Source organism: Acinonyx jubatus, chromosome D2 (assembly GCF_027475565.1).
Source record: "Acinonyx jubatus isolate Ajub_Pintada_27869175 chromosome D2, VMU_Ajub_asm_v1.0, whole genome shotgun sequence".
NCBI classification, from domain to species: domain Eukaryota; kingdom Metazoa; phylum Chordata; class Mammalia; order Carnivora; family Felidae; genus Acinonyx; species Acinonyx jubatus.
This window is the reverse complement of record NC_069393.1, coordinates 684,314-814,960: the sequence shown is the minus strand read 5'-3', so window position 1 is coordinate 814,960 and position 130,647 is coordinate 684,314. Positions and strand designations below refer to the sequence as shown.

At 43.6% G+C, this 130,647-nt stretch overlaps 3 protein-coding genes across 4 annotated transcripts; all 3 read left to right on the top strand.

The window, feature by feature from the left end:
- The first annotated feature begins 24,727 nt into the window (after window positions 1-24,727).
- ABCB10 (ATP binding cassette subfamily B member 10) lies at window positions 24,728-58,694 on the top strand. 2 transcript variants are annotated; one of them, XM_027047028.2, is made up of 13 exons: window positions 24,728-25,466; window positions 34,989-35,189; window positions 36,047-36,249; window positions 40,514-40,648; window positions 41,720-41,866; window positions 42,865-43,000; window positions 47,948-48,043; window positions 49,421-49,627; window positions 51,670-51,749; window positions 53,233-53,413; window positions 54,844-54,887; window positions 56,334-56,368; window positions 56,818-58,694. In XM_027047028.2, exons 1-13 carry the CDS (start codon window positions 24,950-24,952, stop codon window positions 57,035-57,037), a joined length of 2,202 nt encoding a protein of 733 aa, XP_026902829.1. In that variant the 5' UTR covers window positions 24,728-24,949; the 3' UTR covers window positions 57,038-58,694. The 2 variants fall into 2 exon arrangements, with proteins under 2 accessions (XP_026902829.1, XP_014937923.2); XM_015082437.3 differs by having other exon boundaries at window positions 24,733-25,466; window positions 49,418-49,627.
- Window positions 58,695-63,215: 4,521 nt separating this feature from the next.
- On the top strand, window positions 63,216-120,607 carry NUP133 (nucleoporin 133). Its single transcript, XM_015082529.3, has 26 exons — window positions 63,216-63,510; window positions 66,063-66,181; window positions 68,190-68,293; window positions 69,639-69,746; window positions 71,377-71,511; window positions 72,383-72,553; window positions 74,190-74,345; window positions 74,658-74,728; window positions 80,558-80,705; window positions 82,478-82,625; window positions 83,783-83,940; window positions 87,487-87,578; window positions 89,190-89,353; window positions 90,591-90,685; window positions 95,694-95,918; window positions 98,680-98,802; window positions 99,372-99,468; window positions 100,154-100,405; window positions 101,056-101,189; window positions 103,742-103,900; window positions 104,758-104,893; window positions 109,130-109,248; window positions 110,237-110,317; window positions 111,574-111,638; window positions 112,903-112,991; window positions 117,914-120,607. Exons 1-26 carry the CDS (start codon window positions 63,329-63,331, stop codon window positions 118,048-118,050), a joined length of 3,468 nt encoding a protein of 1,155 aa, XP_014938015.2. The 5' UTR covers window positions 63,216-63,328; the 3' UTR covers window positions 118,051-120,607.
- A 3,807-nt stretch (window positions 120,608-124,414) lies between these two features.
- Window positions 124,415-127,356, top strand: ACTA1 (actin alpha 1, skeletal muscle). Its single transcript, XM_027046933.2, has 7 exons — window positions 124,415-124,574; window positions 125,436-125,576; window positions 125,696-126,020; window positions 126,145-126,306; window positions 126,403-126,594; window positions 126,690-126,871; window positions 126,955-127,356. Exons 2-7 carry the CDS (start codon window positions 125,448-125,450, stop codon window positions 127,096-127,098), a joined length of 1,134 nt encoding a protein of 377 aa, XP_026902734.1. The 5' UTR covers window positions 124,415-124,574; window positions 125,436-125,447; the 3' UTR covers window positions 127,099-127,356.
- The last annotated feature ends 3,291 nt before the right edge of the window (window positions 127,357-130,647 follow it).

Sequence of the window (130,647 nt, the reverse complement as noted above, 5' to 3'; positions counted from 1 at the left end):
AAATCCTAGAGGAAGAGGAAGTTTGGGGCAAAAGGTCGAGAGGTCGGTTTTGTACCTCTAAAGTTTGAGGTGTGTACGAGAAAACCAAGTGACGATACCAGATAGGCATTGAGATAGAGACACGTGGGGCTTAGAGCAGAGGTCTGGCCCTGACATGCTAGTTTGGGACTTCTGTTCATTAGAGGACATTCTGCCACGGGCAGAAATCTGACTCCAAGTGGTTTACAAATAAGGCATTTTATTGGTTCCCGTAACAAAGTGTACAGGTCAGGTGGGTTTCGCGTGCAACTCACTAAGGGCCCCGCCTGTGTGCTGCGACTACTCTGTGTTCTCTTCCGCGGTTGGCTTGTTCACAGCCTGGCTTTTCCCATGGTTGTGAGAGGGCCGCCAACAACAATGAAGGCCAGGCTCATCCTTAGTCATGTCAAGTGGGGATGTGAGCTCACTTTCCATTCCTCGCTTTTAAGAGCAAGGAAAATGTATCTGGAAGCTCCAGCAAACCTCTCCGATTTGCAGTAGGCCTGCTAATTATGGAACCTGTCCCTGATGAGGGCAAGAGTCATTAGCATGTAGTTGGAATTTAAAAGCTACTGAACAGATGTGATTACCAAGGTTAAGAGCATAGAGTAAGAAGAGATGAGGGCCTACAACTACGTCTTGACATTCCCCAACATGTACAGTTTCAGAAAGGAGCAGCAGCCAACAAAGGAAGGAAAATAGGAGAGGGCCCTGTCTCAGGAACCAAGAGAAGAGAGTACTTCACAATGGAAGCAGGGGTGGCCTGGCTGGCTCCGTTGGTGGAGCGTACGACTCACTCTTGATCTTGGGGTTGTAAGTTGGGTGTAGAGATCACTTCAAAATGAAATCTTTAGGGGCACCTGGGTGGCTCAGTTGGCTAAGCATCCGACTTCAGCTCAGGTCATGATTTCACGGTTCATGGGTTCAGGCCCCACGTCGGGCTCTGTGCTGACAGCTCAGAGCCTGGAGCCTGCTTCAGACTCTGTGTCTCCCCCTCTCTCTCTGCCCCTCCCCTGCTCATGATCTGTTTCTCTCTCTGTCTCTCTGTCTCTGTCTCTCTCCAAAATAAATAAACATTAAAATTTTTTAATGAAATCTTTAAAAAGAGATAGGGTTGTCAGCTGTCCTGATGCTACTGAGAACTTGAATAAGGATTAGAGAATATCCGTTAGCTTCAGCAGATGGCAGGTGGCTCACAATCTGGGCCCTAGCAGTTTTAGTTGAATAACGGAAAAGGAAAGGACGTTGAAATGGATTGAAAAGTGGAAAGGTAAGAGACACACACAAATATGGATACTTCATTTGTGACAGGTGACATATACAGCAATGGAGGAAGAACTTGGCTGTTACTAAAGGGCAAAGACAACTGGCAGTCCATTAGGGGGGAAATTAAATTGGACACCTCCTCTCTACACACAAAACCAGTTCCAGATGTGTTACGGAACGCCCTCATGACCTTGGGGTAGGAAGACATTTCTAAAGAAACCAAGAGCCCTCACCGAAAAAGGAAAAGTTTGATGAAATCCAAACTTCCGTTCATCAAAAGAACCACGGAAGAACTAATGGGCAGGCCGTGAATGTGGGAAGATACTTGTAACACACAAGGGACAGAGAGGAGAGTCTAGAGCAACATCGTACAGTGGAATGGGCTGTGCAACGAAATGCTCTCTAGTTCCATCCTGTCCTACAGAATACTGTGTGAGGAGGGAAAGTTTCCGTAGTCTCTCCCGTCCTGCAGAAAGTGCTTTGAGGAAAGAGGCTCTACAGTTCTCAGCTGTCCGATAAAGTAGCTTCTAGCCACAGGTAGCCTGGAACATTTGAAATACGGATAGTGTAACCGAGGAACTGATTTTTTTTTTTAAACGTTTTTATTTCTTTTTGGGACAGAGAGAGACAGAACATGAACGGGGGAGGGGCAGAGAGAGAGGGAGACACAGAATCGGAAACAGGCTCCAGGCCCCATGCCATCAGCTCAGAGCCTGACGCGGGGCTCGAACTCACGGACTGCGAGATCGTGACCTGGCTGAAGTCGGACGCTTAACCGACTGCGCCACCCAGGCGCCCCTGATTTTTTTTTTAAATCAGTGTGTATTTAAATGACCATAGGAGACTAGTAGCTGATTTATCAGGTTACAGAATTCTAAAATATATGAAGAACTACAAATCAGAGAAAAAGCCTATATTCAATGGCAGGGAGAGGCAAAATTCTTCAAGGGAAGGAGGCACTTCATCAGGAATCCAAATGGCCAATAAACAAATTCAAAATCACTCAAGGGGCTTCTGGGTGGCACAGTCAGTGAAGTGTCCAACTCGTTTCGGCTCAGGTCATGTCACTGGTCGTGAGTTCGAGCCCCACGTTGGGCTCTGCACTGACAGCTTGGAGCCTGCTTGGGATTCTCTGCCTCTCCCTCTCTCTGCCCTTCTCTCTCTCTCTCTCTCTCTCTCTCAAAATAAGTAAATAAACTTAAAATGCGTGTTTAAAAATTACTCAACCTTGTGTTACTCAGGGAAATGCAAATGTAAAACAATGAGATGCTGTTAAACACCCGTCAGACTAAGACTAGCAACAATGTAAAAGTCTAACAGTGCCACGTGTTGGTGCATCTGACCCGCCTACACTGGTGAGAATGTAAATTTGTAACCTACTTGAGAAGCCATATGGTATTGTGCAACTAAGCTGAAGAGAGGTGAACTCTGTTATTCCCGGCATTCCTTTCACCCGCGAGGATACATATATGAAAATGTCCATGGCAACATTGTCTATCATTTCCCAAAGCTGGAAACAAACTAAATGCCCATGAATAGAAGGGATAAATACATTATTGCATAGTCATGCAACGACAACCTTGACTCTAAGAAAACACTAGAGCTAGGGGGCGCCTGCGTGGCTCAGTCGGTTAAGCATCCCACTGCGGCTCAGGTCATGATCTCACACTCTGTGAGTTCGAGCCCGAAGGGCTCTGTGCTGACAGCTCGGAGCCCGGAGCTGCTTCGGATTCTGTGTCTCCCTTTCTCTAACCCTCCCCCGTTCATGCTCTGTCTCTCTCTGTCTCAAAAATAAATAAACGTTTAAAAACAATTTAAAGGAAACACTAGAGCTATAAGCAACAACGAGGATGTAGCTTACAGTGCTGACTGAAGGGAAAGACACATCATTCCTATAGAATGATTGCATTTACATAGGCCTGAAATCAGTCCAAGCTAATCTGTATAGATGTTAGTTATGTGTTCCAAGATGACAGAGCTGTAAAGGGAGAAGGGTCCTGATCAGCAGGAGGCGCTGGAGGGCCAGGAATGTTCTACTTCTTGACTTAGGTGGTGGTTACCCCGGCGTGCGCTTGAGAACTCTTCGTTATGTGGTACAATTTTATTTCATTATAATTAAATTGAAAGAGTAAAAAGTAGATGAGAAAGTGGAGTGCGGGGTACAGATAGCACGAGACACTTGAGAAAGGGCAGAGAGTGAGATCTGTTAGTTTGCCCGTTTGCTTTGGTTCGGTCTCTAATGGAAGTTCCTCAAGCAGGGGCTTTCAAATGTTGAGGCCTCAACAGACAGTAAAAATGTATTTTGGGGCGCCCGAGTGGTCAAGTCGGTTGAGCATGCAACTCTGGATTTCGGCTCAGGTCATGATCCCAGGGTTGTGGGATCAAGCCCCTCGTCAGTCTCCTTGCTGAGCATGGGGGCTGCTTAAGACTCTCTCTCTCTCTGTCTCCGTCTGCCCCTCTCCCCACTTGCGCTCTTTCTAAAATAAAAATAAACCTGCTCAGGTGAACACGGACCCCGTTTTGGGTGAGCTAGTGCCCCTCGTTGGATAAAAATGAGCCCTGGGTAAAATCCACTTCTCTCTCTCTCTCTCTCTCTCTCTCTCTCTCTGTCTCTGTCTCTCTCTCTCCTCCCTCCCCTCCCTCCTTCCCCTCTTCCCCCCTTCTCTCCCTCTCTCTCTCTCTCTGCCCCTCATGAGATTCTTTCTCTGCCCCTCACTCACTTGTACCCCCTCTCTCTAAATAAATAAATAAATAAAATATCATATATACAATATATATACAATATATATTATATACATATATAATAATGTATATATGTACATATATGTATATATAGAGACATATATACATATATACATATACATATAGAGACATATATACATATATATGTACATATATACATACATATATACATATATAATAAATAATGACATAATAATATATCATATACATATATGATATATATTTATTTATTAAATAAATATATATTTTATTTTACACTGCGACCTAGTATGCACATATACTGGGTTTTATTAAATTAAGACTCCATTGACTATAGGAGGCAGCATTCTTTTATACACCATTTATTTTCACTGCCATCGAATGTTGAACAATGCTTTCTTGTCACTTAGAAGTTTTATGTCTATTTAAAACGTTGTGTTCATTTAAAAACTTTGAGACTTGCATAGTTCCTCTCCCTTGAGTGAAATGCGTTGCGATTGTGTTCTGGAAACTTGAGCTTCGGTTCAACTTTTTGAGTCAGCCATCAGGATTGAAGTTTTCCCTTCTGTGCCCCTAAATAAATGTTGGATAAGGCATCCTAGAAGAGGGCGGGCACCCTTGCTGTCCCCAGGATTTCCTTCCAAGCTATTCTGCAATGTTTGATGTTGGCCCCTTCTTTATCTTAGGTGTCAACAGAAGGCTTCCAGAAAACACCCAGGCTTCGCATCCCTTCCTCAGACTGTCCTTAAATAGTCTGCCGATGGAAATAATGGGCGGTCACGGTGAGACGAGACCATCTGACACCGGGACTGACTTCATGCGTCCCAAGTGCCACCTGGCCAAGAGCAGCTATAGTGTCATCCAGCTGTAAGTCCCGTCCTCTCTTGATTCCAGAAATGTTCAAAAAAAATTGTCTTAATTAATTAAATCTTAGACTCAACAGAGTGTAGTGCGTAACAACTTCCTATGTGTGTTGTACTGTGATATATAATTGTTAGTATTGGTCACAACCTACTGGTTAATTTCATGGCCCACTAACGAGGCCGGTACGTAGAAACCGGACAGCACTACCCAGGGCCCCTCTGAATGCTGGGGAGGGGAGCCCAGATTGGGGGTGGTGGAGGCAAGGGGTGTTGCCCGTGGAGATGAGTAGGTAGGAGGGCTGGGATCGGAAGTCCTGGCTCCAGGCCCTTCCCCAGTGCTTACAAACAGGAGGAAAGAAAGGAAAAGGAGGAAGAGGAGGGAGGTTATAAATAAAAGAATGAGCTTATGAACCAATATGATTTTTTTGGTTCACTCGGGTTTGTATTTTTGCATTAGCTTTTGTCCACAACACTCAGCTTTGACAGAGATATGATAACCAGAGCAAGCTGCTTAGCCTCTTTGAACTTGAGATTGATTTTGAAAACATGAAGAAGGAAAAACAAACAAACAAAAAACCCGGAGAGTTCAGTGAATGCTGGCTATTTTGTCTGGGTACAATCCCGGCAGCTAGACCTGATCTTCCCCTAGCCCAGCGGTGCTGCTCAGTCTAGCTTCCTGGAGAGGCAGTAGGATGTACAGCTTACTCCCTCCAGCAGTGTAGACACCGAATTCAGATGCTACGAAATGCACATACCTGTCAGAAAGCAATCTGGGCTTTTATGGGGGGGGGGGGAGGGGAGAGGGTATTTTAATTGGCTTGCTTAGTTTGAGCTGGTGCAGAGGAGGGAGCCCAGGGTTTATTTGCAGGATGTGGAACACTGTGGCCTGAAGAGGTGAGGGTGCTGTTGATTCCCAGCTGCAGTGAGGCATGCCATGGGCATGAGTAAGTTACTTGGCTTCTCGGAGCTTGTTTCCATCCTTGAATGTGGAAAAAAAGAATTGGTATTTAAGATAGTTAAAATTTCATAATCAAATGGTGTCATGATATAAACTTAGTAATACTAACCAAAAAATCTAATTTGGTAAAATATCTGTTACCAAAAATATGGAAAAGCCAACCAGTTTGCCTAGGGAAATCAAAGATAAAATCAAAAGGTAACAAGCGTTGATGAAACTCGATCATGATGATTGCACAACTCTGAATACACTAAAAACCATTGATCTGTGCACTCTAAATGGGTACATTGTATGGTGGGTGAATTAAATCTCAATTGTTACCAAAATTTTTTTTCAAAAGATACGATGTATATCCAAATGATGTAACTGGACTATAATTGGCACTCAAACGTTTACTAAATGAATCAGTAAGTGAATACATAGCAAATGATAGCCACACAATCATGGGAGAAAACATGGCTCCTTTGGCCCTTGACAAGACTTCAACACAACTGCCTACAGGATTTTTTAGGCTCACGTCTTCACTGGAGCAGAGTCACAAATATCAACTCAAGGCTTCAAGTTTTATATTTTGAATTGTTCTAGTTTCTTTTGCTATTTCTAAAACACAAGATTTATGCTTCCTAAAAGTGTCTCTAGAATTGATTTGAAATGTATTTCTTGGCTCAGCTAATATCCCTAGGTTTATCAATGAGAATAAAACCACAGGTAAGTATACCAAAAGCAACTTTTACTTCAGAAGAATAAAATAAAGTGATTTGCAGTGATATCAAGCTAGAATTCAGTGTCCAGAAATGCACCATACTCTGCTGTGCACTTAATCTACCTCCTAATCATAGTCTTTGTTAAGGGCTAGTCCTAGAAAACAGAGAAATTGACAAACCCACCTCTTAAAGGACAGAAAACTAGTATTTCCATAATTAGAGACATTTCTCTTTAATTGTAAACTCTTTTTTAATCCTCCCCCACAAAAGAATCCGATCCCTAGATTTCAGTGCTACTAAGAATCTGTCACCCCCAACATTTTGCTCACTCTTTGGAGAGCCTTCTCCCATCTTAGCTTACCTCATCTTTCTCTGTTAGCCAGTTTTCCCACATTGGTTATTATTATTATTTTTTTTAATGTTTGTTGATTTTTGAGAAAGAGAGAGACGGAGTGGGGGGGGGGGGGGGGGGGCGTGTGCAGAGAGTGAGGGAGACATAGAATCCAAAGCAGGCTCCAGGCTCCCAGCGGTCAGCACAGAGCCTGACACGGGGCTCGAACTCACAAACCATGAGATCATGACCTGAGCTGAAGTCGGACGCTTAACCGACTGAGCCACCCAGGCACCCCTTCTCCCACGTGGGTTCCAAGCCTTGTCTCTTTTCTAGACTTACTAAGAGTTCCCAAACTATGACCGTCACTTTGACTCTGACTCGAGACTATATGACCAGTCAGATCCCACCACCTGAGCACACAGCAGGGCCAGGATCAGGCATGTGGCTCACAGCCGGGGCTCTGAAGACATCTCGTCCTCAGCACTCTGCCTCACAGCACAGTGCCCTGTGTGTCCTGAACAGTGAGGACAGAGCTGCTCGGGCTTCCTCCCAGCCACAGTCAGAGCACACAGAGGGCCTGCCGACTGCCGCTGGGGAGTCCTGAAATGGCCTTCTATCTGTGCGCGGTGCCCATCTGAGCTGTGGTCCGAAAGCGTGCCACAATGAGGCCACCTGGGAGTCTCCCATCAACTGCAGCAGACAGCTTACTGTCCACATCCCTCGTCTCCCTCTGCTGGGCGCTGAGCGATATTTACATGAATTAGAGGCAGGCCATGAGTTAATTTCCCCTCTCCTTCGCTCTATTTTTGGACTTGTCTCTCAGGGCTTCTTGTTCTGATGACATCGTTCTTACAGCCAGTGGTTCGTACATTCGTTCTGAAGGTCCCATCGATCTTCCCTCACTCCCCCATTCTCTGACCTTCTTTGTGAATAATGAAGAACGTGAAAAGTGAATCCCTTGAGGAGCAGGAAGTAGCTTCTCCCTCTCTCGGCCAGCTGTTTCTTTTCTGTGGGACACCCCCCCCCCCCCCAGTTAGCAGCAGGATTCAGAGACTCTTTGGGGGCAGTGTTCTTCTTTTGGTCTCTGGGACATTTGGAGGTGGGGAGGGGAAGGGGGGCGCAGCTAGAAGCATAATAGAATAATAATAGAGGATAATAAGCACAGGTGTCACTTACAGAATATATACCATGTGCCAGGCATGGTGCTAGATTCCAGAAACTCCATGAGAAACTAGATAGAGATGCTGCTTCATTTTTCAGTTAACAGGGAGGCCTTGCTCACGGTGGGTGCTCAGACATCATTGATCCGAAATGTTTGCCTGTAGGTTGAACGTCAGCATTGCCGCTTAAGATCTGCCCAGCTTCTCGTAAGTGTGCACAGCCCCTCAAGAAGTTCCTGAGAACAGTAATGCCATGGATCTAGCCTATGAGCAAATGACAATAACCTAAATTACTTCTCCCCGGTCAGGTGGGGTGACGCAGCATGGCGCCCCGTCCACTGATGCGATATTCTGCAAGTTCAAAGAAGGTGATGTTAAGTGTGGCCCAGGAATTTTAAGATCATATACAATATTTCATGACACTGAGCCCTACTTCAACCGTGCCCTCTAAGCAGTCGTAGGTAGGACCCACTTCTAGAAGCTGTCAGGACTGTTGGATGTAGGGTGAAGATTTTACACTTCCGGGTTTGTTCAACTGGTTACCTCCAGTTTTCAGGTAACAGAGAGGCCAGGCTTCGTATAAGTGCTCAGACACAGGAAATGTTTGCCTCTAAGTTGAATACTAACAATGTGTGCTGAGCCTGCCTGGTAATGTTTTGTTTTGTTCTTGGTGAGTGTGCCCAATATGTCAGGAAATTCCTATGCACATTAATGCCCTAGATCTAGCCTCTTAAGGAAAAATCCTTCCTTTTTAAAGTTCAATTTATTAAAACAGTGCTCAAGAGGTGCCTGGGTGGCTCAGTCGGGTAAGCGTCCAACATCAGCTCAAGTCATGATCTCACAGTTCATGGGTTTGAGCCCCGTGTAGGGCTCTGTGCTGACAGCTCAGAGCCTGGAGCCTGTTTCTGATTCTGTGTCGCCCTCTCTCTCTGCTCCTCTCTCGCTCACACTCTGTCTCTGTCTCTGTCTCTGTCTCTCAAAAATAAATATTAAGAAAAAAAGTTTTTTAAAGAAAACAATGCTCAAAATCCAGGGTGGTTTGGTTAAGCATCCAACTCCTGATCTCAGCTCAGGTCTCAAGCCCCACATTGAGCTGGGCATGAAGCCTACTCAAAAAAAAAATATTTTTTAATAAAAAAAAACCCTCAAAATCCAGTTTTATGGCAAATTTCAACACTTTGTCTAAAACTTAAGGCTATTTTTACTGTGTTATACATTACCTGATCTGATGATTTGGTCTCAAACAAAGCCAGAAAATTGGCAGGGCAAAATGTCTTCCTTAATCATTCTTTTATTGCTTTAAGACCACGTATTTTTATATTGGAGGTCTAGATCATGGTTTTCTACCACTTTATGTGTCTGGCCCAACACATGGGAAGGTAGCTGACCTTTCTAGGTATATAACCGTATGCAATGCTGACATCGTGCCGGATAAGCTTAAGCAGGTGCACTGCTCGATGTTCTGCCCATAGGGAAGATTTCCCCTGTCTACTTTCCAGGTTGTCCCTGAGTGTTGCTACAATGTGCACTGGATAAGCAAGAGATTGCTAGTGTGCTGGAGGCTGTTTAAGCCACGTGATCCCAACAGGCCTGAAGCTACTGCAGGCATCAGTGGTAGAGAAGATACAGTAAGAAAGTGATGGCAAGCTCCAGAGGGAGAGTCACAAAGCAGGCTCAGGGTCTGGAACGAGGCTGTCCAATCTGCTACTTAAAAAAAAAAAATCGTTCTTGGGGCACCTGGGTGGCTCAAGTCAGTTGGGTGTCTGACACCTTCAGGTCATGGTATCATGGTTCATGAATTCGAACCGGGCTCTGCACTGACAGTGTGGAGCGTGGTTTGGATTCTCTCTCTCCTCCCTCTGCCCCTCCCCTGTGCGCATGTGCACACACACACACACACACACACACGCTCTCTCTTTAAAAATAAATAAATAAAACATTAAAAAAAAAAATAGCTCCTGATGTGCTACAGGGCTCTGGAAGAGATCAGATGTTTGACCATGGACACCAAGTGGCCATGCGTTCAGAACTGCCTATCATAACCTGGCTTCTGTCAGACTCATTAACTCACGGGATCAGGTGAGCCCAGAGACAATCCATCATAAGATGGAAATGGTACATCCAAATCGAGCCCAAACAGGACAAGGGAGTATAAGTAAACCACGTGAGCAAGTAGCCAGACCCCTGCCACTCACCACGGTTGCACCTGTACCCCTCCCTCAATTTACATGAATAGCCATTGAGGTAGAGGGTCCCCTATGATCAGGTGAAACGGGAGAAAATACCCAAAACGTGATTTATGACGGTTGCCTCAGTGAGTAAGTTCAAGCCAAAAATGGCAGCTACCTTGTAGCCACACTCAGGGGTGACCTTGAAAGTAGACAGGGGAAATCTTCCCTATGGGCAGAACATGGAGCAGTGCACCTGCTTGTGTGTGGTGTGTGGAAGGAAGAAAAGCACAAGATGAAAATACACATGGGCTTATAGGTGGTGTTGAATGACCTGGCTGATCGTGTCAGGAACCTGGAAGCCCACGACGAGGAGGTCTTGGATGGAGGAATGTGGACGGCCATGAGGGAGTGGACACAAGGTGGGAAGATCTCTGAAGTACATGCTATGCTCAGCAAAAGTATCCACCTCAGAAGAAGGGCCATTCAACTACACAGACAAAATGACTCGGCCTGCTGACGTTAACCAGGCTAATCAGCCACCCCAGAGCAGAGTGGCATAGTGCCAGAGATGGATGCCCAACGTGGGCCCAACTGCATGGATTGTCACTTACCAAGGCTGTTCTAGCTACCATTGCTTCTAAACGCCCAACCTGTGATTGAACCCATCTCTGATCCCCCAATATGGCACTATTTTTGATGCAATCAACCACCCACTTGGGAAGTTTCCAGCATTGGGCCTATTCTTTTTATTTTTTTAAGTTTTTTTTTTTTAATGTTTATTTATTTTTGACGGAGAGAGAGAGACAGAGCATGAGTGGGGGAGGGGCAGAGAGAGAGGGAGACACAGGATCCAAAGCAGGCTCCAGGCTCTGAGCTGTCAGCACAGAGCCCGAGGCGGGGCTTGAACCCACGAGCTATGAGATCATGACCTGAGCCGCAGTCAGACGCTCAACCGACTGAGCCACCCAGGTGCCCCAGCATTGGGCCTTTTCTATCCCGGAAGGGTCCACAGTTTGTCCTCACAGGAGTAAACACTTAATTCCAGCCATGATGGCCTTTTCTGCCCACAGAGGCTCAGCCAGCACCACAACCAGGGAATGAGGAAGTACCTGATCCATGGAGCATCCAACCAGGAGGCCCACTTCACCAAACCCATCCCAGAGCAGGCACAACAGGGCACCAGAAGGCCTGCTCTGGCATTGCTGCTAAGTCAGTATGGAAACAAGGATGCTGTCTTCCAGGTCATATGCGCTGAATCTGAGGTCTCTGTACTGCGTTATATCCGATAGAAAGAATGCAAGGGTCAAAGAACCAAAGGACAGAAGTGAGAGTGGCCCCCTTATCATCTCTTTGACCCAGGGGGGATCTTTGTGCTTCCCATCTCTCCTCCTCTGTGCTCTTTGGGGGTTGAGGGACACATTTCAACCCATGCACCTCCCAATAACCTGCTGTACTCAGCGTCTGCTTCTCAGAGGCCCCAAGTAACACAGAAGGTAAAAAGGTGGGTGAATTGGCCACCCAATTCAGTTTACACAGAGGATTAAGTTAGTCGTCTAGAGGAATCCATTGTCTGATTTCATTGTTTATTATTTCCTTACAGCCCAGAGCCTTTGAAGCATTTTACTACATAGATATCTCTGTCAGATAGAAAAGATAATCCTAGAGGTTAGAAGGAAGGAGATTTGGTGCCAAACTAGAGCTGTCTGTTACCTGAGAAAAGTGCTGACTTTTCTTCCAGGAACAAGGAAATTTACTTTTTCTCAGCAGACTTTATAAGTGTTGTGGGAGACTATTGCAAAATCGAAACAGATCCATAGCTACAGAGAACAAATGGATGGTTGCCAGAGGGAATGGGGTGGGCACAAATGAGTGAAGGGGAGTGGGATGTACAGGCTTCCAGTGAAGGAATGTAGAAGTCACAGGGATAAAAGGTACAGCATAGGGAATATAGTCAGTAGTACTGTGACAGCATTGTATGGTAACAGATGGTCGCTGCACTTGTGGTGAGCACAGCAGAATGTATAGACTTGTCGCATCACTACATTATACACCTGAGACTAAGGTGGTGTGTGTGTCAACTATATTTCAGTTGCATGGATGGATGGATGGATGGACGGACAGATAGATGATATATAGATAGAATTTTTGGCATGTTAAAATACTGCTTGTTTGACATACCAGTTATATGCACATTAACATATTAACTGAAGACATCCAGTGGGAAAGAAACCTGTTTAGCTTTGGTTTAACTTGCTCCTAAGAAAAATGATCCAAAATTTGGAAACAGGCAAAAGGGATCACTGGGTATCCTTTCAGTGTCCCACTCAAAGTTGGTAGCAAGCTTGCTGGAAGAGGCTTTGTTTGACTTGCTACTCACCTTTGATTAGGATATTTGCAACTCGGAAGGAGATTAACTTGAAGACAATTGATGGTACAGCAAACAATATTTGTCTTATTAGAGTAAAGATAACCTCCAAAAATACCATGTATTGCCTTGTGGGAAATTAACCATGTTAACATAGTAATCTTATTCTACATTTTTTTTTATTTTTTTGACGTTTATTTATTTTTTAGACAGAGACAGAGCATGAACAGGGGAGGGGCAGAGAGAGGGAGACACAGAATCTGAAACAGGCTCCGGGCTCCGAGCTGTCAGCACAGAGCCCGACATGGGGTTCGAACTCACGGACCGCGAGATCATGACCTGAGCCGAAGTTGGCCGCTCAACCGACTGAGCCACCCAGGCGCCCCTTATTCTACATTTCTTAAAAAAAACTCTTTTCCTTGTTCTTCAATACTTCTGGAACTAGTTTTACCATCCTGCTATTCCCTCATCAACAATGTAGTTAATAGATCTTTGACACATTTTGATTCTATATTTGTAAGAGGTAGTCATGCTTCATAAGTTATTGGAAATTGTACTTTAACAACTGTTTCCAAAAGTTACTTAGTTGCAGGAACACCACTGGTTTTTGTTGTTGTTGTTTTCTAATCTCTTACTTCCCATCCCTAGTGTTTTCTTCAGACTAACTTCCTAAAAGAGAAACACTAAAAGGAAGTGTATTTTTCTTTTCTTTTTTTGGGGGGGAGGGGGGACATTATTGCCAAATAGTCCTCCAAAAGATTGTACAATTAAGAATACCACTGGGGCGCCTGGGTGGCTCAGTCGGTTAAGAGTCCGACTTTGGCTCATGTCGTGATCTCACGGTCCATGAGTTCAAGCCCCGCGTCGGGCTCTGTGCTGACAGCTCAGAGCCTGGAGCCTGCTTTGGATTCTGTGTCTCCCTCTCTCTCTGCCCCTCCCCTGCTCATGTTCTGTCTCTCTCTCAAAAATAAACAAAACATTAAAAAAAAAAAAAAAAGAATACCACTAACAGGTGTATGAGTGTGCTGTCCCTTACATTCTCCACGATAGTGGGCACCACATTTTTAAATATATTGATCCATTTAATACATTGGTTAATATAATTGGTTAATTTAATAGAGAGATTAGAATTTCATGGTTTTGATTAGCACTTAATTATTAGTAAGGTCAATACTTGTTCATATTTTTTGGCCCTGTTTTTCTAGGTGTGTGTTTATTTTTCCTAGGAATTTTAGTTCTATGGAAAAGATTTTTGGTATTTTTATCGAGATTGTGTTAAATTTAGAAACTGACCAGAGAATTTATGATACTGAGATGTTTTACCTAAGAATACTGGATATATTTCCATTTGTTTTAATCTTTCAGAAGTGTTTTAAAGTATCCTCCTATAAACTTTGAACATATATGTTTATGTTTATTCCTAAATGTATTTTCTATATTATATAATTGTTGCGTATCTGAAGGCTTTTAATTTTTGTATGTGGATATTATATTTTGCTATCATAATGAAACTGTGTTGTTTCAGTTAGCTTTATCATTGATTCTCTGAGACTTTCTAGGGATACTATCATATTTTCTGCAATAGAGATCGTTTTACTTCTGTTACCAATTCTCCTAACAGATTTCTTTTCAGAGTTTGCATTGACTAAAACCTCTAGTAGGAAGTGAAATCATGTAGATAGCGGGCATGCTTTCTGGTACCTGATCTTAACAGAAATGCGCCTCGTGATTCCTCTTTAAGAAAGATGTTGGGGGGTACCTGGGTGGCTCCGTCGGTGAGGTGTCTGACTCTTGACTTCAGGTCAGGTCACGAGATCAGGTCACAATCTCATGGTTCGTGAGTTTGATCCCTACACCCAGACTCTGCGCTGGCAGCACGCAGCCTGCTTGGGATTCTTTCTCTCTCTCCCTCTTTGTCTGCCCCTCCCCTGCTTGTGCAACGTGAGGTTCTCTCTATATAATTAAACAAACTTGAAAGAAAGAAAGAAAGAGAGAGAGAGAGAGAGAGAGAGAAAGAGAAAGAAAGAGAGAAAGAAAGAAAGAAAGAAAGAAAGAAAGAAAGAAAGAAAGAAAGAAAGAAAGAAAGAAAGAAAAGAAAATGTATCCTTCTTCACAGTCAGTGCTTTTTTTGGCTTGAATTCTACTTTGTCTGCCATCAAGATCACAGAACTTGCTTTTTTGTTTCCATTTTTCTGTCCCTTTTTCTCACCTTTCTTTTATATACAGACTGCAGTTGATCTTGCTTTCTTAGACACATTGGAAACCTTTCTGTTTCATAGATCAACCTGATCCATTCACATTTTTTTATCCATCTTGCATTAAAATTGCTTTGTATACGTATAATTAGTTGAAATGCTTCTCTACATGTGTTTTCTTTGCTGTTTTAGTTTTATTTTTATTATCTTTTTAATGTTTACTCATCTTTGAGAGAGAGAGAAAGACAGACAGAGTGTGAGCGGCTAAGGGGCAGAGAGAGAGAGGGAGACACAGAATCTGAAGCAGGCTCCAGACTCCGAGCTGTCAGCACAGAGCCCGATGCGGGGCTCAAACCCACAAACCGTGAGACATGATCTGAGCTGACGACTGAGCCACCCAGGCACCCCCGCTGTTTTATTTTTTAATTTTCTTTTTTTACTTAAAATGTTTTCATGCTTGTTTATCTATTTTGAAAGAGAGAGAGCAGGGGAGGGGCAGAGAGAGAGAGAGAGAGAGAGAGAGAGAGAGAGACTCAATCAGGCTCCAAGCTGTCAGTGCAGAGTCAGACACAAGGCTTGATCTCATGAAACATGAGATCATGACCTGAGCTGAAATCAAGAGTCAGATGCTTAACTGACTGAGCCACCCAGGTGCCCTTAAATTTTCTTTTGATATTTAGGAAATTTTTTAATTTTATACTAATGCTTAGTTTTGGAATTCTCTCCTTTATGTTCTTGTTTTTATTTTATTATTATTTTTTAATTTACATGTGAGTGAGTTGGCATATAATGCAATCATGATTTCAGGAGTAGAATCTAGTGTTTCATCCCCTGCATATAACACCCAGTGCTCATCCCGACCAGTGCCCTCCTCCATGCCCCTTATCCAATCAGCCCATTCCCCCATCCCAGAGCCCCCCAGCAACCCTCCGTCTGTTCTCTGTATTTAAGAGTTTCTTATGTTTTGTACCCTCCCTGTTCTTATATGATTTTTGCTTCCCTCCATTTACGTTCATCTATTTTGTATCTTAAATTACACATATGAGTGAAGTCATATGATATTTGCCTTTCTCCGACTAATTTCACTTAGCATCATACCCTCCAGTTCCATCCATGGAATTCTCTCTTTTCGGATGCCAGTCCCCTTTTACTTTCTGATTTGTCCATTTGTATTCATATCCACCGTTCCCATCTGTTGTCTAGACAATGAGTTTGTTTTGCTTTTTCTTTCTCTCTTCCTTCCCCTCCTATTTTAGTTGCTTAAGTTTTTACTTAGAACATATCACATTTATATATTACTATTTTATTCTCATTCCCAACTTTGTTTTGGCCTTAAAAAAATTTTTTTTAACGTTTATTTATTTTTGAGACAGAGAGAGACAGAGCATGAACAGGGGAGGGGCAGAGAGAGAGGGAGACACAGAATCCGAAACAGGCTCCAAGCTGTCAGCACAGAGCCCGATGCGGGGCTCGAACTCACGAACTGTGAGATCATGACCTGAGCTGAAGTGGGACACTTAACCGACCGAGCCACCCAGGCGCCCCTGTTTTGGCCTTAAATTTAAGTTAATTTTTATTACATGCTCATCATCAGCTCATTTGCTAACAATCTCTCAATCATCTCTCAGTTGAAGGTCACCCTCTCACAGACTCCTCAAGAAAGATTCATAAGTTCCATATTTCCCAAGCTTTTCCATGTTCAAAACAATTTTCCTATACTCTTGATACTCAAGTATATTTACAGATACAGTCAAGGATCTAGGGATGAGACTCTCCCGGATTTGGCATAGGCCCGAGGTCCAATGACCTTCCCTTATAGAGGAAAGAAGGTGAAATTTAAAACACAGAGGAACCTAGGGGAATGCCATGTGAAGACAAAGGTAAAGACTGGAGTTACACAGCCCCCACGGCAAGGGATGCCAGTTTTGTCAGAAGCCACCAACAGTTCAAGGCCAGCCATGGGACAGATGATCCCTCAGAGCCACCACCCAAGGCCCAATGCTGCCATCACCTTGAGTTCAGATTTCTGGCCTCCAGAACTCTGAAAGAATAGACGTCCATTTGTTTTAAGCCACCGAATTCCTGGTAATTCATTATGATAGCCCTGCGAAGCGAACATAGACAGCTTGGCTGGTTATAAAATCTCTAGTTCATGATTTCTTCCGTCGAGTTTCCTTTCTTTCTTTTAAAAACGCTGCTCCATAGCTGCCTACTTGGTGTATTACTTTTGAAGAGTCTGGAGGCTGAAAAGCTGTCTCATTCTCTTGCCCTTACAAGTCATTGGATCCTTTTGCCTGGAAGCTTTGAAAACATGTTTTAATCTTTTTATTTTTAAATACTTTTTTTTTTATTAAAATTTTAACGTTTATTTATGTTTGAGACAGAGAGAGACAGAGCATGAACAGGGGAGGGGCAGAGAGAGAGGGAGACACAGAATCAGAAGCAGGCTCCAGGCTCTGAGCGATCAGCACAGAGCCCGACGCGGGGCTCGAACTCACGGACCGTGAGATCGTGACCTGAGCCGAAGTCGGACGCTTAACCGACCGAGCCACCCAGGCGCCCCTGTTTTTATTTTTAACGTTTAACCGTTTTGCTATCCTATGTCTGAGAATTGATTGTTCAGTGTCCATTTTCTCCAGTGGCTGTGGGCTTTTTAAACAGTAGACTCAGATTATTTTTATTTTTGGAATGTGTTCTTAGATTATAGGTTTTAATGTTAGTTCTGGTCTATTGTTTTGATTTGCTTCTCCATTATAAGGATCTTGGACCTTCTTCACCTATCATCTCAGCTATTTGTTCCCTTTTCTTTTGATTGTTTTGCTGCTTCTTTCCAATGCTGCTCTTTAGATTTTTTATTTAAAACATTTTTCCTTGGGTACTTAACCATTTAGTCAATTCTTTTTTTTTTTTTAATTAAAAAGAATTTTTTTAAGTTTTATTTATTTTAAGAGACAGGATGAAAAGGGGAGGCGCAGACAGAGGAAGAGAGAGAATCCCAAGCAGGATCTGTGCTGTCAGTGGGGAGCCTGATGTGGGGCTCAAACTCATGAACCATGAGTTCGTGACCTGAGCCAAAACCAAGAATTGGACGCTTAACCGACTGAGCCACCCAGGCGCCCCCTTCATAAAATTTATTTTTTAATATTTATTTTTGAGAGCCGCCTGGGTGGCTCAGTCAATGAAGCATCTGAGTGCAGCTCAGGTCATGATCTTGTGGTTCATGAGTTCGAGCCCCGCGTCAGGCTCTGTGCTGACAGCTCAGAGCCTAGAGCCTGCTTCAGATTCTGTGTCTCCCTCTCTCTCTCTGTCCTTCCCCCACTGGCACGCTCTCTCAAAAATAAATAAACATTAAAAATACTTAAAAATAAATAAATAATAAATATTTAAGAGAGCTCCAGGGGACGGGGAAGAGGATCCAAAGTGGTCTCTGTGCTGACAGTAGAGAGCCCAACACAGGGCTTGAACTCACGAAATGTGAGATAACGATCTGAACTGAAGTCAGACGCTTAACCAACTGAACCACCCAGGTGCCCCAGAATCTGGCTCATTTTTTAGTTCTTTTCTTTTGGTCACTGGTTTGGCCCACAAGAACTTTCTCCCCACCCCGCTGCCCCGCTCCATATTTTCATCTTTAAATTCTCCTTCGCTCTCATGACCTTAGGCCAATTTGAGACCCTTACATCACCCTCTTCTCTTGTTTTCACAGTTTTTTAGGAGTCCTCCTGCCCCAGGTATGTTCAAAGCCTTGTGACAGACCTGGACAGATAGCTCTGGTAGAAACTGGTGTTGATTTTTCTATGTAATGGCAATATGAGGTCTGTAATTACATTATAGGTGTGAGATTTGTGTGTCTTTATTTGTTCTTTTTGTTACTCCATAGAGTTTTGGGGAGCAGGTATGAGAAGCTTCATATTTAATCGGCTTCAATTACCAGACGTTTCCCCTGGCTGCTTTATTTTTTTTTTTATATCCTAAATTCACTTCAGCAAGTTTAGAAATTGCTTTTCATGGGTTTAGTTGGAATTATGTTAGATCTATAAATTAACGTGAGAAAACCAACTTGGCTGCTAGGCATGTGCTTTGGAAACTGATTGCCAGAATTCAAATCCTACTCTGCCATCTACTATTTGTGTGATTTGAGGCAAAATGCCTCGCCTCTGGGGGCCACAGCTTCTTCATTTGTTTAAAAACAAAAACAAAAAACAAAACAAGGGATGCCTGGGTGGCTCAGTCGGTTAAGCATCCAACTCCTGATTTCGGCTCAGGTCAGGATCTCATGGATCATGAGCTCGAGCCCCGTGTTGGCCTCTGCATTGCAGGGAGCCTGCTTGGGATTCTCTCTTCCTCTCTCTCATCCCCTTTCCCTTAAACTAAATAAGCAAACATTAAAAAAAAAAAAAAAAAAAGACCCACCCCCTAAAAATGTAGTGCGATTATGTGTACAAATTGCTTAACATAGAACCTGGTACATATCGAGTAGTATTCAGTCTATATATCCAGGAAAATATTGCATTTCTTCATTTTATTTAAGTCTTATTTCTACCTAAGCACAGCTTTATTATTGCCTTCACATTTGTCTTGTACATTCTTTTTAATTTCTTAGGTGTTTTACCTTTTTATTGCAATTATGAATGCCATTTTTTGGCAGTGAATTCTCTACCTTCATATCCAGGAAAACCAATTTTTTGCCAATGTTGGGTTCAACTGTCTTGTAGAATTCTCTTGTCGCTTCATTATATTTTCAGTTGACTCTCTTTGGTTTTTTTAAGTAAAGAAGGATATAATTTGCCTGTAATGACAATTTCATCTTTCTCTTGTCCATAACTACACCTCGCTTATTTTTGTCTCTTGCATTGGGTAGGACCTCCAGCACCACATTTCACAGTAGCGGTGATAAGTGGCATCTATGCTTTATTTCTGGTTTAGATAAGATGGTCTCTGTTGGTTCACTAGTAAGTATGATGTTACCTAATGGCCTGATCGAGATGCTTTTTCTCAGGGCACTGATTGTGCAATGTGGCAGTTCTATTCTTATCATGTTAGTTTAGTAATAATGTGTTTTTTCTAAGTCTTTTAATATTCTGTCAGATATGATTTGCTGTGGTTTTATTAAGGATTTATATGTTGATATTTTCCTGTGTTTTGCTTTTGGTGGTGATCTTTGTTAGATGTAAATATTAAGGCTAATGAATTTCATAAAATGGATTAAGAAGTCTATCTTTTTCTTATGCTTCGGAATAGTTTATATACCAGGGGAAACATTTATTCTTGAAAAATTTGAAAGAAGCCCTCGACACAAGTATTTGTAAAACTAAGCAAAAATAAAAAATAAAAATAAATAGCCCTCAACACAAGAGTTTGTAAAGATAAGAAAAATAAATTTTAAATGTTTCCTCTTTTTTCTACATAGGAGGCTATCTCTTATTGTTTTCTTAATTTCTTAATAAATACTTTTAGCATATTTTTTAAAAAGCTTTGATTTTTTTTTTTTTTTTTTTTTTTTTTTTTTTTTTTTTGAGAGAGAGAGAGAGAGCGTGAGCAGGTGAGGGGCAGAGAGAGAGGAGACACAGAATGCAAAGCAGGCTCCAGGCTCTGACCTGTCAGCACAGAGCCTGATTCAGGACTCAAACCCACAGACCGTGAGATCATGACCCGAGCCAAAGCTGGATGCTTATGCAACTGAGCCACCCAGGTGCCCCCGCATATTTTTTAATAGACGTTGGAAAATCCAAAAAGACACATACCCTAATACCCTGGCCATTCACTTCTCCATAGAGAAAACCACTGTTCCTTGTGTATCCTTGCAAAGATACTCTGTTAATGCATGAGTGTGTGTGTGAGTATATATATTTTTATTTTTTACTTAAATAGAGCATACTATACATGCAGCTCTGCACCTTGTTTTTTTCATTGTATGTCTTACGGTATGGTTCCAAATTGGCATATGTAGAGTTGCCTCATCCTTTCTAAAGATTGCATGGCCTTCCACTGCCTGGATATACCCCAATTTATTTAACTGATGCCTAATGCTAGACTATAGTTTCCAGGCTTTTAAAAAAAATTTTTTTTAATGTTTATTTTTTTGAGAGAGAGAGAGGGAGAAGATAGGGGAGAGGGAGAGAGAGAGAGGGAGACAGAATCTGAAGCAGGCTCCAGGCTCTGAGCTGTCAACACAGAGCCCGATGTGGGGCTTGAACCCATGAGCTATAAGATCACGACCTGAGTTGAAGTCAGAAGCTTAACCCATTGAGCCACCCAGGCGCCCCCCCCCTTCTTTAAATTACTTTTCCAGTCTTTTGATATTATAAACAATATGCAATGAATCTTTGTATAAATCTATCATTCCATACATGTGAGAGTGTATATAGAATTTAAATTCCTAGAAGTGACACACCCATTGGAATGGCTAAAATTCCAAACAGTGATAACACCAAATTCTGGCAAGGATGTGGAGGAACAGAAGCTCTCATTCATTGCTGGTGGGGATGTGAAACAATGCAGCCACTTTGGAAGACAGTTTGGCAGTTTCTTACAACACTGAACGTACAATCCAGCGATCTCTCTCTCCTTTGTGTTTACCAAGAAGAGGTAAAAACTTTTGTTTGTATAAAAACCTGCACGTGGATGTTTATAGCATCTTTCTTCCTAATTGCCAAAACTTGGAAGGAACCAAGACTTCCTTCTGTAGGTAACTGGATAAACTTCAGTACAGACGAGGGATTAGTATTCAGGGCTGGAAAGAAATAAGCTATCAAGCCATGGAATGACATGGAAGAAACTCAAAGGCCATTACTAACTGAAAGGAGCCAATCCGAAAGGCTACATACTGTACATTGGACATTCTGGAAAAAGGCAAAACTATGAAGACAGTAAAAAAGATCAGTGCTTCCTGGGGCGAGGGGGAAGGAGGGATGGATAGGCAAAGCAGAGGATTTTTAGGCAGTGAAACAATTCTGTATGATGTTGTAATGGTGGATACGTGTCCTTATACATTCATCCAAATGTACAACACCAAGAGTGAATCCTAATGTTAACTATGGACATCCATCAGTGGACTCTGGTGAGGGTGTTGTTGGGGGCGGGGGGGAGGCTGTGCTCGTGTCAAGGCACGGGGCAGGTGGGAAATTCTGTATCTTCCTTTCAATTTTGTCGTGAGCCTAAAACTGCTCTGAAAAATAGCCTATTTTTAAAAATCCTGGAAGTGACATTGTGCGATCAAAGGATATATGTATTTACATTGTTAATAGATATAGCAAGTGCTTTCGTGGAGCAACTGACATTTTTCACCAACATGTGGACACCTCACCCTTATCAAGGCAATGCAGTAAAACTTTTTGATCTTTATTCAAATGATTGAGGAGAATCATGGTATCTGCTTGTCATTTTAGTTTTCATGTCTCCTATTATAAATCAGATAGGGACACCTGGGTGGCTGAGTTGGTTAAGCGTCCAACTCTTGGGTTTCAGCTCAGGTCACGATCTCACGGTTGATGAGTTCGAGCCCCGTGTCGGCTCTGGGCTGACAGCTCAGAGTCTGGAGCCTGCTTCGGATTCTGCGTCTCCCTCTCTCTCTGCCCCTCCCCTGCTCGTGCGCTCTCTCTCTCTCAAAAATAAATATTTTTTAAAAATTGATACCCTACTCCTACTCCAATATGGCTTCATCTTACTTTAATTTACTATATCTGCGACCACTCTGTTTCCAAATAAGGTCACATTCTGAGATACCAGAGTTAGGATTTCAACATATCTTTTTTGGAGGAACACAATTCAACCCATAACAACCTTCCTCTAGAGTCTTTGGGGAGGGGGTGAGAGAGAACGTAAAAGCGAAAGACGCCGAAACCTTCTGCTTACACTGCATTCAGCCTGCCTGAGTCATATTGCTGAGATAGTTACAGCCTCAGCCTTCACTCTAAGCACACAATGCAGATGAGTTACCAAAAACTTCAATCTGGACTTCAGAGGAATTTACAAAACACTTCTGCCCCATGTAGATTGCACCCCTTCCTGGTTCATGCTTGAGGGAACTGTATGTAGGCTCATCTTTCAGCCATTGCCTCGCCACTCCAGTCCTTGACTGCATAACCTGCAAGCTTGAATTAAGAGAAAAAGAAACGTACAAAGAAAGGTCAAATGACAGCCCCACCTCCATCCTTATCAGATCAGAGACCTCACACCAGGAAGATTTTTGTTTGCTTCTTGTACTGCCCATGGGGGCGGGGCAGGGCAGGGGTCCTGCTGTCCACATGAGCTCCCTGTTCGCCCTTTGAGAGGTATAGGAACCCACAGGTGGAACTGTTCTCGAAGTAATTCCACTGCTCTCAAGTTTCCGTCAAAAGACATCCTTTTTGAATTCAACACCTGTTGCCCACTAAACCTATTAAGAGTCTATTCATGGAAGGCCAGATTTTACTGCTTGGTTCAACCACACCTCTACCAAGAGCCCTTTCTGTCTGTCATTGGTCAGGATTTGGACTTTTGTTTGTTGTCTCAGGATTAAGGCACAGGCTTTTCTTGCTTTTCTATGGTGTTTTATACTATACCCTGCATCCTAGAATTTAGACACCGATGAGAGGCTAACCTAAGTCATGGTTAACTTGGGTGGGGATTCCATGCTCCCCTGGGTCTAAGAGGTTGGAATTTAGAGGAAGGCATGCTTCCTGCTCACTTCCTGCTCATCAGGGCATTTGAAGCACTATTTAATTCCACACCACCTTTCTATGATCAGTACTTCCTCTCAAAAGTCCTACACTCCTTACCTACCAGGGCCCCAAGGAGGGTGAGGTAAGTGAGGCACTCTCCTGGGGGTGAAACTTAAAGGGGCCTAAAAAGTGTCCGTAATCAAGATAAATAACTTTCATGCAAAAATAGAAAGAATAATTGGCAAAGTAGGCCAGCTGCTAACTGCCTAATTTTGTAAATAAGGTTTTTAGGAATGGGATTAAGGTGGGAGGAGAGAGGCAGGATTGTGCAAATGCAGAAATGCATTTGAAATTTTGATACATTGCTCATGATGGATTTTTTTGCATTAATTTTGATTTTAAAAAATATTGCATTAAAATATTTATCTTGATTATGGGGGTTTAGGGTTTTTTTTCTCGAATCCATACATTTTGCGATTGAAGCACGTGTCTCTCACTAGCCTTACCCTCGTATCGGCTTTGTAAAATTACCAGTCAACAAAAACTCAATCCACCTTCTTCAGCCACGCCTCATACATGTTAGAGAATCAGGCTGGTCCCATCCCTAATCCCCCAGCGTACAGATGCCTGCACCTTGAAGTCTCCTTGCGTCCCGGTGGGTTTTAAGATCCTCTCCTCTGGCTTTCCTTGCACGTGCATTAAAACACTACATTGCATTTAGATTGGTCTTCTGCACTCTCAGCAGCCGGGGTGTCTCGACCATGTGTTTTTGCACTTCGGCTCAGGTTAGGAAATGATCTCTTCCTTTCCTCAAAGTTATCCAATTTCACGGCTCGCCAACCACCTCCTCCAACCACGACGCCTTCCATAACCGCGCTGACCTGCAGCGGTGTCCTCTCCAGCAACGTTCTGCGTCTCGGTCCGTGCTCGGCCCTGAGACGTAGGGTGACAGGACCGGCCCCAGCCAGGGTCGCCGGGGCCGCGGACCCTCCCCGAGCCCAGACCAGCTCGCTGTCGGGCCGCCGCATCCCTTCACCGGTCATCGTGTGATCCGGTCTGCGCGCTCCGCCGAGTCGTCCGGCGTGAGAAAGGGCTCGCAGGTTTTTACGGGAAGGGACTGAGAAGCGCGAAAAAGCTCCCCGCACGATAGTGCGCAGGCGCAGCAGCGCCCGACGCTTTCTTCAGCCCCGTCTTTGGCGCCGCCGGCTCCGCGCCCCGCGCTCGGCAGCCCGGTGGGGGGCGCTGCGGGGAAGGACCCCCGAGGCGGGAGGGGGCTCCTCGGAGGGGGTGTGGTGCGGCGCCCGGGTCGCCGCCCTCGGGGGCGGGGACCCGTGCGGGCGGAGGGCCGCGGCTAGGACGGGCATGGGGCGGGCGCGACCCGGGGCGTGCGCGGGGGCCGGGGGCCCGAGGAGAAGGGTGACGGCGGGTGACAACGGGCGGGGCTGCGGGCGGCGCCGCGTTCACGCCCTCTGCTCGGCCGGGCCGGGAGGGTCCTCGGCCTCTGTGCGCGCCGGGCCGGGCAGGCTGAGGCGCACGGGGCGGACGCGGCGCCATGCACGGCCCCCCTGCTTGGCCGCTGCGGCTGCTCGTGTGGCGAAGCCCGGCCGCCAGAACGTGGGCCCCGGGCGCCCGTGTCCCGGGGCCCCGGCCGCAGTTGACGGGCCTTTGGCCGGCGCGGCCTTGGGGCGCGGGGCCGCGGCTCCTCGGGGATGCCGGAGCCGCGCGAGGCCCGCGCCGCTGGACTAGCGGCTACCCGGGCGGGGGTCCCCGCGGCCCCGGGGGCGGAGCAGGCCTCGCGCGGCTCCTGGGGCTGTGGGCGCGGCCCCCCGGCGCCTGCAGGTGCTGGGGGCTCGCCGGGCCCGGCGCTGCGCGGCTCCCGCGCGCCGGGCTCCCGGGCGGCCCAGCAGTGGCCGCCCGGGTCGGGGACGAGGCCAGGCAGCGCGGGCCGGCTTTGCCTGCGGCCGCGGCGACTCCGGGAGACGACTCGCGAATGCGCTCCGCGGCGGCCAGGCGCTCGGATGCCCGGAAACTTCTGGGGCTGGCGTATCCGGAGCGCGGGAGGCTGGCAGGTAGGGCTTTTTCTCCGTCCGTTCTCTTCCCAACGCTGGTCAGCACCCCTTACAAAGCGCGTGGTCCCGCGACCGCCGAGAGGGGCCGCATGAGAGACCCTGGGCCACTTGTAACACTGGGTGTAGGGACGGGCTGGCTTCTTACCTGGGGATCTCCACCAAGAAGGGCTGGGTGGAGCGCTCACCTCCCGGTAGCACTGTCGAGCGTTCAGGTTGGCCGAGTTGTGTTTTATGTTTCTCAGCTTGACACATGATACGAGTGGAGCAGTATTTCATTATTGGAACCTTTGGGTCTGTTCTGCTTTGGCATTGCCAGTATTCTCAGAACGGGCCGCGTCCCTCCCCCCCCCATTGTAAAATTTATTCTAGCCAAAAATATACCTATTTTGTATTATACACTGATACTACTTAAAAACATTTTTTGCCTTAGACAAGTTTATTAAACAGCATTTTTTTTTTTTTTTTGCTGTGTGAAGTAAAACAGTCTAAACCTTTCAGATTTGTCTCGTGCTTTTTGCCTCCCTCAATGGTAAGCAGGAAGTTACTAGCTCTTCAAAAAAAATCAAACACTGCCTACCATCAGTGATCTGTAAACCCCAGAAACTTTGAGCAAACTATAGACCAAACCCCAACTAAATCATAATTGAGTAATTTTTTAAAGAAATAAAAGTGAATGTTTTTAAATGTGTATTTTTTTGAGAGAGAGAGCGTGAGCCGGGGGAGGGACAGAGAGGGGGACAGAAGATCTGAAGCAGGCTTCTTGCTGTCTGCACAGAGCCTGACTTGGGGCTGAACCCACTAACCGAGGGATCACGACCTGAGCCAAAGTCAGACACTCTGCCGACTGAGCCACCCAGGCGCCGCAAAATGAATGTTTCAGAACGATTTTCTATAGCTCCTCGTTTTTAACCATAATTCGGGAAATGTTGGCCTTTTAAGATTTAAAAGTTTCTGAGGTTTCCCTAAATCTTCATTTCTTTAATAAATATTTATTGAGCCCCCTCAGTGTCTGGTGGGCCATGGGGTTGCGTGGGTGAGCAGAAAGAAACACAGTTCCTGTTCCTCCTAGGGCTTTCAGCTTAGTGGGGAAGAAACATAAATGAAACAATCATATGACTGGAGAGAAAGCTGCAACCGTGATGAGGGCTTGGGATCGAGGCCCGTGAGCTTGTCAGATGCAGCCCTTGAAACAGTGAGAATCCCACACGCTTTGCCGCAAATCCCCTGCTTTAGAAAAGATTTTCCAAGAGAGTCATTTGCAATGTAGGGCAGGTTGGTGCTACGGAGGAGGGCAGATAGGGAGAGAATGTTTCTCTTCTTACTGTTGAAGCTTAGGGGAATTCTTGGTATCACTGAGGCAGAAAGAATTTATGTCATGGCTCACTTGATTGTATGTAGATTTTGATGGAAATAAAGATCTTTTACTCTATTAAAAGAACATTTTGAGACTGGAAGATCCCACTGGACTGTGAGCTGCTTGAGAATGGCGCTGGGTCTAATTCTGTCTAGTTCTTAGCATGTGTGCTGCCTAGAGCAGGGGCTCCGAGTGCCTGAGGTGGAAGAATAAATAATGGTACAACCAGGCCCAGATTGAGGCCCAAACGTAGAGACCCTGAACCCTACAGGGTGTGTCTGCCATTCCCATATGCAACTCAGAGTGAGTGCCAGGAAAACCAGGGGTTTTTAAAGTTTATTTATTTATTAAGAGAGGGAGAGAGAGTGTGCAAGTGAGTGGGGGAAGGGCAGAGAGCGAGGGAGAGAGAGAAGCCCCAGCAGGCTCCACGCTGATAGCACAGAGCCCCACGTGGGGCTCGATCTCACAAACCGTGAGACGACCTGCGCCGGAACCAAGAGTTGGACACGTAACCGGCTGAGCCCCCCGGGTGCCCAGTTTTGTTTTATTTCTGAGATATTAGGCGCTGAGAAGGTTTTTTAGGTGTCAGGCTTTGCTGGTGCCCACATGGGCTCGGCACCATGGGTAGCCTAGCCCCGCACCTCGCGTGCCCATCATCCCTGTACCTTCTTACTCTGTTCCCACATGTCCCACCATGCTGGTATGTGGAGAAGTAAAGCAAGAGCTGTACCGCCTTTTATTATAAGAAGAGCTGTTTTGGGGCGCCTGGGTGGCTCAGTCGGTTGAGCGTCCGACTTCAGCTCAGGTCATGATCTCACAGTTCGTGAGTTCAAGCCCCACGTCGGGCTCTGTGCTGACAGCTCAGAGCCTGGACCCTGCTTCAGATTCTGTGTCTCCCTCTCTCTCTGACCCTCTCCTGCTCATGCTCTGTCTCTCTCTGTCTCAAAAATAAATAAAACATTTAAAAAATTTAAAAAAAAAAAGAGCTGTTTTGATCTGCCTCGCTGAATAATTGTGAACATTTAATCTGAGAAAGGCTGAGGTTGGTTCACTAATTCTTCTAAACAATCAGCACGTGTTGTACCTTATAAGGAAATCTGATGAAAAACCCTTACTAGGACATACGGTTTCCTTAAAAGTCATTGTGTATGATATATTGAAGCCAATCTGGATGTTGGCATTTGTGGGATTAAAAGGAAGTGGGGTGTCATGTCGTCATTAATTTGTAACTTATCATCATAAGGGCAGCCTCAGATGTTGGCACAGCTCTTCGAAATGCTACAGATAAAGAGCTGTGTGCGTGTGTGCGTGCGCATGTGTGTGTTATAATCAAGAGACCAAAAAAAAAAAAAAAAAACCCGAGTTGCAGAGAAGGAATTCCAATGTTAACGTGCTGGTTTTTAGGAAAACAAACGCAAACGTCCTTTTTTAACAATTCAGCCATACATCTGATTAACGACATTTTCCTCTGTCTTCAGCAGTTTGCTGAGTATGCCACCTGAAGTGCGTGACCAGGAAAGTTGGATCTTAAGTAATTTGTGTCAGAAACTGTAAAATCAGGGTCTGCCATTTGAACTGTTTCCAGATGTGTGTGTGCAGAGAGCGGTCATAGCGTCACCCACACAACCCCCCCCCCCCGGTCTTCTAGAGGCACTGCAGCCCCTCATCCGCCCCTGTGCCCCCTCCCCTGCTACCCACTTGCTAGAGGAATCCGCAGCCCATCTTCCTACAGCTGTGGCCCACAGCGGTGCTCTCCGGTCTCACTGATAACTCTTCCTCTTATCCCCTTGGCCAGAAGGAGTCTTCAAAGATACAGGAGCTCACTGAGGAGCCCCTAGTGGACTGCTGGGATAAGAAGCCATTTGTCAGAGCCCCTTGCTGCGCCTGGCAGATAGAGGGGGGAGGTGGAGGGCTCTGACCATCCCATTGAGTTAGGGGCAGGGAGCACTGCGTGAGCTGATCTCAGCAGTGAGGTGTGTGGGCCGTTGGGGTCCTGTGGGGTCGTGACCACAGTGCCAACCTGGAGGTGCACACAGAGACACCTTGCCAGGCAGGTTCCCGGTTACACTGTGCAAGATACACCACACCCCTCCACCCACACTGTTCAGTTGAGGCCTCTGTGGAGGACCTGGGAGGGTGCCTCTCACTTAAAATACTGATAAGGGCTGTGTGCTTTGAGATTAGGGCCATTCTGAGAACCCCATGCCCACCGGGAGCTTTTGCTGAATGTATAAGTTATATTTTATGAAGTGACCAAAAACAATGAAGTGATAAAGCCAGTGAATACGGTAAACAAGGAGAGGATGAGCTGTGCTGAGAGCGACTATTCCCTGACATCCCCAGTCAGGACAGAGGCTCTGACAAGGACAGTACTAACTGGCACATGAGGCTGCACCTTTGAAATGGGGACTGCTCCAGAAAGCGGGGGATGTTTGTTTGCTCCGGAGACACCATATATCAGAGAACGCCTTAACGTTCTGTAGCTGTGCTATGAAACGTGTTAGCATTGATTTAAGTGGAAAGTGCATACCAGTTTTAAAAGAACTTGGTATGAAGAAAAAAAAAAGTGAAGTATCATTGTAGGGTTCGCTATTATTTTTATGTAGATTACATGTTGCTTAATAACTTGGATATATTGGATCGAGTGTGTTGTTAAAATTAATCTTACCCACTCCCTTTTACTCTTTTAATGTGGCGATTAGAAGATTTAAAATTACATAGGTGGCTCAGTCGGTTAAGCGTCCGACTTCAGCTCAGGTCATGATCTCGCGGTCCATGAGTTCGAGCCCCACGTCGGGCTTTGTGCTGACAGCTCGGAGCCTGGAGCACCTGCTTCGGATTCTGGGTCTCCCTCTCTCTCTGCCCCTCCCCCACTCGTGCTCTGTCTGTGTCTCTCTCTCTCTCTCAAAAATAAATAAACATTAAAAAAATAATAAAATTACATGGGTGGCCGTCGTGTCCCCTGAGCAGAGAGTACTGGAGGCAAAGGCAGTCCCCCCCCCCCCAATTGCAAATATGACCCAGATGCCTCAGTCTTCAGCACATGCTGACAGTCTGGAAGGTCTTTGTTCTGCGTGAACCTAAGAAGTTTCCTAAATGCTCTGCTTCCTGCTAGTCCGCCAGCCCCTCGCGCCTTCACTTCCTTCCCTATCCAGTTTAGATGCCAGGCTTCTTCACCTCACCCTCGAACCTGGAGTATCTTCTACTCCTTTGTTCCCCATGGTACCCACCTTGCATCCACGGAAATGTCTCCCAGATGCCTGAAAACTCAACATGTCCAAAATCCAAAGTTGCCTTCCTCCCCCAAACTGCCTTTTCTGCTGCCGCTTTTCTCAGAGAGTGGGCTGCTGTGGGAACCCCTTTGCCAAAGCCAGAGACATTCTTGACTCCTTGTGATGGGGACAACGGAAGTGCTATCTACTATGTATTGTTTGCTAGATATCGGGCACCATACCAGATGCTTTACATGTATGTACTGAATTTTCTCCTTGTGGTATCTCTATGAAAGAGGTATTATTTTTATTGCCGTTTTACAGATGAAGAAACTGAGGCACAGAGAGGTTGAGTGACTCAGTGAAGGTCCAACAGCTAGATGGCAGAGCTAGGTCTCAGTTTAGAACCTACCCTCCTAACACGCTTCCCAAATCCGGTCAATTCTCGGGTCCTCTGGAGCCTCGTTCCTAAAAACATCTGCAGTCCTGGTCACCTTCCTTGTCCCCTCTGTCCCCACCCTAGTTCCCCCAGGCCCCCTTGCCTGAAACCCTGGAACACCACACCGTAAGCGGTCTCCGTCTGCGGTCATGCTGGCCTCCACTTCTCTCCTTTCACTCTGCAGCCAGAGCGGGACATTTAAAATGCAACGCTGCCTGTAGCACTCGCCCGCCTAAAGCCCTCTGACAGCCTGCCATACTGCAAATTCCCTGTTCCGCTTCACAATCTGGAGCCCCCCACCTCTCCACTTTATTTCTCAGGGCTGCTTTTGTGTCACGAGGTCCCTATTCCAGCTCTGTCCTGCAGCCATTCTGCTGCTTCCTGGCCTGCCCCAACCCCGGGCTCATGCCCATTCCTCTGCTTGGAACGTAGGAAGAAGAGGAAGGCTTTGTGTCAGAACAGGGTTCTGTACTATATGAACTGGGTGACCTTGGGCAAGCGCCCTCACCTCTTTGCTGGAGTTGCCTCTAAAATAATGAGGATAAGAGGGGTGCTGGGAAGATTCAAGGAGATAATGCCTATCAGAGGCTTCAGATCATGGTGGGGGCTCATTTTTGTGCTTCGTCTTTAGTCCTGGAACGACACTGGGGATAGCTGTACCGGCCTGATGGTCAGATGCGTCGCTAAAAGATTGGTTCTATGTCCAGCAGCTGGGGGTCATGCTGTAGAGCTTCTTCCACCCACCCCAAAACCTCTGTGCTTTCATGAGTAAACTCTACATTTTAGGATTTCTTCCCTCCTCCCTTTGAAGGATATTTCACTTTTTGGATGCCGTGGTTCAGTAGAACGAGGATAACCTTCAGGAAGATACCTGAAGAAATCTGTCAAGAGATACATAACAGTTGCTGGGGTCCCATCAGGCAAGAGGCTTAACCATGGAAAACAGTTGAAGAATTTCAGAAGGGTTGCAGTGTCCTTGGCATGTTGGGTTTAGGGAGGAATCTGGAACGATAGTTCTGGTTCAAATCTAAATTATTCACTAATGTCAAAGACAGTGGTATGTAGGGAAGACGTCCATTAAAAAGAATCCATCTAATTGAAAGCTAAAAAAAATCTTTTATTTTACTTTTGTCTACGTTCATTTACTTTTGTCTATTTTATTTTACTTTTGTGTCCTGCATTGTAGGAGAAGGACACAAATGGCAATAAAACAGGCTGATAATCTTTTTTTTTATTAAAAGGAAAAAGGGGATATCCTGGAATGAGTTTGGATTCAACTAAATTCTTTCCTCTTTGTAATCGTTATTATGACTGTGTCAGAACTAGGGTTCAGGATGTAAATCGTGGGGCATTTCATTCACGAACTCCAGATTCTGATTTGGAATCATCAATTTGAATTAAAAGACGGGAGGAGGGAGGGAGAAATGGACCCTTCTGGCACTTCACATGCCTTGCACCCGTGGAGGCGTTTGCCAGAGCGAAAGAGCAGACTGGAGAGACTAGCTAGCTACTGATGACAGATGAAACAGAAAGGCCTCTCAGGTTAATCCCTCGTTCCTCAGGACGCCTCTCTCCGGAGCACACCAGCTCCCTGAGGTTGTGCTGGGCAAAATCCCGAGTAAACATTCTCTGTGCCTGGTGGGCTTTCAGTCCCTCTGGGCTCTTGTCGTCAGGAGCGTGGCATTTTGAAACAAGACCCCAGGTCTTGCATCAAAATGAAACGGCCCTTGACCAGGTTCACATTATTCGGTGAAACTGTGGTTGTGTGGTATGAAGCCAGACACAGGAACTTTCTGGCTCTGCGCAAAGAATCACTTCCATGTGGACTTCCCGAGGCACCAGATATTCCGTTCCTAGTTAGGCTCACTGAGGCACTTGGATGTGGTAGACTTTTATGCCTTCTTTGCCCCAGTTCAGTTTTTTTATTCATCCAGCAGATGTTTATTGAACTTCTCCTGCGTCTCTGTCCCCGTAGGCAGTGGGAGTATAGCAGTGAACGAAACAGGCAAAAATCTTCTGGGTCCTAGTGGAGAGTAGACAGTAAACAAGTGACACTTTTGGTTTAGAATGCCAGAAGGTGGCAAGTGGAAGGAGAAGGAGGAAGAGGGAGTGATGCAGGCAGTGTTTGGGTATCTGTATTTTGACGACGGTTGTCAGAAGGTCGTCCGCTAAGGGCTTCTCCAGAACAGGATGTCAGGAGGCCTCGAGGAAGGAAGAGAGCCATTGTGGGAAATGTTCGCTCCCTAAACGCCTCCCCTTTCTCCTAGTGCTCTGCCAGCCAGCTAACCGTTGGCACTGAGTCTGCTCTTTGCTCTTTTTTAAATCTAAACAAATATTTTTGATTGAAGTCTAGTTGATGTGCAAAGTTATATTCGTTCCAGGTGTAATATATTGAATCATCAACTCTGCCCTTTACTCCGTGCCCACCATGATAAATGCAGTCGCCATCTGTCACCAGGCAGCCTTTAGTACTGCATTATTGACTGTATTCCCCAGACTGTACTCCGCATCTCTGTGGCTTATTTATTTTATAACTGGAAGCTTGTTCCAGTTCATCTCCTATATCTATCTCTCTCTTTTTTTTAATTTTTTGTTTAACGTTTATTCATTTTTGAGAGACAGACAGAGACAGAGTATGAGCGGGGAAGGGGCAGAGAGAGAGGACACAGCATCTGAAGCCGGCTCCAGGCTCTGAGCTGTCAGCACAGAGCCCGACACGGGGCTCGAACTCACGAACCGCGAGATCATGACCTGGGCCGAAGGCGGACGCTCAACCAACTGAGCCACCCAGGCACCCCTGTATCTGTCTCTTAATACTCTCTCCCACCTTTCCTCTGGTAATCTCCAGTTCTCTGTATTTAAGAGTCTAAAATATTTTGTTTGTCCATTTGTTTTGTTTTTTATGCTCCAAATGTAAGTGAAGTCACGTGCTGTTTGACTTTCTTTGTCTGACTTACCTTACTCAGCCTAATACCCACTCGGATTATCCATATTAGAGGAAATGGCAAGCCCTCATGCTTTTTTATGGCTGAGTAATATTCCACTGTGTGTGTGTGTGTGTGTGTGTGTGTGTGTGTGTGTGTGCGCGCGCGCGCGCGTATACCACACTATCCATTCATCTGTGGATGGACACTTGGTATTGTAAATAATACAATCTATATTCTTTTTATTGAGGTTACGTGAAAGTAATACCTTTAACTGCAGTGGTTAGCATTAGACAAAACACCAAGAGAAGCAATTGCTACTTGCAGGGTGTGAGAGCTCCCATCTCCTGGGGTTCCGTCCGTGTCGTGTTCATCTAGGAGCCTCGCCATGACTTTAAGGTGGTGGTACTAGGTGGGTTCCTAATAGGACCAAGCTCAAAAGTACGCAGTAGCACATACCCTGCCCCCCAGTCACCCTGGTCTTAAGAAGGAACTTTTGTTGCCTGCATCTGATTACTCTCCTGGAGTTGTCCTGTGTGTACGTAAACTTCGAAACCAACAAGAAAACGTTAACATCCGGGTCCTGGGCTGTTTTCACTAACATTGTAGCTTGGTGACATCAATACCTATAGAGTTGCCCCATTCTTTTTAATAACTGTGTAACGCTCAGAAAATAAATGCTCCTTTATTGATCTAACTTGTTCCCCATTTGTGGATGTTCTGCTGGTATAAGTGATGCTGTAACGAACATCCGTGAGGGTACACGTTTTGCATACACTTAGGGGAGTATACATAGAAGTTAGAATCTTAGAGGCAGAATTGCTGGATCAAAGGGAATGTACATTCACATTTTAACCGATATGATCGCATCACTCTCCGTTGCATTTGTACCACTTTGCACACCCACTAACAGCGCAAATGCCCCTTTTCCTACAGCTTCTTCCAGCACGGTGTGTTACCGATCTCTGATTTTTGCCAATCCAGTAGATGAAAACTGGAATACCTTCGTAGTGTAGATTTGCACTCCCTTATTAGGAATGCACTCACCTGTGTTGTTCCTGGTTGGGTTTTCTCAGTATCTTCCTTTCCGTTAAGACTCTATCCCACTGTTTTTTAGACGGATGAACAATTGTGTTATTATCTATTGTCCTATCATGCCAGTACTCTGGTGCTTTATTCCCCAAAGCAGTAAGATTAAGAGGGAACATACCACATGTGTCATGGATGACAGCAACTGCTTTCCAAAGGTTATTTAAAGTTTTGAAATTCTATACATAATTCAGAGATCTACCTGCGTTGCTTGAATTCCTGGCAAAGAAGACACGATCAAACCTGGGTAAAAGCACAAGTCATCTTCTCTGGCTACTTGGGTATGCTCAGTCACCCTCCTCACTCTGTCCCTGGAAGCTCCTCGGTTCTTGCCTTTAGTCAAGGGCCCGGGAGCTGAAAGAAGGAAACCCGCAGCACCTGCTCTGCGCAAGCTCTGAGAAGCGCATGCTCTGAACAGCTGCTGCGGGCAAGACGCTTGGTGAATTCGGTGCCCCGCCCCTCGCCGAAGCACCCCCGGGCCTGAGAACTTCCTGTGTTTTCTAGCCGCAGTTGGGTTTCTGGCCATGTCCAGTGTCATCACCATGTCCGCTCCCTTCTTCCTGGGGAGGATCATCGATGTCATTTACACAAACCCCACCGTGGACTACAGCTATACCCTGACCCGCCTCTGCCTGGCACTCAGCGGCGTGTTCCTGTGCGGTGCTGCTGCAAACACTGTTCGTGTCTACCTCATGCAGACTTCAGGTAAAAGGGCCCTCACCTTGCCGAGCGAGGCGTTCCAGAGGATTCGCACTGGGGCTCACGTGGGGTTTCGTGCACTCTGGGCCCCCTGTTCCTCTTTTCCCACAGCCCCATCCAGCGGGGACAAAGCCCCATGTCTGGCCAGACATGGGAGCTACGAATATTTTTCGATCCGGCGCTCACTTCTCAGCTCCCCTGGTACGTGGGTGGAAGGGAGGGAAGCCGCCTGTCTTACGGGAGGCACGGCCCGTGGGCAGGAGGCTGGAGTTCTGAGCCTTCTCCAGGGAGCTGTGGAAATCTTGCATGCTCCGTGTTTGTGTTTCCCCTCCAGTGGGCACTGGGGCGATGGTGTTTTACAGCCTTTCCATGACGAGGCCTGGCTGTTAACAGGCCGGTGACAACCACAGAAATCACAGAGCCCGGGGTGCCAGACTCTTCGGTCAGCTGCTCGCCACTTAGCTCATAAAACGCTCTGCGGATGATTAACCGGCCCTTGCCGTTGCTGAGCTCGGTACAGAAAAGGATTGCCAAGGGGGAACAGAATCAGCTTTGGGGAAGTTAGCGTAGGAAGCCTCATTTGTAAATAGTACTGTTTAAAATGTCTCTCAGCGATCAGCGATCCTCTGTTTTATCCCCGGATCCCCTCCTGCGCATCCACGGTCTCCGCACGGTTCCTGAGGCAGAAAGAGTGCTCGTTACCAGTGTGTGCGTGTCAGTGTGCCGGGGCTCAGGGGGGCCAGTTGCCGGCAGGTGGACGCAGGGCCCCAGACGTGCTGGGAGGAGGTTGACGACAGCCGCCCGAGCCGCTGCCTGTTAGCTGGCTCGACCCAAGCTGATGCCGTTCTTGTTTGCTTTTGCAGGTCAGCGCATTGTGAATAGGTTGAGGGCTTCGTTATTCTCCTCTCTTCTGAGGCAGGAGGTTGCTTTCTTCGACAAGACTCGCACTGGAGAATTGATTAACCGCCTCTCCTCGGACACCGCACTCCTGGGGCGCTCAATTACCGAAAACCTGTCGGATGGGCTCAGGGCCGGGGCCCAGGCTTCCATTGGCATTGGCATGATGGTACGTCGGCCTGGCTGGCATCGGCGCCTTCTGGTCAGGGCTTTGGCCTGCGCTGGGCCTCTCAGTCAGGGGATGAGCTCTAGCTGAGCTGTTCTCATCGCCCTGTAAGCCACTTAGCCAGGAGTGCTGCCACAGAGGCACGGGGGATGTGGGGCTCGCTTCCTCCTGTGCGGCCTCCTGCGCCCTTCATTTCTCCAGGATGACTTCTTATCTGGAGCGTGCACCATTAACATTTAGGAAAGATTGCATTATTGCCTGGGTTTTCTAAGAATGTGTGAAAGAATGTTGCTGAAAAAAGCAACAGGTGGAAGGAGCGCTTTGAGTGCCAAGCTGTGTGTTAGAGGAAAGGTAAATAAGTTACATTCCACCCGCCTTCCCCCGGCCCCCACCAAAAAATGCAGTAGAGCTGCTATTGCTATCTTGATAAGACCAAGGGATGGTTTCCTTTCCTCTTCGTAAGGAAGACGATAAACTCTATCCTGTACACGAGTGGGTCTGTACTCCACTGAAGTGAGCTCTCTCTACTCCCGCAGCCCCTTTTCCTGCCTTAACCGGGTGGCTTGAGCACCGTCGTCTGTTTGCCTTGCTTCTTCAAACCCTGTTTCTGTTCAGACCTGTGCTGCTGGCCGCTAGAATGTAATGCAAACTACATAGGTCATTTTAAACTTTCTAGTAGCCACAGTTTATTATTATTTTTAAATGTTATTTATTTATTTTGAGAGAGAGAGAGAAAATAAATGTTATTTATTTATTTTGAGGGAGAGAGAGAGAGAGAGCGCGAGCAGGGAGAGGCAGAGAGAGAGGGAGAGAGAATCCCAAGCAGGCTCTGTGCTGTCAGCGCAGACCCCAAAGCAGGGCTCGATCTCACGCACCGTGAGATCCTGACCCGAGCTGAAGTCAAGACTCTGACACTTAACTGATCGAGCCACCCAGGCACCCCTCTAGTAGACACATTTTATTTTATTTATTTATTTTTTTTTTTAATTTTTTTTCAACGTTTTTTATTTATTTTTGGGACAGAGAGAGACAGAGCATGAACGGGGGAGAGGCAGAGAGAGAGGGAGACACAGAATCGGAAACAGGCTCCAGGCTCTGAGCCATCAGCCAGAGCCCGACGCGGGGCTCGAACTCACGGACCGCGAGATCGTGACCTGGCTGAAGTCGGATGCTTAACCGACTGCACCTCCCAGGCGCCCCGACACATTTTAAAAAGCAGAAAGAAATGATTTTTTAAATGTTTATTTGTTATTCTTAAGAGAGGGCGAGAGTGAGAGCAAGCAGGGGAGGGGCAGAGAGAGAGGGAGACAGAGAATCGGAAGCAGACTTTCCACTGTCTGCGCAGAACCCGACGTGGGGTTTGAACTCACAAACTGTGCGCCGAAGTCAGATGCTTAACTGACTGGGCCACCCAGATGCCCCCAAGATGAGATTAATTTTAATAACGTATTTTACTTAATCCAGTATAACAAAGCATCAGTTCCACATGTAATTTTTCTAACAATCATTAATCTGATATTTAATATTATTTTTTCATGTTAAGATTTCAAAATCCAATGTGTATTTTATACTCATGGAGCATCTCAATCCGGATGCTAAATTTTCATTGGGAATATTTCAGCTGTGTTTAGATTTGATAACGTTTGCCATTGAAAAGGTAGATTGACATGCCAGAACTTGACCTAAACTTGACCTAACTGAATAGAAATGAAATATTGGTTTTTAAGTTTAAATTTTAGTGAAAGCTAAACAAACTTAGGGATTCAGTTTCTCAGTCACACTGGCTGCATTTGCAGTGATCAGTGGCCATGTGGCCCTATTGTTGTGAGCAGTGCAGTCCTAGATCCCCAGAGTGAAGATTCTAATTGATCCCATCTCCCAGGTAGAGCAGCTTGGGTTTTTGTCCTCTTTGTGTCCACGCAGCGCTCAGTCCAGAGCAGAAGGACGTACTGCCAACCTGAGCCGGTAAGATCTGGTTTATGAAATGAAAAGCCGCTGTGAAATCCCGTGTTTTCTCAAGAAGACCCATCCTGCACTAACGCATCATTCCTAAATATCGATAGTTCTGGGGCTCAGGAAAAGCTGGGAACCTCTTCCTGTAACAGTTTCAGACAGTTCAGAATAAGTCCGATGGCTAATCAGAAGGGGCCTTAGTCTGCTCAGGCTGTCTTAACAAAGTACCATAGAGCGGGTGACATAACCGACAGAGATTTACTTCTTACAATTCTAGAGGTTGGAGTCCAAGGTCAAGGTGCTGGCCAAGTTGGTTCGTTGTGAGTCTCTTCTATTGGCTTGGCTTGTAGGTGGCCGCCATCTTGACATGTGCTCACATGGCCTTTCCTCAGTGCTTGCGTGCAGGTTCTTAGGGGTCTCTTTTCTTAAGGACCCTGATCTCATCAGGGCCCCACCCTCATGACCTCATTTCACTTTAATTACTTCCTTAGAAGCCCCATCTCCAAATATAGCCACAGTAGGGTTAAGGCTTCAGCATATAAATTTTGGGGGGGGCACCAACATTCAGCCTCATGAGTTGGCATCACCTGGGACCTGGTTTTTAGCCCTGGAGGAACAAAAGTAGCCTTAGTTTCTCACAAGCTCCCTGGACCTGACCTCTGATAAGTCTGCTGACAAGAACCTAGTAATGTCTATACCAGACTGCAAGTTTAGTAGTTTACATTACGGGATCTTCCTTCCTACAGTAAGATGTGTGTTCCTGGGGCGCCTGGGTGGCTCAGTCGGTTGAGTGTCCGACTTCGGCTCAGGTCAGGGCCTTGCAGTTTGTGAGTTCGAGCCCCGTGTCGGGCTCTGTGCCGACAGCTGAGAGCCTGGAGCCTGCTCCAGAGTCTGTGTCTCCCTCTCTCTGCCCCTTCCCCACTCGTGCTCTGTCTCTCTCTGTCTCTCAAAAATGAATAAACGTTAAAAAAAAAAAATGTGTGTTCCTGCTCTTCCAAATGCTCCTTTTTGGTGACAAGACCCTGCATTAGGCTTCAAAGACTTATTACCAAGGACGGAACCAGAGCAGAGAGAGGTGGGTGGTGCCGAGACATTCTGATGGCTATTCCGGCCCCACCGCAGAGGACGCCCCATGCAGTTGGTTTGCTTGAGCTCTGTCGGATTCAGGCGCCGGAACTGTGAGGCCTGCCTTGATTGCATCCCTGCCCCTGCACATGGCCTGCAGGTGACCTGCTGGACTGCACGGCCTGTGTGCTCAGGGTGGATGGGTCCATAAGTGGTCAAAGGTGCCCACCACCTTCCTGCCTCAGGGCCTTTGGGCGCTTGCCCTTGTAAGACCCTATTACACCTGCAGTTATCCTCTGTGTGTCTCTCTCTTTTACCCATCTGCTATCTAGCTGTCACTCTGATAAAACTCCACATGGATCAGCTGTCTCCCAGGTGCCTGGAATAGTGTGAGCTCTCTGTAGGCGTTCAGTAACGGGCTGTTGAATGAACGATTGGCTGATCCATTTATCACTGTACGTTTCGGTCTGCGACTTTTCCTCAGCGTTTTAAGAAAGCCTCATGCCGACTATACTATTTCCCGTGCAGATGAGATTTGGCGGATTTTAACCATTTGTTGAAGAGACGCTGGTACCATTGAAAATCCAATCACCGAACTGCAGGGTTGGCAGGAGCCCCATTATGTTATGTCTCTAGAAGTTGATTATTTCCTCCTCGAGCAGCTCCAGTTGCTAGAAACTTCTTATGTTGAGTCCACATCCCTCCTGCCGAGACTTCGGTCCTCTGAGCCCTGGAAACAGCTCCAACTCTTCTTCCACTTGTTAGTCCTACTTTCACCTGATTGTCGATTGATACGGGGTTTTGTGGTGTCTTTGCCGTCTTGGCCATTTCAGTGCGACGTTGCTCTGGTCATTCAGTGCCTTAGAGGGGACCCAGACTTGAATACAGAATTCCTGGTGTGGTCTGGCCAGCGTGGAGCAGCCCGGGCCTCCTTCCTTCACTCCTGTCCTGCCTTCCCCCCCTCTCTCGTTGGACAGCATGGTCTAATGTGCACACAGCACTGTACCGGCTGTGGTCCAGCACTGGACGGTAAAATATTTCCATCCTTTCTTCAGCAGCTTTGTCCGTATTACCCCTGTGTGGTGTGCTCAGTACTCAGGGGGTTTTATGAAGCTTGAAGTTGTCTGAATAACACACACACACACACACACACACACACACACACACACACACCTGTAGTAGGTAATGAAAGTGTCTTGCTGCTCTGTGTAACAAACACCTAACACCTTTTGGCTTTTGTTTTTAACAGTTTTATGTCTCACCTCAACTGGCCACTTTTGTTTTGAGTGTGGTGCCTCCAATATCCGTCCTTGCTGTGATTTATGGACGTTACCTACAGAAGCTAACCAAAGTTATGCAGGATTCCCTGGCACAGACCACTCAGGTAAAAGCCCCTCCCTTACGTGGTCTCCGCTTGGAGGAGATGTGCTTCTGCTTTTCAAAAAAGTACTTCACTTTTCCTTAAGGGAGCCCTCAAGAAGGCTAGAAACCCAGACTAGGTTTCTATGGGCTAGAATCCTATAGATTCTATCCTTCTAGAATAGGCTAGAATCCTAGAAACCTAAAATACTCTGCCTTCTAGACTAGATTACTACCCACACCTTGAAGTAGATCCCACTTGACTAAACATTGTGTGAACTCTTTAGTTCTTTACCATCACTGTTTCTTATAGGATCGCAAAGCTCATTATATTTTGAAAATAATGTCTGCGTGACGCTTTGTCCTTCGTTAATTGAGAAGTGAAGCTTTGCAATGCTATCCAGTATTGCATTTTTTAAAAACTAAACATAGCTGGTACATTTTCATGTTACAAAAAGCATGGGTGTTTATAATTGAAAACTTGAAAATATCAAGAGAAAAAATAACACATATAACTCTACCTCTCAGAATGAATGGTATTAACATTTTGGAGTCTATCCTTTTTACCTATCTTTTTCTCTGTATAAAAATATATTTCACAGGGCACCTGGGTAGCTCAGTCGGTTAAGCATCCAACTCTCGATTTCGACTCACAATCTCACAGTTTCGTTGAGTTCGAGCCCCGCACTGGTCTCTGCACTGACCACACAGAGCCTACTTGGGATTCTTTCTGTATCTCCTCTCTCTCTCTCGCTCTCTCTCTCTCTCTCTCTCTCTTTCTCTCTCTCTCTCTCTCTCTCTCTGCCCCTACCCTGCTCGTACTCTCTCTGTCTCTCTCAAAATAAGTCAATTTTAAAAATATATATATATATTTCAGTATCCATTAGCCCCCACTTGCCTTTCTATCTACATATATATGGCGTGTAAATGTGTAAATATAACAAAAATATATTTGTTTCCAAAAATAAAATTGTTCATATACTCTGCTTTGTAATCTATTTTTAATGTCTTAAAAATGAGAGCCCCATTTTAACTTTGCTCTAGAAATCTTGAAATGTGACTTTCCTCCCCTGAAATGTATTTATTATTCTCCCAGCTAGCTGAGGAAAGTATTGGAAATATAAGAACTGTTCGAGCTTTTGGGAAAGAAATAACAGAAATAGAGAAATACACCAGCAAAGTGGACCACGTGATGCAGTTAGCAAGGAAAGAGGCGTTTGCTCGGGCTGGCTTCTTTGGAGCAGTAAGTAGATCATTTTGAAAAGAGTGCAAAGGACAGATGTTACGACTGAAACAGATTTGTATTCCCTTGACTTTGCCGTAAATAGAAAATAATTCTATTCCACTTCAAGATTAGGTCTGAGAGTTCATTTTTGTGAAAGAAGAGGAAACCACTACATGTGACTAAGCAGCGGTGGGGGCAGGCAGATCCCCAACATGGCCCAGACCAGCCACGTCCGCCTCACCGGGGAACTGTCTAGAAGTGTAGACCCTCAGCTGCACCCCAGGCCTACAAATCCAATGCTCTGGGGCTGCGCCCAGCAACAATCTGTTTTAACAGGCCTCCAGGTCGCTTCTGATGCAGGCAGTTTGAGACCCACTGGGGATTAACCAAAATAACTTCAGTGTGTTTCAAGAAAAAAGTATGACAAAAATGATCACATTGATCACAATGAACTCAAATACAACACTGAACTAGAAAATCACCGCGAGTGGGAAATCTATACCATGTTCAAATGGGAAAGAACTTCAGAGGTGATTCAATAATGGTCATGATTTAGGGACACAGAGGAAACAGGCCCAGATGAGGCAGCATTACCAAAGACCATGTACCTAACAAAGCTCAAGGCAGATCAGAGACAGGACTTCAACTTGTCTAGCCTTTGCTCAGGGCATCACATTAAGATACATAAATGCATATGCTTGCTGTGCATTCGTCTTGTTGTTAGGGAGGGAGTCCTTAATATTGTGTTTTCCTTTGCAAACCGAGTCCATTGAGTAAAATAGGAATCTGCTGGGTGACTTAGCTTCTAGGTTTTCACGTTGATGAGATCACTTCCTTCAATACTGTGATCTTTCCAAAGTAGTTTTTTATTTGAAATTCAGATTAAAACTCAGTGTTCTGGGAAAACCTTGTTGTGATAGTTAAATGCAAAAAAGAAACAATAGGCCATATTTACGCTTTTTGCATTTAGGTTTCTGGCTCCTACCTGAGGTGTCTTCATTTTCTTCATTTGACAGACGGGGCTCTCCGGGAACCTGATTGTGCTTTCTGTCCTGTACAAAGGAGGGCTGCTGATGGGCAGTGCCCACATGACCGTGGGTGAACTCTCTTCCTTCCTAATGTATGCTTTCTGGGTTGGATTAAGCATTGGAGGTATATAATTTAAATAGGCTTGGGAGTTACAAATTAAAACTCAGCTTATTGTCTCTGCAGTAACAATTTAACTTTGCCATTACACCACCTCTCGTCAGTTAACTTCAACTGAGAAAAACATTTCCTAGAATGTTAGTCCAGATTGCCGCTGAAAGAAGATGTAAAGATATGGACGCGATCTTGCCATGTAGGTGAGCAGTTCCTTGGCTGGGAAGGTGAGGATTTTCATAGGCCTCTCGTGGCTCATTGAGCTCAGGGTCATACTGGAGCCGTATTTTCCAACTTGCATGCTAACACGGCTTGCTGGCTCTGGTCCTAGGAGGTGGGACCAGCAGGTGGGGGCTCTGGGACCTAGGAGGTGGAAGGAAGGACAGTGCTGAACAGGTGTGCACACAAAACCCACGGTTCCTGTGGCTCTGGTAGTTACCCGACTGACAAATCACCGTGAAATAAAATTCCTTTTGTACGAAGTCAACCACATTCAAAACTGATGAACAGTCGTAAGTATAAATCAGAAAGTGCGTGAAGCAGAGTCACTTGTCTTGGTCAAGAATCTCTCGAAGTTCAGCTTCTGTTGTTGAATCCTGGCCAAAGGGAAGCAAGTTCTTGGAGACAGAGCTGTGTGAAGTCTATGAAAGTTTTCTTTCCTGTACCTCGCCTGCATGCCCAGCCAACAGGGGACAAATGATTTCCTGCCTTTTGTTTTCCTCCTTCCCTGAAAACTGAGATAGAAAGGTTAGATAAATAGCTTGAGGTCTGGCCAGCGGAACTCTGGTATCCCACCGTGGCATCCCACCGTGGCATCTCCACCCAAGACGTTTCTTTTCAGGGTTAAAGCTAGAGGCTCTTCTTAGACGTTGGCAGGCAAGTGAGGATATTTTCTGGACTGAGATTTTGAGAGATCCCTGAAAAGAGCATGTTAGTTCTGCGGGCTGCTCTGGAAGAAAAACCTGATTCAGACCGGTCAGGGTGCTAAGTGACTTGGGAAGTGAGAGGGTCAGTTCTCGAGGACCCGGTGAGGTGGGGTTGCTCTCCTCTCCACCCCTGGGATGAGCCTGCTGGGCCACAGGGTCTCACACCTGGGTGGTCGTGTTCCTTCAGTCTTCTGTCCTGCCCGAGAGTGGATTTACCTTCTACCACTTACCCTCTCTGGGGCCTTTTTTTCACATCCCACGCTTGACCGCAGTCTGCTGTCCTCCCCAGCCTCCCCCAATGTTCTGTTTTCTGCCACAAGCTGCTTTGATCTTTCTTAGTCCCTCCGCTCCTCGCACCTGCTTTTCTCCAAAATTCTTGACCCGACAGAAGCTACCTCTGTTTTGGGGTCTTCACTGCCTTCCTTTTTGTCCGGACAAGTTTGCAGCTGTGTCTTGTACAGGAGTAGGTGGGAAACACGGTGTACCGGGTGACTGACCGGGAGTTAATTCCCTCCCCCAGTTACGGAAGCTGCTGCTGAGGCTTTGTCTGTGCTCGAGGTTTGAGGGTAACTTTGCTTTCTGAACCACAGGCTGTCCCATGACTCTGGTCACTGCCTGGTACAATACGTGCCATGTGGGGCTGGAGGGGGGAGAAAAGGTGCGGGTAGATGGGTGGGGATCTGTGACCACACGGTGTCCCCACATTTACAACCTAGATAGGTACTTAAGGCTGTAGGAACTTGATTCAAGAAGCTGAAACAGATTTTAAAGGTTTTTGTGAAGCTCACTGTTGAAAATAATCGCATGATGAATCTGTAAGCAAGAAATCCTATTTTGTTTATTAGAATGTATTTAATAATTAAATGTTAAAGAATGTTCAGATGTTTTCTGCTTAGAATAGCATACTGAAAAACAAATACAACAAATTCTACGTATATTTGAGAGAGGATCAGAAGGGCTGTTTGAAGAAAAGCATGTTTGTTTGTTTTGTGCCAGAGAATGCCCTTACATCTACCTAGCGAACCCCAATATCTCGTTTCTTATTTATTTCTATTGAGGTGAAATTCACCTAACGTACCGTGAACCGTTTTAAAGTCTACAGTCCGGTGGTATTTTGTACATTCACAGTGTTGTGCAACCACCGCCTCCCCTTGGTTCTGAAATATCTTCGTCACCCCCCACACCCCCAGCCCAAAAAGAAAATCCCATACTCGTTAAGCAGTCGGTTTCCATATCCCTCCCTCCCCCAGCCCCTGGCAACCACAGTTTGCTTTGTGTCTTCCCGTCTTTACTGGAGTTCGCATAAAAGGAATCACACAATATGCGGCCTGGTATGTTTGGCTTGTTTCACTCAGCACGTTTTCAGAATTCGCTCACATTGTAGCGTGCTTTGGTCCTTCCTTCCTTTTCACGGCTGAATAATACTCCGTTGTATGGGTGGACCGCGTGTTGTGTATCCGGGGCCATTTTGCTTTGTTTGTATTTTCACTATGTTGAACTACCTCCAACTCCTTCCCTCCTTTTTTCTTTTTTTCTTTTTTATTAATAGAAAATTTGTTAGAGGAATTTTAGGCTCACAACAAGATTAAGCAGAGAGTATAGGGAGTTCCCACATGTTCCCTGCCTCTACGCGAGCACAGCCTCCCCATCAGCATCCCCCACTAGAGTGACACATTTGTTATCATTGACAAAGCAACACTGACAGGTGATTATCACCCGAAGTCCAAAGTCCATCGTTTACATTACATTCACTGGTGTTGTATATCCCATGGGTTGGAACATGCATCTATCATTACAGTATCATACAGAATACTTTCACCGCCCTAAAAGTCCTCTGTGCTCTGCCTATTCCTCCCTTCCCTTAACCCCTGGTGACCAGTGATCTTTTTATTGTCTCCACACTTTCACCTCTTCCAGAGCGTCATCTAGTTCAGATAGGCATCTTTCATTTCAGAGGTGGCATTTAGTGTTCCTCTGTGTCCTTTCAGGACTTGATCGCTCGTTTGGTTTTAGCACGGACTAATATTGCATCGTCCGACATACCACGGTTTCTTTACCCACCCACATTCTGAACGACATCTCGATTGCTTCCAGGTTTTGGCAATTATGAATAAAGATGCTCTAAAGATCCACAGGCAGGTTTTTGTGCCGACGTGAGTTTTCCCCCTCTGTGGGTAAACCCAAAGGAGTGAGATTGCTGGGTCGTAGGCAAGAGTATGTTCAGTGTAAGGAACTGCCTTCCAAAGTGGCTGTGCTATCTTGCATTCCCACCATCAGTGAATGAGAGCTCCCAATGCTCTTCGTCCTCACCAGCTTTAGGTGTTGTCAGAATCTTGGGTTTTCATCCTTCTGTTAGGTGTGCAGAAGTATCTCGTTCTATTTGCATTTCCCCGATGACATGTGATGTCACCTGTAGATCTTTAGTGAGGTCTTTGGGTTCAGGTCTTCTGCCCATTTTTTGATCGGGTTGTTTTCTTAATGTTGAGTATGAAGAGTTCTTTGTACATCGTGGATACCTTTGTCAGCTGGGTCTTTTACAAATATTTTCTCCCAGTCTGTGGCTTGTCTTCTCATTCTCTCTGGAGAGCACAAGTTTTTGATTTTAATGAAGTCTAATTTGTCAGTTCTTTCTTTCATGGATCATGGGTTTGGTGTTGTATCTACAAAGTCATCACCAAGCCCAGAGTCATCTAGGATTTGTCCTATGTTAACTTCTAAGAGTTTTATAGTTTTGTTTTTTACGTTGAAGTCTGTGATCCATTTTGAGTAATTTTTGTGAAGGGCATGAGGTCTGTGTCTAGATTCTTTTTTTTTTTTTTGCATGTGGATGTCCAGTTTTTCCAGCACCACTTGTTAAGACCATCCTTTCTTTATTGAATTGCCTTTGCTCATTTGTCAAAGATCAGTGGACGATATTTATCTGGATCTATTTCTGCCCGGTGCACTTTTAATTCAACACGAAGAGTTTAATCCACTGTATCTTGCACAGATTTCCACAAAAAATGCACAAAAATACCTTAGAAAGAATAGCTGAATTGCATTTTTGTGGTATCCTTACCGCATGTTACAAGTATATGTTCTTGCGGTTGGCATGGCCTAGCGTACTTGGAGTTTGTTTGCTTTAAGTCATTAATTCATTCACAGTTCAAAGGTGACTTTGGGGTACCTAGGTGTCTCAGTCGGTAAAGCATCCGGTTCTTGATCTCAGCTCAGGTATTGATCTCGGGGTCTGAGTTCAGGCCCCGTGTTAGGTTCCGCGCTGCGTGGGGAGCTTATTTAAAAAACAAACAAACGTGGGGCGCCTGGGTGGCTCCGTCGGTTAAGCGTCCGACCTTGGCTCAGGTCATGATCTCACGGTCCGTGAGTTCGAGCCCCGCATCGGGCTCTGTGCTGACAGCTCGGAGCCTGGAGCCTGCTTCAGATTCTGTGTCTCCCTCTCTCTCTGACCCTCCCCCATTCATGCTCTGTCTCTCTCTCTCTCTCAAAAATAAATAAACATTAAAACAAACAAACAAAAACAAAGGTGACTTTAAAAAGAGATTGTTGGAAAATTTAACATTTCTAAATTCCTTTTCAGTTTTTAGCCTAGTAAAAGTTGTATTTGTTGAGTGCTTGAAATGGGGTTTGATTTTGCAGATATGAATTTAAAATGAATATTGGGATGTTTTATATTCCTTTTAAGTAAGCATTATATTCTATTTGTATTGCTGTTTTTTCACTAGGTAGCTTTTCTCTGCAATGTTGTGATTTTAATTCAGTGGTTGATTACTGTGGCTATATGCATTTGTAAATTCCCAATCAAACATGAAATCTGTATTAGAAATCAGTGAAATCAGGAGGAGAAGCTGAAGGCAAACAAGGGTGTGAGACAGAGGGAATTTTGAGTACAGATTCCCAGGCAGTTGCCTCAAATCCTGTTTGAAAGTGAACAGATGTTATATTAAAAGCAAGTTACCCTTACTGTTTGCAGAGGGCTGTAGCAGATGGTTGTTTCCTGGCATTGGTGATGAGTATGTTTGCTTCTTGTCCTTAGGGCTGAGCTCTTTCTACTCGGAGCTGATGAAAGGGCTGGGTGCCGGGGGACGCCTTTGGGAGCTCCTCGAGAGAAAGCCTGAGCTGCCTTTTGACGGTGGGTATCCCACGGGTTTGTTCTTTGCTGGGATTAGACAAATGTTGCTTTGGGGGTGCCTGGGTGGCTCAGTTGGCTGAGCATCCAACTTCTGATTTCAGCTCGGGTCATGATCTCGCAGTTCATGAGTTTGAGCCCCCTCCCTTCCCCTCTGTGCTGGCGGCTCAGAGCCTGCTTAGGATTCTCTGCTTCTCCCTTGCTCGCTTGCGCTCTCTCTCTTTCTCTCTCTCAAAATAAATACCTAAACAGTTAAAAAAAAAAATGTGGCTTGGGACAGTTAGCCCAGCTCTACCTGTGAAGGCTGAGCATGACAAGGCTGTTGTCCTTGCCACGTTACGGAAAGGGTGATCAGAGGGGCAGGTGGTGGGAGGGGAAGGACAAAGGAAGCGTGGGGGCTGACCATGCAGTGTGTCAGTCCTGCCGGTGATTTGTTACCAAGAGCAGCAGGAAGGAAGCGAGTACCACCCGGGGGTACAGATGGGAAGGGCCCTGGCCATTCCGCCAGATTTGTCTTCTGTAGTGCTTTTGATGTTTGTGTTGGGGTGAGGGCGGGGCGGGGGGAAAGGAAGGCAGGTCACACATTAAAAGCCTCCAAATTTCTTGGCTTGGGGAGGGGGGTGGGCTAGCGGATGCTGGTGTTGATTGGCTAGAGCCATCTCCTTCGTCAACTCCTTCCCTAGAAGCTAGCGCTCCGGGGAGCTACGTGACCTAGAAGCAGTGGCCACCCCGTCACTCGCTGACTCCCAGGACACTGATTGCTGCTCAGCCCCAGTATTCTCCAGTGTGACAGGCTGGAGGAAGTAAGCCCGGCTGAGGGAGATGGAGTGGCTTCTCCCGAGTCATCGGCAGGGTGAGGAATACGAGGACAGAGCAGCCCTCGGATCCCTCTGGCTCTGCGGCTGGTGTACAATGCTCAGCCCTCTGTCATCCTTCTCTCAAGACATTTAGAGAAGAGAAGATAAACCCTGCACCCGAGGAACTTGAGGTGGCGGCACAGAGCGGGGAGGCAATCGGCTTCGAAACCAGACTGCCCTACGGGTGGACGGTCGCGCCGCTGCCCGTTGGCTTGGGCAGGCGGTTGTCTCTGAGACTCCGTGTCCCATCAGTAAAACTGGGACAGTCACCTCTGCCCATCAAGGCCATGAGGCTCAGACGAACGCAGAGGTATCGTGCCTCGCACAGAGTGCGTGCAGAGCAGGCTCCGGGTGAGCGTTAGACGGAGGCCTCTCCCTGGCTTGCCCGGGAAGGGCTCACAGTCCGGGGGAGTGTGGTGGCCGTGGCCCGGCACCTCCTGGAGTCAGACGAGTAGGAGAATGGAGTTCTGCTGTCCGTTCGATCTTTGCGTTAAGTAATTCGTATTCTGTCTTGTTTCAGAAGGGGTCGTTTTAAACCAGGAAAGTTTCCAGGGCACTCTGGAGTTTCGGAACGTGCATTTCGCCTACCCCGCTCGCCCGGAGGTGCCTATATTCCAGGATTTCAGCCTTTGTATCCCATCAGCGTCGGTCACAGCGCTGGTTGGCCCAAGTGGTTCTGGCAAATCAACGGTGCTGTCCCTCCTGCTGAGGTTGTATGACCCCATTTCTGGTGAGTGGGTCATCGCCTGGTAGGGTGGGAGGCCTCTCCAGAGCCCCCCTACCCCTGTGTTCTGGGAGAGGACCAAATTATGCAACGACTTGTAGTGTGAGACTTTTGGATGCCAGAGGGTTTGTTCCCAGGAAAGGAAGCCCCTATACAAGGGGGTCCCTCTTAAGAGTACACAGAAGCCCCGCCAGGCAGTTTGTAGAGTTCCTGTCTGGCCTCTTCAAGTCCCGAGCGACTTCCTGAATTCTGCCTCCTCTCCTGTGCCGGTGTCTCCTTCTGACGCCCCCATCCTGGGAGAGGACAGGCAGGGCTGCCCCGCAGCTACGGGAAGGTGCCCCACGTGTGGCAGAGCATCACTGCCCAGCAGCCGCAGAGTAAGTGCCTCTCTGTGCCAGCCGCTCAGCTTGTAAAGCTTCTCTGGAAGCCTTCGGGCTGCATGCTCCCGTGAACTGCCCCGTGGCCAGCGTGCAGACCGGTGATTTGGCAGTCCGTGGTTCACTTCTAGTTTGTGACTGCTTTCTTGAAGTCATTTTGAGGTAGTAGGAATTTTTGTAATGGATTTTTCTCACCCTGGTTTTTATTTTGTTTTTAACTGGATCATAGCATCTTTTAGAGCAGAGAACATGTTATTTTACTTCCTTATGTCCTTTGTCAATTAAGATGTAATTGACATATAGTATTATATTAGTTCCGGGTGTACAACCTGATTTGCTGTATGTATATCTTATGGAAGGTCTAGTTAACATCCATCACCACACATAATTATAAAGTCTATATCCTTCTTTATATCAGAGCCTGAAGTAGATAGTCCTTATGTATGGCTTTCATTCTGGATTGAGACAACAAGGATGTTTCTCAACAAGAAAACAACTGCTTGTTAGTAAAAAACCACATCATTAATTTAAAATGAATACGTCTCATGGCTTTTGTAGCTGTGCTTTTTGGTTAAAACAATGAGAGAGCTGGCTGTGTGCCAGATAAGTATTTGACTTGCGGATCCTGACCCACAGAATAGCCAACTGCATTAAAATGGGTGTTAGCTCCACTGTTTGCCTCTGGAATCCCCATTTTGATTCACTCTACTTGCTATAAAATTCTGAATTGAGAAAAATCCTAGTGAAGTGAATGCAAAGCAAGTCAGAATATTAAGCCTGTGGTTTCTTTATCATAAACTGCCTTATCATAAATTCCAGCCTTGGGTAGACTATATATAAATATATATACACTTGTACTTTTTAAGCCAAAGACCTCAGATGTTTGCCAGTTGGCGAACGTTTACAGCTGGCTTGTAGAATCCCACACCACTGAGAAGGAATGGCATTTCTGAGTCACCATCATCGTCATCACCAAGCATTACTGAGCGTCGTAGAATTAATTCTGTTAGCGAGGGTCGCAGGGTTACATCTGATTATTTAGATGTTCTGCTCTGGTATCAGATTCTCGGTGGCGGATAATGATTCTCCTCCAACTGCATTTGTGCAGGAAGAGATAGTTTAAGGAAGAATAAAAGAGCTAAAAAAAAAAAAAAATCACTGGCGGGGTTAAACTTCCAGGACACGTCTTGTAACTTCACTGCAGAACCAGGCCTTTGAGGTGGTTGCTGATGCTGACGTGGCCCGCAAGCTCCAGGATGAGGCAGCCACTGTCACAGGTGCCAGCTTCAGAGCTGTGCCACCACCGCCAGCGTCTGTGACAGCCAATGGACACCTCGCTGCTTGCCCCCTTCCATGTAACTCTCTCCTGAGTCAGTTTCGCACAGGTGCATCTTCTTGTGGGGCCCTGAGTCATTCCAGAAAGGAAGCCATTGCAGCAAAGTGAGCTGCATGGATGAGCGAGGAGACGGGCTGGTCAGCTACCCGCCGCAGGGAGACGGGAGACACGGAAGTTCCATGAAACATGTTGATTTTAGATTCCGTTTGGAGATTTTGAATGTACTTGTAATCTTTGAAAGAACCGAGTGTGGAATTTTTCCACCAGATCCTTTCTCTGTTTTCATGAGTCATTGGCCCCGTGACACTCCGTGACTTTCCTCTCCTCTCTACAAGGAACTATCAGTCTCGATGGCCATGATATCCGTCAGCTAAATCCAGTCTGGCTGAGATCCAAGATTGGGACAGTGAGTCAGGTAGGAAGAGAGGTTTCTATTTTTATTGTACTTGTCCTTTCACTTTGCTTTTATTATTTATTTTTGCCTTAGACTGACCCTCCCAAAAGAGAAGGAAGTTTTCCAGATGTACCGAACTGATCTCACCCACAGGTTTTGTAGATTTGGAAACAGAGCTGTATCTTGCAGACCTTAAACACTTGATCCAATCGAAACCGATTTTTATCAAAAGCTGGGGACTCATGTTACTTTGTAGAGCAGATAGTCTAGAGGGTGAGGAGAAAACAATAGAACTTTTCTACGTTTTACTGACTCCTCCACAGTTCCCATCTTGGTCACCAGCACAGTCTATGGTTTTCCACAATGGGCTTCAGGGATAGTAAGCAAGCCAAGATTCGGGCAAGAGCCAGCGTCTCCTTGCAAAGAGGTCGCGGATTTCGAGGCAAAATGTTAGTGTAATACGGCGGCTTTGATGGGGCTGTTTTCACGAGACCCTTTGGTGCAGGGAATTTTTGACGCAGTTGTTTATATTTTTATTACCAGGCTATGTGCACAGCAGACAAATCTGAGCCTCCCCTCAGACCTTACCCCTGCCCCCACTCCCCTAGGCGAGCAGCAGGGGCGGGGGGTTGCTTGGTTGTATAAGTATACCAGTAGTGCATATTGTTTAGGGATGAAGAAAAGAAGCTGGAGGTTTATTTGCTTCTCAGGACTGTTCCACAGGGTTCTGTGAAAATGTCATGTTCCCACCTGGTTTGTGTATATTTCTAAAAGTAATGAATAGAGATGGATTCCCCCCTTGATTCTCAGTGGGAAGCCCACAGCTGGAAAATTCAGGTGGACTCGGCATCTTCCATACCTGACAATTCCTAAGGGGAGGAGCTTGCATTTATGAAGTGTCTACCGTGTGCCAGGCACCTGCTGTGGAATCTCATTTCCTGCAGTATAATGATGAAATCAATCCTGTTCATGGAACAACATGAATTTTTTAGAAGTCAGCTGGGCGAATTTATGGAGAATGAGGGAGTAGAATTGAGAAAACAGTATACAGCTGACCCTTGAACAACATGGGTTTGAACTGCATGGGGCCACTCATATGTGGATTTTTATAGTGCAGTACTGTGGATGTGCTTTCTCTTCCTTATGATTTCCTAATAACATTTTCTTTAGCTTGCTTTATTGGAAGAATACGGTATGGAATACATAGAACATACAAGATACATAGTAATCACCTGCTTTATGTTATCAGTAAGGCTTCCAGTCAGCAGTAGACTATTAGTGGCTAAGTTTTTGGGGAGTCGAAAGTTATACTCAGATTTTTGACTGCACGGGGATCAGCACCCGTCTAACCCTCATGTTACTCAGCGGCCGACTGTGTGTTCTTGGGGAGCAATTTAATAGTTTCTTAGATATAAGTACTGTATTAAGCTTCACTATATTTACTAGATATGTTTGAAGTCTGTGTTGAAATTTGCAATAAATATGTTGTATTTCCAATGTGCAGGAACCAGTTTTGTTTTCTTGCTCAATTGCTGAGAACATTGCTTATGGTGCGGACGACCCCTCCTCGGTGACTGCCGAGCAGATAGAAAAAGTGGCTGATGTAGCCAATGCAGGTGCTTTCATCCGGAATTTCCCCCAAGGATTCAACACTGTGGTCGGAGAAAAGGGCGTTCTTCTCTCAGGTACCTTTTTGTTACTGCTTTGTAGCGAAAACTTGCTGTTCCAGAGAACTCTCCAGCATTTCGTATGGCAGTATAAATTTCTAATTAGGCTCTTGTCCTTAGAGTTTATGCAATTTGCCTTTCCATTTTCTAAAATTTCTTCTGTATGTGGACTGCTCCCCAGTGTCCTTCACTTTCTACCCCAAAGGTGTTCCCAGATTCCCACGCAGTGTCCCACTGAGTAATAGCCACAGCAGCTTTTTTCTCACCTGAGAAAAAATGTGTTTTGCAACTTGAAATCCTTGAATTTTGCAGAAAAGAAGACAAACACAGGGTAGCAAGATGATCTGTGCAGGGAGGCAGAGGCTGTGAATCAGGAACAGAACTGAAATTGAAGAATTCTTTATTCCCCACTCTGTACTTTGCCCGTTAGACCAGGAGTTTCATTAAAGGGCCAGAGAGTAAATATTTTTAAAAAAGATTTTTTAATGTTTATTTAATTTGGATGGGGAGAGAGAGAGAGAGAGAGAGACAGAGAGAGACAGAGAGAGAGAGACAGACAAAGTGCAAGTGGGGGAGGAGCAGAGAGAGAGAGGGGGAGACACAGAATCCGAAACAGGCTCCAGGCTCTGAGCCATCAGCCCAGAGCCTGACGCGGGGCTCGAACTCACAAAGTGCGAAATCATGACCTGAGCTGAAGTTGGACACTTAACCGACTGAGCCACCCAGGCGCCCCGGTGGTTTATTCTCTTGGTTTTCTCCTGTTCTGTGCACGCACGCAGACTGCTCCCTGTGCCTGTTGTCCCCCAGGAAAGGAAAGACAAGAGGACAGCATGAGGACGGAAGGTGTCGGGAGTAGCGCCCTGAGGTAGAGCAGCAGAATGACAGGCCCCAGCACCACGGTTGCCCTCTGCTCCCGTATCGGCTCCCATCCCCTTCACATACTGTTCAGAGACCCCTTGATGTCTTGAGTTTCTGGTTTCCTTGCCACATGGGATGTTCTGCAAGGGAAGCGGTACATGTAGCGGTTAAGAGCATAGGCCTTCGCTGTTGGTTCAGACCTCCGCTCTGCCACCTACCAACTATAGACCTCAGACTGATTATTTTCTGCCTTGGTTTTTCATCCGTGAAAAGGGAATGATTACAGAATCTACTTCATAGGATTTTTTCAAGATTGAACGAGATAACATCGTAACACATTCAGACAATGCCCGGCACAGCAGAACTCCTCAGTAAATGTTAGCTACGATAATAATGTTTGTTACTAATTTTGAGGTTGGTGAGGCGACAGTATATTTTAAACAGAGGTCTCTGTCCCCCGACCCACCTCAGCTGTGACTAACTGGAAGAAGCTGTCTTCAAACTGCCGCGTAGCTGATCAGAAAATCCTATTACCAAGAATTTTTGTTAAGGCTTTCAAGTTTTTTAAAAAAAAACATTGTCATTGTCAGGTGGACAGAAACAGCGGATTGCAATTGCCCGTGCTCTGCTTAAGGTAAGCTTCAAGCCACTTGGCCGGGATTTTTTGTTGTTCTTGTTATCATTTTTAATTAGGGAGCTTATCATTTGTAATTTACTACTCTTCTTCCTTTTGTTTTTTTGGAGGGGGAGGCGAGGTACGTGGTTGAGAGTTCTGGTGAAAGATGGGTGGGGAGTGTTCCACCCGGTACGTCTCGTCCCAATTTAACAAGTATTTCTTCTTGGGTATGAGGAGCCCAGGACTATGCTAGAGTTGTTGGAGGGGGAGAAGTTTGGCACATGAACCTTCCATCCTGAAGTATACAGTCTAATGAGTGAAACAGTGATTAATTCAAAATATCAAACAATACAAGTATGATTCTTTGTATCGTCTATAGTCACCTGCTCAACTTAATAGTAGTACAGACTGGAAATACTTATACAGGACTCCTAAGAAGAGAGGGAAATCCATTTTAGCTTAAGGCCCCAGACATTGTATTTCTTAGCAAATGATAGCCTTCCCCTTTGTTGTATAACTGTTCTCCTCAGGGTCATAGGTGAGGTTTTACTTTAAAACGTTTTTTATGAAAAAAAATTTTGTTTAAGTTTACTTATCATTTATTTTTTGAGAGAGAGTGAGAGTGCATGAATGAGGGAGGGGGCAAAGACTGAGGGAAAGAGAGAGATTTGTAAGAGGGCTCTGTGCTGACAGCAGTGAGCTCGATGCAGGGCTTGAACTCACAAACCATGAGATGACCTGAGCCAAAATCAAGAGTCCGACATCTAACCAACTGATCCACCCAGGTGCCCCTAAAACTTTTTTTTAAATGGTTACTTATTGTGAGAGAGAGAGAGAGAGTGCGAGTGAGGGAGGGGTGGAGACAGAGAGAAAGAGAGTGAGGGAGGGGCACAGAGAGGGAGAGAGAGAATCACAAGCAGGCTCCAGCTGTGAGCTCAGAACCTGATGTGGGGCTCGATCCCACGAGTTGTGAGGTCATGACCTGAGCCAAAATCGAGTCGGACACTTAACTGACTGAGCCACCCTGGCACCCTCATAGGTAAGGTTTTAAAAAACAGCTATATTGAAGCATACCATAAAATTCACCAGTTTTAAATGTACTTTTCAGCGACCTTTAGGAAATTTACAATTGTTCAACTGTCACATGGTCCAATTTTAGAACATTTCTATCACCCCAGATTCCCTTATACACACTTGTAGCTTTTCTCCTCCCCACCTCTAGTCCCAGGCCATCACCACTGTAATTTCTATCTGTCTGGATTTGCCTTTCTGGACATTTGAGATCAATGGAGTCCTACAGTTTGTAGAATTTTGGGTTTGGCTTCTTTCACTTGGCAGAATGTTTTCAAGGTTCATCCCCGTTGTGTCACGTATCAATACTTCTTTTTTTTTTTTATTCCTGAGAGTTTGTGTTTTCCTAATAAAATTGTGTTCCTTTTCTTTTTAACGTTTTTCTTTCTTCAGAATCCCAAAATCCTTCTCCTAGACGAAGCAACCAGGTGAGGATATCTTAATCGTATGTATGATTGTATAAGCCACATTCTTCCTTTACCAAATATGACTCCTTACCTCAAAGTGATACAGCTGAAAAATGGTGTTTTCCCCCCTTCCACTTTAAAGTGCCCGAGTGTGACTTAATGAGGCCAGTGGACAGGCTGAGTCGTAAGTTGAGTGTTCTAGTCTCAACCTAGATGCGTTTGTGATGAGCCCCGAGTCACTCTGCTCAGCAGCGGTCCCGCAAGTTGTGTGGAAATCAAGGGTTCCGAGCTTCCTTTGTAGTATCTTTACGCTGTAAGAGGTAGATAGTAAACCCAAGAGGTTGTCATTTTGATCGCAGTGAAAATTCACTGCCGGTTCAGGACAGCTGTGTGTCCAACAGGAAGCACGTAAATACGCAGTATGGGTGGCACTGACAGCTTTGCTTTCTCATGTGGGTTTCCTGTTTAAGTGCCCTGGATGCTGAAAATGAGTACCTTGTGCAAGAAGCTCTGGACCGACTCATGGAAGGTAGGACGGTGTTGATTATTGCCCACCGTCTGTCCACCATTAAGAATGCTAATACGGTGGCTGTTCTTGACCAAGGAAAGATCACAGAACGTGGGAGACATGAAGAACTTCTTTCAAAACCCAACGGGATATACAGAAGATTAATGAACAAGCAAAGTTGAGTCCGCATAAAGAAGTAGTTACCGATGAAGTGAACGCGAGAGACTTTAGAGCGAAACATGGTCACAGGAATAAACGAACTTAGAGAGGATGTGAAATCTGGGCGTCACACTGCAAGTTATCTTAAGTATGCCTGTTTTTTCCCAGGGTGGGTAAAATATTGTTTTGAGATGCACCTGTTCTCAAGACCTTTTTATTCAGAGTTTTAATCATGGTAACTTTCTAAATGTCTCTAGCACTGAGATTATTTTCAGGTGTTTTACTTTCTTTTATCTTGGAATACTTTAGTTAATATAACGTGGCACTTCGTTTGTTTTTTCTTACCTGCCATTACAGATTGAAACTATTGTCACATGACAATTTTTAAAAGGGGATTTTAAATAAAAGGCTTAATTATTTTAGGTGAGTTTTCCAATTACTGTGTAATCCTCTTGGTAGTATTCTACCTCCTTTGTGTCTAATTTTACTAGAAGATGAATATCTTCCCTTTTTTTTAAATTCTGGTAATCTCATGAAGTGAACCTCACATACAGACCCACAGAAATCGTAAACATCACATGACAAGATGGGAATATTTACATTCCATACTTCCTGTATTTTCAGAGGTATGAGAGTTTAGGAATATGTGTTCCTCTGGGATGAGACTGTTTGAATGTGTGTGGCTTTCAAAATCCTTAGCACGCGAAAGCCTGACGAGTTTTAAAAAGGGTTAAGAAGCCCATCCTTTGAATAAGAAAACTTCTATTTTCATTATTCATGCATTTGTTACTGTGGGAAGTGAGGCATGAACTGCCAGGTATTATTAAGAGGTAAAAATGAATTCTACATTGAAGTCACCCAAAGGCATGTATTTTGACAATTATCTTTAAAAAATGTATAATTCCTCACCAAATGTTACTTTTCATCAGTTAAATACATTTGAAATTTCACTCAATGAGGCAAAAACCTAAATAATTTTCAGCCTTAAAACATTTGAAGAAAGCTTAGTTCTTTCTATTCTGTACAACGTCATGAAACGTTAAGAACTTGTCACTCTTCTAAAAAGAGGACAATAGTCATTTTTATTTATGGTTATAGTTTTATGCACCCAAATGCCTCGGAACTCATAAAGCAATGCTGAGAGCCGTTAGATTTGCCATATTTCAAACCAGTGCTGTTAATTTGTTGTTGCCTGAAGAAAAAGTGGTTTTTTTTTTTTACATTGACGATGCCAGAATCTAAGAAATAACTATGTTGATGTAATGAAAATAGAGGTTTTCCCTTGTTCTACATATTTATAGTTCACTGATTATACTGGAAGGAGAAATCACTACTTCATGATAAGCACAGAGTATTAGATTTCATTCTACATAAAGGAGTTTATTATTGAATAAAGTGAACTCAGTGAATGAACGAACTCCATGTTCTTTGGATTAGGAAGCAGTACATCTGTGACAATCATTTTCACAACCTTTACTTGCATTCTTTATACAATTTGCTGTTATGGTGTGGTTCTCAGAAAACAGGCAAAACACAACGACAAGGGTGGATCTCTTTGTGCCATAGAAGTATTGACGAAATTGAATTTGATCATTACATTTTATTCTCTAATACAAAAATGTTCAATTGTGTCTTTAGGGAACATTTTATATCCTGGATTAAAATTTATAGTGAACTTTATCTGTGTCTGTCACTTCTTATAGAACTTTATTACATTCAGTGTCTCACTAGAATTTGGCTTTGGAGATTCAGAAATAAGGAAAAAACTGACATCACAAATAAAGTAAGTAGTAATTACAAGTTCCCTTCGTTTCCTCCTTACCTAAGATTGTTACTGTCTTTTTTATTTTCTATTTATAAACTGTTAGGAGGTGAGGGAGGGATAGTAAAGTATCCCCCAAACTGAGACAGCATTGAAAGACTGGAAAACAAAGCAGGTGACTCCATTCAGTTTACACACGGTTTTATTCAAGGTAACTTACTGATGGGAGTTCGGGTGGACGACCATCCAGGCAGCTGCACAAATATTCTCCGCAAAGTTGACACCTTAGTCTAGAGATTTTATAGGGCATTATAGGGAGATCAAAGGGCTTGCATGCACCTGACCGCGAACCTGTAATTAGATCTCGTGGCACCATCCAGGCATCGCGCAGGGGAAAGACTATGTTATCTCTACAAGATTTATGGGAGGCCAAAGCAAGCCTCCGTCCCTCCCAGCCTTGGTGGTCATTTCTAAGGTATGTATGTTAATCTTCAAGGGGCCCGGAACACAAGGGAGGTCATGGAGCAAACATGGACAAGATGGAGGGCTAAAGGTGGAATCAGTATTGTCCGTAGTCCCACAGAAACATTGTAATTAGTTGCTTCTGTGCAAGAAATAAGTATCCCCTGCCCCTACCACGGACAAGGAACTGTGCTATGGAGTGGACAGATTAGCACCTGCCCTCAAGGGGCTCCTGTTCAGAAGGAGGGATGAGGCAGATAAAAATTAATTACAAGAAGATAGCTAAATATCACAGAGGTGTCGCTGCCCTCGCCGTGGTTCCTACCACTTTGTTTCCTGAGTGTTTGCACGAGATACCACGTTTGATACTTTGACGGTCCTATAATTTAAATAAATACGTATCATCCCCTTTTCACAGAAGAGGAAATAAGACTAGGCAAGTTGTCATTCATTCAGCGTTGATGCCATATACAAGAAACAATTAGAGAAATAGCCGGATCATGGCGGGGGGGGGGGGGGGAACTTCAATATCATGCTGAAAATCTTAGTTTTCATCCTACATGTATGGACAGCCATTGAAGGATGTGTATATTCATAGGGGCAATTTAGAAAATAAGCAAAAAAGGACATTTCAATCACCTGAAATTTTACACGTGAAGATAAAATTTCACGTTAATGAGCTTAACATTTTGTTGTCCGCCCTCCCAGGCTCATCTCTATGTGCAAGGCCTTCTCTGACCGCGGACCTGACTGCTTCTCAGGGAATAATCACAAGCTAAATAAACCATTATAGGCTAAACCCTTGCAAATAGTTTTATAAATTAGGGCTCTATTTTGGGAAATCCATTTTATTCCATAAAAATGCCAAAGTGGCTAGAAAATAAAACAAACGTAAATGTTATAAAACATTAAGTATATTAATGAAAGGAGTATAGGACAACTACCTTGTAAATGTTCCTTTGGGGGTGTTCTCCGTGATTTATACATCTGAGGCATCATGGTAATCTATTCATTCAACTCATTCGAGAAACATTGATCATCCTCTATTTTGTTAGGTCCTATGCTAATAAAGGACCAATGCCTCCCTCCTGAAACTAACCTGTGGGTCACCAAAGTGCAGCCTGCTGCCTGATTTGTACGGCCTGCAAACTAAGGATGGTTTTTACAGTTTTAAATGGTTTTTAAAAAATCAAAAGAAAAATATCTCCTAACACATCAAAGTTCTCTGAAGTTCAAACTTCGGTGTCCATAAACAGAGTTTTATTGGACCACAGCCAACTTGTGAGCAGTTGCAACAGACCGTACGGCCTGCAAGCAGGTGCTCTCTGGCCCTTGACAGTTTGCTGACTGCAGAACTAATGGAAACAATATGCGTGCTTCCCCGCTCGAAGGACTTTGAAAGCTGCAACGAAATTTAGCATTATCTCAAAAAAGTTCCACTGGCATTAGAGGGCAATTAAATGAATACCTTGGACACTGGCTGGGGCACGGATGATTTCCATGATGAGTTCTCCATTGTTTCCCTGCCTTTCCATTTTAATATTGTCACCATTATGTTGGTGATAATGGAAGTCTAACAATTCCGCCACAGTCACAGGATGTAGTTCTGGCTACTATCCTCTTGTTCATTGCAGTGATTACTACCACATAAATCAAAGTTTGGTCTTAACTGAAAGGGCAGTACTTTAGGAAGGGTGTACAGAAGGGAGGCACATGTTGAGGTTGAGCATCTCACACTTGTACTTACATGTCTATACTTAGGAGGTACTTTAGCTCAGTTAAAAAAAAAATGGGCTCTATTGGACATACTATTTTTTGACCAATCTGCTTTTTAAAATTTGATACTTTTTGGGGCGCCTGGGTGGCTCAGTCGGTTGGGCGTCTGACTTCAGCTCAGGTCACGATCTCGCGGTCCGTGGGTTCGAGCCCCGCGTCGGGCTCTGGGCTGATGGCTCAGAGCCTGGAGCCTGCTTCCGATTCTGTGTCTCCCTCTCTCTCTGCCCCTCCCCCGTTCATGCTCTGTGTCTCTCTGTCTCAAAAATAAATAAACGTTAAAAAAAATTAAAATTTGATACTTTCCTATATCCTTTAAGTATTCATTACACATATCTACATGTAGTCTTTTTAACCATATAGAATTCTATAATGCGAATATACTATAAATCTATCATCGGGTATCCTTCTATATTCCTTGCTATTATAAACAATACTATCTTTGTTATGATTTGTTTTGTTCAGATAAACTTCTAAAACTTCAGATAAATTTCTAATTGCCAAGTTTAAGGAGCACATACAAGTTATAAGGCTTTTTGATAGATTGTCTGCTTAAAAGACTGTACTAACTTATAAAAATCTCACCAGAAGTGTATACATCAGCGCCTCTTCCCCCCGCAGCCTTTCAACATGAGCTCTTTTCATTTTTTAAAACCTTCCAGCTAATTCAACTGACAAATAATACTGATGGGTGGTTTGATTTACATATCTTAATGATTACTAGTGAAGTTGAAGACCTTTTCATTGTTTTTGGTCATTTGTAGTCTTTGACTTAATGCTAGCTCGTGCCCTTCGTACATTTCCATCTTTTCCTATTGGGGTAGCTTGCTTTCTCTTAGTGATTTTCTTTAAGGAGTATTATTTATTGGAAATGCTGGTTTTCAGCTTGTTTGCCCTCACTATGTTTGTGTTTTTTGACATCCACAAATATAGTCATATCTATATTATCTAATTCTCACAAGTGAGTACTATTCGTAATCTAATAAAGGCTCAAAAAGGTGACACAGATAGCAAATAGCAGAGGTGAGATTTGAAGCAAGTCCCATTGGATTCGAGTCTATGCACTCAATTACTACACCAGTCGTTATCAAAATGTCCCCAGACAGCAGCATCACCAACACCTGGAAACTTGTTAGAAATGTAAACACGCAAGCCTTAGCCCAGACCTAGGACTCAGACGCTGTGGGTGGGCAGCAATGCGGCTTAACAAGCCCTCCAGGTGATGAAGCACCCTTGAGTGTGAGAGCCACCGCACTACGCTATCCCCTTCTTCTTGATTTCCCCGTAGGAGAGACTATACTATTTAAAATGAGGCCCAAAGTAAGGAAATGAATTTTTTTTTTAATTAGGAAATGGCAGCCACTAGGAAAATGTCGCATCCTCGGTGGTGATAAAGAAGCACTCCGCTGCCCCAAGGCATAGTCCTGAGTATCTACTGTTTCACTCGCGGTCCCCACCATACACTGCGGGAGGCTGACATCCATGGACTGTACTCAGGAGCCACAGTGTACCAGCCTGTTGCAGTGGCGGGAAGTGTGAAGAATGACTCTAGGGTAGCGCTCTTATTTTTGACTTGGGTGATCGGCCAATTTTACCAAGTAGGGCAGAGGTGGTAGGAGAGGGGTCCAAAAGGAAAACAAGAATTTAGCAGGTGTATTGTGAGGAGTCTGCAGGACATGCAGGGCAAAGTGTTAGGAGCCCGCAGTTTTTGACCAAGATCCGGGATAGAGGTGGACTTGGGGTGTTACTAGCGTGGATGAGACAGTGCGGGGCTGAATGGGGAATGACAAACCTAGAGACCAACAAATACAACGCTAAGAGTGAAACCAGTGACAGCTTTTCGGTTTTTCTCCCTTCTCAGCGACGGACACTTTCCAGTTCCCCAAGAGGCTCAGAAAGGACCAGCGTGCAGAGAGGCTTTGCCTTCAGGCTGCTAGCGGGCCAGCCCCACCCACCGGAGTAGAGAAGGGCACCTGGCTTTCCAGTTTCACGTCTCCGGAGGCTAGAGACACCCGCCAGCTGCCTAGAACTCTCCACACTAGTCACCGCTGTGATCACGCCTCGCGGCGGGACACTACCCTCTGACGTCATTACGGCGCGCCCCCTTCCAAACCGCCCCCACCACGCCCCGCGCCTCGGCGCGGCCCTTTGACGTCTAACCGCGCGCTTTTCCCCGCCACCTCGACCACGCCCCGCGGCTCGGCGCCGTGCTTTTACGTCATCAGCGCGCGCCCTCCCGCTCCCGGGTGTTCAAGCTCCGCGCGCGAGCGGAGTTTCAGCCCCACAGGCGGAGTATCTGTCGCCTCTCCTTTCCGTCATGTTCCCGGCCGTCTCCTCTCCGCGGACACCGGGGCCCGGGACTCGAAGGGGCCCGCTGGCCGGAGTCGGGCCGGGCTCCACGCCCCGGGCGACAAGCAGGAAAGGTCTATCCCTGGGGTCTGCAGTCAGCTCCCCGGCGCTCTTTTCGCCGGTCGGCCGGCGTAGCTCGCTGAGCTCGCGGTAGGTGATCGTCCCCGGTTGGGTCTGGTGAACAATAGGCTTACGGGCTTCAGTGGGCCTGATGGGGTAGTGTCTCCAGACGCCTTCGGAACGCGGAGGAGGGGGCGGGGAGGTAGTGCCAAGGCTGGGGGAACTAGACCTTCGCCATCTTTGCGAGTAGTTACTTCAGCCTCAGTTTAATTCATCTCTTAAGCCTTCACTTTGCACTTTTCATGGAATTACCTCTGTGTAGAAGTGAACAAATTGGATTTCAGTCAGTGGTTACCTGCCTCCTTACTACCCCCGTCTTCCATTGTCAGTCAGTCATGATTCATTTGGTGAAATGGCAATAATAGGCGACCTGAGCCTGCTTCTCTTTAAGGCCAAATGAATCAATACGAAAACCCTCGACAACGGTGGGAATGAGGATCTCCAATTCTGGAAAGTCATGTTATGCCTAACATAGTTACTGCCATTAATATCTGCTGACTGATAATTACATGACTTTTAGCAAGAGAAGTTATCTTTGCAGCTAAATTAATAGGGGAAAGTCTTTCCTAGCAGTGAGATAAGAATAGTAGTTTTGTTCCCAAATAAAAGTGTGGCACATCAGTCCACATCATTCCTTAAACCATACTCTGCATCCCGCTTTCATAATTAATCTAGAACTTTAGAAGGTAACATGTTTCTGAGCAGTTTCCTCCGAATTCATCTACGAAAAAAGAATTTTCCTTTGCAAGAAAAGTGTAATATTGGGTCTTGAACTTATAGTTAAAATTTATCTATAGATGCTTGCAATACTTTAAAGGAGAAATGATTTTTAATTTTTTTAAAAATTTTTTTAACGTTTTATTTACTTTTGAGACAGGGAGAGAGAGAGCATGAACAGGGGAGGGTCAGAGAGAGGGAGACACAGAATCGGAAACAGGTTCCAGGCTCTGAGCTGTCAGCACAGAGCCTGACGCGGGGCTCGAACTCACGGACCGCGAGATCATGACCTGAGCCGAAGTCGGCTGCTTAACCGACTGAGCCACCCAGGCGTCCCGATTTTTAATTTTTTTTAAGTTTATTTTACTTACTTTGAGAGAGAGTGTGCACAGGAGGGGCAGAGAGAGAGAGAATCCCAAGGCTCCACACTGTCATCTCGGAGTCCGATGTGGGGCTCAAACTCACCAACCGTGAGATCATGACCTGAGCAGAAAAGAGGATTCGGTTGTTTAACCCACTGAGCCACCCGGGTGCTCCAAGGAGACATGATTTTTAAAGAATTCACTGCATCTTTGACTTTTACGTCTCGAAAGTGCTCTTCAAAGTGGTGATCTTGTCAGTGTTTTTTTTACTACCTTTGAGAAAAGTAAAGCTGTACTTTATTTAATGCGTTTTGTTTCAAATCTCTTTTTACCTTCCAGTGATCATTTAAAGAAAAATCTTTGTTGTAATACTCTCAAGAAGCAAAGCTCACTTAATCCTCATGATAAGAGATGGAATAAATTTTATACTGGTAACTTTACATTATTTTTTGAATGTTGACAAGGTGAAAAGATCTAATTTCTACACTGTATCTGCTATTAAAGAACAGGTAACAGCAGATACTCATGACCCTATTTAATTTCTTAGTTATAGAAATCTGGTACATTTCATGTAATCCTAGAGCTGATGAGGGCCAAATGGGTGAAGGGGAGCGAGAGGTACAGGCTTCTAGTTAGGAAATGGGTAAATAATGGTGATGAAAAGTACAGCCTAGGGAATATAGTTAACAGTACTGTAATAGGGTTGCGTGGTGACAGATGGTAACTGTCCTTGTGAGCATAGCATAGAGTTTCAAATCACCATGTTGTACATCTGAAACTAAAGTAATGCTGTGTGTCAGTTATACTTCAATTAAAAAAAATGCTAGGGGCACCTGGGTGGCTTAGGTGGTTAAGCATCTGACTTCGGCTCAGGTCACGATCTCATGGTCTGTGAGTTTAAGCCCTACGTCAGGCTCTGTGCTGACAGCTCAGAGCTTGGAACCTGGTTTGGATTCTGTGTCTCCCTCTCTCTCCGCCCTCCCCCACTTGTGCTCTGTCTCTCTCTCTCTCTCTCTCTCAAAAATAAATAAACATTAAAAAAAAAATTCCAGAGCTGATGAGAGCTAAAAGATAATCTAATCCAATGTTTGTAAAACTTTTTGGCCACAGTGTAGGATAAATTCTAGTTTATATTCTATTTTATTTTTCAGAAATGTTAATTGAGACCCTCACAATGACCCACAATTTGAAAAATGCTGATCTAGTCCAACCTTTGTATTACATAACGAAGGATACAGTTATATAGAGTTTAAGTGAACGGAGCACGCATCTGATTACTAGAGCGTAAGAGTCAGAAGCCAAATTTTCCTATATCCTGTCAGTCTTTTTTTAATGTAAAATATATTTACACAGTACACATGAGCCAGAGTTTTCTTTTACTGCTACAGCTCATTTGTTTTCTTGTTTATCAAAGATGTTTTCTTTACATGAAAATAGTACATAAAAGTAAGCATAACGGAAAATTTTAAATATGATGCAAGTTGTATGGTCTCTTTTCTTTAGAGGAACACCTACACGAATACTGCCACACCACTGTGTAACTGAGTCTATGAACTATGATGTGAAAACATTTGGATCTTCTCTCCCTGTTAAAGTAATGGAAGCCCTAACGTTGGCTGAAGGTGAGTGTCATTTCCATTTGCCTATATTAGCAATTCAAAATGAAGCCTGTCCCTGGGTCCGAGATTGAAATTTGTGCTTTTTCTGGTATATACCTTCACTTAAACGGGGTAGAAACAGGTAACATTTGGTTTTCCATGAATTGCAAAATATAATAAATTTGAGAAGCAGAATGAGTCCATTTTTAGCACAGATTACTTCTTCAACGGTCGTAAACATTGCATATGCAAAACTCAGTCCAATTTCAAAATTTGATTGCGAGTGTGAAGCTTAGCTTAAAAGACCACTCCGTCATGTTATGAGTGTGGGTATAATAACGTTATTATAAGATCAAGTCTTACCTCCATTTCTGGATCCTTTGTAGTATCCCAGAGGCTATATGTACACATTTATGTTATCAGTGTAAAGTACCTTCAGGAGATTCTGTTGGCAGAGAGTTAGAGTGGGAGTTTGGAAGATGCAGTCACGCAAGCGTCAGAAAGGCAACAGTAAGGATAAGGGGTTGGGTGACTGGCAGAACAAAGTTCACAGCATCCTCCATGATCTGCCCAAGTCATTTTTATTTATGATTCAATTCTAGATTTCTGTGATTTTTTTGGAACAGTGTTTTTCAAACTGTAGATAGTGACTGAAATCAGTTTAGTGGTTCATGGCCAGCACTTAAAAAAATTGAAAGCAAAGCATCAGAGTGCATTTTATGTCATAATGTTACATAAGTTTTGTGTGTTTTACTTAAATTACATGTGAATGCATCATGATGTAAAATATATTTCATATTGTGAATGATGGTCAAATAAGTTTAAAGTACTCCATTCTAGAAGGAATATTTCTCATCAACTTGAACTACGTATCTTGCCTGTGAGTCCTTGGGAACCCAGGTACAGAGGTTTTCAGACAACTAAACTTCCGCTGTAACCTCCATCATGTACTTTTCTTGTTTTAATTATATATAGCATGTATTATATTTTTCTTTAGTCCTCTAAAAATTTCAGCTCAAATAGTATTTAAGCCTTTTAACATACTCCTGGTTCATGCCACCAGACTGTTAATAACAAATAGTACACAGCCTCAGAGGAGGGAGTCCCTCAAAATCAGGATGTGTAAACTTAAGGGTGTGTAAACTTGAAGAACTTTTCCGAATATGGAAACCTACCAAGTGCTGTGTGTTAAGTCAGGGACCTCACAGGTTTACCAGTAGAGTATTTGGAGCTGCTATATTGCTTTCGGGAAATGAAAATATTGAACAGATACTCTAATTCAGCAAAAGCCCACACTTAGCCTAGGCCTGATTTAGTATTTTAGCTTATAGATTATTGATGCCTTTTATTTTGCCCTTCTACCCTGCTTTAGGCAAAGAGCAGGGCTCAAATTAATTAAGTTTCCAGGGCTAACACACTTAACTGAGGTTTACCACCACCAGTGCTTATGACAGCAATATACTAATTTAGTTTTGTCACTTACTATGGAATGCAACCCTTGATGTCTACGTATAATAAAGTGATTTATCAAACTTTTAAAGAAGGTATTTGAAAGTCATGTTCTTTTGAAGGAATAATTTTTTCTTGAAATTCTTTATATATTTAATGAGAGAGATTATTATTTGCATTACTGTATCAAAATAAAATTATGAATGTTACTAAATATTGTAGAAAGTAAGATACTTGTTTATGGCCAATATTAAAAGATAGTAAACCTAAGGCCAAAATATACCTTTGCCTTCAGATACATTTCTAAAAGTGGTTATCAAAGTTAAATGGCTCTCTTGTTTTGGATATTAATAACTCTAACTCTTGAATTACTCAAGGGCATTTTTTTGATATGAATGAATCTTTTTTATCTGTGGTAATTACTTTTTTTTTTTTTTAATAAAGAATGTATCCATAAAGAAGATCTTTGTATAAGGAATTTTAACAGTTTTTCTTTTCTGTTTCTTTTTTTTTGTTGTTGTTATAGTTTTTCTTACTCGTTCTTTGAGGTTAAATATGTAAGTTATGTACTTTTTTTTTTTAGTTGATGATCAGCTGACTGTTCACATAGATGAAGGTGGATGGGCTTGTCTGGTCTGCAAAGAGAAACTCATTATTTGGAAGATTGCTCTGTCACCTATTACTAAGGTAATGGCTCTTGAGAGAGCTAGAAGGAGAAGAGGAAAGGATTACCAGTTGGCTCTTAATTTTTACTCTAAATTTTTAGAGCTGTTGGAGGACACAATCTGAATTTACTCATTAGATTTGCATTTTCGCAGTGGTATGAATTACAGAGCATACATTCACATTTTTATGTTGGGAAAAAAAGTTTCTCCCCTTTCATAATTTTAAATAGGATCCATGTTATTAAAATTTTTAGTGAGTGTTATGAATGCCATACCGGTCTGCCTAATGAAGTTTAAGAATAAATGCTGCCCACATTAGCTAATGAACTGAGCTTATTTCTTTTTTTAATTTTTTTCTTTTGAGAGAGAGAGTGAGGGAGAATCTTAAGCAGGCTCCATGCTGAGTGCGGAGCTCAATCCCACGTGATTGATGCTGGGCTCAATCCCATGACCCTGGTGTCATGATCTGCGCTGATATCAAGAGTCGGATGCCTAACTGACTGAGCCATCCAGGCGCCCCTGAGGTTATATATTTCTAAGATAGGACTATGATTCACTGAATCTACTGAATGGTGTTTAATGGGAAAAAAAATGATACCAATTTTAGCAATTGCTAGTTTAACTTTCAGTTGTCGGTTTCTCACATGGGGTTATCATTTGCATTTCTAGGAACTTATCCTCAGCAACCTATTTTCCTGTCTGTTCCAGATGAGGCATACTCTCTTGCAACCACTCACTGGTCACTGTTACTGGGCCATTGTTCTGTTGGACCTGGGGATTCTTGCTTACTTAAACTCTTCATGTCTGCTGGCCTCTGTACTTCTGCCTAGAAGATAGTATTTGTAGTTAAGAGCATAGGTGAGGGAAAGTTCTGGGGGCCATGAAGAGTTAGCAGAAGGAGCCTGATAATTTGGCTGAGGCTAAGAAATATTTTCTAGACACCTTGGTATAATTAATTGCTCTGTAGTCATGCTGATTTTAGATGTCAAATAAATCAAGACTAGACTGGGAAAATTCCATAGGAAGCCTACATACTTCTTTAAGGGAAGTATGACTTCTCTTAAGTCTTGCAGAGTTTTTTTAGTCTAGAAAGATACTGGGCTAGTTGATGTTCAAAGTTTGGTCTAGCTCTTAAGTTTTTCTGATTCTATATCTCTTAAAATATTTTGCTTTAAAATGACTGAAGGGCCTGACGAAAACCTGATCAAAAAGATGTGAGAAAAAAAGTACGTTTGTAGAATGGTATTTCCAGCAATGACTCAGATTCTGAAATGTACAGGGAAGGGATATCGTGAAGTCGGGGTGCATATGCAAAGAATCGGATTTGATGTGAAAGATTTTTTTTTTTGTTTGGGTTTTTTCTTTAGTTATCTGTTTGCAAAGAGCTTCAGCTGCCACCAAGTGACTTCCACTGGAGTGCTGACTTGGTGGCTCTCTCTTATTCTGCTACCTCAGGTGAAGCACATTCTACTCAGGTAGGTGACTTAAATGCTTGATGTGTGTGTGTGTATTTTTTTTTTTTAATTTAAATAAAGGAAGTTGTAACATTGGAGGAATTATCCAATCAACATTATCCAAGTTGATTCAGTGACATAACTGTAAAGCTACAGGAATCAAGATACTAGTATTGGCAAAGAGGTAGACACCTAAGGGCAACTGAACAGAATAGAGAGTGCAGATACAGATCAACAAAGAGGTGCCCCTTTGGTCTTTAACAGAGCTGCAGTAGCAATTCAGTGAAGTCAGGGTAGTCTTTGCAGTCAATGGTGCTGGGACCATTGGGCATCCTTATGCAAAAAACAAAACAAAAAAACACCTCATACCGTATACAAAGGTTAACTCAAAATGGATCATAGGTCTAGATGTAAAATGTTTAGAAGAAAACAGGAGAAAATCATCATGACGTGGCGTTAGACAAAGAGTTTTGGGAAATCACCGAAAGCATGATTCATAAAAGAAAAAAATAGATAAGTCGGACTTCATCAAAATTAGAAACTTGGTGTCAGAGACACTGACAAGAAAATGAAGAGACAAGCTACAGACTGGGAGAGAATCTTTCCAAGTTATATATCCAACAGAGGACTTATATCTAGAATGTAAAACAAACTCTGAAAGCTTAATAAGAAAACAACCCAATTTAAGGACAGGGCACAGGACTTGAACAGACACTTTATCAAAGAGGATGTAAGGATGTCACAGAGATGTTCACGTCATTAGTCATTAGAGAAATGCAAATCAAAACTAGAGTGAGGTATCACAGTACTACCTATTACAGTGGCTGAAATACAAAGTACTTGAACTGGCAAGTGCTGACAAGGATGTAGAGCAACTGGAAATTGTACGTTGCTGGTGGGAATGCAAAATGGTACAGCTACTTGACTTTCACTTTCTAGTAGTTAAAATACACTTGCTGTTTTGACCCAACAATTCCATTCTTGGCTGTTTACCTCAGAGAAATTAAAACTTAACGTTTACACGAAAAACAGTACATGAATGTTACAGTATTCATATCACATTATTTATGATAGCCAAAGGTGGGAACAACCCAAATGTCCTTTAGCGAGTGAATGAATAAACGAATGGTTTCATCCATAGAATGGAATAGTACTCAGCAGTAAAAAGGAATGAACTCTTGATACAAGTGACAACCTGGATGTATCTCAGAGACATGCTGAGTGAGATCAACTAGTGCTTAAAGGCTACATTCTGTATGGTTTCATTTGCTGGACATTCTCAGAAAGATGAAACTATGATGATGGAAATAGTGGTTGCCAGGGTTAGGATAGGGGAAAGGTCTGATCATAAAGGGATAGATAGCACTAGGGAGTTTTGGGTGTTAATGGAACTGTGCTGTATTCTTATTGTGGTGGTAGTTACATGGATCTTTGCATGTGTTAAAATTTATAGAACTGCACAACAAAAGGAAAAGAAAGTCAATTTTATAGTGTGATAATTTTTAAAATACAAAAAAAGAGGTGTTTTTTTCCCCCTAATTTCTATTAAATAATAAATTGCCCTGTTTTCTTTTTATCAGTGTCACCAAATTGCTAGCTTTAGGGTCCTTCTTTTTACGGTGATTGCTGAGTGTTATGATCTTGTTTCAAGGCTGTTGCTGTCATGGTTGCCACCAGAGAAGGATCCATCCGCTATTGGCCAAGCCTTGCCAGTGAAGACATCTACACAGAGACCTTCGTGGATTTAGGAGGTGATAAGACTTACAGTTTCCTAACAGCAGTGCAGGTATACAATAGATATTCTTTTATATTTATTGGAAAGCTGTAATTTGACTTGGAAGTGAGATGTGACCAACTAAAAATACAGGGTTTTGAATAGACCATACAGGCCAGAGAGGAATTCAGGAGCCAAGAGAAAAATGTAAGGGTCTAGGATTTGAACAGTTGGACAAAGGAAAGCCCTTCTCCTAGGACTCTGAAATACCAGTATCGGATAGTAGCCAGCGGTATTCATTTCTTTCAGAAATATTTTCTGATGGTGACTTTGAAGCCCTTAGACGTTATGAAGTCTGGTTTGCTAAAATACACTCTGTAGGTCGACCAAAGAATAAAATGTGGTACTTGATTTGTTGAACCTGTAATGTGATGAACCTGTAATTTAAAAATCAGAATTCAGGGGCGCCTGGGTGGCGCAGTCGGTTAAGCGTCCGACTTCAGCCAGGTCACGATCTCGCGGTCCGTGAGTTCGAGCCCCGCATCGGGCTCTGGGCTGATGGCTCAGAGCCTGGAGCCTGTTTCCGATTCTGTGTCTCCCTCTCTCTCTGCCCCTCGCCCGTTCATGCTCTGTCTCTCTCTGTCCCAAAAATAAATAAACGTTGAAAAAAAAAATTTTTTTTTAAAAATAATAAGTATCAGAATTCAGACACTCAATGAAAAAAACAGAATTGCAACTGAAGGTTTCCTATGTAGAATTAGTAGTATTATGTGAATGGATTCATAAGTAAATCATTTTAATAAAGTTTTCTTTTTTTATTCTTTTAAATCTGTTTTAAGGGAGATGCTAGATCATTTATCTCTGTATCAAAGCATTTTTTGTTAATGTTCTTCATCTTAGTTATAGAAGCTTACTTAACGAATTTCACAATATTTGTTCATAGGGAGAAAGTTTTATTTTGTCCTCATCGGGAAGCCAGCTGATTCGACTGATACCTGAAAGTTTAGGAAAGATTCATCAACATATGCTGCCTCAAGGACAAGGCATGCTTTCAGGAATTGGTCGGAAGGTTTCTTCTCTTTTGGGAATTTTATCTCCAAGTACTGATCTCATCGTAAGTTGATGAAATGACGTTGTTTTATGAGCCTGTTTCTGCATGAAATCATTAAGTTGTAAGTTTCCTATGAAGTTGATAATTGCCTCCGTATGAACACTAGTGTATATGAAATAAAACCTTTGATCTTTTCAATGATGCATATTTATTGTGATCAAATGAGATGCCATACTAACCCTCTCACACTATAACTGTAATATTCTTAAATAAATCGTATGGATTCTTTTGAATCTTCGAATTAAAACTGTTTTGTAAAATTATAAATGTGCTTAAGGACCAGTTTTTCTTTTTAGACTTAACGAAAAGTGTGTTCACTCCCATTACTGCAGCTGTTTGTGTGGATGACTCAAATCTGGGTCTGTTGGTTGGGCTTGTGCCTCAGGCTCTGGACTAGTGAAGGGAGGCGGATGGGAGCTCACATTTACGGAGCATGTACCCTCTGCTGGGTGCTCTGTATTTGTTATCTCAAGTAACAGTTACAATCACCTGTGATGTAGAGAGCTTTCTCCCCAGTTTGCCAATGAGAATACGGCCTCAGGGATGTCATGTAAACTGCCTGAGGTTTTGGAACGACTCCGTGCCCAGGCACGTTAGAATGGAAAGCACATTTTCTTTCTACTGTGCTCTTTCCTTCTAATTTCAGGTTGCTCTCATCATCTGCTTTCTTGATGCTCTTTGAACCTAAAACCTGACCTGTCCGAAAACAAATGGCCCATATTCCTTTTTCTCTCCCATTTTCTACACCAAAAGTGTATATAAAACTTACTTCTCTTTTGACCTGTTTATTTCTGTCCATGACCCTGTTTTTTCAGTGACCCAGGTATAAACCTTGATCGTGTGTGTGTCTCTGTCTCCTTCTTACTTACCAGATACTGTAGATTTGATTTCTGTCATGTCTCATTTTCATCCCTGTCTTCTGCTTCCATTGTTATGCCCTAATCTATACTCTTGCTAAATTTCCCCTAAGCTCTTGGTGCCAGTTCCGTTCACTCACCGTCAGCCTCCTTACCCATTAGTGGCCAGAATCATGGTGACAAGAGAAACGGAGAAAATTAGGGCTTCAGCTCAAAACAGTCGTGTGCCCACCTTAAAAAAAAAAAAACACGTCTATACTTCATAACCAAGTGTATACTTGAAAAGGCAAAATAATCTGCCTACATGTAACTAACTATACACATCCCTGCCACATTCACTTTCCTGTAACACAGCTCTTGAGTTCAAAAGCCATTGAGAATATCTCCCTTGCTTACTAGGTTTACAAACTCATATTCCCGACTCTCTGCCATGTGTCCCTCATGTTTCATTTGAGCATTATTTCTACTTGTAACATTGAGCATTATTTCCAATGTAACAGGACTACTGGTTGCTCTTTGAAAGACCTTATAACTTTCCTAACTCCCAACTATGCTCTTTGTGGGCTGTCTGCTTTTATATTTCTGCCTATGAAAATCTGACCTGGCTTTCAAGGTCCATTTTAGGATCACTCCTTTCTTTGAATCCTAAATGAAGAATTCTGCTAAGATTACTAATAGAATACTCACAAAATATATAAAATTTAGATTTCAGAAAAATAGTTCATTAACATTAGAACTAAAAAAAAATCTATAAACTTAACCTTTTTCTTCTCTCCATACAGCTTTCAAGTGTCCTTTGGGATAGAGACAGAGCAAGTTTTTATAGCCTGACAAGTTCAAACATCAGTAAATGGGAATTAGATGATTCTTCAGAAAAACAAGCACATAGTTGGGATATAAACAGAGCTCTGAAGGAAAACATTACTGATGCTATTTGGGTAAGGAACAATAATATTCATTTCTGTAATTCACATTTATGGTTATATGAGAATGCTAGTTTCTCTCATTATTTAGATGACATTGCAATGCACTGTTTTTAGCCATCAGATAAACAGAGAAGGCGCATTCAATCTCTAGAAATGGTGGAACTCACTGATTTACCTAATAATTTTTAAAATGCATCCATTATTTTTATTTATTTAATAACTATTTGAACCGTAGTTCAAATTATTTTAGTAGGTGCTGGGAGTACAAAGTTGAAAAGAAATCCTTACACTCCAGGAACTTACGTTATTGATGTTTTCACGTAGGGATCTGAGAGTAACTACGAAGCTATTAAAGAAGGGGTCAACATTCGGTATTTGGATTTGAAGCAGAACTGGTAAGCAGTGAGTTTGTCTCATAAAGAATATAGATTGTTGTTTGGGAAAATAATGTTTATTATAAAATGATGAGCAGTCTTGCTATTTGTTCTTTTAATGCTAATCCTTTCATACTGTTATACCTCACTCAATGATTTTATGTTCTTTGTCTAGAGATGCTGGTTCATTTGACAAATGTAGGCAGTTCTCAGCCTTCAGCTGTGTATTCTTATATTACTTGCCTGCCCTAGTTCAAGACTCATCTTTCCTGCTCTCATGGCTGGAGCTTCTCTTTCTTCGTGCTAAGAAATGCCCTCCCTGCTGCTGTGGGTGCTCCGTGCTGTCCTCCTTCTCTTCTCAGTGGAGATACCAGGCATACTTGTCCACATCTTTTGCTTTAGTAAGCCTGTGTTTGTGGCTGTATTGGAGAAAGGAAGGTGGGGTGAGGTTTTGTCTTGGCAATACACGTTAGAACTCAGAGTTTATAGTCCCAGTGAATTTCCTCTTAGAAACAAGGCTCTAAGTGGTGCTTAAGATCCCAGGTTAGTCTGATAAAGTTAATATATCCTGTCTTACTTAGTTTTAATACAAAAGGTCACATGGAACTTAAAAATCATTCGTAACATGGCTTGCATGAGAAAGTTCGTAATCAGTGCCAATGTATGACTTGGAATCCTTCAAAACACAACTTACCAGAAGTTAAAGGCAGTTTTTATGTGTTTTAGGGTAATTTAATTTAGTAGAACAAATTCTTATTTCTTGGAAGGATATTATAGTTTTGCTGTATCATTTTTCTCTCTCAGGCTCTTGAGAATGTCAGTAAGATCCTTCTTTATAGTTTCTGAAAACCTTATATAAACTATCAAAGAGGTATAAACAATAGTATATACTGAATTCTCATGTATGGTTTAATTAAATATAGTTTATCTGTTTTCCTTTATCTTTACCAGACTTTCAGAGATTTAGAACTGCTGGTAGGACGCAACCCACATGGGCATACGATGCAGACATTTTTCCACATACACTTTTCAGAATGGAGACGTGGGCTGAAAACAGAAAAGAGAAACATACTTAGGAATTGCTGTACTGGGCCAAACCCCAAGCTCCTTTCCCCCATTTTTGTCATGCTAACAAGATGCTTGTGGGGTTTGCAAGACACGGCTCTTGTTCTCCTTCTGGACCCTCTAGTGATCCATATGGAGTATCCATGTCTGCATATGTTTCTTCACTTAAGAATAGTGTTTGTTGAGACACCTGGGTGGCTCAGTCGGTTAAGTGTCTGACTTCGGCTCAGGTCATGATCTCACGGTTTGTGAGTTCGAGCCCCCTGTCAGGCTCTGTGCTGACAGCTCAGAGCCTGGAGCCTGCTTCGGATTCTGTGTGTCCCTCTCTCTGCCCCTCCCCCGCTCACGCTCTCTCTCTTTTTCTCTCTCAAAAATAAATAAAAACATCAAAAAAACTTAAAAAAAAAAAAAAAAAGAATAGTGTTTGCCTTCCCAATGCTTATGGATGCTCCTTGATCTGTTGTTCATTTTGGCCAGGTTTGCAACCAAGGCTTATATTTTCAGTGAGCAGGCTTATAAGTTCTTTTACTAGATTATTACTGACACAACTCAGATTCATTTTATTTTATTTTATTTTATTTATTTTATATTTTTTAAGCTAATTTATTTTTGAGAGAGAGGCACAAGTTGGGGAGGGGCAGAGAGAGAGGGAGACACAGAATCTGTAACAGGCTCCAGGCTCTGAGCTGTCAGCACAAAGCCCAGTGCGGCGCTCGAACTCACAAACCATGAGATCATGACCTGAGCCGAAGTCGGACCCTTAACTGATTGAGCCACCTAGGCTCCCCTCAGATAGCTTCATTTCATTTCATTTCATTTCATTTCATTTCATTTCATTTCATTTCATTTCATTTCATTCCATTCCATTCATTTTAATTTTTTTTTTAACTTTTATCTTTGAGAGAGAGAGAGAGACAGAGTGCGAGTGGGAAAGTAGCAGAGAGAGGGAGACACACAGAATCAAAGCAGGCTCCAGGCCCTGAGCTGTCAGCCCAGAGCCCAACGTGGGGCTCAAACTCATGAACCGAACCACAAGATCATGATTTCAGCCAAAGTCGGACGCTTAACTGACTGAGCCACCCAGGCGCCCCTCAGATAGTTTCATTCTAGATATGAAGTTGGATTTTTTAAATCATAAATGTATTATGTATATACTCACATAAAAATTTGTTAAATTTTTGCTGGTTTGCAAAATTTTCATTATCTATTGTTGTCATCTCTACTACCTAAAACAGCTTCATGTTTTTTAGAATGTGACAGTGTTTTTCTAAAGATGTCAAACCTGGCCTAGCACCACTCTCTAAGGAATTCTGTTAGATGTGTCTCCATGACTCGGTGCGTGCTCCTTATCACTCAATGATGTAGTCTTTATTTTTATTTATTTATTTTTTAATGTTAATTGTTAGAGAGAAGGAGAGGTGGAATGAGAGGGAAAGAGAGAATCCCAAGCAGGTTCCACACTGTCAGTGCAGAGCCCAACATGGGGCTCGAACTCACGAACTGTGAGATCATGACATGAGCAGAAACCAAGAGTTCGACACTTAACTGACTGAACCACTGAGGTGCCCTGATGCAGTCTGTAAAGTAACTTCAACGTAGAGTCTTATCGGTGTAACCAACTGTACCTCCGTCCTTGGTATTTTTAAGACTGCATTCTCCAGGAGCTCGCTCAGTTCCTTTTTCGTGTTGTGTTTTGGCAATACTTTTCATCTCTGTGACTTGTTTATTGTATAACTGAAAGTTTGTACTTCTTAGCCTGCTTTATTTCACCCATTCCCTCACCCACCTCCCTTCTGGGGAGTCTTCTTTTGTTTTTGTTCATTTGTTTTGTTTTTAAGATTCCACATGTAAGTGAAATTGTATGGTATTTGTCTTTCTGTGTCTGACTTATTTCACTTAGCATAATACCCTCTAGTTCCATTCATGTTGTCACAGATAGCAGGATCTCATTCTTTTTTATGGCTGGGTAATATTCCGTCTTCTTTATCCATTCATTTGTTAATGGGCACTGGGGTTGATTCCATATCTCAGCTGTTGTAAACAATGCTGAATTAAACATAGGGGTGGGGCGCCTAGGTGGCTCAGTCAGTTAAGCATCTGACTTTGGCTTAGGTCATGATCTCACGGTTCATGGGTTCGAGCCCCACATTGGGCTCGCTGCTGTCAGAACAGAGCCCGCTTCAGATCCTTTGTCCTCCTTTCTCTCTGCCCCTCCCCTGCTTGCTCTCTCTCTCTCTCTCTCTCTCTCTCTCTGTCTCAAAATAAAATAAACATAGGGGTGCATATATTTTTTGAATTAGGGTTTCGTTTTGTTTGGATAAATACGCAATAGTGGAATTATTGGATCATATAGTATTTCAATTTTTAATTTTTCAGGAAACTTCTATACTATTTTCTATAGTGGCTGCACCAGGTTTGCATTCCCACCAACAGAGTTTGAGGGCTCCTTTTTCTCCACATCCTTACCAACACTTGTTAATGCTTGTCTTTTTGATTTTAGCCATTCTGATAGGTGTAAGGTGTTATCTCATTGTGGTTTTGGTATGCATTTCCCTGATGATTACTAATGTTGAGCATCTTTTTATATGGCTGTTGGCCATCTGTATGTCTACTTTAGAAAAATGTCTATTCAGGGGCACTTGGGTGGCTCAGTTGGTTAAGCATCCAACTTTGGCTCATGTCATGATCTCATGGTTCGTGGGTTCGAGCCCTGTGTTGGGCTCTGTGCTGAAAGCTTGGAGCCTAGAGCCTGCTTCGGATTCTGTGTCTCCCTCTCTCTCTGCCTCTCTCCCTCCCACACTGTGTCTTCCTCAAAAATAAATAATAAACATTTTTAAAAATGTCTATTCAGGCCCTCTACCCATTTTTAAATTGGGTTTTTGGGTTTTTGGTGTTGAGTTGTATGTCTCCACATATTTTAGGTATTGACCCTTTATCCGATATATTATTTGCAAAATTCCATTCAGTGAGTTGCCTTTTTGTTTTGTTGATCATTTCTTTTATCATGCAAAAGCTTTTTATTTTGTTGTAGCCTCAATAACTTTATTTTGCTTTTGTTTCCCTTCCCTGAAGAGGCATACTCATAAATATGTTGCTAAAGCTGCTGCCCGAGAGATTACTGCCTGTGTTTTCTTTTAGGAGTTTTATGATTTCAGGTCTCACATTTGGGTTGTTAATCCATTAGTTCCTTTTTATGCATAACATTCTTCGATGTCCTGTATTAGCTCTCCAGGTCATTGCCCGTATGTTACAAATTTGGACCAATATTTTTAGATTTCTTTCAAGAGTCCAAGTAGAAGTGATAAAGGTTCAGGAATTGGGTGAAGAAAACAGTGGAAAAGGAGTAAGAGCCACGTTAGGACTGCTTGGTTTGGAGTGGTGTGTCACTGAGTCCCTGGCTCCCACTTTCTTGGTTTTTTCGTTTGGTTCCCCACCCCCCTCCCCACCCTCCGTTTCTTGTTTTTAGTTGTCAGTAGAGGGCGCTTACCACCCTGTTAATATTTCTGAGACTTGAATGGAAGTGGCTAATAATTAACACTACTCAAAGTTCCGGAGGGGTTAAGGGTAGAGACCATTTAATTCTTTTTGAGGGCAACAATTTTGATAGACTTGAGAGGAACATAGAAGCTTTAAGAGAGAAAAAGGTTTGTCTTCACATGGAGATTTCTGTAACTGACTATTAAAAACAAAATGTTCTTCTGGACCAAAGTAAACTTCAAAGAACAGATTAGGCCAGGGTTTGGCAACCTTTTCTGTGAAGGGCCCCAGACTGGCTATTTTAGGCTTTGGGGGCCATTGTGGCCTTCACTGCAATTATTGTACTCAATCAGTAATAGCACAAAAGCATCCATGGACAGTATAGAAATAGGTGGACGTGGCTGTATTCCAGTAAAACTTCATTTATAAAAACTCACTTGGGCACAGTGAGGCTTGAGGGTTATGCTTTGCCAACCCCTGAATTTGATGATTTGATATTTTTAAAAATTTTTTTGTAATGTTTATTTTTGAGAGAGAGAGACAGCGTAAGCGGGGGAGGGGCAGAAAGAGAGGGAGACACAGAATCCAAAGCAGGCTCCAGGCTCTGAGCTGTCAGCACAAAGCCTGACACAGGGCTCGAACTCAAAGACCGTGAGATCATGACCTGAGCTGGAAGTCGGACGCTTAACCGACTGACCCACCCAGATGCCCCAATTTGATGGTTTCTTAAGTCAGATTTATTGAGCTTATTTTATATACAGTAAAATTCACCCATTTTAGTGTATAATTCAATGAGTTTTGACAAATGCACACTCATTTGGGATACAGTCAAGAAGAGGAATAGTTCCATCACCCCAAAAATTCCTTCGTGCCCCTTTGTAATCAACCCCTCCTCTTCTTTCAGCCCCTGGCAACTATTGATGTGTTTTCAGTCCCTGGAGTTTTACGTTTTTCAGAATGCCATATAAGTGGGATTATATAGTATTCGAGCCTTTTGAGACTGGCATAATGCATTTGACATTCATTCAGTAGTTTCTTCCTTTTTACTGCTGAGTAGTGACACACTGTGTAGAATTACCAGGGCTCATCAGTTCAGCAGCTGAAGGATCTTGAGCTTCCAGTTTTAGGCAGTTACGAATAAAGCTACTCTACCTATTGGCACACAGGTTTTTGTGTGAACTTAAGTTTCTGTTTGTCTTGGGTAAATATCTAGGAGTGGGATTGCTAGGTCATATGGTCAGTGTATAACTATATGAGAAGACAAGCTGTTTTCCAAAGAGCTATAGATCTTTCTTTCTCATTGATTAGTGATGGGCTCCTGATTTTGGCAGCTGCATGGCACCCAGCGGACAGTCCATGTCTCATCTATTACTCTCTGATAACAGTAGAAGATAATGGCCACCAAATGTCTGATGTAGTAACTGTAGAAGTCACTCAGTATAATCCACCTTTTCAGGTAAGATTTCTATCGTAAATTAAATTACAGATGACAGTAACATCAGAGTAACTCAACTCATTCGAGTTGTTTGTCTTAACCATTGCAGGGTCAAATCTCTTTAGGAGATTGATCTGCGGGGCTTGGAAATATTTTTAAATAGCCAGTGTTTAGGCATTGCATTTTGTTTGCCATCTTAGATTCATTCCTTTGCGCAACCTTAGCTAAATGAGAGTGGAAGCAGCTGACAGGAAGCAGTTGTTTAATATTGTAAGTATTGTTTAATAATGATACCTTAACAGGGGTGGCTCAGGTGGTTGAGCATCTGACTTCGGCTCAGGTTCATGGGTTTGAGCCCCGCGTCAGACTCTGTGCTGACAGCTCAGGGCCTGGAGCCTGCTTCAGATTCTGTGTCTCCCTCTCTCTCTGCCCCTCCCCCGCTCATGCTGTCTCTCTCTCAAAAATAAAGATTTAAAAAATTTAAAAAAACAATGATGTCTTAACTGTAAATTCATTTCATTTGACCTTACGTGGTATAGTATCAAATTTTGTTAAATTCTTATTCTTAATATGACTGTAACTAAATACTGTAAGGAAATCATTTAATTTGTTCTTTTATTCCAAATAAACCTCATAGTTCTGATTATGCAGGAAAAACATGCTCATTGTTAAGAGTTTTTAGGCAGTGCAAAAGAGGTATAAAGCAAACAATTTCAGAATGAAATCACAGGATATCCCTTTTCATGTTTTATTTATAAAATTACTTCTTTAATAACAGTATATATTTGCTGATTTCATTTAATTAGGTCGTATTTCTATTTTTGCTTCTGACTTTATATATGAACAAATGAACTCTATTTTCTTGTGCTTGATATCTTCACAGTGAAGTAAGAACCTAAATGTTTACTGGGGATCATTTATAAAGTATTTGCCAATTCTAAATCAATAATATAATTAATTTTTTTATGTCTTTTTTTTTTAATGTTTATTTTTGTTTTGGGTTTTTTTTTTCATTTTTTAATTAATAAATTATTTTAAATCCAAGTTAGTTAACATATAGTGTAATAATGGCTTCAGTAGATTTTAGTGACCCATCATTTCCATACTACAGCCAGTGCTCATCCCAATGAGTACCCTCCTTAATGGCCAACACCCATTTAGCCCATCCCCCACCCCCCTCCCCCCAGCAACCCTCAGTTTATTTTCTGTGTTTAAGAGTCTCTTACGGGGGCGCCTGGGTGGCGCAGTCGGTTGAGCGTCCGACTTCAGCCAGGTCACGATCTCGCGGTCCGTGAGTTCGAGCCCCGCATCAGGCTCTGGACTGATGGCTCCGAGCCTGGAGCCTGTTTCCGATTCTGTGTCTCCCTCTCTCTCTGCCCCTCCCCCGTTCATGCTCTGTCTCTCTCTGTCCCAAAAATAAAAAAAAAAAAGTCTCTTATGGTTTAGTTCCCTCTCTGTTATCTTATTTTTGCTTCTCTTCCCCTATGTTCATCTGTTTTGTTTCTTAAATATTTTATTTCTTTTCTCACATTTGTTATAGGCTTTTAGTTAAAATCACCGTGGAATTATTTTCAAAATTAGCTAATTATTTATAGCTCTACAAATGATTTCTCCAATTGATGTTTGTAAACTTATTTTATAAATCATCCCAAGGGTAGTGTTTAGGTTTTCATAAGGACAATCTGAATTATTTTATCATTTTTATGAGATAGTAAACAAAAATGTGAAGAACAAAGTTATACAAACAAGTATTTCTGTTCTAATTCTCATTAAATATAATTTTTCATTTTCAGTCTGAAGACTTGATTATGTGTCGGCTGATGGTCCCAAACTTTTCAAACCAGACTGCTTATCTGTATACTGAGAGTGCCGTCTATGTGTGCTCCACTGGAACTGGGAAGTTTTCTCTTCCTCGGGAGAAAATTGTCTTTAATACACAAGGTATAGTATCAGCTTTAGAAAGGATGATTAACGACTCATTAGTCATTCCTAGCAGTTTTTATTGTCTTTCCATAAGTGTTATTTTAAGCATGATACCTCCAAGTGTTATTGAGACATTCATTCTGTACGATACCAGTGGTAGCTGAAGTCCTAACCCTACTGAAAAACCAAAAGGGTAGTAAATTCCCAAAGTGTTTTGGGCAAAAAATAGTAACATTTTCTCCAAAAGAAGCCAGGAAGGAAAGAACCAATGGTAAGAGAAGTAATTGCTTATTCCTAGTTATAATAACTTATCCTGAGTTGCTGTTCTTTAAGGAAGTTTGTCCAGATCTCTGGATAAGAAGAATCCCAGGTGCTGGACTCATGCAGGGGGACTGGAATGGGGGCGAGGGGAGCTAGCCAAGAGTGGAGGAAAAAAAAAAAAAAAAAACAGCCAAGCAGGTAGTCTCATTAGGAATTTTAATCTAAAGAGATTGGGCATAGTGCAAAATCCAAGTTGGGCAGTAAGATGGAACATAGATTTTCTAGTTTAAACACAAGAGCCTTGACTTTGGGTAGGGAGATTGTTATTAAGGCATTGAGCAAGCGTAGACTTTTTTTCCTTCCCCTTTGGCTTACTTAGTAAGTAAAAATACAGGGCACCTAGGTGGCTCAGTCAGTTGAGCATCTGACTCTTGATATTGGCTCAGGTCATGATCTCTCAGTCGAGGCATCGAGCCCTAGATCAGGCTCCACACTTGGTGTGGAGCCCGCCCGGGATTCTCTCTCTCCCTCTGCCCTTTCCCCCTGCTCACTCGCTCGCTCTCTCTCTCTCTCTGTCTCTCAAAGTTTTTAAAAAGCTGAGTTCTAAGTAGGAATATTGTAAAGGGAAAAATTGTTTTTATTATAGCAAAATGATTTTTTGCTTAAGGTGGTAGATTATATTTTATTTTTTTAGAGAGAGAGTGTGTGTGCAGGGGAGGGGCAGAGAGAGAGTGAATCTCAAGCAGGCTCTGTGCTGTCAGGGCTCAATCCCACACCCCTGGGATCATGACCTGAGCTGAAAACAAGAGTCAGATACTCTACTGAGCCATCCAGGTGCCCCTAGAGTGGTAGATTTTAGAAAACATTTTTTTTTTGTTTTGTTACGTATTTTTGTATATTTTTCTTTCTTTTAGGAGATAGTATTTTAGGAGCTGGTTCCTGTGGTGGTCTTCCTATTCTTTTTTCTAGAAACAGTGGGTTGGTGTCTATTACATCAAGGGAAAATGCATCCATATTAGCAGAAGACCTTGAAGAATCCCTAGCATCTTCAGTTGCTGGACCCAGCAATGAGGTAATGCAGTTCCATAAGACTTTTTAGTTTTTATTAGAGTATTCCTTTAAAAAAATTGTCTTAATGTTTATTTTTGAGAGACAGACAGAGTGTGAGCAGGGAAGGGGCAGAGAGAGAGGGAGAGACAGAATCCGAAGCAGGCTCCAGGCTCTGAGCTGTCAGCACAGAGCCAGACGCGGGGCTCAAACTCATGAACCACGAGATCATGACCTGAGCCGAAGTCGGATGCTTAACCGACTGAGCCACCCAGGTGCCCCTAGATATTTCCCACAAATGTTTTAGTTGAACAGTTTAAAAGAGTTGTGATGAAACATAATTCTTTTATCTCCCTTATCTCCTCTGTCCTCCTTTACAGAAGCAACTCCTTTTAGGTCTTTGAGCCGTGTCTTCTGGTGTTTTTTTCCATATTTCTAAGTAACATTGTATGTTGCTATCTCTTAATTTACCAGTTTTAGACACCTCTTGATTTCCTAGTATAGAAGGTAAGGATTTAGGGTAACTTACACTCCTTCCTCTGCCTATATTGTCCCAGTATAAATTTTTTTCCTTTAATGGCAGTGTGAATATTTATGGCTCACTGAGTCAAGTAATGTACTGATTACGTTTCCTTCGTTATTCAATTTTATGTGATTCTTGGAGTTTTTAATGGACTAATTTTGTATTTGCTTTCATTCTTTAGTATCTGGCCCATCTTCTAACAGCCTCCAGCGGCGGTTTAAGTGCCTTTCCGTATGGTTTTCCCCATAGTCAAATCTCTAGAAGTTCTACGTCTATGATCATCTTGGAATTTTTCTTTTCATTGTCCACAAATCCCCACCAGGATCTGTCCCTGCACCACCCACACCGATTTGCTTTGTGTCCTCTCTGCTCTTTCATCTGCCTTTCCTTCTTCTGGTTTTTCCATCGCCATGCGTTGTAGTCGGAATCACAGATGTTTGGGTGGTTGTGCTTCCTGCTATTGTGGGATTATTTTGAAAGGGAGAGTGGGATACAAACCATCAGTTTTTTTTCTGTCTTGAAACACAGAATACCCTGATCTGTAGATTTGTATCATTCTCGTACAGAAGACTAAATTAATATCATGTGGGGCAATTTCCATTTGAATAGAATGTGAAATATATAGACTATTTCTGTAATTCGAAATTGGAATGACTTGGTAGTTTCAACGGAAAGTAACAATTTTTTTGCTTTTATTCTTTTGTAGCCTTGTGGTTTTGTAATACTGCCTTATGTTCTGAAGCTATCTTAGAGCATTCTACTTCTTTACAATTTTTCTAAATCCCTGTTTAAGCCTGAAATCAACCGTTATTGTTAGTAATATACATTGTGGTGAACTGTGTAAGAGCAAACCTATGAGAGGTTGTGTGGCTTATGATGAAACCCCCAGATAGTTTTACTCACAATATAATCCCTGAGTTATATATATCTTTTTTTAAAAAAAAATTATATGAGTCGATTCATATTCTTTATTTTTATTTTTATTCCAGGATAGTTAACATAAAGTGTTACATTAGTTCCAGGTATACAATTCAGTAATTCTATACATTACTCAGTGCTCCTTATGATAAATGTGCTCTTAATCCCCTTCACCTGTTTTACCCGTCCCCCCACTCACCTCTCCTCTGGTTACCACCAGTTTGTTCTCTGTAGTTGTCGAGTCTATTTTTCACTTTGTCTCTTTTTTTTCTTTGTTCGTTTGTTTTGTTTCCTCCACGTGAGTGAAATCATACGGTATTTGTTTTTCTCTAACTGACTTCATTTAGCATTATACTTCCTAGATCCATCCATGTTGTTGTAAATTGCAAATATTCATTCATTTTTATGGCTGAGTAATATCCCATTGTGTGTGTGTGTGTGTGTGTGTGTGTATATATCTTCTTTATCCATTCATCTGTTGATGGACACTTGGGCTGCTCCCATAATTTGGCTCTTTTAAGTAATGCTGAACTAAACATAGGAGTTCATATACGTTTTTGAATTAGTGTTTTGTATTCTTTTGGTAAATATCCAGTAGTGTGATTGCTGGATTGAAGGGTAGATCTCCAAGTGTGCTTGTGAGTGGGAGAGGGGCAGAAGGAGAGGCAGATCTTCAGCAGGCTCCACACCCAGTGCAGAGCCAGACTCAGGGCTCCATCCCAAGAACCGTGAGATCATGACCTGAGCCGAAATTGAGAGACAGACACTTAACTGAGCCACCCAGGCACTCCAGGGTAGTTGTACTTTTAACTTTTTGAGGAATCTCCATACTATTTTCCACAGTGGCTGCCCCAGTTTGCATCCCTACCAACAGGGCACGGGGGTCCCTTTTTTGCCCACATTCTTGCCAACACTTGTCGTTTCTTGTTTTTGATTTTAGCCATTCTGACAGGGGTGACGTTATATCTCAGTGTGGTTTTGATTAGTATTTCTCTGATGATGAGTGATGTTGAGCATCTTTTCATGCGTCTGTTGGCCATCTGTCTTTGAAGAAATGTCTGTTCATGTCTTCTGCTCATTTTTTAATTGAGTTGTTTGGTTTTTGGGTGTTATATCAGTTCTTTATGTACTGTGACTAGTAACCCTTTGTCAGATACGTCATTTGCAAATGTCTTCCATTTAGTAGGTTGTCTTTTAGTTTTATTGTTTCATTTGTTGTGCAGAAGCTTTTTGAGTTAGTCCCAATAGTTTATTTTTGCTTTTGTTACCTTGGCCTTAGCGTACATATCTAGAGAAATGTGGATGTCAGAGAAATTACTGCCTGTGCTCTCTTCTAGGATTTTTATTGTTTCAGGTCTCACGTTTAGGTCCTTAATCAAACTTTGAGTTTATTTTTGCGTTTAGTGTAAGAAAGTAGTCCAGTTTCATTCTTTTGCATGTAGCTGTCCAGTTTTCCCATCACCATTTGTTAAAGAGACTTTTTCCCATGCATATTCTTGCCTCCTTTGTCAAAGATAAATTGATCATATAATTGTGCATTTACTTCTGGGCTGTCTATTCTGTTCCATTGATCTGTGTGCCTGTTTTTGTGCCAGTACCATACTGTTTTGATTACTGCAGCTTTGCAATTTTTTTAAAAATGTTTATTTTTGAGTGAGAGAGAGAGAGACAGAGTGTGAGCAGGGGAGGGGCAGAGAGAGAGGGGTGGGGGGGACACAGAATCTGAAGCAGGCTCCAGGCTCCAGGCTTCGAGCTGTCAGCACAGAGCCCGATGCAGGGCTCGAAGCCACGAACTGTGAGATCATGGCCTGAGCTAAAGTCGGACACTCAACCGACTGAGCCACCCAGGCGCCCCTGATTACTACAGCTTTGTAGCATAACTTGATAACTAGGATTGTGATACTTCCAATTTTTTCTTTTCCAAGACTGCTTTGGTTATATATTCCATTTGGTCCATTTTATCTTGTTTCAATGTCTTAAGTATATAAACCACTGGTATAAAGTGTATGGTAAACAGTTTGTGCATCTGTGTTGTTGCTGTCATAGGTGGGTCCAGTTTCTATTCTAAATTCCAGTAATTTAGAATATTCTGATACCTTCACCTCTAAATTACAGTTTTTTATTTGACAGAGTATGGTTTTTGAGGCTTCTACAAAGAATGAAACCATAGCCCAGGAAGATAAAACTAAAGTGTTAAAAGCTGCTTTTCTGCAATACTGCAGGTATGAAAAGTTTTTTAAATTATGGCTTAGTTGATGTCTGAGCACACATTTTACTGACGTGCGTTCCTTATTTGTTGACTGGTGAGCAAGTTGGAAGAATGCTGCCACCAAGGAGCGGATGTTTTTCTGAGCTTCGGTGCTTTACCAAACTTACTCTGCACTTGGTAGGCACAAGAGGCTTCCAGCTGGTCTAGGAAAAAACATGGTGTGACAAAGCCTCTCCGCTTAATGGGTAACAACGTGCTGTTAAAAATGGTGATCGTGGGGGGGCGCCTGGGTGGCTCAGTCGGCTGAGTGACTTCAGCTCAGGTCATGATCTCGCGGTTTGTGAGTTGGAGCCCCACGTCGGGCTCTGTTCTGACAGCTCAGAGCCTGGAGCGTGCTTCGGGTTCTGTGTCTCCCTCTCTCTCTGCCCCTCCCCTGCTCATGCTCTGTCTCTCTCACTCTCAAAACTAAATAAATATTTAGAAAAAAATTTTTTTAAAAAATGGTGATCATGGAAGACCTCTTGCAAACATGTTTTATGTATACTGTGAAGGCAAATAAGTTGCATACAGAGGTTTAGCGATGTTATAAAGAAGTGAGACTTGGCCTATTCATTGGGTTTTGTTCTGTACAAAATCACCCAAGAACTTAGCAGCTTATTTAACACAGCTCATGATTCTGCAGTCTGGCTGTTCAGGGGTTGGGCTCATGTGGACTCGCTGTCTGTGATCAGCTGCCAGCCACCCAGGCTAGACTTGCCCACATTTAGGGTCTCTGGCTGGTCATGTCTCTGCTCGTGTGCCCTCTCATCTTCTAGCAGGCTCTCCTCCCTGGGTGTTCTCCTCCTCCCTGTGGCCTCAGTTCTTTCCTAAGATGCAGACATTCCTGCTCATGGGGGTGAGGTGTGCTCTCTCTGCCACCGTGTGCCCTTCCTCATAGTCCCTCGGCCTCGCTGCTCTTCTTCCTTGACTACAGGCCTCTGCTTATCCATGTCTTCCCCCGGGAGGTTTTCCCTGCCCCTTGGACGGTTTTGGTTTCCCTTCAGTGTGTTCTGTAGCGCTCCCCTTTCCTTGTCACGGGGTACGTGTGACTGCTTGTTTAACTCTCTGGCTCCTTGTGACACCGTATCCTTTGTGAAGCCTTGGAGTGTGTTCTCAGTGTCCTGTCCTTCTGCCTCCAGTCCCTGGTGTGTTGTAAGTACTCGACATATATTTGTTGAACTAATAAATGCATAACCGGTGTCTCTCTTTTATTTATGTTTTTAATGTTTGTTTAGAGAGAGAAAGAGATAGCAAGCGGAGAGGAGGAGAGAGAGAGGGAGACAGAGAATCTCAAGCAGGCTCTGCACTGCCAGGGCAGAGCCAGACGTGGGGCTCAAACTCACGACCCATGAGGCCATGACCTGATCCAAAATCAAGAGTCAGACATATAACTGACAGAGCCAGCCAGGCGCCCCTCGTGTCCCTTTTAAAGAAATGTTGCTAACTTTTAATAATGTTGTTTTAACGTTTTAATAACGTTATTAACTTTGGGCTAAAATACGGGAGTTTCCCAATTAATGTTTATGTGGTGAATTTTGAAAATGTTTGCCTCCTTTAATACTTCTGTGTTCCCATTTTATTTCAGAAAAGATCTAAGTCATGCTCAAATGATGGTTGATGAGCTCTTTTCCTCCCACTCTGACTTGGATTCCGACTGTGAACTAGACAGAGCTGTTACCCAAATCAGTGTGGACCTGGTGGATGACTACCCGGCCTCAGACCCACGATGGGCTGAGTCTGTCCCTGAGGGTGACAACTTCTACTTTTCATATTATGAGTGATCTGTTTTGAGAATATTCTGGTTCCTTTTTTAAGCATCTCTTGAAGCATATCTTTTTTAGTTTTTAAATCAGTTATTTATTATATTTTAAAAGGTTGTAATTTACCTTATAGTAGATTTTGGAAAGGGCTCAGAACAGATCTGCCTAATAAAAACTGAAGGAATATTGGAGCAAATCTTGCTTGTTCTACCTGAAGCAGATTAGCCCTACTTAGCTTCCTCTCACATTTTATTTCTAAAAAATTGATAGCATAGGTAAGCATTTGGCATCTGTGTGTGTGTGTATGTGTATATATACGTACATATGTGTGTATATATATACATGTATATGTATATTTTGTATACATATATATTTTTTATATATACGTATATATTTTTTAAAGTTTATTCATTTATTTTGAAAGAGCGTGCGCAAGCAGGACAGGGGCAGAGAGAGAGAGAATTCCGAGCAGGCTTCACTCTGTCAGTGCAGAGCCTGATGCGGGGCTCAGACTCACAAACTGCCAGATCGTGACCTGACCTGAAGTTGGACACTTAACTGACTGAGCCACGCAGGTGCCCCTTTGACACCTGCTTGTTAGCCCCCAAATTAAATGATAATTCTGGCATAATCACTGTATTTGCCTAATAGAAGGTATACATTTTCCTAAGAGCTGCATTGAGCAAATCTCAGTGTATAGGAGTGGGCGTGTCTTGACATTCGGTCCAGGGTTTTCCTCCCTGCCCTGGGGGACTGTCCCTCTTAGACTTCTACTGCAGCGTCCCAGCAAACTGTCCAAACCTCCATTTCTCTCCCTTATTTCTTACTTAGCAAGTTTGCTAAGCCTTATTAGAGGTTTAGGAAGGAAACGTCAGTGCTTACCTTTTTTCTTTGACTTTATTTTGATCTGTCAAGCTTAGAATGATATAAATGATTAAGCTATTGTTAGCTTAATGTTTTTGTGTTTTGAATAAATACACTATGAAATGTATCAAACTCCCAAAATTTCCCTCTAAATTTTTTAAATTCTTGGGTAATGTTACAAATGATTGCATTGAAAGGTTGGTGGTTTCCTTTTGTATAGATTTTTTTTTGGTTTTATTTTGTATAGATTTTTTTGTATAGATTTTGTATAAGTTTATTTTGTATAGATTTTATTTTAATAGCAGTAGTTATTGTAAACCCAGTATATTATGTGTTTAAATTTTGTTATTGTGTTTCAACAGAAGCACCTGGGTTTAGCAATACATCGCTGATTATTCTTCACCAGCTAGAAGACAAAATGAAAGCCCATTCTTTCCTTATGGACTTTATTCACCAAGTAAGCATCTAGTCGCTGTGAACAGGGATGGCCAGGACCCTGTGTCTTTTGTCAGCTCTAAGGCAATGGGAGATCCTTGCTTATTGTGAGATGTTTCATTGGGTGGGGACATGACCAGTGTTCTCATTTTCTTTGCTGACTTAAAAGTAAGTAATTCCAGGGCTGGTGGGGGTGACGGGCTGAGGTATTCAAGTATAAATAGTGCATTGAAAACAGGGTGAAAAGAAGAAAAATAGTGTCTTTCAGCAGAAATGTTTCAGTTTTTCTTATCACTTTCTGTGATGTCCCGCTTTTCATTCCGATCTGTTGTGTGCTTTTATGTAAACTTAGGTTTTCACGAATTGACTTTGTGTTGTTAAAAAGAGTGAACCATATTAAGGTGATGACAGATTTTGATACATGGGCTTTTAATTTTGAAGTGCCATTAGAATCAGTTCCCTGTTTAAAGTGTTTTCTTTCAGGAGTATTCCCGTTTATATTGGGTCTAAAATTAGAATATTAAAATTTGCTGCTAGACAGTATTGTTAGGCAGAATCATCCACCTCTGCTTTGTTGATCAGTAGTGGCTTCCACGCATATTACATATCCACATGAAGAAATTCAATCCCACTTTTGCTTACTTTTTCCAAAATCAGTAATGCCTTGACATTAAAGAGATTCTGATGCTGTCTCAGTAGAACTTCCTCTGGTGACGGGAATGTTCTGTACCTGTGGTCTTCTGTAGTCACTAGTCACAGGCAGCTGCCGAGCACTTGAAATATGACTGATACAACTGAGGAACTACATTTGTTTTTAATTTAATTTTAATTAACTTAAATTTAAATCACCATTTGGTGGAGAGTGGCTCTCTTATGATTCCAGAAATAGCTTGATTGTTCTTAATTCCACATTCTGCTTCATTATAATGTATGGTTTGGCTCCTGACTACTTTTATTGTCTTGGTAAGAGAACTCCATTTAAGTCGCTCTCTCTCTCTGTCTCTCTCTGTCTCTTTTTTTTTTTTAGGGGTTTAGGTGGACTGCAGATTAATGGGGAAAATACAACATTTTCTCCTGATATAATTGTTTAGTCAAGTATACTAATTAACTATGAGTTAACTGTTAGTACCTAACAAACCACCCCCAAATCCTCAACATGTGGTGGATTAAAACAGTTCTTTAGGGTACCTGAGCGACATTTCTGTTGATTTTGGCCGGTACCGCTCCTTGAACTGCATTTAGGGTAGGCTGGGCTGGAAGGTCCCCAGGCTTCTCTCGCCTGACGGACAGTTGGCCGTCAGTTGGGCCACTTGGTTCTTCTCCACTTAGTCTCCAGTCCTCCTTTCGTCTGGACTGGCTTCCTGTGGTCTCGGGGCAGCACTCACCGGGGATGAACTTAGAAGCTGTGGTCTTGCTCAGGTCTTACCTTAGATGTCACATCGTGTTACTTCCACCAAAGTGACATTGGTCAAAGCAAGTCACCAGGCCAGCCCAGATGAAAAGGATTGAGAAGTGGATTGTACCTCTTGACGGGAGGAGTGGGGGTCACGTGGCAGGAAGGTGTCATACTGGGATGGAAGGAGTTCATGCCTTAACATGCCACACCGAGGACACACTGACTGATCAGAGGGGGAGGGAGCCAGGGGGCAGGAGCAGTTACCGCCTCTTTTGGCACAGCCTCCCTGGGCTTCAGACTCCTACTGGAGTCACTGCGCTCTTGGAGGCAGTGTGCATTGCAAGGTAGTGTCTAGCTGGATCTAAAAATCCCATTCCGGCTATGTGTTTATACTTGTTACCTTATTAACGCTTATTATTAATTTATATTAATAATCAGGAAAAACGTGTAACCAGATACTTGTATCTAAGGAAATAATTCTGAACATAAGGCTCTCCCCCTCGGGCCAGATTCAACACCAACAAGGCCATATCTCATTCCAAAGGGGAGGAGAATTAGTATCCGGGCCTCAGGACAGTATCTTTGCCTCTGGGTTTCCGGTGTTGAGGGAAGCATATATCCTCACACATAGTGCAGAGAACCTTAGAAGCGGGGAGTTAATGTGCTCCTCTTTGCTGTGTGGCTTGAGTGACGTTACTGTGTCGTTACCACTTCACTGGCCGTGCTGCCGCACTGAGGCAAATAGAAGCAGACGAGCAGAACGCCCTCATGTAAAAACTACATTTGCGGTATTTGTGAGGGAGGCAAGAAGGGAATTCAAATCAGAAAGGACAATGGAACTCTTATTTTAAAATAGCCAGGTGAGCAGGTTGAATAAATTAAGACAGATTGATTCAGTGACCTGTTCCACGGTCACTAAAAATAATGGGTAAAAAGAAAAAAAATGAATATCTAAGTGTGTTGTGAAAAATAAGATGCCATCAAAACAAGGTACAGGGGCCCCTGGGTGGCTCGGTTGGTTAAGCGTCCGACTTCAGCTCACGTCACGATCTCCCCATTCGCGGGTTCGAGCCCCACATCAGGCTCTGTACCGACAGTTCAGAGCCGGGAGCCTGCTTCAGATTCTGTGTCTCCCTCTCTGTCTGCCCCTCCCCCACTTGTACTCTTGTGTGTGTCTCTCAAAAATAAACAAACATTTTAAAAAAACTAAAAAGCAAAACAAGGTGCTGAACAACATATATAATGTGACTCCTTTGTGTTACAGAAACCAAAATGTCTTCCAGTGTAGAAATGCCACAAAAGCATATAAAGATATGAAGGAAACAACTGCAGGTCCAGTAGGGAATGGGCAGGGGACTTGTACCTCTCCACGCTATTAAGTTTCCTAACCATGTGCAAGTCAGGCTCTCTGCTTTCACCGTGGACAGTGTGGTGGAGAGATTTCCGGAGTGGTGACCCACACCTGCGCTGTTAGTTGAGCCTCGAGGGGAGGAGCGTGTTGGGAAGAGAACCCTTTGTTAAATATTTTGTATTGTTCTCTTCCATGGGTTACAGCCTCACTCCCTCTTTCCTGACTTTGCTATTCATTTGGGATGGTAGAGAATGTTCCTGAGAGCCTTGAGGTCCAACCTACAGTATTATCCTTCCTTATGGCCCTGGTTTATCACACCCACTCTCTTTTGGTTGTATTCTCTGAAGGAAGGGTTCTTGTGTGCTGTCCTCTTAGTCGATGTGTCTTTATGTATGATTGCTGTACGTTCTCAGGAGTCAGGGTGTGGCTTTTCTTTAAGCAGTTTAATGAGTGAATTTGGCAGCAAAGTGGCAAGAAATGGTTCTCCAGCCAAGAGAGGTCATGTCCGTCCTCTCGTTGCCCAGGTTCTCTGCTCGCAGAGGCAGGCAGTGAGAGGTGCCGGCAGCACCCTGGACACACAGCATTTCCATGGTCATTCCCAGTGTAGAAACCATCTTCTCTCATTTAGAAAAAGGGAAAGAGCATTTTTACACAGAGAAAAAGGAAAAAGACGCGTGAATGTCATCTTTTATCTTTTGTTTTCAGTTGGCTGATGTTGGAGTGTTTGTTCTTGACGTGTGCTTGTTTTTGTGTTTCTAAAAACATTTTTTAATGTTTATTTTTGAGAGAGACAGAGACAGAGTGCAAGTAGGGGAGGGGTGGACAGAGAGAGGCATAGAATCTGAAACAGGCTCCAGGCTCTGAGCTGTCAGCACAGAGCCTGATGCAGGGCTCAAACTCCGGATCGGCGAGATCATGACCTGAACTGAAGTCCGATGCTTAACTGACTGAGCCACCCAGGCACCCCTTGACATGCACGTGTAAACCAAGTTTGTTTACAAAACCAAGTCTTGCCAAGACACAAGTTGTTTTGGCTTTTCACTGTAATTACCTCTTGTTCTTCTTGTCTTGACTGCTGATGTTCCTAAATGATTCTATTTTGTGGGAAGCAGCCTTCCGCCCTGGGTTTCCTTTTACACACTGCAGGGCTGTCTTTATACTTTAAAAAAAAAAAGAAGACGACTAACCTCATGGGGTATTTGCAGAAAACCATTTAGCAAAAGGTAGATTCCTCATTGTTTTTTTGAGCTCGTTGTAATAAATCTAATTCAGAAAAACATTTTTTTTCTTTTTCTTAATTTTTTTTCTTTTCTTAAAACAAAATTTTTTTTTAATGTTTATTTTTGAGAGGCAGAGTGTGAGCGGGGGAGGGGCAGAGAGAGAGAGAAAGACACAGAATCTGAAGAGGCTCCAGGCTCTGAGCTGTCAGCACAGAGCCCGACACGGGGCTCAAACTCACAAGCCGTGAGATCATGACCTGAACCGAAGTTGGACACTTAACCGACTGAGCCACCCAGGCACCCCCCAAAAATTTTTTTTTCTTACCCATGTGCATTCATCGCTTCTGGCCATAGGAATTCCCTGGGGATTTGGGTTACTGTTTATTTTTGTTTTCTTTGTATTTTATTTAAAACAAACCTCAGCATATAAAAACCAAGTCACTTTGTTAATGAAATAGATCACACTTAAAATGTGGAAGAGTATTCAGTATTTAGATGTCTCTTGGCTTCCTAGTTGGGATGTAACGCTTCATCAAATGAGAAAGCTTAGAAGTCCTGGAACCTAGCAACGCCTGAAACAGGCATCAGGCAGACCAGAGGTAGATAGTGCAAAGGATTAAAGACTCTCCCACCCTCCCCATGGCTTTAAGGTTCTGGGAATCAGGTGCTGAAGATGGAAACTGCTGAGTGTCTAGTTCCTGAGGATCTTGAATGTAGGGAAGTTATGTAGAAAAGAACAATTTTACGATTTTCATAACCATAAGTAAGAAATAAGATGGAGTGATGGAATGGCCCTGATCTCAGAAGAGGAACCATCTGCCCTTTCTTATAGGTGCTCACAGCTCTGGCTGAAGGGTGTGTGTGTGTGTGTGTGTGTGTGTGTGTGTGTGTGTGTGTGTGTTCATGTTCAAAACAGCAAAAAGGAGAGGTAGCTGAGGTACTTTTTTGGGGGCAGATGAGGCCAGTGGCTCTGTACCCAGTGTGCTTCTGGGGGAGATAAGACTGCATTACTTTGTACGTTACTGTAAATGCTTTCTAAGAACATGTGTTTGTGTTTCACCAGGTTGGCTTATTTGGACGTCTTGGCACTTTTGCAGTTCGAGGGATGCCCATGGCAACTCGCCTGTTGCTCTGTGAGCATGCCGAAAAGTTATCAGCCGCCATCGTTCTCAAGAACTACCACTCGAGGCTCTCTGAGCTCGTGAACACAGCAATAATGATTGCTTTAAATAAGAGGGACTGCGAAATCCCATCCAACCTGACCCCCGCAGACGTCTTTTTTAGAGAAGTAAGAGTTGTTATTTTGCCCTTAATGTGGCTTTGTAGAGCTGGGCCCTTGGCTGATCATGCCCCCAACAGAGAAAAAGCTTGAGGCCAAAAAAAATCTCATTGAAATTTTAAATAGGACTCCATATTTATTCGTCACTTTCCCTACAAATCAGAGCTTGCAAACTTGACTAAGAAGTCTTCCCTACTGTCTGCTGGGTGTTTTCCTTTTGTCTCTCCAAATCCACTCGACTCTGCCTCAGAGGGCACTTTCGCCAGTGGGTTCCTTTGCCCTGTGGCTTCTTGTTGCCTTTAACAGAGGTGAGGCACTGTTATTCTCTGTTCTGTCATGCCCCCCTCCCCCCAGCCTCATTCCCTCCCTGCTTCCACTGCAGTTTGCTGTGCCTTCTGTCAGAGACTGTGGCTTCCCTCTGGCTGCTCTCCGCGTTCCCAGTAACTGCTGCTTCCCAGTGCCCCTTCACAGCTGGGGTTAGTGGTGGCTTCCCTGTCGCTAGCCCTGGGTGCCGCCCCTTCCTCTGCAAATCCCCTTCCTCTGCCAACCATCCCTTCACTAAACTCTTCTCAGGTGCCTGCTAGGATCCTACTATCTACCTTGCTGTTAAAATCAATTTATTTTCAAAGGAAAAGAAAAACCTGCTGTAAACTTTGGAGGGAGAAAAGAGGAAGATGCTGGTCAGCTGGCCATTGTGAAAAAGAGTACTTTTTGGGAGGGAGAGGTTAGATCTGATGCCAGAGCTTGTCCAAAGAGTTGGGGTCTATCCCTAAAACCCTGCTGGAGAGCTGTCCAAGTTAACTGTTGGGAGTGTTGGGTGTTGGGGTCAGTCTAGGTGGAGGTGAAAGGTCTTGGAATTCTGAGGAGATGGGAATAGTGAAGAATGTGTTCTTAAGATCCAAGTCCGTGAAGTACATGGTGGAGGATGGCATGGTGGAGAGGAGGGTACATGGATTGGGGCCAGCGGCCTCGGGTAATTCTGAGATCCTGAACTAGTCTGTAAGAACCATCCGGCTTTTGGAATGGAGGGACTGGAGTATTGTAAGGAGAGTTAGTAGGTTTTAATACATTTGAGGAAGGAAATTCGGAAATGGGTCGTAAGCCTCACAAGGCCTCAGCTTTGAGAGGATGTTGGGGTTTTGAAGGGAAAAAGATAGGATCCTTAAGGCATATAGGTTGCTTTCGCAAAGTGTTTGTTATAACTTTTGTGTCTTTTTTTTTTTGTCTTTGTTCATACTTAATTTTATACAGCAAAACAAAGTTTATTTTAAAAAATTCACAAATTATTTGAAAGAATTAAGAGTCGTGTTCTTTTTTCTGCATTCGGATCAAAATGGAAAGCATACTAGTTAATTCAGTATATATTTTCCAGATAACTGGAAAAAAAAGGAATGATTTGGAAATCAGAAAGGATTATCAGTTGGATACATAATTCAGGAATAGTGCGTTAGGAATAGCATAGGACAAAACCAAAAACATGATAGGTTTTTCAAAAGAACACTCCATATGGGAAATGGTAATGTTTAAGACTATGACGTTTACTGGCCTTAAGCTTCCTTTGGGTGTAGTTCTGAATCCCAGGGTTCCATTAAAGCAGAGGTAACTGTTTAAGGGTCAGACTTTCAGGTTAGCATATGAACAGAATTTGAGACCACTGAGTATGTAACTCCTATCATAAAGGTGTTGAGCAAATGTTTTGACAATAATTTTTTGCTATCATATCATATCATATATCATATCATATGTCATATCATATATGCTTTCCCTATTGTTTTCACGTTAACAGTATTAAAAAAAATTCTTAAGTTTGGGGCACCTGGGTGGCTTAGTCAGTTAAGCATCTGACTCTTGATTTCAGCTCAGGTCATGATCTCATAGTTCGTGAGTTCAAGCTCCTCATCGGGCTCTGCCCTGGCAGTGCAGAGCTTACTTGGGATTCTCTCTCTGTCCTGCTTGCTCTATCTCTCTCTCTCAAAATAAATAAGCAAACAAACATGAATTAAATAAGTAAATATTGCACCCTAAAAAAAAATTCTTACACTTAATCTTTTAAATGAAATGAGCCAAAAGTCTCTTGCTAGGGCTGTTAATGTGCCTTTGACTAACATCTGAGAAGGCAGAACAGGGTTTAAAAGACAATGATTGTGTTTGGGCCACGGTTTGTGTATAGGTCTTGCTCCTTCAACTAGTTTGTATACTTAAGGGCAGCAAACCTGATTTCTGTTTTTCCTCATCTCTGAGTGCCCAATGCTATGCAAACTCTAGGTGTATTAAGTAGTAAGGTAGGGAAAGTTTAACTGTGGGCTGAAACTGGAAACAAGGGTTTCAGTGCTTTAAGAACAGTTTTGCACGGTTACCTCCGTGTGTTAGTAATGACAAAAATTAGAAAAGAACAGTTAGAAATTATATAATTGACCCTTGAACAATGTGAGGGTTAAGGGTGCCCGACCCCCCATGCAGTCAAAATGTTTTTAAAAAAATCCTGAAGAAGAAAAAATAAATTTACAGTACTGTAAGGTATCGAAAAACATCTACATGTAAGCAGACCCACGCATTTCAAACCTGTGTTGCTCAAGGATCCCTTGCACAGTATTTTCTCTCCCTACTTCTTTTTAAATGTATTTTTTGCCATCAACTGTTTTATTCTGAGTAATGAGCTAAGAATATGACTTTATGAGAAAAGCCCGTTGAGTAGATTCTGGGCAGTTGTGATTATTACCCATCGCCATGGTTTTTGTTAAAAGTAGTTGCCTTCTCTGTACTCCCTCAGGTGTCGCAGGTAGACACCATTTGTGAGTGTTTACTGGAGCATGAGGAGCAGGTCTTAAAGGAAACATCTTTGGAATCTGTTGAATGGGCTGAAGTGGTGATCAATGTGAACAGTATTCTCAAGGTACAAAACCACGGTGAAGATTTCAGCAAATCAAAGACCAGAAGAGAAAGTGGTTTCCATATTCCAACTCTGTATTGCCAGTAATTTAAAAGTGTTTAGCGTTTAATTCAAAAAATTTAGAAAAGTACAGTCGTTTTATTTATCAAGCATTTTGAATGTCTTATGCATATTAAAAGTTTCTATAATGCTGGGTTCTGGATTATAATAAAATAATAACCTTTTATCTGGAGAAAGATACATATATCATGGCAAATGTATTAATGTTATAGTAACTAAGTGTCTTAATTACTCAAGAACTTAATAGCTACATTATTGATTAAAATGTTCCATTTAATCTTAGATAATGTTCTTTATAGCAATGGTTTTCCTACTTTGGTTAGTAAGTTTTCCAAAATTAAAGTTAAGTTATGGAGTAAAACAAATTTCAAATGCAGAAAGAACCAAAAGAGTAATTCTTACAGACTTGAGCTGAGTATTTTTTTAGTATTAATAGACTTTGATGTTTCAAATTATCTTTAAAAATACTGGGACTCATCACTTTCTGCATATGCTGATGCATTTTTTTCTAGGACATGCTACAAGCTGCCTGTCATTATCGACAGAATAGAAACTCCTTATATAGAAAAGAGCCGGTAGAACAAGAACCTGAGTATGTTCCTTGGACAGGTGAGATTGCAAGCTCTGAGTACAAATGTACTGGTTTATTATTAGCAGTCGTTCAAAATATATTTCTAATGGCCTGTCGTTTCTGGAAGCTGTATTATTCCATTAGTGTGGGTTTGTGAGTGAAATGAAAAATAAGTGCCACCTCCAGAATGAGTAATTCTTGTGAAAATTGCCTTATTCTCTTAGAATAATTTGTAGATTTGTCTGTAATTTATGTAACTGATACTTATTATGCGTCCACTAGATTTAAAAAAAAAAAAAAAAAAAATTTAAGTAATCTCTACCCCTGACGTGGTGCTTGAATTCACGATCCTGAGATCAAGAGTCACATGCTCTACTAAGCCAGCCAGGCGCCCTTTGTCTACTAGATTTTAGTGCATATGGTTATTCAAAGAAGGAGGTCCTGGCCTTAGAGGTATTGACAATAGTTAATGTTGATTTAATACAAGAAAATAAGTGGAGTTAGCACTGAAGGAATTTAGAAGGGAGAGGATCATGTTCACCTGGCTGTGCTGAAGTCTCCATAGAGAAGATGGGATTTAAGCAGGACATAGAGAGGGGTCAGCTGAACCCCTGTTTGGTTTATTTTTCCAGCAGCGGTGACATGATAGTTTTTAGGCAGTTGGTCTTTCCCCTAGCCATTGTAGAACCCGTACTTACCATATTACTTTATGTGATTTCATAGCAACGAGTGGTCCTGGGGGCATCCGAACAGTAATCGTGCGCCAGCATGGGATTGTCCTGAAAGTGGTATATCCTCAGGCAGACAGCAACCTCCGAAACATTCTGACAGAGCAGCTGGTAGCACTGATTGATTGCTTCCTGGATGGTTACGTTTCCCAGCTTAAGTCTCTGGACAAATCTGGTGATCAAGAAAGATACAGCAGTCTGGAAATGGAATACCTACAGAAAAGATCAGATCTCCTATCTCCACTTCGTAAGTGCATGATATTTAGCAATGGCTATGGGTCTTTGACGTGGCGGAACGGGTGACGGAGTCCAATCGTTAATGTAGCATATTCAGTGTAATATGATTAATCCAACTGTAACCGAGAACGTAAAGCAAAGCATGTATGTACAGCTTTCTGCGTTCATTCATTTGTTCGACCTTGTCTTCACACCTTTCCAGGTACGAGTACCATAGATGGTGCTGAAGATGATTTGAAAATGAATAAATTAAAAACAACTGGAGACTGTGCTCAAAGAGCTTATCTCAGACTTTTACATGAATAAGTCGACTGCACAGTAGAGCACGATGAGGGCGGTTAGAGGGTACAGATGGAACAGTGTGGCTGTTCGGCAAAGGACACATTATTTTGATAGCTAGAGTTAGGAGAAGTAGCTCGTTTTGCTAGTATACCAAGGAAGGGACTAGCATCATGGGTAGGCAGTGATGAAGCAGGGGATTAAATCTGCCTCTCTAATGAGTTTATAAGGATTATGAAACTAAATGCCAGTAAGTGGAAAGGTTTCTATTCTGTTATTTTTTAGAATATAATATGAATTAAAGGTAAAGTTTCAAGTAATACTTTTTATCACATAAGTTTTCACTAACAGAAATTTTTCCATCTGTTCTCATTTCTACAGTCACACTAGGCCAATACCCGTGGGCTGCTTCATTAGCAGAAAAGTACTGTGACTTTGATATCTTAGTGCAAATGTGTGAGCAGACTGACAACCAGACCAGACTCCAGCGCTACATGACCCAGTTTGCTGATCAGGTAACGAGTGTTGGGGATGTAGGAAATTGATGCTGTTGTAAGGTTTTACCATTTCAAATCTTTTTTTTTTTTTTTTTTTTTTATGTTTATGAGAGAGAGAGAGAGAGAGAGCACGTGTGGGGAGAGGGGTAGAGAGAGAAGGAGAGAGAGAAGTCCAAGCAGGCTCGGAACTGTCAGTGCAGAGCCTGATGCGGGCAGGGCTTGAATTCATGAACCGTGAGATCATGACATGAGCAGAAATCAAGAGTCAGACGCTTAACTGACTGAGCCACCCAGGCGCCCTCGTTTCAAATCTTACTTGGGTGTTTTGTTGGAAGATGATATATAGTCGTTTTGTAGTTAGTTTATGTACTAATTTGTGCATTAGGTTTCTTTGTAAATTGGCAGATGATTCCAAATATTGTTGAAAGGTTCTGTGACCTTTGACGAATAAGTTAAAATTTTCATTTCTATTCATATTTCCAGTCATAATTAAAAGTACTTAGGTATATGAAAATTGAGAGAATTTTTAAAATTTGAAAAGAAGATCTTAGGAGCACAGGATGCTGCAGCTTTTAGAGAACTCAGTTTTCCATACACCAAAGATTTGTTTTCTCCTTCTTTGACATCATGCTTCTTTTTTTTTTTCTAATTTTTTTTTTAAATGTTTATTTATTTTTAAGGGAGAGAGAGAGAAAGAGCATGAGCAGAGAAGGGGCAGAGAGAGAGAAGGAGACACAGAATCTGAAGCAGGCTTCAGGCTCTGAGCTGTCAGCACACAGCCTGATGCGGGGCTTGAACTCATGAACCATGAGATCATGACCTGAGCTGAAGTCAGATGCTTAACCGACTGAGCCACCCAGGTGGACCACATGCTTTTTATTTTTCAAAAAACTTTTCATTATGACACTCTCTAGGTGAATTTAAGCTAGTTGATTGTCAAGTAAGCACTGACTTTTTTCTTACTATAAAAGTGAACATAGTATAAAATTCAGAAAGCCCCTATAAACCAGAAAGATTTTAAGAATCATTCAAAATTTCACTACCCAGAGAGGAAGAACCCTTTGTAACATTTGGTTTATGTTGTTCTAATCTTTTCACGCCATATTATTGTGGACAAATATGTTTTGCCAGTTGCTAATCACAAACATTTGTCCTGATATCATTAAATATTTCACAATGTTTTGATGGTATTGTGGTATTTCATGGCCTGGATGTAACTTGCCTTATTTGATCAGGGCCTGATTGTTTGACATGGCTTATTTAGTATTTCACGATAGCACTAAAGTAAATATTTCTGCGTCCATCATGATTTCTATTCTTTTGTGGATTCTAGTTCTTTGTTGACATTTTTCACCCATTTTTTCTTTCTTTTATTTTCTTTAATACGTTCAGTAGTTCTTTAAAAAATCCTTCTGTACTACCTCTAAAATCTGATCATCCTCAGATTTGTTTCTCTTGCCTACTTCTTGGTCATGTTTTTCTGCTTATTATGTCTTACGAATTTCTTGTTGTATTTTGGATATTGTGTGTAAAGGAACCTTAAAGATGAAAATAATGTTTGGTGTTTTTTCTCCTGAGAGGCAGATAAAGTGAGAGGTAGGTCACTCAGTTCATCAAGAACAGAGGTGGGCCAAGATTTGGTTGAGGCTTCTGTTACATTCATTTCATTTCTGGTTTCAAAGTCTTGTGGGACTGGTGTGTTCATGGCAGAATTTCCTTTAGTGGAAATACCTCTTAAATACTGTGTGACTGTAGGACATTTTAATCTTCCCTTCCAGCCTAGCCTTCCATGCTACCCCAGCATCCGGCAAACATCAGGTGGGGAAAACTGGCTAGGCATTTAGACCCTCTCTAGAATCTTGTTTATCATTCCAGTGCACATGGCCTTCTGGCACAGAATTGAACCCCTGGAGGTGTGGAGGCAGCGCCTGGGTGGCTCAGTCAGTTAAACGTCCAACTTGGGCTCAGGTCATGATCTCACAATTCGTGGGTTTGAGCCCTGCGTCGGGTTCTATGCTGACAGCTCAGAGCCTGGAGCCTGCTTCGGAGTCTGTGTCTCCCTCTCTTTCTGCCCCTCCCCTGCTCATGCTCTGTCTCTTTTTCTCTCTCAAAAAAAAAAAAATGGATAAACATTAAAAAAAGAATTTGACCCCTGGGAATCTTTCATTCTGCACTGTTGCATAGAACTTTCCTGTGTGTTTTCTAAGATAGGACATGGGGCACGTTGAGCACCTGATGTGATTAGTGTGACTGAGGAACTGAATTTTAACATTTTAACTACGTTTAAACAGCTGTACGTAGCTAATGGCTGTCAAACCATACCACGCACATCTAGAGTTTACATGATCTTAAGCAAGATCCCCTTTCTGAATCTGCATTCCTCTTTTGTTAAACTAAGTTAAGGGTTTTTTTTTTGAGGATCCTGGTGTATAGAAAATAAATGTTTAAACAGGATCTCTGTTCTGCAATCTAAGACCTTTGAAAAAAATATTAATGTTTTATTATCAGAAATATACTTTTTAAAACTGTATTAATAAATATTGTTGGATTCTTTGCTCTTTTATTTGTAGAATTTTTCAGACTTTCTCTTCCGTTGGTATCTGGAGAAAGGAAAGCGAGGCAAATTATTATCTCAACCCATTTCTCAGCATGGAGAGTTGGCAAATTTTTTGCAAGCTCATGAACATCTCAGCTGGTTACATGAAATTAACAGCCAAGAATTAGAAAAGGTAAGAATTGAGTTACATGGGGCAGGTTTAGGCAGTTTTTTACTTAGTTTTGTTTTGTTTTTTTTTAACTAGTTTTTATTTTATAGAGAAAGAGCACAAGCAGGGGAGAGGGGCAGAAGTTCAGAGAGAGAGAGAGAGAGAGAGAGAGAGAGAGAGAGAGAATATCCCAAACAGGCTCCATGCTCAGCACAGAGCCCAATGTGGGGCTCCATCCCATGACCCTGGGATCATGACCTGAGTTGAAGTCAGGAGTCAGATGCTCAAATGACTGAGCCACTCAGGTGCCCCTTTAGTTTTAATTAGTTTAGTTTATAGTGATTAAAATGCTATTTAGAAATTATTTTAAGCATGTGTCTCCTTTTTCTGACATAATTTGAATAAAGTATCCTTGTTTATTTATGATGGCATTGCTCGTATTTTTAATGTCTCAAAAAAATGTAGCCCGTTGTGTTTTGACTACTATTAGAGTAAAATAAAGCACAAAAATTGTATTAACATGTAAATAACCGTTGACCTTTATTTGCAATGAGTATTAAAATGTTCAAATTATGAGTAAAAACAATACACGAATTAATTTTAAAATTTGTCCTTGACAGGTCGTTGAAGTGACTCTGTAATTGTTACAGAGCAAATGTCTTATACATGTTTCTTTTCCCAATAATTAGTGTCGCTGGTTGGTATTTTATTGTGTAATTACTCTTGGTGTATAGAACCAATTAGTTTTTAGGTTTGCTAGTACTGACTTGATCTTTCATTGATATAAATTAGGGGGGAAAACAAGTTTAGGTCGTGCATTAGCCTGTATTTCAACTTGAATTAGTACGCAGGGTCTTATCACTTTTCATGTTTTGTTGTAGGCTCATGCAACACTTCTGGGTCTGGCAAACATGGAAACACATTACTTTGCAAAGAAAAAAACCCTTCTTGGCTTGAGTAAATTGGCTGCATTGGCTTCAGACTTTTCAGAGGATGTACTGCAAGAAAAAATTGAAGGTAAAAGAAAGAATTTGAGCATCAAGCATGCTATCAGTGAACTTTTATAATGCATTCCCAGTATTGTTCAATGGTATTCATTAGACATAGGACCCATCTCTTCTTTAAGAGGAATGCTTTCTATTCAGTGGCTTTAGACAATTATATAAGTACATATTTGGGATTCTATTTTTTAGAGAAAGTTTGTATGTTAAATAAGGATTCCTAAAGAATGAAAGTAAATGATTTGACCTGTGCTTTGATTACACCCTTAGTGACTCACATTCTAAGAACAGGAAGAACTGCAAAGAAATCTTTATTCAGTGGGTTTGTTGTAGGTAGTAGTTTGTTAAAGGTACTGGTTTCAGAATTCAAAGCTTTTTGGTGTCATAATTGTGAGACTTGTTATGTTGTCAGTTAAGAAAATGTTTGGATATATTCTTATTTTTGAGAACCAAGGGGAAGAGGGAGATGGAAATCTAGGAGGAGGATGAGGAAGGGCCCTGGACTGTACTTGAATTGGAGATTTCAGATGGAATCACGATTGTTCAAAATTAAAGTATTTCTTGGGCTCTGTCCACTGAAAAGGCCTAAAAGCAGTGACACCCCAGTGGCAGGAGCGTACCTAGTCCTGTATCATGGCTTCTAACTACTATTTCTCAGTAAAAGGAGATGAGGGTTATTGAGGAAATGATCCTGGGGAGTCTTGTTGGGCCAGAAAGCAAGCTTAATGTAGAGATGTCAAACAATACGACAGCCACCACTCGCCAAGTTTGGGGATAATCTAAACACCAAAAAGAATGATAGTAAAACATTTTATTTCACAGTTTAAAAACAAAAAAAATCCATAAATCTACAGTGAGACCCATAAGGGGAGGGGTCAGTGAGAGTTTCCTTTAGAAAAAAAAAGAATACCAACTAATAAGTGTAGAATGGGACTTGGCAGATCACCACCTGCAACCATGGTGACTAATGTGTCATCCAAGGACGCTAAAGCCATTGAGTTTAGGGGTTAGGGGAAAAGGATGGCCTCATGTTTTCAGAGTATCATGACATGGACCTGACAGGTACCATCATCAGCACTGAGACAGGCTCACCGTAAATACTTCCCAGGGTGATGTCATGTAGCAGTGTGGAATACCAACTTGTGCTATTGTCATGTCAGAAATGTTCAACCTGAATCTAACCACAGGGAAGTGATTAGATAGATCCTGTTTTGGGGCATTTTGCAATATAATTGGCTCCGACTCCCTAATTCAGCAGCATGAAAGACAAAAAATTTAAAAAAACAACAAAACAGGAGGCTGTTTTAGATTAAAGTAACCTGAGAGCCATGACAACCAAATGTAGGGAGAGAGGCTGGCTCAGCTCCTCGATCATCCCCCAAATAACCAACCATGACGCACGTTTTGGGGACAACTGAGGGGATGTGAACATAATTAACATTAGATGATATTTTTGTATTTATGTTAAATTTTTCAGACCTGATAATTATATTGTGATTGAATGCCCTTAGGAGGTACATCCTAAAGTATTTAGAAATGTCCTGATGTTGCAGCTTTCATTTGATTTAGGAGGAAAAGCATATAGGTAGATTGGTAAATAGGTAGATAAAGCCAAGATGGCAGAATGATAACAGGTAACCGTAGGTATACAGGGGTGCACTGTATTGTTCTTTAATATTTTCTCTAGGGGCGCCTGGGTGGCTCAGTTGGTTGAGCGTCTGACTTCGGCTCAGGTCATGATCACACGGTTCGTGAGTTCGAGCCCTGCGTCAGGCTCTGTGCTGACAGCTCAGAGCCTGGAGCCTGCTTTGGATTCTGTCTCCCTGTCTCTCTGTCCCTCCCCTGCTCGCACTCTGTCTCTGTTAATTTTTCTGTTAAGAAAAATTGTTTTAATTTTCTGTGGTGTTAGAATTTATTTTTATTTTTCTAATGTTTATTAAAAAAATTTTTTTTTAATGCTTTATTTTTGAGAGAGAGAGAGACAGAGTACAAGCAGGGGAGGGGAGACACAGAATTTGAAGCAGGCTCTAGGCTCCGAGCTGTCAGCACAGAGTCTGACGCCAGGCTTGAACTCATGAACTGAGAGATCATGACCTGAACTGAAGTCGGATGTTTAACCGACTGAGCCACCCAGGTGCCCCTGTTTGTTTATTTTTGACAGAGAGACAGAGTGAAAGCAGGGGAGGGGCAGAGAGAGAGGGAGACACAGAACCCAAAGCAGAGCCTGACTCAGGGCTCAGACTCACAAACCACAAGATCATGACCTGAGCTGAAGTAGGCTACTTAACCAACTGAGCCACCCAGGCCCCCCCAGAATTCTTTTCTAAATAGGCTGCATGCCCAGCATGGAGCCCATTGTGGACTTGAACTCACGACCCATATATCAAGAGTCGTACACTTAACCAACTGAGCACCCAGGTGCCCCAAGTTTGGAATTTCTCAAAGTAAAAATTGGAAGGGGATTTTAGCTCTGTGATCAGGGGTGAAGGGTATACAAACATAGATACTTGTATTTGGTTGCAGGGCTTATCCACAGAGGCCAGCCTTTGAGGTATGGGTTCTATTTATACTACCGTCTTTTTTTCTTCAAGGAATGGGAACAATGGAAAGAATCTTGACAGAAATTGGACAGATCTGGTTTCATATGTTTTCTCTGGCTTACTAGCTTTGTGACCTTGGATACCCTCTGAGCCTCAGTTTCCTCAGCTATAAAATGGGTAGTTGTAAGGAGTGGAGGCACTGTGTTCCTTGAAAAAAATGTCTTATACGTATTAAGTCCCCAATAAAGTGTAGGGTTAGCATTTAACTTTTATTATTAAAACTATTTTTCACTGTTTATAAAGGAGATTTTCAATCTTATTTTTAAGCACTAGTAGTGTTTATTGTTCTAGAGAAGTGTGTATATATTCTGCAAGATTGGCTGATAGTCTGACATGGGAAGCCATATTTTAGCCTAGTCACCAGAGATAGACCATGTTATTCAAATCCAGATGGTTGTTTTATCTATTTATTTACATTTGAGAGAGAGAGAGAGAGCGTGCTTGTATGAGCTGGGGAGAGGGGCAGAGGGAAAGAGCAAAAGAATCTTAAGCAGGCTTTGTGCTCAGCTCAGAGCCTGACACGGGGCTCAATCCCACAAACCGTGAGATGACCTGAGCTGAAATCAAGAGTCGGACACTTAACTGACTGAGCCACCCAAGTGTCCCTCAAATCAAGGTTTTATTTCTTGCTCCCCCCACAACCCGCTCACCAGAAATCATTGGAACTGTGGTCACCATTTTACATTTGATCACTTCTTAACTTCTGCTTTCTTAACACAATGGGAATGTTTTTGGGTGTCAGTAATTACCTGCAGACTATCATCACAGTGTATCTAATCCTAGGGAGATTTTTTTTTTAATTTTCTGGTTATATAAATAATTCCTTACTGAAATTTGTAAATTACCAGGAAAAAACATAACAAACAAATAGTCTATATAATCTCACTGCCCCAGAGAGAACTATAGTCACTGTTTCGTGTACCCTCCCAGTCTGCTTCTCTATGTATGGAAATCGCACAAAAATTATTTAATTTTTACAAAATTAGGATCACGTGGAGGGATGTCAGTATTTGAATGAGCATATTTATGCTTTGGTCATTGTACCTGGCGGTGACAACTGTGTTTATGAGAATACATAGCAGTTCTCAGTCCTTGTCTCCTGCAGTCCACATCTTCCTGGGCAAAACCGGGGAATTGGGCTGCAGCCTGGATGGCTGATGTCACCTCATCCAGTAGAGCTCACCATTGCTAATTAATAGGTTTGGTGCATAATCTTCCAGGCTTTTTTTCTTGTAATAACTCATGGCGGCTTTTAAATAGATCATTTCCCTTAGTGCAAGATTCTACTAGAAACTGGTGGGAAGAAGCACTTTCTTGAGTTAACATAAAATGGGACCGGGTGGCCCCAGATTTGGGGGACTTGTGTCTTGTGAAATAGCCATCTGTTCTCCAGGCAGTAGGTGTATTTTCATAGCTCTTCTCTTCTCTCCTAATTCTCTGGTTACTGTGACTGTTTATATGACTTGGATCAAATCATGAATATGTTTTAACATAATCAGGAATCAAAGGCAAGCAGAATTAATAACATGTTAAGATCATCAAATAACGATGAGATTACCATTAGAGGTGTTCCTTTTTTTTTTTTAATTCAGATTTGTTTTATGACAGAGCAGAAGTTTACTCCCCTCCCTGCCTCTCATTTTGAATTCTAGAAATGGCTGAGCAGGAGCGCTTTCTGCTGCACCAGGAGACCCTGCCGGAGCAACTGCTGGCAGAGAAAGAGCTGAGTCTCAGTGCGATGCCGGTGCTGACTGCACCACAGCTCATCAGCGTACGTCTTCGCGAATCCTTGCGCCATTCCTCAGTCTCAAAACAGCGTCAGTGTCTCTTGAGTCAGATGGACAGTTCCTAAGAGTAGTCCTCTTTCCGTTTCTATTTTTCTGGTAACTTTCCCCTTCCTCTAAAATAAGTTGTTAGAAGCTGCTTGAGAACAGGATGCCCGTTGGCAGGAAGCGGATCAGCCTCTGCCTCCCATAGATCTCCAGCTGTTCCTAGAGATGCTTTATCCAGGTGACCAGAAGGAAGTACTTGGATTTTCTTTTCTAGCATAGGACATATACATACCATGAGGTACAGTTCAGGCTCTTCCATAAGAAAAATAGCTTAAGGAACTAGATTTACATAGCCTGTGAGTACTGTCCTCCCGCTTTTGTCTGGAACACAACACATTCCTGAGGGCAGGAACACAACAATTCCCTAGATTATGGGCTGCAGCCTCCATAAGACAGTCTCATTGTTATGTACTGTACTTGTAGCCTTAACTCTGCTTTGCTCTTTGCCCTTCAACAGAGCATCCCAATACAAGAGTGATGTAGGATCACTTTGAAATCGCTCTAATTATAGTAACAGAAGACAATCCCAAAACTTCAGTATTTTAGTCATTATTGGTAACAGATTTCCTGTAATTGAGCCCACAACAGCCTCTCTTTATATAGCATATTGCAAAGAATATGCCCAAAAGAATACTGAAGTGTGTTACATTATATTGAACCTAAGAATATGAATTTACTGACATTTTTAAAGTATATATACCAAATTACACAAATTAAGTACTGTTGAGTGTAGGCATGTGTTAAAAGAAAGTTGATCGTGAGAATAGATGGAATGTGATTTCCAAATGTGACAGTCTTCTTAGTATAAAATACAAATACCTGTGACTGACTTGGAAGACATAATGACTTATTTTCTCTCTAAATGTCTCTAGTCTTAGTTATATGATTACTTAAAATAATCCTCATCCTTATTTGAATTTCCCATAGCTATATATCTGTGAAGAAAACAGAAGAGCTAATGAATATGATTTCAAGAAAGCTTTGGACTTGCTGGAATATATCGATGAGGTGAGTAAAATCCCTGGAGACGATCAAAGGCAAGTATCACAATTATATATTTGGTTTGCTGTAGAGTTGAAAACGTATTAAAAAAGAAAAGATAACTTCTTTTAGCCAATCATGACAATGTGTTAATTAAAAAAGACTCCCGGTGGGGCGCTTGGGTGGCTCAGTCTGGTAAGCGTCCGACTTCGGCTCAGGTCACGATCTCGCGGTCTGTGAGTTCGAGCCCCGCGTCAGGCTCTGTGCTGTCAGTTCAGAGCCTGGAGCTTGCTTCGGATTCTGTGTCTCCCTCTCTCTTTGCCTCTCCCCGCTCACACTCTGTCTCTCTCTATCAAAAAATGAATAAACGTTAAAATTTTTTTTTTTTTTTTTTTTTAATTAAAAACAATAAAAAAGACTCTCAGGTGCCTGGGTGGCTCAGTCAGTTAAAGCGTCCGACTCTGGCTCAGGTCGTGATCTCACAGTTCATGAGTTCGAGCCCCACATCAGGCTCTGTGCTCACAGCTCAGCCTGGAGCCGGCTTCAGATTCTGTTTCCCTCTCTCTCTGCCCCTCCCCCACTTGTTCTCTTTCTCTCAGTCTCTCTCTCTCTCTCTCTCTCAAAAATAAATAAATGGTTTTTTTTTTTTTAATTTTAAAAAAGACTCTCTGGTTCAGCTATTCCTAACTCTTGGAATGTGTAGCTCTTTAGAAAAGTTGTCAGGAGAGTCGCTTTCCTGATAATTCTCACATGTTCCCTGGTGTCTTTTTCTGTGCACGAATAAAAAACACGGCTTTTCAGAGTCCTGAGGTAATTTTTTTCTTTCATTTATTAAGTCATTATTAGTTCTTCATTCTGATACGTTACTTTATCAATTTGTTTTTCATAGTATTCACCCTAAGAGGAGCTGTTTCTCAGCCTTCTTTGGGGGGGAAAAAGATTATGATGATAATTCTGTAGGATAAGAATTGGCCTTGCAATTGAAAGTAGTTTGGTAGATTTAAAAAATGTAATGGATTGGCTTTTATGTTACCTTGTTTAAAATCTTAACCTTTTCAGGGTTCCTGATAACATCAGATTATCACAGAATAATCAGAAACTGATTCGCACAGTTATTAATTGGCTTACTCTTCTGCGTATTAATGTCTTAAAAGGAAATTTTTTAAAATTATGAATCAAAAGTAAAGCAATATTTATGTAGAATTAGAACCTGATACAACTCAAATGTAAGCATGTATTTCTTAAAATCAGGACTTAGAGAATTTTTTTGTTTCACCATAAAGGAGGAAGATGTAAATATAAATGATCTAAAACTGGAAATCCTTTGCAAAGCTCTTCAGAGAGATAAGTAAGTTCCCATACCATGAATCTAAGGTACGGTTTTGGGAAAGGATTCTTTAGGAAGATTATGATACCATACATCAAACGGTCTTGTAGCCTAATTGTTTTACAACATATACTATGAAAATTGTAATGGTTGTATTAGTAATCTAAATTTTTCATTCAATAATTAAGGGAGAGTTTAAGGACTTAGGACCACTAGTATAATACGTCTCTCCTTTTGATTTTAAAATTTAGACCGTCAGTTTGCACAGAAATGCCTGTGTTCCTGATTTTCACACAAGTTCGGCCAATTCTGCCAAACAAGCTGCTGTTGTTTCAAATAAAAAGTTTCTTAGAGTATCAGTACTGTCTTGTAAGTTATTGAGACCTCTCACATTATCTCCTTCTTAAGGGGGGAGATTTCTGCTGGAAATGGTGGCAAAGAGAGGTGGTGGCTGTGAAAGACTGAGAATCAAATTGCTTTGGGGAAAAAGAATTTTAAAGAGAACGTGACTTGAGTGTTAACGTCCTTCCCTACCCACAACTTCCCTTTTTATATCGTGCTGAGAAATTACAGTAGAACTATTTTTACTAAAGCATTTCTTCCTCTGATCACTCCCAAATGGTTCACATTGTTCTGCTTGGTCTTGGAGGTCACGCTCTGAAGCATCTAGCTCTGCCACTTGATTCTCCTTCCTAATCTAAAAAAAAGTATGCCATCATTTGGCTGGAATTCTTTTCATGGCTTTATGTTTAAAAACTTTAAGGTATTGTGGGATATATCCATTGATGATACAGAGTAGTGGTTCTGTGTGTGTGTATTTCAGCAGTGGATAATCTCATCTAGATAAAACTTACGTTGTATTAGACACCATTTACCCTTTTACTTTTATGAAAAGCAGAGTCTGTTACAATATACTGTAACTATTGTGCTCCGAAGATCATACTTTGGAGTCCTTACTAGATTTGTTATCTATTTATAGCGTTTTTTGGGAACAGATACCTCACTACTTGGTTTTGACATCACATAGGTATGGTTACGTTGGGCAGGTAGCTACTTGAGTGTAACATCTTGTATCTACTATAAAGACTCTAAGTGTGTTCAACATTTAAAGCTCCCTTATTTTAATAATTTGAAACAGTATCACAAAAACTTAAGATTCCCCACCTGACCCCCCAACCCCTCCCCAGCACAACCATTAGAACAAGACTGTGGTAGCAAACAGAAGTCCTTTATTTCAGATATGTTCACGATTTCATTTTCTTCCCATTGCAATTTTGTTTTCTAGCTGGTCCAGTTCAGATGGTAAGGATGATCCAATTGAAGTATCTAAAGGCAGTATATTTGTGAAAATCTTACAGAAGCTTCTAAAAGATGGTAAGTAGTTTGTTAACACTAGAAATTCTGGTATCGCTCCTCAGTTTTAGAAATCTGAAAATGGGATTTGCCAAGGTGTCAGTGCGAGGGCAGTTTAAGATTAAACAGTACCATACTCAGAATTCGATTTGTTTAAAATGAAGGAAGGGTTGGGGTGCCTGAGTGGCTCAGTCGGTTAAGTGTCCGACCTCTCCTCAGGTCATGATCTCACGGCTCATGAGTTCAAGCCCCGCATCAGACTCTGTGCTGACGGCTCGGAGCCTGGAGCCTGCTTGGGATTCTGTGTCTCCCTCTCTCCCTGCCCCTCCCCTGCTCACGCGCTCTCTCTCAAAAATACACAGATATTAAAATGAAGGGTTTTTTTCTTTCCTCTCCAATTGGGGGAGCATGTGTCAAGGTGAAGTCTCCATCCACATGGATCCTGGGGGACTCCAGTGGGCAAAGTCTCCGTGCTGATTGGACAAGGAATAGATTCAAGTGTTGGTTGTGATACCAAAAATGTATATGATAAATGAGATGTAACTTTTTGTTATATAACTGACCATACTATGCTTAAGAATAAATTACAAATGCTTTTTCAAATCCATTTTGGATATTAATACTCTAAAATTCATTTTAGGAACAAAATAAAAAGAAACAAGAAGGGAATGTGTTCTGCACATACTCCCATACTAAAGCAGTGAGCAAAATTCCATTTGCTGATTGAGACACAAATTAGGTAAAGAAGCTTTTATGGACAAAATGCTGTTCTTAGGGAGGTATATGAATTAGAGGGTGCAGTTGACCCTTGCACAGTGTGTGGATGAGGACAGTTGAAAATCTACGTATAACATTTGACTCCCTAAAAACCTAACTGCTGATGTTCTGCTATTGACCAGAAGCCTTACGAGTAACACAGTTAACACATATTTTATATGTGTGTTATGTACTGTATTCTTATCATAAAGTAAGCTTAGAGAAATGAAAACGTTCTTAAGAAAATCATAAGAAAGAGAAAATACAGTCATAGTACTGTACTGTATTAAAAAAAAAAAAAATTCGCATGTAAGTGGACCCTTGCAGTTCAAACCTGTGTTGTTCAGGGATCAGCCGTATTTTTACTTTTACCATTTTTTATATTACTGGGAGCTTAATATATGGAGAAAGTTAGGTAGAGATGAGCAATTTTGCACATTTTATATCTATGTGACTCGTATTATAGAATTATATCAAAACGTATGCTACTAAATTCAGGCAATGTGCAAAATAAGCTAACTTAGTGTTCACCAATCTTTTCAAATATAAGGACACTCCCTTTTATATCAAATGGAAAAAATACACAGTGATAAAAAGTTGTAAATTCAGTAGTCCTCCTAAATGGATGGGACTTCTATCCATCATACTGACATTTACACACATTTGAAAGGTTTCTATATATACATATGCAAGGTACATTATTTAATCTACGAAAACATGCCAAGTCCAGTCTCTGATACATAGGAGTCACTCAATAGATGTTTGTCCTTTGAATGCCTGGAAGTATTTTGCAGATTCATAGGACTCATAGCCCCAACTCCTCTGCAATAGATTGTATTCTGCAGTCCTGGCTTTTAATTCTTTTTTAACGTTTATTTATTTTTGAGAGAGATAGAGCGTGAGCAGGGGAGGGACAGAGAGAGAGGGAGACACCGAATCCGAAGCAGGCTCCTGGCTCTGAGCTGACAGCACAGAGCTTGACGCAGGGCTTGAAACCACAAACCACGAGATCATGACTTGAGCCGAAGTCGGACGCTTAACCGACTGAGACACCCAGACGCCCTTACAGTCCTCTATTTTAAAAAATCACTGGCTTAACCAAGTGAAATGAAGGAGGACCCTTAGAAAAGTTCTATGGAATTAACCACACCAACCAGTATTCTGAGGTTAAAGAGAAGCAAACTCTCAGTGTTTGTGTTTCAGAAGGTGTTTTTTTGGTTTTTTTTTGTTTTTGTTTTTATAGCCCATCTGTATGGGTCTCCTAGCATTAGTTTTCAGATTTTTAGTCTCCTTTTATAAGTGATCCAAAGAAAATGTAATTCTGTGACTAGATTACTTGGAACTTGCTCAGAAATGATTTGAACTTTTCTTCATGAAAAAGGAATACTTGATTGCTCCATATTGATAGATTTAATAGTACATTCATTTTCAAAAATGAGCAAGTAATACAAAGGTTAATTAAGACTTTACATTGTCACAGAATAAATAAAAACTAAAAATGAAAAAAGGAATCTAGCAAAAGAACCTATTTTTTTTCTTGAAGTATTTGAAATGCTTGAAATTCCAAAAGAGCTAAAATGCACCAAAAGGCTTTCTCTTTTCTGTATTTGGAAACGAAGAAATGATATGGTTGACTTCATGTATGGTTGAAGAGTTGAAGAGTTGGAAACCATTTGGACCCAAATCCAATGCTGTCCATGAAATTTGTTCTTCTAAAAGTGCCACAGAGGGGCACCTGGGTGGCTGTCGGTTGAGCATCTGACTCTTGGTTTTGGCTCAGGTCATGATCTCGCAGTTCGTGGGTTCAAGCCCCACTCCGGGCTCTGCAACTGGTAGCATGGAGCCTGCTTGGGTTCTCTCTCAATCTCTCTCTCTCTCTCTCTCTCTCTCTCTCTCTCTCTCTCTCTCCCTCCCTCCCTCCCTCTCCCCCTCTCCCCCTCTCTCCCCCTCTCCCTCCCTCCCTCTCTTCCTCCCTCTCTCTGTCCCTCCCCCACTCAAGCTGTCTCTTTCTCTCTCTCTCAAAAAAAAAAGTAAAAAAAAAAAAGTGCCACAGAATTGAATTGTGGCTAAGTAAGTGGTGCTCTTTAAAGGTGACTTTGCTGTTTTTGTTATTCTTAGATCTTACTCATAAGGACAACAGGAACGTAAAGTTGTGAAGAATTATTACACTGTGACCAAAGGACAAAAACAAGTAGAAATATTATATTATAGAAATACATATAAGTATATATAAATATATATAATACATGTATATATAATACACTCAGACACATTTACATACATACATGTACAAATTAAAGGTATATATTATATTTATATAATATAAAGGTATATGTATTTATATTATATTATATTATATTATATTATATTATATTATATTATATTATATTATATTATATATAACAAGAAGCCAAAGACATATTTTTGGAACCTTTTTAATAATATAGTTACTATATACAATGGTAAATATTTTTAAAGACAGATCCTGAAGATAGAGAGTTATAGATAGCCTCATATTTCATAAGCTCTGACAGCCAACAATTACTTCAGCTTGTGGAAATGTATTCATCCTCCAGATATATTTAACTTACCCATACAGAGCTTTTCAGTCTGTTTTTATATATTATTGAAGTACATTATCCACACAAAATAAAATGCACGTATCATTATATATGGAGTTTAAATTTTTTTCTAATTAGTCACCAGTATTTAATAGTTGAGAAGAGTTCTTACAAAAGTCTTCGTTTCTTTTCTTTTTTAAATTTTTTTTGTTTTTTTTTGACAGAGAGACAGAGCATGAGCAGGGCAGGGGCAGAGAGAGAGAGGGAGACACAGAATCCGAAGCCGCCTCCAGGCTCTGAGCTGTCAGCACAGAGCCTGATGTGGGGCTCGAACTCACGAGCTGTGAGATCATGACCTGAGCCGAAGTCAGACACTCAACCGACTGTGCCACCCAGGCGCCCCACAAAATTCTTATTTTCTTAATTCTCTTAAGAATCAAACTATTTGCCTAAACTGAACTGATATATTTATCTGGCAACAGTAAACTGAATCTGATGAGCACTGCCCCCTTTGGATGAGGCATTGGCTCTAAGTTTACCAACGTCCCCGAGGCCACCTTCCTCATACCACCTGCCGGAGTTTTTGGCCCCAGCTGTAACGAAAAGAAATCCACCAAATGTTAGTTCTAAACAGAGGGCGTGCCCCACAAAAATAGAAGCCAAATAAGATGTTACATTTTTTTAGAGAATTGATCTTTTAGAAACTAATGTATTTTCACAAGTTTAATACTGTTTTACAGATAAAAAGTCTTTACTGGAAGTATTTTAATTATAACAAATGATGTATAAATATTTTGAATTTAGCCTCATAACATTCATTAACCAGATTTTTATTATATTACAATTAAGTACAAAAAAACGGTGCTGGGCCTTTGATTTTGAGACCCTTATGCTAATGTAACAGATTATAAAATACTGTCTTATATGAAAATTTTTTTTTTCCAGTTTTCTTTATCAAGCGAGAAAACTGTACATGCCTTTTTGTAACTACGCAGATCTTGATTTCAGCAGTTCTGTCTCATCAGTGCTCATTGGCTTTCTGGCTTTTAGAGGACTAATGAAATGGTTCTTCACCTATCTCACTTTTAACTATAATATATATTTTGAGAGACTGTAGCTAGCTTTCATGACATTGCATTTACTGAATTATTTCCCTATACATATAATTGGATACATATTTAATATATATAACTGTCGAAATATTTGAATATGTAACTATAAGATATTTGAAATACCTGAATACATAATTGTTGGAATATATAATTGTTTGAAATATTTGTTCTCGGGTGATTGTTAGTTAAAAACTCCCACGTTGAAGAAATAAATGACTTAAACTGTAGAGAAAAATTAAAATATTTCAGGTCTTATTAAAGACTTTAATTAGATTGGCTGTTTTGACCACTAGGGGGAAAAAACACTCAAGCAACCTCTTCTAAGTAAAGCATGTCGTGTTGTTAGACCTGCAAGTATGTTTGACCGTGGAAGGAATTTAGAACAGAGTATTTCCCAATAGTGGAGTGACATTATATTTTAAATAGAAGCACAGATGCTGTTATCATCAATCATCTTAATTCATTTGAGAGTTTTATCAAAGTAAAAAAGGTCTTTCTGTGTTTGTGTTTATAGGCATTCAGCTCAGTGAATACCTGCCAGAGGTGAAAGACCTCCTACAGGCAGACCAGCTTGGGAGCCTCAAGTCTAATCCTTACTTTGAGTTTGTTTTGAAAGCAAACTATGAATATTATGTCCGCGGACAAGTGTAACTTCTTCTGAAAATGGTCACTGCTGCTAAAAATTTGTACAGGCTCGTCCTTAGAAAAATCTTAGACCTTAAATATCTAAAAGTTTGTACAGTTTTATAACATGAATTACTGAATTTTTGGTACTTTATTTGGAAACAGCCGTCTGACTGTAGTTTTTTGTTTTTTAGTTACAAGATCTTTTCTCCTTTTGCCATCGATTCATCACTTGTTATTTCCCTGCTGGCTACCCTTCTCATTCCATCAAGGGCTCTGGAGTTCTTGTTCTAGTTGTGGCTATTTGTTTGCACAAAGCACTTCTAGGCCTCAGTCCCTGTAACTCTGAACATGACAGGATTGCACTGATTGTCTCTGAGATTGCTGTCGCTCTGGAAATTGTGCACTGAGGAGAATTGGGAGTCTGGTATCCGTTTGGGTTAGGGCTGCTGCGAAATGTCCAGTAAGACAGATGTCAGATTTGGTGACTTGCTGTAGGACCGAAAGACAAAACAAGTGGGCATAATTCCTGTGAGTTTGAGAACTGCTTAATTCACTGGGAAAATACTATACATTTCCATGTAAATAGAGTATTAGAGTAGTGAGTAAAAACACTTAAGTGGTAACCTGCCTGCAAGTTACCATATGGTAAATTTGTAGTATTAAAGTTAGTCATGGCCTTTCAGTATGGGGATTCAAGCTGTATTTTCAAGGTGATTTACACTGAATTCCTGCTTTGCCACAGTCTGGCAACATAGAGCATGTGTTACGCTAGAAGCTGTTATAGGTTTTCTTAACACGGCATCTGATTCACTGAAAAGTAGTGGCTCTCAGAGCTTCATTGTTCTGACTAGTGTCATTACTCAGTTTTTCTCAGCTTTAAATAAAGACTAGAGGTTGGACAGGGTGTTGCTGGCATATTCAGATTCTGGCCCAGTTGAATGCTCACTAAACAACTTGCTCCAACAGCTGAAAAGGTCAGAAGTTAAATATGGTAAAGAGTCCGGTGCCTGGTTTCACAAAGTGCGGCCATCGTGCCTCTCTTCCCGTGCCCTCTTCCCCTCTAGGCTTCAAATCCAGCCTTTGAACATGTTGGCAGGAACAGGTTAATGGAGCTCGTTACATTAATAACCAGAGGAAAGACACTAGCAGTCTTGTCTTTTTCTGTTTGCAGCTTGTGTGCTGGGACAGCATGAGGGTCCCGGTTAGGAGTATATGGAAGGGTGCGGTGCTAAGGGAAGGTAGGAAGAACTTGTCAGGTGGCAGGGAAGAAATGGTTGAACTCTTGTGTTCTAAGCCGAGGCTTTGCTTTTACATAGACATTAACAGTTCTTGCCTGTATGATCCTTTTTAGATACTCGTGTGCTCTGGGAACACAAGACTGTGCCCCCTTCACAAGCTACCACAAATCTAAGCATCCCTAATGTGACAGGAAAGCCAGTCTGACGGTGACCCTGGCCCCGTTGATTGCCTGATGTCAAATTGCTGCTCTCACGGTGTAATGCATAGTTGTCTTATGTTGAGGGAGGAGAAGCCTCACTCTTCTAGCTCTGTCTCTTAGCGTGGCACCAAAATGGTTGGGTTTTTTAAAATTAATAAAATTAAGGTCTAAGGTTTTAAGTAACTTTTCTAAATTTTAAAAAGTTGTTTCACAGTGTAGTCTTTATCAAAGAATTACTGATTTTTGTATAAATTGAGTAATAAAGGCACATTATAAAGGTGAGCGTGTTTTCTAAGGAAAGAGAAACTGCCTTGGGAAGGGGTTTTTTTCACCCCTGTCTTTGCTGTTCTAAAAGTCACAGTTTGCAGCCAGCTTCGTGCTCTGGTATGTTTTGTTTTAAGACTTTGTGAATGTATCAAGGTTGAAGGTAGAACTTGAGATACACGTAAGGGACTTGCTGAAACCCTTAGCGAAGTAAAAGGCTACAGACACCCTCTGTCACAGGGGTTTTGTTTTTGAAGAAGCCCTCGAAATTGGATTCTTTCTTTGACTTCGGGGTCTGAATCAAAATGCTGAAGTCTGTCACCCACCGAGCACACGAGGCCCGCGCGAAGGGCACACGGCACAGTTCCCCTTCAAGGTGGATCGCTCTCTCTAGTAGCGGGAACGGACGGAAAGCCACGTCAGAATGTCGTCAGGCTCCTCCTTGATCTCTTGTGATCCTTCACACTTGTACATCTTGAGGCTGATAACTACAGAAAAAGGTAGTCCCACCTTCTTATTCCTGGACCTTTTATTGGAGAATGCCTGAAGAGAAAGTAGTTTTACGTACTCCTATGTAAAATCCACTCATTAAATACAAAAATTGCAATTTTAAAAAATAATTTTGTGTAATTCTAAAATTATGAAAAGCTGTAGAAAATGTAAAACCTGTTTTTTTTAAAGTATGTGGAAGAACATAAACCCCTGTAATACCACCAGCCAGAAATCATTTCAGTTACCAGCTTAGAATGCATTTTAGAGGCACCTGGCTGGCTCTGTTGGAAGAGCGTGCATCTCTGGATCTCGGCGTCATGACTTCGAGCTCCATGTTGGGTGTAGAGATTACTTAAATAAACTTAAAAAAAAAAAGAAAGAAATGTATCTTAGACTATTTGGGACTGTCCATATTTTATAACCCAATGTATATTATGAGCATCTCCATATATCCTTAATCCAATGTTTCCCAACCTTTTTCCCATTGGCATCCCTAAGGGATCTTTTTAGACACTTTTGCCCTAATCACTCCACCCCCATCCCTCATTGAAAATTTAATACTGCAGATAAATAGATAGACATACACACACACACACACACACACACACACACACACATACATATATAATGTACTATGCCTTTGGAGGCCACAAATCATCGTAATATCTTAAGTTTTTTTCACACCCCCCAAGAAACAGTTTCCGCCCTTTGAGAATGCATGATTTTTCAAGATACAATTTTCTAATGAGTGCCTGACACTTTGCCACAAGGCTATGCCATGGTTTCTTTACCAGTTCTCCCTTCTTAATGATCTTAACATTTGAGTTCATGGTGTGGGTTTGGGTTGGGTTTTTTTGTTTGTTTTTGCCATTTTAAATAATAGAATAAATCTTTCTACAAAAATCTTTGTGCGCTCCAAGTTCCTTTAAAATTACATGACTTTTCCTGTTCAGTTTGTGATGATGCTTATACACGACTAGTGAACAGTTGTAATCATTTTGAATGTCCTTTGCTCACCTACCCACCTCACCACCCCCCACCCCACCTCCTCCAGACACTCAGAAGAAAGATATTGTACTGTTTATTGAGCACTTCTGTCCAAGTCAGTCTTAAGGAGTAGGTAGTACCCTCCGTTGAGAATACAGAGTCTTTCTTGAAATGACCTGCCCAAGGCCACACAGCCATTCAGAAGGGGTGAGGGGCATACCCAGAAATGCCAAGTGCAGATTTTTCACCAGGTTCTTATGCCAGATATTAGGAGGTAGTGGGGGCAGAACGAGAGGTGACGGCCCTCAGAGGTGGCCAGGGCGGAAGCCGTGACTTCATTTCTGGATGTCCTTGGCTCCTGTTGGAAAAGATCCCTTGAGGATCTTTTATATTTCCAGAACGAAACCAAGTGTTGGGGGGGGTTGAAGGAAGGGAGAAAGGGGTCCCACCCCCAACTGCTCCTGGTGGGAGGGGGAGTCGCCCAAGCCCCAGCTGTGGGACCCCGGGGGCCCTGTGGTCTGACTCACCGAGCCTTATTCTGAGTTTTAACATTGAATGGCACGACTAGTACGGGTCTTATTTCCCTCAGAATAGTTACAAGCATCCAAGGGAGCCATGTGAAAGCACATAAAGCATTATATGAATTCGTATTTGAATCAGTAGGAAATAACAATGGGAGGCTGAGACCCAGCAAGGTGGCTCACAGATGAGTGAGGAACCGAGGGGACAGGGCTGTGGAGAAGACAGCTGAGCGGCAGCCCAAGGCCCCGTCAGAGTGTCAAGAGCCCGGGGAAAACTTAGAAGCCGACGCTCTCTGTCAAGCATTCCCTCCGTGGCTGAGCTTTACTTGGCGATAGTTCTCAAAAGGCTATGCGGGCAGCCACCCGCTTACTAGGCGAGAGCAGAGCACTGCTGTGTTCCCCAAAACCGTACATGTATGGAGGTGGCCTTTGCACTCACCCGTTAGGTCTATTCCCTAGGCCAATGAGAACTCAACAAGACCAGGATGGGATTGGGTGGCCCGTGGTGACCCGTCAAGAGACCATTTAAACAGCCCCAACCGTGGGTGGAGAGCAGATGCCTGGCCCTGTGTTCTCGGGCCCCAGCTCCCGAGGTTTCCTTCCCTTGGGTTTTCTTCATAGCTTTTCACGTGTCTTTGAAACTGATAGACTCCGGGCTCAGAAAAGCTTGCTATGGGAGAGAGAGGAACCACACTGAGCAAGAGGTTTGGAAGATAGTGGCAGCCCAGTTCCCCTTTTTAAAAAAGCAACAAATTCTTAGGTATCCTTGCTGCTTTTAGGCCAGAATTTAAGCTTTACCCTCAAAATTGTGCATACAGTGCATGTGCAGGGTTTTTTTGGATTTTTGGTGTTTTTTTTTGGGGGGGGGGCGTCTTTTTGTTTGTTTCCTTCCTAGCATCTTCACTACCCACGGACAGCAGGACAGAAGGTATTAAAAAGGACACGTAGCTCTGTCTGTTACTCGTTCTCTGCAACAACTGAAAAAGCTACATGTGAGAGAAACTACAGCAGCTTTCAGCTGACTCTTTATACTCACGACATAGGCCCCCTGCTAAACAAACTTCATTTTTGAACGGACTTTGATGGTTTAGGAAGAGTTGCCATGATGTGGGCTACTGGGGAGGGTTACATGTGCCTTTATATCCGTCCTCCGGAGAATCCACACCTGTCCCCCTTGCCCAGCTCCACGACCAAATGCGAATTGCAACTATTTTGGGAACACTTAAGCACATCAGAAAAATGAATGATTCCATTCGCGCTGGCACCACAGCACTGATGTACCCGCTCCAAGCATGGCACTGAGTTCATCACAGAAAACGGTCTCTCCTTCTGCCTTCGATGGCAGGGTTAGGACTGCGCTTGTTCCCCCTCCCCCACCCCCGCCCCCACCCCTGCCGAAAATGCGAGTCCGGCACCGACTGGGTAACCTCTTCTGACCCTCGCTCCACCTTACCATAAGTAGATCCAAATCCTTCTAGAAAATCTGAAAGGCATATCCCCATGTATCAGTGGTATAAATAGAACCGCTTCAGCAGGCTCTGGTAGAGGGTGAGTTGCTCCAAGGTGGACTGGGAAGCAGCCTGGCCTTGGCAAGGCTGCACCCTCTAAATAGAAAGATGAGTTTGTTCAGCCTTTGCAGAAGGAAAAATTGCTCCCATCCTAGAGTGCAATGTCCTTGTCCTCTTTACTGGGAGGAAGGTCGAGCAAGGTCTCATTTAGTAAGGGCGCTTCGCCCATTCCACCGCCGGGTCGGGAGTTGTGACCCCTGCCTTTCAGCCCCAGGACAGGGACACTCTTAGTCCCACCAGGGAGGTGGGGGTTTGGGGCCTCAGCCCAGCCCACCCAACCTGGGGCGGGTTCAGTCCGGGAGGAAGAGAACACCCACCACCAGCACCACCAAATTCACTCCCTTCACGAACACCCGAGTGCGCTGCGTGTCACTGAGAGGAACAGCTCCGGCTGGCCTGGCGTCGTGCCTGGCGCGGCCAGGGCCGCCGCCCCGGCCTGTCCCCGGGAGCCCTCCTCCTCCTCCTCCTCCTCCCCGCCTCTCCGCCCTCTCCTCCCGCCGCCAGCTGTCTGGCCCGCGACAGCTGCGCGCCCTCCCGCCGCCGGTGGCCCTCTCCGCGGTGGGGGCGGGTCAGCCCTCCGAATCGGGGAGCTCAGGGGTGGGAAGGGAGAGGCGAAGTTCACCGGGGAGCGGGGGTCGCCTTCCTTCCCTTCCTGGGACCGCTTCTCCCATCCTCTCTTGTCCCACCACTGGGACACGGCTCCCTCCTCCCTGTAGCCGCACGTGGGGCTCTGAGGGTCTGAGTAAACCCAAAGAAGGGATGAAATGTGGGAGGCACCCTCCGGAGCGCCCTGTGCGAGCAGAGCGGACAGGGTGGGGAGGCCTTGCGGACAGGTGCAGCTCCGGGAGCGCAGGCGCACACGCGCACCCACTGGCGCTCGCGGTGACCCTCGCCCCACCCCATCCCCTCGGGCGGGCAACTGGGCCGGGTCGGGAGGGGCCGACCGGCCGGGGAGACACTCCATATACGGCCCGGCCCGCGTTACCTGGGCTCGGGCCAGGCCGCTCCTTCTTTGGTCAGCGCAGGGGACCCGGGCGGGGACCCAGGCCGCGAGCCGGCTGGGGGACGGGGCTCCAGTGCCCAACACCCAAATATGGCTCGAGAAGGGGAGCGACAGTCCTGCGGGGCGGCGCGGGGGGGGAGCGCCCGCGGGCTATATAAAACCTGAGCGCGAGGACCAGCGGCCACCGCAGCGGACAGCGCCGAGAGAAGCCTCGCTTCCCTCCCGCGGCGACCAGGGCCCGAGCCGGAGAGCAGCAGGTGTAGCCACCCGCCCAGGTAGGGCGGGAGTGGGGGAGGGGGCCGGGGACAGGAGAACAATAGGACAGGGGGACAAGGTGACAGGGCACCACCGAGGGGAGCCTGGAGAACTCCGGGGTAGAACCCAACCGACTCACCTGATCAGCCCCAAGGCCTGCTTTCTGCCCGCCCACCCCGTGGCTTGGTCCTCAGAGCCACACGCGCTTTATAGAGGAGGCCCGAGGCCATCAGCTTTGGGAAACATCTCCAAATTTATCCCCAGCCCCTTTGGGCTCCTTTACCTGGCGTTTCGTATGTGCCGGGTGGATTAGAGGTTTTGCTTTAGTCGTCCCAAGGGCAATGCCTTCCCGAGGAAGGCCGGAGCCCAGGAGCAGCAAAGGCCGCAATTCTCTGGGGTCGCCATCAGGCGAAACGGTGCCTCTGTTCTGAGGTTGGAATGTCGTGGGGGTCCGGAATGGGCCACTCCTCTCGGCACGGTGCACCAAAGCCCTTCCCACGGGCATCTCCTTCGGCCCCCGCGCTCGCCGGCGAGCAGGTATCGCCCGCCTCAACCGCCCAGACGAGGCCGCCGAGGCGCCGAGGCCTGGGGCGCCAGCGCCCGGCTCCTGCGTCAGGTAGCCTGCAGCGAAGGCAGAGGTGTCCCGGCGGACACTGTGCCGGGGTTCCCGGGGTGGAGAAATTCTCCGAGATTCTCCGCAGCGCGGCCCTGAGCCCGGGGAGCGAAGCCCGCCAGGGTGCCCTCCGCTGCTCCCCTGGCCGGCGGCGCGCGGCTCGGGGCTGGGGACGTCCGTCGGTCCCCGGGAAGGGAGGGCGCTCGGGCCGTCGGGGACTCCCGCGCTGTCGCGTCGTGAGTCTCCACGGCCTTCCTGTCCTTTACAGAAACCAGACACCATGTGTGACGAAGACGAGACCACCGCCCTCGTGTGCGACAATGGCTCCGGCCTGGTGAAAGCCGGCTTCGCCGGCGACGACGCCCCTAGGGCCGTGTTCCCTTCCATCGTGGGCCGCCCTCGCCACCAGGTCAGGCTGCCCGTCCGCTGAGGGAGCCGGGCGGGGGTTTCCCCCCCCCACCCCCCCGCGTAGGCCAGCCGCCGTCGCGGGAGCCGCGGTAACGTGGGCGTGGTGTCTCCGCTCCGCAGGGCGTCATGGTGGGTATGGGTCAGAAAGATTCCTACGTGGGCGACGAGGCGCAGAGCAAGAGAGGCATCCTGACCCTGAAGTACCCCATTGAGCACGGCATCATCACCAACTGGGACGACATGGAGAAGATCTGGCACCACACCTTCTACAACGAGCTCCGCGTGGCCCCCGAGGAGCACCCCACCCTGCTCACCGAGGCCCCCCTCAACCCCAAGGCCAACCGCGAGAAGATGACCCAGATCATGTTTGAGACCTTCAACGTGCCCGCCATGTACGTGGCCATCCAGGCCGTGCTGTCCCTCTACGCCTCCGGCCGTACCACCGGTGAGTGCGCGCGGGGCCGCCCCGCTCCCCAGCTCCCCCGCTCCCGCCCGCCGCGCGCGCCCGCGCCCGGCCTCGGGGGCGCGCGCTCACCCCCGCCGTGTGCCCCGCCCCGCCCCCCGCGCAGGCATCGTGCTCGACTCCGGCGACGGCGTCACCCACAACGTGCCGATCTATGAGGGCTACGCCCTGCCGCACGCCATCATGCGCCTGGACTTGGCCGGCCGCGACCTCACCGACTACCTGATGAAGATCCTCACTGAGCGCGGCTACTCCTTCGTGACCACAGGTGCGCGGCGCTCCGGGCTCCCCGGGCGGGCGGGGTGGCGCGCGGGCCGCGGGGCCCTGCGCTGAGGGCGCCTCTCCTGCCCCTGCCCCCCCACAGCTGAGCGCGAGATCGTGCGCGACATCAAGGAGAAGCTGTGCTACGTGGCCCTGGACTTCGAGAACGAGATGGCGACGGCCGCCTCCTCCTCCTCCCTGGAGAAGAGCTACGAGCTGCCCGACGGACAGGTCATCACCATCGGTAACGAGCGCTTCCGTTGCCCGGAGACGCTCTTCCAGCCCTCTTTCATCGGTGAGTCCCGCTCGCCGGCCTCCCCGGGAGCCCCGGGGCCCCGCCCGGACCCCGGCTCGCACACGCCGGCTCACGCTCCTCCCTGCGGCCCCCAGGCATGGAGTCGGCGGGCATCCACGAGACCACCTACAACAGCATCATGAAGTGCGACATCGACATCAGGAAGGACCTGTACGCCAACAACGTCATGTCGGGGGGCACCACCATGTACCCGGGTATCGCTGACCGCATGCAGAAGGAGATCACGGCGCTGGCCCCCAGCACCATGAAGATCAAGGTTGGCGGCGGCCCGCGCCCCCTGCCCGCGGGTGGGCCCCGGGGTGCGGCCCTCGCCGGCCTGACGCGCTCCCTGTCTTACAGATCATCGCCCCGCCTGAGCGCAAGTACTCGGTGTGGATCGGCGGCTCCATCCTGGCCTCGCTGTCCACCTTCCAGCAGATGTGGATCACCAAGCAGGAGTACGACGAGGCTGGCCCCTCCATCGTCCACCGCAAATGCTTCTAGACCCCATTCCACCAACAGCGTGCGAATTCTCCTCAGGACGACAAATCTGCTCAGGTTGCAGGTGGCTGACCTCGAGTCACCGCGCAGCAACTTCGTCTCTAACAACTTGAGTTGCCGCAGCCGCAATCCGACACAATGTTTATAACGTGTACATACATTAACTTATTTACCTCATTTTGTTATTTTTAAAACAAAGCCCTGTGGAAGGAAATGGAAAACTTGAAGCATTAAACTCAGCCATTCTGTCTGTTGCGTAAAGTTGTTCGTTGTGTTTATTTGCCGGGGCGGGGGGGGGGGGAGAGTCGCAGGGGGCAAGGGAGGAAGAGGGACCCCACCTTCCTGCGTGACTTTTCACAATACTCGGAATGAGCGCGCTCCTTGCGACGCCTTAGTTAAGTCTTCCCTTGCTCGCGGTCTCCCCCTCTGGATCAGATCCATTCCCAAACACTGGCAGGCCCGCCCCTCTGGTAGGTGGTGAGGCCATCTCTCCCACCGCAGGCTCTGGGGTGGCCGCAGGCGGGCTGGCTCTGGCCCGCGGCCGGCGGCGGGCGCTGTCCACGGTGCTGGCGCCGGGAGCCTCCCCTCAGAGCGCATTTCCGTCCCACCTTAAGGGATCGGCCTTCCCTACTGCATCTGGAGACCTAACTGAAAAAGTGGTGCGCTGCATTTAATGAACCAGCTTTCATCTGCAAGGGAAGGAGGTCACTTCTCTTCCCGACTGGGAAGTCCTTCGCTTCGTGCCAAGGCGACGGAAGTGCCTCTTCCAGGGTGGGGGCTGGGGAGGAGCGCCGCCCAGAGGTGGGAGGAGGGTAAGGGACACATGCGCTTTCCAGAAAGGGCGGCGCGTGCAGGGCTGGGCCGGGCACGGAGGGCAGCCCTGCAAGGAGGGGTCTGCGGGGAGTGGAGCTGAGACTGGCACTGGCACTGGTGCCAGTGGAGCAGGAGTAGTGAAGAGGAGTAAACAGGGAAGAAGGAAGACGACCGTCCTCCTTCCCAGCACTCGCAATGTTCCAAAAGGCACGAAATATACTAACAGAGTAGGAATTTCTATGGGACAGCACAGCCGTCTTCTTTAAAACAAAAACAGAACTACCTTAATGTCTTCTAGTCAAGATTACCAAGGACAGTGGTACCTAAATAAAATCGATTTGACTCAAGGCAGGTAATAAACTCTTTTGGAGATAGGCTTATAAGTAGAATTAACAATATGCAATGTTATATGCCACATAACCATGTGTTTATGCATTCTCTCCTTTCCTTTTTGAAAAGGTTCTGAAATCCTTGAGGCCTCTAAGGTGGGAATGACTGCCAAATGCAGAGATCAAGAAAATCAATAATTCGGTAGAATTTAAAACGTTAATAAAACAAGCATATGATACTATGTGTTATTGCCCACCAAGGGTGGATAAATATTTAAAATGGGCTACATCCTAGTCTCTCAGAGGAATCTAGGTTTTACTGATAACAGTAAATATACATAGGCATATATGATCAAACAAAACACACACACAGCCCAAATAATCATGTAGCCAGCAGCCTGGAAAAAATGTCAGAATTACACGAGTTAGCTAATTGTCATGTTGTTGTTTTTTTAATTTAAAAAAGATTTGTTTCTGAGAGAGAGAGCAAGCACGAGTGAGACAGGGAGAGAGAGAGGGAGACAGAGGGTCCGAAGTGGGCTCTGTGCTGACAGCAGAGAGCCCGATGCTCATGTTAAGTGTTTTTTAACCAAAACCCAACATCAGTTAATTAAGACTTCAGTAAGGTGTGTAAGGGGGTAACAACACATTTTCCTGGTGATCATAATCATTACATAGCTCATGATCATTTAGGATTCACAGAAGTTTTTGATATAATCTGGTAACGTTTCCTCATGCATTGTCTCTGACATTTCTATGGACAAAACGTGCGAAAACTATCAATTGCGTGGTTTCACTGGGAATGTGCCAAATCTAAAAATTACCTTTCCTTAACTGACACTTCTAACAAACAAACAAAAAACAGGCATTTTATTGGCGTTCTGTACTTTCCTATCAGGTCGTATTACCTATGTTTGTCCTAAAAGAGAGTGGTGGGTGTGGTGTAATAAAGAATGAGTCTGTTGAGAATATATATCTAGAGCGTATACAAATGTCTGTGCCGGGTGAGGGGAGAAAGAACTATTTCCAGCAGCTCTATGAGTGTCTGTAGTAGTAACAGTCGAGAAGTCCCTGTGTGGTGGCAGTACCCTTAGCGCTAGAGTGAATAATGTTACATCTGATTCCCCACCGAAAAGCCATCTCGGGGAATCCATTGCTGGAGCAGTGAGAGAATTGAAAGCAGCAAAGAATCCACCCCCCACCCCACCCCCCGTTGCTTTTGGTGTGTTTCCCTAGACTTGGCAGTAGGCTTATCGGGGATCTTATTTCCTTCTCACAAACCTTGGTAAATTGCCACCAATTTGTTTTCGCTGAATCTATGTTACCAGTGTTCTGTCGAAGAAGGAAGGAATAGAGAAGAAAATGGGCAGAGAGAGTGTGTCGGGATTGAAATGAAGGATGAGGGCGCCTGGGAGGCTCGGTCAGTTAAGCTTCTGACCCTGGATTTCGGCACAGGTCACGATGGCACGGTTTTGTGGGTTCGAGCCCCCCGTCAGTCTCCACAGTGTGGAGCCTGCTTGGGATTGTCTGTCTCCCTCTCTCCCTGCCCCTCCCCTGTTCACGCTGTCTCTGTCTCTCTCTCTCTCTCAAAATAAATAAATAAACTTAAAAAAAAAAAAGATTAAGGCTGAGAGGGAGAATTGAAAGTAGTCAGTACCACGGCACATGCTAGGCTCTATCACTTCAACCTTTGGAAGCTCGAATTAGACCGGGGAATATCAGGGTCCCTCCCAGCTGCATCTGTCCCGTGACCCATCACCCCAGATGTGGTAGAACCCACCAAAGGTTAATAAAATATTTTATTGCCCACGTACCATGTGCAAGGGGTACAGAGAGGGCTAAGATATGGTCCCATCCTTACGCGTTTGGGGCCCTGATCCCCAGGATCACCAGGCACCTTATGCCTTGACTCTGATCACCACGAAGGCTGTTGGAGCCGCTGTGCAGGCGGTGAGGGAGGCCGGCACACGCCGCACTGGGAGCCATCAGATGCTGTGGACACAGTGGCTGTTTTGTTGCCTGTTCAGTCAATTGCCACCATGAGGCCGGCTTCCCTCCCATTGTTTTCCGACAAGGCTCGATGGGTTCCAAATATGGTGCTTATGGGGATACACATCCCTCATGGTGCTCAAGCAGGTTGTCCTGCCTGTGGTGTTGGGGACACAGAGTAGCATGGCCCCTTACCTGGGGGTGCCTCAGCCCCGAGGGCGGGAGGTGGGGAGGGGCTCATGGCACCAGACCAGCACGGCCATGTGGGCATTTGTGTGGTCAGCCTGCCTACCTGACTGCCTCCTTCTCCTCTTCGTCTCGCTTCTGTCACTTTCATTTCCTTCCTGCCCTGCACCATCCTTTGGAAGGCATCCATTTTAGCACCATGGAGATGTCATAGTTCTTTTGTGTAATTACCGTA

Coding starts and splice junctions, on each gene's coding strand:
- ABCB10 (XM_015082437.3), top strand. CDS start 24,950: ATGCACGGCCCCCCTGCTTGGCCGCTGCGGCTGCTCGTGTGGCGAAGC. Junction 48,044..49,417: donor GCCTGAGCTGCCTTTTGACG/GTGGGTATCCCA, acceptor GTCTTGTTTCAG/AAGGGGTCGTTTTAAACCAG. Junction 56,369..56,817: donor CTCCTAGACGAAGCAACCAG/GTGAGGATATCT, acceptor TTCCTGTTTAAG/TGCCCTGGATGCTGAAAATG.
- NUP133 (XM_015082529.3), top strand. CDS start 63,329: ATGTTCCCGGCCGTCTCCTCTCCGCGGACACCGGGGCCCGGGACTCGA. Junction 104,894..109,129: donor ACTGCAAGAAAAAATTGAAG/GTAAAAGAAAGA, acceptor TTTGAATTCTAG/AAATGGCTGAGCAGGAGCGC. Junction 111,639..112,902: donor AAAGCTCTTCAGAGAGATAA/GTAAGTTCCCAT, acceptor TTTGTTTTCTAG/CTGGTCCAGTTCAGATGGTA.
- ACTA1 (XM_027046933.2), top strand. CDS start 125,448: ATGTGTGACGAAGACGAGACCACCGCCCTCGTGTGCGACAATGGCTCC. Junction 126,021..126,144: donor CGCCTCCGGCCGTACCACCG/GTGAGTGCGCGC, acceptor CCCCCCGCGCAG/GCATCGTGCTCGACTCCGGC. Junction 126,595..126,689: donor CTTCCAGCCCTCTTTCATCG/GTGAGTCCCGCT, acceptor TGCGGCCCCCAG/GCATGGAGTCGGCGGGCATC.